The 137,657-nt window shown below is 44.0% G+C and overlaps 2 protein-coding genes across 11 annotated transcripts in view; both read right to left on the minus strand.

Moving 5' to 3' along the window:
- LOC119457472 (neutral alpha-glucosidase AB) overlaps positions 1 to 16,319 on the minus strand; it is a 107,499-nt gene extending 91,180 nt beyond the window's left edge. For 2 of the 9 annotated variants that reach the window (XR_007467694.1, XM_049670109.1), the window contains exons 1-5: positions 15,687 to 16,141; positions 13,200 to 13,439; positions 11,406 to 11,579; positions 6,099 to 6,138; positions 2,770 to 2,868 (exon numbers count right to left, since the gene is read on the minus strand). Coding sequence is in view for 5 of the 9 variants with exons in the window: in XM_049670109.1 (XP_049526066.1) it covers positions 2,770 to 2,868; positions 6,099 to 6,138; positions 11,406 to 11,579; positions 13,200 to 13,439; positions 15,687 to 15,811 (678 nt within the window). In the remaining 4 variants the exon portion in view is untranslated. Of the gene's footprint in view, positions 1 to 2,769; positions 2,869 to 6,098; positions 6,139 to 11,405; positions 11,580 to 13,199; positions 13,440 to 15,686; positions 16,161 to 16,234 lie in introns of those variants that run through there. The other 7 variants (XM_049670108.1, XR_007467695.1, XR_007467696.1 and 4 more) reach the window with 7 other exon arrangements.
- An 8,497-nt stretch (positions 16,320 to 24,816) lies between these two features.
- Positions 24,817 to 121,516, minus strand: LOC119457476 (proteasome activator complex subunit 4A). 2 transcript variants are annotated; one of them, XM_037719055.2, is made up of 40 exons: positions 121,234 to 121,516; positions 112,521 to 112,661; positions 109,993 to 110,109; positions 104,443 to 104,637; positions 102,330 to 102,393; positions 102,164 to 102,238; positions 101,440 to 101,559; positions 100,225 to 100,314; positions 98,013 to 98,071; positions 96,782 to 96,988; positions 92,539 to 92,725; positions 90,404 to 90,558; positions 82,601 to 82,754; positions 81,157 to 81,255; positions 79,398 to 79,535; positions 78,513 to 78,734; positions 77,368 to 77,525; positions 76,796 to 76,888; positions 74,267 to 74,322; positions 71,557 to 71,622; positions 71,445 to 71,500; positions 71,282 to 71,380; positions 69,564 to 69,626; positions 68,512 to 68,607; positions 68,122 to 68,445; positions 65,396 to 65,505; positions 63,007 to 63,060; positions 60,104 to 60,233; positions 56,900 to 57,223; positions 55,483 to 55,608; positions 53,715 to 53,867; positions 51,924 to 52,028; positions 48,911 to 49,134; positions 47,131 to 47,375; positions 42,305 to 42,381; positions 40,371 to 40,499; positions 39,259 to 39,414; positions 33,250 to 33,324; positions 28,858 to 29,073; positions 24,817 to 25,357 (listed from the first exon to the last, which is right to left on the minus strand). In XM_037719055.2, the coding sequence occupies exons 1-40, from the start codon at positions 121,428 to 121,430 to the stop codon at positions 25,223 to 25,225; spliced, it is 5,490 nt and encodes a 1,829-aa protein (XP_037574983.1). In that variant the 5' UTR covers positions 121,431 to 121,516; the 3' UTR covers positions 24,817 to 25,222. The 2 variants fall into 2 exon arrangements, with proteins under 2 accessions (XP_037574983.1, XP_049526073.1); XM_049670116.1 differs by lacking the exon at positions 79,398 to 79,535.
- Between the last annotated feature and the right edge of the window lie 16,141 nt (positions 121,517 to 137,657).

The following is a 137,657-nucleotide window of genomic DNA, read 5'->3' on the forward strand; positions in this document are numbered from 1 at the left end:
AGAACACAATACGATTCCTGTCATTATGCCACATACAGACTCCAATCCCAGTTAAACTAAGCTTTCCACATAGAGTACAATGTCAGGCTGGTTAAAGGTTTATCTTTGACAAGGTGAATGGTACAGACAAGAGACACGAGTGACACATGCACAAATGAAGCATAAATCATGTGTATTGTTTGTGTCTTGTGTGCTGCTGTCTGCACTGTTAGACTTGTTGAAAGCTTCCACCAGTTTGAGCACAAAAGCAGCACAACTAATGCAATCAGCAACCAAAGCAAGTCAAACTGACATTCATTTAGAGGGTTACCACGAGGACCACACGAAGCAAGATATCTGTTGTTATACACACACTAGTGCATCAATGTTACTATAAAATGTAACATTGAAGCAACGCTTACATTTGTAACACTGTGCATCATCTTTGTGAACCTACAATTCAGGGTTCGTAGCAGTCCTCACGGAAAAAATTGAAGGACTTCAAGGACCCTAACAAAGAATTTTCAAGGACTGAAAGCTACATTTTGTTTGGTAGCTTAGAACAAAACATAGTCATCAACAACGTGGAAGATTTCTTTAGCTGCACAAAAAAGGCTTAGCAACTACATTACTACCAACCTGGCCCACAAAGCTTTTTAACCAGATTGCATTGGCTTGACTTTTTAAATGTATCAAATGTGTGTACAGATGCCCTAAGAAAATACTACAGTAAGCAAATCCAAAAATACTTTTAGAGCACTATCTTGAATTCAAGAAATTTCAAAGCCTTGAAATTTGCAATTTTGTATTCAAGGGGCATTCAAGGATTTCAAGGGCTGCTACAAACACTGTATAGACATTCTAGACGTACTACCTTAAACTGTGGAAAGGTGTTGCCGTGGGCAACACATTTGGTAGCAAAACACACTCGTTGTGGAACATGAATTAGCAAACAAATATTGCACTCTGCAATCAACCTTTTGATAGCTTTTGTTCTTGACATTTTTGCTATGTTCAGTACCCCCCACCCCCCTGCCAAAATAAGACCTCTCAACCACCATTGATACTTCAAAGTTCTCTCTTCACAGCCAGAGTTATCTGCTCACTACTGTACTCTGTAATACAGGGCTAAACTTTTTTTAATGCTACATAAAGCCATGCAACACTGAGGACACAAAAGCTTTGAAAAAGACATTTTAAACATCCGCAGCACAAAGTTGCTGACATGAAATCAACCACATCCTCGTAAAGATGCTCCTGTCTTTCATCCCTTTAATTCACTTACTTGGTTTTACGTACTTGCTTTTACTTTTATTAGGTAAAGTTGCTCGGGGCCAGACTGGACATAAAAGCCACCAAGTGGCAGCGTGGTCACCATGATAGACCCCTTATACCAAATAGATATGCTATATGCCCCTACACATTTCTTGCTCTTCTTGGACTGTGACGGCCACAGCGTTTCTTACAAAGGTTGCTAGAGGGAACTCTGGCACTGAAATTGTTCAGCCGCCATGGGAACGATCGATGGTACATGGACTTGTCTAATCTTCAAGCTTGTGGCTTCAAATATTACTGCGATGTCATTTATTATGCTTTGTGGATTTCTAAGCACTGATAGATTTCAACACAGAGTGAGACAATTAGTCTGTACACACCCATAAACATTGAAATGTGGCATTTGTGAAGCAATATGTTGTTTAAAATGGTTAATCTGAAAAATCACAAAGCCACATTTCAAGTCACAAGGACAAACTTTAGGCCAATCCATGTAGTTCTACTGCCTGTCATTCTCCTGCTGACTTGCAGCTTCCATAGACACTATAGCATCAGAGCTTCCTCTAGTAACTTATATAGGGAACTCTATGGCGACTGCCACATGCCTGAAGCCTTGTGGAAGAGGTTGCCACGGCTCAGTCTCAAACATGGTAGCATCCACCGAGACCTTACGAAAATGCGTATAGGCTCCTATAACTCGGAAACATTTGCACCAGCCAGTGCACAATAATCATGTAGTTTTATGTCCACTCTGGCTGAGAGTAGTAGAACCAAAATAATGTTGCACGCACTGACAAAAATAGAACAAAGACACTGGAATCATTGCTTTCAACATTCCATCAACTTCAGCAGCGTTTGACTACAAGCAACAAGGCATCAACAGTTGGAGTCGGCACAGAGTGAAATACACAATGAAGTACAATGTTACACTAGAAAGAAAAACTGATACAATGATTAATTGCCGACAATTCCGTCTATCATAAATTACACACACCAAAGAAATGTTACTGTTTACGTTTAGGCATAAACTTCTGCAGCCAGAGCCCATTAATCATTTAACTATATGTTGATGCTTCATCATAAGCAGTGCACTGACCTGCATCTTCAGAGTTTATGGATGCCACAGTATCTGCACTTACTTTTTTTTTAAACCTCACAATGAAAACACCACAGAAATGAATCACTTCCAGACAATAGATAAAGCTTTCCACCAGTACAAAAAATAACAGCACTGCATGACCACATTCAATATTTCAAAAAAACATTAAAAAAGAAAGAACACTAATGTTTAGCATTAGGTGTCAACTTCTGGGGCCACAAGAGTATGTCAAATCATTCACTTACACTCTGATGTTTTATTATAAACAAAGCAATGGCTAGCATCTTGCGAGCATATCTTTACTTCATACTATTCAAACCTTACAAAGTCAATGCTGTTGATATCACATCCAAGCAATCACAACTTCACCTCAAAAATCAGCACTACACTTCACTCTAAATCCCCAAACCGCTTACCATGTAGCCAAGGCGATTTTTAATCTGCTGTGGCAAGCTCAAAATTCTGTGCAGCACACTGTGAAGCAAGGCAAGGGCTGAACTTACAGGCTCAGATTCCTAAATTTTTTTTCATGGAAGAAATTGAGAGAGAAAGGAAAGAATGAGGGTAGCAGGAAGCATTCAACTAGAACTGTGGCATGCATGGATGAGGGTGAGCACAGTGTTCATGCATGGCAAGCATTGCAACGCCACCTATGAAGCTTTTCAAAAGGTGCAAAAGCAAGAGCTCAGCCCTAGGCACTTCCATGCACCCTGATAAGCTTTATTGGCAGTACTGAATGTTGCATTGCTCAGGGGGAAACGTGTGTACGGAGCTCACCTCCCTAAACCACAGCCTTAATAAATTTAACTTCCATACAAAGGTGTAGCATATAGCAGCTTGTTCTGCTCAATACATACTGCCTTTGGGTGCAGTACAGATAAATTGGCAGTATGTGTCGTCTGCAGTGATACCAGATCAGCGATGTCATTTGCAGTGATACTGTGTCGGTTTTGATTAACAACATGTTTGAGTACAAACTGAACATGCAGTAAGAGTCATCTGCCGTGATGCTTGTCCAAAGAACATTTTTTTAAACAGAAGGAAGAGTGGTGCTGCCCGTCTAAACAGGGGTGAAGCAACCACTGCAGGTCTTAAACAACGCTCAGCAATATTGGCCTTGCAGTTAGAAGTGGCCCTACTATTCCTTTCACTGAGAAAATTGTTTTATTCGAGCATTAAATTATGCGTGTTTAATGTCCCAAAGTAACACATGGGCTGTGAGAGACTGTAGTGTAGGCTCGAGATTAAAAAGGCCTGCAGCCTCTTTTCTTCAAGCCTGAGAACAATTGGAACGAGTGCAATGCCTTTCAATCAGTATACTCCTGAAGGAATTTTCAAAAATGACCTAATAATAATGTAGCTACAAAGAATGCAATGTTTACTTTAGTGCCACAGCTGGGAATCTGACCCATGACCTAATAATGCTCAGCAGCTTGTGGGGACGCTCAACTGCTCCACATTCCCCGACATCCTTTCTGCAAGACTCTTGTGTCGCCTGCCATTCAGATTCACACACAACACACATGTGAAGGTGGCATCCTGTGTCATAGTACGAGATATAGAGAGGTGACGTGAGCATTCCTATGCTAATGCCACCCAACGACATGGATAACTCGGACGCAGGAAGAACTCGCTGCCCCCTCTTCGGCTGTGGGATGGCGACACGTGCAGACTGACGGCTCTTTGCAGATCTTCCCCACCAAAGACTTTCCATTTGGTTTGGGAAGCCAACAACGAACAGGATCGCTCAAATGCGCATCCATTTCTTAGTGTCTGCATGGGCTAGGAATACAATATAGAGGCCCTGACGTTTTCTTAAGTTGGATGTAAAGGCCCTAACACCTAGGTGGGCCATCCTCGTCATCCTCTTTCTATCCTTTCTGTCACCCCCATTTTTTAAAGACCCACCGTTCACTTCTGCACTGGCGTGCCATGCAATCAAGCTTGCATTGCACAAATTGCAGAACACAGCATCTAAATAAAAGTTGCAGGAACACATGGTGCAAGCACAGCCATGCCGACAGTCATGAACAACAGCATGAAGCGTGTCCCCTTGCTTGACCAGGGAACCGAGACGCAATTGCTATGACATTATTATTAGGACCACCAGTACCAGTGCTCCTTTGCAAAAGAGACATGACTGTGGCCACACTTTCTCCAGAGCAGCTGGGCTAGTCGAGGCCTCTCCTAAGCTCTCTTTCCTCCATGGTGTCCAGCAAGAGCGAACCTTCACTGAGTAACCTTGCGTAGCGAGTCAAACTTTCTCGATTCCTCTAAGCGTCTTCATTGAGGAACTATTCCTTCTATGTATGTAGGAACACAACGTCCAGGGCAAATAACACTTAATAGGCTAGCGGCTAGCATGAACTCTTCCTTACCACGCCAATAGAGCATGGATCATATATGTCCGATATGTGCTGTGCAAAAATTTAAAACTACCAGCACTCCTACGGACTTGCTGTGTTATCTAGTTTATTGTCTAAAAAGTGAAGTTTTGTTTCCCGAGTAGTTCTTTTTTTCTGAGCAGTGGCAAGCTTTAATGATGGTACAAAGAGTGCAGTTCGTATCGTTTGATCGCGAAGATGGCAGACACTTCAGTCGCCAGACCTTCGTGCAAACAATGTTGTTCTCACAATTCTGTGAGTCCTGAAGCGATTGTTTGGATGCATCTAGCAGCAGTGACTGAGGATGAATGAACCTCATCAGGTTTTAGTTCGGACGATGGAGAACACGCCTCAGGACCACTAGACAGTTCCCATCAGGCAGAAAACATTGTTTTTGGTAAGTCATGTTGAAATGACCTAGAATGTTGAAACTTATGTGTTATAGGCAATTGATGTGAAAACATTTTGTATATTGCAGATTTTATCCATTGTTCTTCCTTTTTATGTTACCAATGCAACAATGCAAATGTTTTATCCATTTCTCAATGCATTTTGTTTTTCGCAAATATTGAATATTATGCCTCGACATCTGTTTTTAAAATTAAAATCTTCAAAAAGTACAAGTATTAGCTTTTGATATATATATATATATATATATATATATATATATATATATATATATATATATAGCATGGCATTGTAACCATCCTAATATAGATATGCAAAACAAAACCATTACTAAAACCTTCAAAAAGTGGTGAATTTTCCCATGGTAAGGAAAGAGTTAAGCCATGGGTCAGCAGCACTAGACACAGTTCGCATGATAGCACCTCCCGAAATCTCTACTCCTTCGGCAGCAGTCTGGCTTGCACAATGCCTGCTACATATATTTCAGCTATCCGGCATTGTTGTATAATAGGACCAATAAATGCTCTTTTTCTGCTTGCACTACGGTGTTGCTTCTTGTTTTCTTCATTACCAAAAGCACTTCAAATCTTGCAAGCCAAGTCCCACAGCCATCGAGACATCATGTTGGGTCATTATTCGAGCATCACTAAGGACAACAAGTACTTCTATTCATGCTGTATGAAATAGGCGAGTGCAGTTACCATATGTAGTATTAAAATGCACTGACATACAAATTCACTGCGATAATCCCATCACCACTGTATGAAACTTAAAGAACAATAAAGCCAGTGGTTTGCCAAAGCTGTTTATACATTTCCTACTGAACAATGCAACATACAGCGCAAAAAGCTTCTATTAAGCCAACGTAAGAAATATTTAGGATAGGTGCAACTTGTTTCAAGCAGGTCAAGATCTGAAAGGTATTTACAGAGCATCTTCAAAAAAATTCTTACCTCATTTTGGCTGTCTCCAGCAGCTTCTCCAGCATCATTGCTAAAGGGGAGAAAAAGTGTGGGATTGTTGCAAGACAAATGCATATCTTACTAATAATCAAGCATTGCAAACAAACAAGTGTGACGCATAGATAACGCACTGAAAATGGTGTCTGTAAGGTATTACACCAAGGTATGCTGCGAAAAACAGATGAAAATTAGAATGGCAGCGTGCCTCGATTCCCAGCAAAGTGACAACGTCACACCGAATGCCAGCAACCTCATAGATTATGGTTTTCAGTAAATCGTTTATAGCCAAACACGCAAAACAGCCACTGGAAGTGCGCCACACTGCAAAAAGAGAATAGAAAGATGAAGGAGGGGGAGCTCGTAACGTAAACGTGACTCGGTACCTCCCTCCAGTGTGGGAGAAAGCAGGAAAAGAATGTCGTCACTTGTGGATACTAGGCAAAAGAAGAGTGTCAATGTAAAAAAATTTCAATTCTGGAGTTCTCGTGTGCCAAAACCACGAAATGATTATGAGGCACATTGCAGTGGGGTACTCTGGATTAATTTTGACCACCTGGGTTTCTTTAACCCTTTAATGATGGCTGATACAAACACCCAAAAATGTTTATTTTCTATTTAGATGTGCAAATACATCGAGAATAAGCATAATCAACAAAAAGACAAAAATCCTTGGCGGAAACTTTTTCCGCAATAGGAGGGAAACCCCAGGCAGAAAACTGGAAGCGGGCTTCACCCCAAGCCACCAGTGGCTTCGTTTGGAATTTGTACAGACAGCTCTCGTCATATGTGACCCATAGTATACATTAATTTGCTTTACATCAAATGTGTGACATCCCTGCAACCGCAGATCTTGCATTAGTCTGTCGCCGCAGACAAGCGGCCATCTACAAAGCCCCGAAATTATTCTTAATAAAGTTGTTTCCTCCTCTCCTCTGACCGTGCTATCAAAAAAAGAAAGCGAGCTACGTGCTTAACTTCGTCTACCTCATCCTGTGTTCCCGCTCCAAACCAACAAATGACGCTTGCTGCCCGTCTTTCAGTGTTGGCCGAAAAAACTTAACCAGGAACTTCTTAATACCAAAACATGTCAATTTTTTTTTTCAAATTTGTTGCCTGTAGTGAACATTCTTAAATAAATTGTCAATAAAAAAATGTTAATAAACTGTTCATGTGCACCCAGTGCCCAGTACACAGGCGGCGTTTTTGCATTTCGCCCCCATCGAAATGCGGCCCTTGTTGCCGGAGAGTGTCAATGTTGGCAGTAAAGCTCGCATGCCCCAGTAGCACGGCTTCAAAACATTTCAGTTTTTACTATCTCCTCTAATGTGTATAGCTAAAGTTTCAAATGGGACCTGGTAAGGGGCCATTTAAGAAGTATGCAAAGAGCGGGTGAGTTAACCCATTCTATACTGTTAACTACAGAATACCAGTTTTAGTTAGGTAATTAAAGTGGCACGACAGATCTGTATGCCATTTCCGAAGAACTTCAAAAGAATTTCCAAAGCCCATAAACACACTTGAACAACAGCCTTGAAACATGGAACTAAGGTTCAGGAGGGCTGTATACATAAACGTCTTAGACAGAAAAAGTGACCCCCCCTCTCTTGTGCAACTTTCGAGAAAGGCAAGATGAAATAAACTCAGCCTCACACTGCGACAGTGAAGTGCTAATATATTTGTACACCTCTGTATGTTCAGCATGTACTTCATGTGCTGTGGTTCAAATTAATGGCAATTCATCAAAGTACTTGACCAGAGCTGATTCACTAAGAATGTCAAAGTGGCCAACCATTTTGTGCACTGCAGTACTATTGTGGGTAATGACCCCCCCAGGGTCACAACAGATTTGTGGTAAAGCAGGTTATGCTGACTAAACTGAATCATGTGCTCTGTATAGCAGGTTCAGTATTGAAAACTTGAATCTGAATTTCACAATCCCATTTAAACAGACATTCAAACACCATTGTCTGAAGGAACTATGCAATGTAATAAACAAACTTGGTTTAGTAATCAGAATAGTCAAGAACATTCAACCTAGCAAACATACTTTGCTCAGTGTGTTCTGGCCCGCTTTGTCTACTGTAACTACATAGACCATCAAGAAAAAAAATTTAGTTCTTTCTTACCGTTTATACATTCGAAATAAAAAGCTCACAGCACTGAAAATTTGGGAACAGTAGTGGTCCTGAGAGGCAGGGGACGTTAGGGTGTGACATAGCACAAAGAAAACAGAACAGACTGCAACCAACATGAAATAATGGAAAACTTTTGGCCTCCAAATCACATCATATCATCATATTTTTGTGGGTAGCAGGTTTGAGAAACACTGGCTTAAGTGAGGCAGAGAAAATTTAAACTGGAATAGGAGCAACCATTAAAAGCTTGTTGGTCATTTGCATAGCAACAATCGTCTTGCCACAGCACTTAATGAATGCCTTTTTTGTATGGTTAACTGGCAATTTGCTGTTCAGCATATATGCCGTTTTCCAGCATAAAATTGCTAGTGCATTATCAGAGCAAATTAGGAACATGTAAAAAAATGGTTTACTGCAGGGCTAAAAAAACACTGCTTCAGGCATGAACAAATCAAAACTAGCAGAAAATAAATTGCTTTATCAGCATCTAGTGCATCCATCTGCTTGCAAACAACATGTGCAGTTGACCACACAGCTGGATAACTTTGTAGTAGTATAAAAGGCTTTTTTTTTTTTCTGTGGCCTGGTAAATAATATAGCCTATTAACAGGTCCATACCAAGTTAAGGGTAACAAACCATTTTTTCTGAATGCATGAAATACTGAAATATCACAATGGAATAAGAGGTTAATATTTCAAAGAAGTATGAGTAACCTTTTCCACCTAACGGTATGTATCTTATAAAAAAGGTCAAGCTCATACATATGCAATGAGCGCTTTCGTTCAAATGTTAAGACAGTAATACATTACAAACACAATGGAAGAATATCTAAACAGGGCACAAAAAAAAATGAGCAGCTTGAAGGATGAGATGCAGGTGCATTTAAGTTTGGATTTATATGTATTCTAAAGCGGACAGTGAAGGAACTCGTAGCACTACGAAACGATTTTGAGGTTGTTTAAAAAAAACTTTAGGGACACCTGTGTTTTTGCCCCCTGGGCTCATCTCACGTTCATTTAACGTTCACCTAACATTACATTCGCGTTTTTTTTTTTTTTTCAATTATTTCGAGTGACTGGAAAGTCGCCCCTCGCGTTACGATCGTGGTAATGTTGAATTCGGGTAAATACGGTATTGCACACCCCTTATCAGCCGGCTGCGGTGCGCTCACGTGGCAGCCTGTGTCTGCTTAAGTTTTTTTGGTTTGTTTTCTTCTCTCTCTGGGTCAGTACCAGAAAGGCATCGTAAGAGCCCGCGTTGGCGTAAAATTGCATCATATAATCAAAGTTTTTAATACCTTATTTCTATGGGGGTTTTGCCGGGACCAAACAAATTTGCCGTAAAACGCGGGTCGTCGCATGACCGGGGTACGTATAATTGAGGTTCCACTGTACTTGAATGTCCTGGTGGAGTCTCTAATCATGTCCCGCACTTACCTCAATTTCTCATTTACTAAAGCTCTGTTCGCGATAATTTAGCCTTAGAGATTCTCGAGCACTAAGCTATCACTTTAGCTTGACTTAAAAGTATTTGCCTTTAGTGTCCCTCTATAATTATCGGCCCATTTCACTCAATAGTATCCCATGCAAGCTATTGGAGCATATTCTATTCTTGAATGTGGTCAAGTTTCTCAACTCAAACTCATTTTTCTCACACTCAACAACATGGCTCTAGGAAAAACCTATTCATGTTAAACTCAGCTTAAAATAAATGTTCACGCGTAATCTGAACGTCATCCTTGACCATGGTTCCTTGGCAGACTGCATTTTTTTTTAAGACTTTTCAAAGATGTGTGACAAGGTGTGCCATAAGGTACTACATTTAAAATTAGGTTTACTTAACCTCAATTCAAAACTTTTCACCTGGCTTGCATGCTTTCTGCTAAACAATTCCCAATTAATTTTTTCTAACACGAACTCCCCACTAACTCCTGTGAACTCTGGCGTACCAAAAGGTTCTGTGCTTGCCCTGCTACTCTTAATTTTTATTGACGACTTGCCTAACTGCATTTCAACTCACACACAGTTATTTGCTAATGACACACACTACCTTCAAACCGACCTTAGCGCAATTGCAAACTGGTGCAAAGAATGGTGCATGGAACTGAACATTAACAAATGTAAATTCATGTGCATAAACAAGATCGAGCCGCAAGTTACAAACTTAGTCGACCCCGGATATATCAAACCCACATAGTATAACGAATTATTGTGTATATGAAACAGCTGCAAATCCCCTTGAAAATGTTTGCATAAAATTTTTATTTTATATATATCGAATTACTTAGTGATTACCTTCAGATTCTATATATCCTGGTTCGACTGTACTACCTTAATAACATTCCTTTAGAAGCAGTGGTTACTTGAAACAAATGACCTCACTTGGGCCGCTCACCATACGTACGTAACTAACAATGCAACAGGAATACTGGGATAAATTCGCTGAAACTTTTCACAAGCGCCTTCAACACTTGTATGTTTGCTTTATATAACATTAATTGGCTCAAAACTTGAATATGCCGCCACAGTTTGGGATGTACCCTCGTCATGATCAGTTAATATACTCCTTAGAAATGAAAGGGAAAATTGTCATCCACCCAAATGTAGCACAAGCTACAAAGAAAACCAATACGGTTCTCTCAGAAGGAAAGCTTTGCAGTTGAGGAAAAATTTGTCCTGGTCCGGGATGAATTGTTCCTCAACTGCGAAACTTTCTGGGAAACTCGTACAGCTTTCCTTTGTAGCTTGTGCTACATTAGGGTGGATGACAATTTTCCCTTTCAGGGCACTTCCTTCACCCTGCGGGATTCCGCAGAAATGATTTGCCATAAATAAAACAAAAAAAGCTAGAATACTCTTTAGAAATGGTTCAGAACACATTTGCCCACTTCATGCTATTTAACTATAACAGAACTGCCAGTGTAAATAACATGAAATCTAATCTTGACCTGCCATCACTAGCCTCTGCCTCGTGCCTTTTTCACTGCATATTTCGGTATTATTTATAGTAGCAGCCCTGAATGAAAGAAAAAAGCATAAATAGCTCAAAACTGCAAACGTCAATGCCCTCGCATAGTGTTACAATAATAGTTTTTCAATGTCAGACTTTTCAGCCCTAGCATGGAACCAAAGCAAGCACAATAAACAAGAATGTCAAGCTTACGAGGCTCCCCGTGGCCGGTAGTGTTCGAAGCGCAGGAGTCCTCGAGCGTTGGCCACCAGGACGAGCTGACCGTTGGAGTAGACCTCAACCACCAACGGAGTGGCGCGCACCACCGCACGATGCTTCCCGAAAGTCACCGTGAAGGAGCTGTCGTCTTTGCTCTCGAGATGGAGACTGCATCGGGTGTAGTGCAAGATGAGAGGCAATTTGTTAATTTACAGGTACTACTCTAATAGAGAAGTCAAAAGAGGAACGTCACTCCCGCACAGCCATAACATCATGTATTCATAGAGTCTCTCAGAGTAAAAATTATGCACATCCAACACATATATTGGAATCTATGTGAAGCGAAGCTTTAGTAAAGGACTTAAATGCTTTACGACTAACAGTGATGCATACAATTTTGTTTACTCTTATCCTATGCAATGTGTAATCTCATGGAATATTTTTGTTTCTCCACCACAAAGGTCCACATCTTTTTTGTCATGCAATTTTTACGATTATGCACTGCATAGTTCACAAGCTAAGCGATACACAAACTTTAATTCAGCAGGATGCACAGTGCCAGGCGTATAAAGCATCACAAGGACAAAGGCGATGCTTGTTGAGGGAAGAATGGCGATGACAGGTGCATGCACAGAAAGGTACGACAAGTATCAAGCAACATTTAGAGATTCTGTACCTCTTGTGTTACAGTGGGACCGGAGGACTGGTCAAGAACTGCGCATTCCCAGTGGCACACACCAAATTAATTAAATTATATTCTGGGGTATTACGTGCCAAAACCACAAGACGATTATGAGGCATACTATAGTGGGGGACTCCAAATTAATTCGAAGCCCCCAGAGTTCTTCAAGGTGCACCCAATGCACGGTACACAGGTGTTTTTGCATTTCGCCCCCATCAAAATCAGGTTGCCGCAACCTGCCTATAAATGTACTACGCATGTCGGGCATCAGAATTCAAAAACATGCACGATCATGCTTACAGACCTTAGGATTTCAAAAACCCTCCACTGAAAGTAAAAATATACAAAAATTGTCTGATTATTCAGCATGCTGACTGTTTATTACAGGTTGGCACACTTTGTTCTGTAGGGGTGCTGTGGACCAACACTCTGCTCTATAGTCGCAGAAAAAACAATCCATGCTGCAGACAAGCAGAAATTAAGACCAAGTTTATTAATGGAATAGTAGCATAACGGCTGTCGAAGTTTCCGTAGCCGTCATACATTGGTTCTATGGGTTGGCCTGTATAATCGAAGGGTTCAAAAAATTGACAATAAGTATCGCTCAGTGACAGTATTTGTCTTTTTTGAAAATGCTTTTGCCCTGAACTATACAGAAATGATAAATTGGAAAATATTTGTGTCATGACAATCATAAAGGAGTGCTAGAAATCTTGCATTTTACGATAAAATCATAAATATTGGCAAGTATGTGCCTAACACTATCGAAATCTGTATTTCCATGTCAATACAGTCACTGCCAAACTATACCTGCCATATCTTCCACTCTCCCCTCCAAGCATTATCAAAGGCTCAAGGAACAAACTTGCCATTTGAAAACATCTTGAAAACGGGCAGCAACTCCCTCAATAACATCTCTTAAAACCACTCTAAAGGAGAGCAAACAAATGGACATAGGACACCTAGACACTACAAGCACCTTTGTTGTCTAGGTGTTCTACGCCTATTTGCTTGCGCTCCTTTACAATGAACTTATACCAACTAGCCGAGCTCTTTAATCTCTTAGAACATTCACTACCTAACAAATGTAGTAAAAGTATAATTACTCAGACTCCTGAATGCTCTCGAGAAGTGCCTCCTTCGGCTCAAAACGTGCCACAGCCGATTCTTTTTCATTGAGCCGCATACGGAGGACGCCTTCTTCGAGTGCAATCAGCTCCAGTCGCAGCACTACTCCATTCTTCGAATTGATGACTTCTGCCTCCACTCGACTTGGTGACGTGGACTTGACGGTGGACAACTGGACATTGTATGGGGACTCACCGGGCTTCGTGTTACGGTTACGTCTGCAACAAAGTGTTTACAACTCCTTCATAATCACACAGGTCACTACTAGTTTTCAAGACTGCAGTTTAGCCAATGTAACACGTTTTTGTGCTGCATGCAAACACAAGATGCCAGTTTCCGGCTTTCCAAATGGGATTTGTTCATTTACTTGTTCAGTATATACATATATATAGGTATGTCCCTTTTTTCCTATATGTCCTCGTATTGTCTTTACGTCTCTTATTGTAACCTTGCTCTCCTTATCTGTTCTCTTACCTGTACCATGGCCGTGGAACAGGTAAGAGAACAAACAAGTTTAGGTGTCCACTGGAAAGTGAGACAGTTGCAATGCCCAGGGCTCTTCCTTTCCTTTCCCCTTTTGTCCTGATATATACAATAAACTACTACTACCTACTACTGCTACTACTAAAAAACCAAAACACACCTTCCTGGAGACAAGTTATATAAATATATCATAGAGCTTCAGCATAATTTTACACACCTACACAGCTGTAACACATGCAACACAAAACATTGTCACATATGTCCCACAATAATCCTAATACCTGCGCCATACACACAATGTTAATGCCATTATGAGTCTAGGTCTTTCAGTTTGTTATTGCCATTAATTCTGAAGTTGTTGCTACATATGCATTCTTAATTACATTAAATGCCGCACTGACAGTAATATCAGAGAAATGTTATTGCAAGCAACAGGCCAAGAAATAACACTAAAAAGTTTAAGTGATGTATTTTACGTATAATTATTTCTGATTACTTCAGAAATGTGTATTATGTGCAGCCATAGCTGTTAACTTGGGAGTGAGCGTACGCATTTTGACGGTCGACTGAGTTCTGAGAATGCACTACGCCACAAGTGGCATTAAGCTTTAATTGCCATGAAATATGCCTGTGTGGCAGCATGGGAATGGCATTCAAATTTAAGGCATTAGGCAGTCACTGAAATTTATTGTGCCTCTGTGTCATGGGTATAAATCTACACTTCATAAATGACCAATTAAGCAACTAGATGTACAGGCAGGGACAAAATAATATGGGATCTCAAGCACAGTGCCAAACTGTATTCTTGTGCCCTTAATTAAAGCAAGTGCCTTCTATCGATACATAGCATTGTGCATGCGTATCCTTTTATGCTCATGTGCTTGCCCATATGCCCACTTTCTGCCAGCCTGATATCAGAATCGCGATCATTGCAGAAGATCACACTACGAGAGCAATATCTGTTTCGGCCATTGTCATGTGTGACAATGCACTGCAAACTCCGTCTGCCGAAAATCACAGCGCTCTCCTAGCGCAACCTCCTGTAATCATCTCGATTCTGACAGCAGGCTGGCAGAAAGTGTGCATATGGGCAGGCACACGAGCATGAAAGGGCTCGCATGCGCAATGCCATGCCTCCAGAGCGAGGTGCTCGCTTCGTTAGAGGGCTCAAAAATGCAATTTGGCATGCGCTTGCAGATCCCATATTACTTTGTCCCCCACCTGTACACAAACTACCGAAACTTCACACAAGAACTCAATAGTGTCAGCAACAAGTGGTTCAGGGATGGCTTTGCTTGTAAAGCACATGTTTTACGCATATGCTTCAAATGACGCGTAACCAGTGGAGTATTCATGGCTGCAAGTTGGGCAGGGTCACTAACCATAAAACTGCTGAGATTCTGGGTGAGACCTTAGCAGAGTAATAAGTGGCAAGCCCTCAACAAAGGGTCAACCGAGTTATTTTATAAAACCAACAGAGTTTTCTTAATTTTCTTTTAACTAGGCCAGACCACAAATACGTGCTTCTGAATATTTGAGGTTATTTTTCCTAATTTCTTATTCGTGCACAGTGTCCCATTAGATTTTATAGGACTTCTTCAAAGGCTGTTTGGTCAATTCCCGCATCGGGCAACGCCTGTTACAACCATCTACGTATCTACTATAAAGTGTTCAAGGCAGACGCAAGCATTCGACGAAGGCGCGTCGCTCCTTATCGCGTAGCACTAACCGCAGATATGCCGGCAGAGTTGCGCACGAGTCGGTACAGCATCTTACGTTGCACGTAATCACACTCATGGTACGGGGCAGGAGCCAAATCGACAATTCGAAGGTAACGCCTGTCGGCGCTGAATTTCAACCTTCGGAGAGGCAACTGCATTTCAGAGACTACCGTAGGTACTGTCTATAGCCGGCTGTGACGAGGAGGGAGGCGTTTCACGTAGTAGCAAGGAAGGAATGGGAAAAAGTTGCGACGCACTTACTTGCAGAAACCGCTGTCGTTGCACGACTTGAAGTTCGACCTGTCGACCAGTGAGACGTGCCCCAACACGGCGAAGAGCACCACGAGCCTGAGCATAGCTCTCGTCCTGGTGTAGAGGTAAAACATGTAGTACCGGCGACGCCAAACAGACGAGAGCTCGCGGTAGGCCCTCGTAAAAATTACTCAATCCTAGTCTCGCCAATACTTCGCGAGACGCAACAAATGCGGCGGCGAAAACGCGGGCGGTTGACCGAACTTTACAGGTCTGGCGTGCCACGGGTGTGTGTGCGTGGTACAATCAATCACCAGGCTGGATCTTGGAGCAGAGGGAGCTAATGTCAGGTGGTGGCGTTATGATAACGTGTATATTGTTGCCGGTAGCGAATCCTAGCTTCCCATTTAAGTAGCTCACATATGACTACTCAAATGAAATTGGAGATACACAGAAAACGCGAAAGTTTGTTTGCGGGAGACACAGTGCAAGCTATTTACCACCTGATCGATATTTACGCAAAAATTCTGGTTGCGAAGGGAGTTAAAATTACCTACCGGTCGCACGTGGCCATTTTGGTTTGATCGCCGCGACGCCCAGCGGCCGTCGTTTTTAACAACGACAATTGGAAAATCCCTTTACGGTATCCCTTTGTTGCTGATCATGGATGATCATGGATTGCCGACGTTGATGTTGCCGGCATAGCCACGCGACCGAATTTTATCTGATACGCAGCATAGCTCGAGACGCAGTTGTATGGCCTGTATGGCTGTAAAGAAAAAACAATTTACAGATTTTGCATTGTGACTTCGAAACTGCGCATGTGCGCCCTTGTGTGCGCCATGACAAAAACTTGGAGAACGCGATAGCATTCAAAGATCCCTGACTGCTTCTCACGCTTCCCGGCAAAGCTTATGTAACCGTAATGTTTACCGGGAAATGCTGACGGCGAACGCACGAAGGCGAGCTTCCTGGTAGAAACGCGGCCTCTTGCGTGGGCCGATCCCGAAGGTAGCTCACAGCCGCGCCAAAACAAATTACATCATTTACAGGTTTCTGTTTATTGTTTCGCACTTTTAATATTTCAGTCTGAGAACATTTAACATAAAAGGCATGCGCTGTCGTGTTCTGTTTCATGACATTTGTTTGGGGGCTGTTATTCTCAAAATTCCGAGGAATAATAAACTTTACTGCCAAGTATGAGGTCGCGGGTTCAAATCACGGCCACGGCGGCTGCATTTTGATGGGGGCGAAATGCTAGAACACCCGCATACTTAGATTTAGGCGCACGTTAAAGAACCCTAGGTGGTCTACATTATTCCAGAGTCCTCGACTACGGCGTGCTTCATGATCAGAGCGTGGTTTTGGCACGTAAAACCCCATAATATATATATATATATATATATATATATATATATATATATATATATATATACTTTTGTGCTTCGATGCATAAAACGACGTTTTGTTAAGAAAGTGACTGGTACGCCAATGCATTTCTCCGCAAAGTTAGAGAATTAATATCTCGACACTGGTGTCAGTCTGAGAATTAGCTAAGTTCCAAGTGGATCCGAACTCCACGGCTAGAATTTGTAAATTGCAACATGGGCCATAAGGTAATTATCTAAAACATTATTGGTCAATTTTGTTAATTATTCGATTATGCGTTTCAATTTTTCTTTTTTTGTGCAAGTAGTGTCCGCCTCTTCAAATAGACGAGCTCATGAACTAGAATTGTGCTATCTGCCACAGACAACCTTTAAAAATTTTCAAAGTGTTCGCTTAAACACCTTGTATATAGAATTCACTGAGTAACCAAAATGATGCCAAGCTGGATTCACTCGAAATCAGAATAATCAGAAGTCTACATTCATGCGCAGCAGCGCTTATACTCGAACTCAAAGTACAAAAAAAAAAAAGAGAGAGAGAGAGAGAGAGAGAGTGGAGTTTGGCCGGGAAGGCGAAGCAGTATTGATACGAAGTAGAAGACAATTACACGAAGGAAGATTCTTACCGTACGTGTAAATCTGCGTAAGGATCGCACTTGTGTAAGGGCCGCACCCCCAACTCAACATATAGAACCGGACCTTCTCGAGGAGCGATGACTAATTAAGCACTCTGACTAGCTCAGATCTACAGGATCAAATATGGGCAATCCAGCGGGCCCGGGCAGCGGTGGAAAGGCTAGTACCTCACCGCACCCTGGCCTGAGCCCGGGCCGGCAACCTCGCAGGTGCTTTTATCAATAAAGTTTTTTTTTTTTTATTTCCGTCCGTCCGTCCGTCCGTACTCGTAGTTGGAAAAATGAGGTCAAATGGCCCGTCAAAATCGCGACAGAATTAAAAGTTCGGCCCTTACACGAGTCTATACGTTATTTATAGTTTCCATATAAATTGTAGTAAACATTCACCTAAAATTAAAATAGCAAGCACAGTGTAATGCACGGACCATGTAAACCTGTAAATACCTCACTGAATCACCTCGAGCACTCGCTTTATTATGAAGAACGCTGGCAGCGGAGGCGAACGCTTCGTACAGCCGCGCGATTCACCGCAACTCCGAAACTTAGATTCAGCATCATTATCTGCCTATTATTGCGATAGCAATTATATGGACACTTCAACAGGATTTCTGCCGTCGGCGTCGCCGTGAGGTTCCGTATAAAGTCCAAGGGCGATAAAACCGTCGCCGCGCGCCGTATGCGCGAGTGAAAGCGTGCGGGAGAGCGAACGCACGGCGGAAAGCAAACGCGACCGTCGCGCGAAAGGCCGTGGGGGTATGGGAGGGAGGCGGGGCGACGCTGTACTGCGGCATCAAATGTGTATCTTGCAACCAGGCGCAAGGAGAACTGGCCACTCAATCACCCACGCGAAAGCAAGAAAGCGGGAAGGCAGCGCGGGAAACGGGGGGCAGCTTCTACTTTGCCAACAACTGTGCTTGTACTTTGCCCGGCTGTGGCGGTCGCCCGCACCGTCTTTTAAAAGCAATCTCCACACGGCTCTGACCTTTGTATGCCGCTGAGCATTCGCCGCTCAATTTCCATTGAAGCGATCGACCGCACGAACCTTCGCTCGCTGCGGCAGCTGCGCTTGTTGCCAGCGTTTTGACAGTTGTTGTCTGCGGTCATTCAGTGTGATCTATTCATGTTTGCTTGTGCGCGCTGACACCACGCTTGTTAATTCATTTAGTAAGCGAATGTGTCCAAGTTTATGCAGCCGATAAAACTACTATTCCTACTCCGAATAGCTCTCTACTAATTTGCTATCGCAATTGATGCTTTGCCTTTCGGGCTAAACTGCAACATTTTTTTATGTCCACTACAGACGGCCTCTGTCAGTGATCTGCAATGACCTCTGTCTCTTAACTCTGCACCACTAGAGGTGCGGAAAGACAGCCCTGCAAGGAAGACAGCGCGCACGAAGTTAGCAGCCATCCCTGCTCGCCCTTTATCATTGCACCCACCAATGATTACCAACAATTAGATATGGCACGCGGGCTGCATAAGTGTCAGCCGCGCACAGTCATTCACAGCTACGGCAGGGCTAGAGGAGAAGACGCGTGCTCTCCTTCCCATTCGCGTTTGATTACGTGACCTACAACCTAACCCAAATAACCCGAACAGCTGCGGGCTGTCACGCGCACCGTATCTTGAAAGCGATCTCCACACGGCTCTTAACTTTGTATGCGCTGTGCTTTCGCCGCTTAGTTTCCGTTGAAGCGATAGACACCACGAACCTTCACTCACTGCTGCTGCCGTGCTTGCTCACGCCAGCGTTTTGACGGTGGTTGTCTGCGGTCAAGTGTGATCTATTGATCTTTGCTTGTGCGCGCTGACACCATGCTTGTTAATTCAGTTAGTAAGCGAATGTGTCCCAGTTTATGCAGCCGATAAAACCACTATCTTTACTCCGTATAGGTCTCTATTAATTGCTATCCCAATTGATGCTTCGCCTTTCGGGCGAAACTGCGACTTTCTTTTTTTTGCCTTGTTGCATAATGCTCGTTCTACATTGATGAGGCCTGTAAGGTATTCATAAATAAATATATTTTCTTAAAATAAATAAAATAAACATGTCATAATCAGACACGTGGATGGGGTGAGACATGCGAATGGAGACACGGATTTTTGTGTTCAGTGTAATTAACATTTCAATCATACTGTTTGTAATTATGATAACGCTTGCTTGGGTGGGAAGAATAATATGCTAATAAATGAATAAATAATTGCCTAATTTATCATTGCATGCTTTGCGCACGATTTCTCGCTTTATCCAGCCTTGAAACTGTGACACGCAGCAGGCAATGGCACACAATAGAATACATTAATCTGCTATGAAACCTTTCTCAAAGCTAGCTGCGCCTTAACTGAAACATTCATTGTGTGTTTACACTTTCAGTGACAATAATTCACATGGAATATGTGCCTTTGAACTGGCACACTTATTCCTGCGAGTTGGGTTTGTTCGTTCGCTAACAAAGCCAATGCGTAGTTCAAAAGGTCGATAAAAGGGGCTAGTCAGAGGCATTTCATACTTTCTACCTGTCTCATGACAAACTCTTGCAGAGATATACCACTCCTACATACTAACATGAATGTTGTGGGAGTATGTGTGCACAAAAAATTATTGCATTTGAGATTAAATAGCTGCCAGCATGCGCTTTGCCCCTCTTACACCTTCACACATCATTTCCTAATCAGTAAGGGCTCATATAGCTGTGAAAAATCACGTTTATCTCGCCTCATCCAAGCCACAGGAACAGAACCAGAGTGCGCGAAAGCCTCCTTGACGAATGAAAAGCCCTCGGGTGCGAGCGTTGTGGTGCAGAGAAGCCGGCTACACCCACCACTGAAATTATGCTCCTCCTGCAAATGGGATGGCCGGAAAAAAACCCGCCAGCACGTGCAAATCTCGGAGGCCATGGTGGAACCCGCCTTTTTACTATAGTGGTGATAGATAGCACCACTGTTATTTCACAAGAAAATTGACATTCCATGAGTTACATGAATGTCGTGTACAAGATTTACAAGTGAAATCTCAGGCCTTATTGATCGCAGTAAGCATACAGTATGGGTGCTGCAATATTTTCGCCCCAATAAATTTCATTAAGAAAAAAGCATTTTCATTTTCCCAACAGCTAATAATTCCCACTAATGTTCAGTTTCAATTGAGTAGAACTTGTTGCTGGGCGAGTTGGTTCATATCTGAGGTTGACATTCTTCAGTTTCAATGTTTCATACACATTTGAGGGCCATAGCATAGCATAGATGCATTAGCATAACAGCTGGAAGACACACAAGCAGCAGTGCTGTTGCAGTGACTGACTGTAATTTACTTATTTATTGGTGTAAAGATGTCACCAACAACATGTGTGCCATGTAGGCAATTTTGTAATTTCCATTTCAAAGAAAGAAGAAAGAAAAAGAAAGAAAGACTCGAGTAAGGCGATGAACTGGGCGAAATGGTATTCATTCATTATTGCACTTTATCGTCCTGTCGGGTGTGTCTGTGTTTCTGTGATTAGTGTTACTCAGCGCAGTTTAAAATGGAAGATCCATTGTTTAACTTAAGTTCCTTGTCAAAATGTTGGCTCTAGGCCGAGGCTTCCTTTGTTCAGCCACTTCGTCCCAATCTTCCTGTGAACCCACTGTCTCGCAAAAACCTTTTTAACGCATTATGGATAACAATGTCCCAAGACATCACAAATTGCTGTTCCCAGATAAGGTCGCCAGAATTCCAGTGTGCATTTATGCTATTATGCCTCTGCTACATTAGAACTCCCTATTTCTCATGCAATCTCTGTGCAGTAGTGCACATGGTTCTAGGTCTTGTTACTGCCCCACATTAAGTCATGCACGTTCTTTCGCCATGCACATGGTACTAAATTTTTGGTAAAGAACAGTCCAGTCATTTTCTTGAGTCACAGAACACCCATACAAACTTCTTGAGTCATGAAACTGCATACTGTCAGTGCCTGGCTAAGCACGCAGCTGCATATTGAAAAGTCACAGTAGTGGTTAGCATGGTTGGTATGCGATAGGCAGCAGGGGCGTAGCCAGGGGGGGGGGGTTCAACCCCCCCCCCCACTTACCCACCCTTTGTTCTCGTCGCTTCGCGCTGACATAATTCATGAAACCGGTGCTACTATCACAATTTCATTCCTGGGTGCTTCCGTTTGGGTTGGTAATTTACAGCGAATCATGTCTGCATATATGGAAAAAACTGTCACGGTGTTAGTCAAGGCTTTGGCACTCTGTGAAGTTGTGGGCGAGAATGTGGCGGCCGCATTCTGAAGCAACAAATGGACAACAAATGAAGCAATAAATTCGGCCGGCGCATTTTAGATGATGGCGAAAACGCTCGAGGCCCGTTTACTTAGATTTAGGTGCACGTTAAAGACCCCAGGTGGTCGAATTCTCCAGTATACATTTCCGCCGCTTCCCTTCAGGTGCCGGTTAGGCCGTGCTCACGCAGGATCTTAGTCTGCGCGAGAAACGTCTCTTGTTTGCGATTGCGCCCCTACGGAAGGCTGGTAATTACTGTTGTGTTGTTGAATCCCAAATCAGCAATTACGGAAGGCTGGTAGTTGCTGTTTTGTTGTGGAATCCCAAACCAGCAATGTACACACGAAGGGGTTGATGACAGCAGTGAAATTCCACCGACTCGCAACAGAATGCACGAAACAGACAGCCGACAAGCATGAATTACTGCTGTGCGCAGTACAGCGTAAGTAAACTCTTGGTGCAGGCGCTGACAGTTCTCGTCGGAGTTCACGCGTCCTGAGAAATTGATTATGTGCACTATGCACTGAACAAGACCGGAGTTAATTCCTGCATCACTAGTACACCAATCAGTCGAGATTCTGTGAGGTACGATCGAGGCCGCTTCCTGTTTGCACCGGCGTAAGTGAAGCAGAAATGAGTTGCACGTACGCACTACTTAAAATGCGTACACATGCCATATCTATGCTGTGCGGTGAAATAACCTGTTGACGTAAAGGCAAATGACGGCTGCACGCTCGCACACAGCGGAAGACACAGCGGCCCATGCACTTGCCGCAGGCAATGCAACCCTCTCGTATGAGGGAACAGGGCGACGAAAGCTTCGAGAGAAAAAAAAAAAAAAGCCTTACACGTTTTTGTGCGTATTTAAGTTTTCTAGCGCAAAGACAAAGCAAACAAGCTATTGCTATGGGAGTAGTTATAGCCTGGTCACGTGCATTTTCACGCGTATAGCCGTCCTTGACTTGTGAAACGCACTTCGCCCCGACGAGGACGACGCCATCTACGCTTATCGGAAATTAACAATTAATGATGTCTTCTCCGATCACACGGGTCGTCTTAAAGATGCGTTTTCGAAGACTGGTCCATTCAGTGGCGCGATGAGAGACCGTTGCTCCAAACGCCCACTGTACCTGTCGTACTTACTGTATTTACTGAGCTTAGTTTACTTTTTACTTAATTTCTTCACAAGCACACGCACACGCGAGGGGGGCGGTCCCATGTCTTCGATATACATGTATAGAGTCTGCTTAAACTACCGATATTTATTATCGATCACGTGACGTAGAGGAAAGCAGAAGCTAGGCCCCCCCCTCCCCCGGTCGGGCCGATGAACGCCCCCCCGAAAAAAATTTCTGGCTACGGCCCTGATAGGCAGCAACTGGAAGACCATCTACAGCCATGCCATGCCTGAAATGCCTGTTCCTCTAGGCAATACAGCAATCAACAAAAGACATTACTGGTCCCCTTTAGCTGCTATAGACGTTTTCATGGCTTTACTGAAGCACCATGAATAATTTTGAATGTGTCAGCACCAATTCGCCCAAACTACAACCTTGTTGAACCAAGAATCACCTTGCAAGATCACTTATATTTCCAAGCCATATTTCCAGCACCAACATTGCTGGCTCTTGAACCAGACATGTGTGCTGTTTGCTAGAACATGGCTACTGCCAGCCCAAGTTACACCAGCACAAGGAAGGGTGAATCACTTAGAGGGCACCACTTTTCAAGCAGTCAGTTTCATTAGGGAAGTGTGGTTAGGGTGATAAATCTTCCAACGCATGTTGCCGATGCTCATACAGTTTGGTGCTATCAATAAAGTTGTGACAGCACATGCCGAAAGTTTTTCGTGCTCTGGCAATGACAGGCATGCTGGGAAGGGCATGCCTGTCAAGCATGTATGACAGAGCAGGCATAGTGAGAATACAGTTTTATATGCAATATACAGTTTTCTACAATTGCAAAACATTCTATAAGATATGCAGTATATCTCAGAGCTACATAGAGGGGGGTCACCTCATAGAGCTTCTTTCAATTTTAATAAAGTGGATGGGACAAACTATTGTCTTCAAATTTTCCCCACAGCCTCGCTGATCACAGCTGCACAGGCACTCATAAACACAATGTGCTCAGCACGCATTGTCGACAAGCCAGCAATTTTAGGGGGATGTGCTCTTTAAAACTACAATAGCCACTTGTGGGGGGGGCATCAGATGTGACCCACTTCGACACCACTTTTCAGGATGCTATCTGAAAAGAAATTTTTTGAAATACCTGTTTGAGTTACAGATAACAAGATGTCATACAGACCAACCTTGCCATAACGAAGTTGCATCTAAAATAAAAATGCCTTCTTTATATCTGATATTCGTTATGAGCATATATTCGTTACACACCATTGGTAAGAAATGTTATATTTACTTGGCTTAACTTATATCTGATAATTTGTTATATCTGTATCTATTATATTGAGGCATGACAAACATTATAACTTATTGTGAAAAAATTTGCACAAAATGTTTGCCAGTATGTTTACAGTCGCATATCATGTGAAATAAAGTCGTTTAGTGTTTCTTAGTGAGCTTGTGAAAAATACTTTCTACGCAAAAAAAAGTGTAAAACATTTTTTACAATGTGATAAAAATACAAAATAAAATACCTGAGCAATGCAGACCCAAATACAGGTTTTTTTCCGTTCCTTGTCTTAGGACAAGCACTCACTGCACCAAGTGAGACTCCGCGAAAGTCTCACTGCACTAAGTGAGACTTTCGTGGAGCTTTGTTTCACCACTAGGTAGTGTATCACAAATACTACTCACAAACAAAACTTGCACAGCAAGAGTCCAAGCACCAGCATGGTTTTTATAAACAAGTTCTTTATTTACGTTTGTATAACAATACCCCCAATGAACGATTCCCCCCTAGCAAAAAACAAAAAAGAAAAAAAAAAAAGAACATTGCTCACCTTAATTTACTCTACATTTCATTGTTTTTTATTTTAAAGAGTCTCTTGACAGTCAAATAATGCACACTCACTCTCGTGAAAAAAAAATTTCTATATGAAGCACAATATAAAAACACATTCCTCCCTCACAGCTGTGGCCGTGAGATGGAGCTTATCACTAAATCACCCACCGCGCTTGATCCCGGGCCTCACAATTAAAAGAGTCGCTTGGCATATACACAAAATGAATACAGTGCCATGATGCCTCCGGCTTTTGAGGGCCGTTCCTGTGTATTAGAGGATGAGTGGCCAGGCATCTTAGGCGTAGTAACTGGGCGAAACCAGCAGGTCCGTGATGACCGCCAGCTGGTCGTCGGTGAACTTGACTTTGTGGTCGCGCCAGTTGTCATGGTGAGTTCGTCGAAAGTTCGACAGAGTCTTCTTGATGGTGGCCTTCAGGATGAGAAAGAAGAATAAAAGCAGCAACACTGAGTCATGTATGTGCGCAAAAGGCACAGGCACGGTTGGCCACGAAAGCTTATGGGACACACAAATTGAAAAAAAAAAATATGGATTCCCACAAAGCCTGCCCACATAGCCTCAAGTTCACAGCTTCTGCATGTATTAACCTTAGTGACCTATGCAGGGATACATTAAATTAAATGCGCCATGCTTTAAGAATGCGGAAATAGACATTTGCTATCGAATCCGCGTCTCCTAAAATTTTGTGGCTGACTGTACATTGACCTGTGTTTTACCTATAAAAACTGGGAAAGGTCTCACACTTACTGCTTCTTTATTCTTGCTAACTTCCACAGCAAGATCACATTTTATGGTCCAGATTGTATAACGCTTGGCACTGTTACTTAATTACCGAATTGGCAAACAATGTTGCCTAAGATCAATGGGAGGTCGCCTTTGTCTAAGCCTCTTGCCAGAAACAGTATCTGAAACATGACAGCTACGACATCACTTGGTCGCATATGGTGTCTGCTGTCTGGTAAAGCATGGCCTTTGAGGACCAGGCAATTAAGTGCAAAGTGCTATAATGAATGATAGGGACCCCCCCGTAAAGTTCAATCTTACTGCAAAATTTCGACATGGACAAAGCAATGGTAAATGTTAATTACTTTTTTTGTTGAAGTTCTTAAGAAAAAAGCACAAGTCACTCTGTATTATATCTTTTATTCTTTTCCATCATTACCAGTCTCAAGGATAAGCACAAATTTCAGTTTCTTTGCGTATTCATATGTTGCCACGTGACTCTGGAGTAGTTTAATCCCACAGATGATGTCTTTCAACATGACTCATTTAAAAGTGTTCATACGATCATTTACAATATATGAGAATAAAACAGCATTCTTCACACCTGCATCCTTACTTTCATTATTACTCCATGTTGCTGATAACATGTTAGCAAATTAGTAGACAGAAATACAAAGTAAGGATAGTAGTTTTATCGGCCGTATAAAGTTGTAAACATTCGCTTACTAACTGAATTAACAAGCACAGTGCCACACATGCACAGGTAAACATGAACACATCTCGCTCGATGACCGCGGAGAGTCGCTGTCAAAACGCTGGGGTGAAGAAGCACGGCAGCAGCAGCAAGCGAATTGACCTTCGTGCTGTCTCTCGCTTCAACAGGAACTAAATGTCGAAAGCATAGTGCATACGAAGCTTCCGGCACTGGGCGCACTTTGTTCATACCACAGATTGCTTTCAAGATACGGTGCCCGCGCGAGTGCGTCGTAAGCAGCAGCCGCAGGAGTAGAAGCCCTCTCTCTCACTCGCCCTCCCCCGCCCCACCCCTTCCCCGTGCCTCGCGCGCGAGATTGAGCTGCGATTGTCGGCTGACCCTCCCAAGTCTTGTCAGTCCGTGTCGACACGGCAAAAGTACGTTCTATACACCCGATTTTCAAAAAAATTGCCGCTAATTTCATCTACTTACTGTAGCTGATAGTCAGTTGCAGCGCAGTCCGTTAAAAGCGGACTTCATTGCATTAATAACATAGGTAGAGCAAACTAAAACTAAGGTTGAAATATCGTCCGTTACATCTGAAAGTCAATTTTACACGGGTCCGTTGTAACGAGCGTAGACTGTGTGTGTGTGTGTGTGAGAGAGAGAGAGAGAGACTGGATTTTTCAATGGGCCAAGTGTATTTAGAAAGATGAGAAGCACAACTCTATGGTTATCTTTAGTTTATTACCAAACAGTTTCAGCCGGTGAACCGACCTTTTTTAAGGGAAAATAGGTCGGTTCACCGACCGAAACTGTTGGGTAATAAACCAAAAAGAACCGTAATGTTGTGCTTCTCATCTTTACATATAATATATATATATATATACATACATACATACATACATACATACATATATATACATATATATGTTTATTGCAGGAATCCCTCCAACAACTTTATATTTCTAGGGTCTCACCTAAATATGCCTGTTTGCACTATATACCATACTTATTCAATTATAAGACAGGCATGATTATATGGCAAGGGTGCCAGTTGAAGCACCTGTGAAAAAGAACTTAAGCACGTACACTAATATAAGGCGATATAGAGTAGCTAATAGATTATTCATACTCAGCGAGGACTGCCCGAAATATGGAGTAATCCGAAGCCACTGGAATAATCGGTGCAGGAAATATACAAATTTCGCCTTGAGGTGCGACTTCCCAGCAGTGCGAATTTCACCTTAATGATGTGGCTTTACCACAGAGCATGCCACGCTGCCGCAAAGTCATACTTCAAGGTGAAATTCACAATAACTCACACTCTGCCTCTAGTGTTAAAGGGGCCCTAAACCACCCCTCGGGCTTGGTAAAATAACATAATCCGCGGGTAGCATACGCTGCTGTGAACATCTCAGCCAAGTTTTACTGTCGTACACAGTGTGTAGAGCTTGCAAGTGGAGCATGAAGTCGCCTTTCTCTCATACGTCCACAATGGGAAACTATATATGCGGGGCCTCCAGACTCTGCTTGAGCGCTCTCTTTTTAACAGAAGCCATAATCCTCACTCTTTTCTGGATGCTTTATTTCGCAATAAAGCGCATTCCCATACGCGGCTGCTATTGGCCACTGCGGTCGGCTACACCACGATCATTGCGGGGTGCCGCCACGAGTCCACTGGCGAAGTGCACTGTGGCTCACTCAGGAGAACCGCGTTTTGCTTACGTTTAGCGCATCGTAGGCACCAAAATTGGAAGTTGTGGTGTCTACGTTAACATCCAAAATGAAATTTGAACTGCACGCCATGGTGACATTTAGAAGGAGACTGTTGTGGCCATCCCCCCCTCCACCGTAGCCATTTCAATGCAAGGCATTGAAGAAGAAACGGGAGCACAGCAGATGTCGTGTTTAATTGCCAATAACTCTGCTTCTGCTGAACGAATTGAAGTAGTTTTCGCAGCAAATTATTTCTGAAATAACCCATTTTTCCTTCAGATGCCTTTCTCCACTTCGACAAATAGTAGTCCAGGGCCCCTTAGAATTTTTATAATTCTCAGTACCGGTCATTTGCGCAAAAATACAGTACTGCCTCTCCTACCAAGGTTTATTATTTCTTCAATTTGAGCTGCCATCTAAAATCTGGATTGCCAGAAATGTGGCACTGCCGCTGGCTTATTGAAACAGTAACTGAATCTACCAGCCTCACATATAAGGTTGGGGGGAGACTTTGAGTAAAAGGAATCTGGGAAAAAGACCTCACCTTACATTTGAATAAGTATGGTATGTGGCTAAATACACTGACTGAGTGGTTGTTAATAGCACTTGTTGGTATTTTACATCCCAAAGCTGCACAGTGGGCAAAGGATTCCGTATTGGAGTGTTCCTGATTAATTTTCGGCTACCGAACATGCACAAATACATAAACGCTTTTGCATTCGCAGCATGTCATGACGCATTTAAATCAAGTTTAGCCAAAATAGTGGGGGCATACCGGGATGGGTGGTGGTTCATTGAGGTGGTCACCCAGAAGGACGAGGACCTCGGGCATAAAGGGTGGCACGTCGTAGGGGAACGCGTTAACGCACGCGCACAGACCCAGGATGCCCGCATGACGCTCGATCAGGTCGCATGGCTCCAGTGGAGTTCGTGTCCCACTTCCGGCCCGCTTCGTCCGCTTCTTGTGCATGCACTGGGCCTTGAACACCGCCTATACATGCACATAAAACATGTCAGAATGTGTCTGCAGGCACAAAGCACCAAGTGTGCATACCTACTGTTTCAAACAATGCGAGATATCAAGCTAGTTAGTATTCCATGACCAAACTTTTTTAGCGTGCAGATACCACGAACACATGAGGGATAAGACAAGCACAGGTGCTAACTTCCAACTGAAGTTTTATTACTAAGAATACAGTAGAACCTCAGTAATTCGTACTTGGTTAATTGGGGAATCCCGGATAGTTTGTATTATTTGTACGGTCCCGAATTTTTACATGTATATTTAACCAGATAATTGGTGCGGCCAGTCTGCCACTTCCCGGTTAATTTTCATACTTGGCCGCGGCTTCCGAGCTATGCAATAGGAGTTGCCAATCTCGGAGGCTTCAACTAAATTAGAATCTACACAGTTTTTTTAAAGAACAAATTTCGAAGGCCATGCTTTCCAGCTTTGCGCCGGAAACATGTCGTAGACACGATGTTTCAGCAATTGACTTCGCAAGCGCCAGGCGGCGATGTGTGCTGTTGCGACCATCATCATCTTTACATCAGCCAGAGGTGTACGTTTTGTAGGCCTTGTTGGCCTTGTTAGTTGGATCTCAGTTGCCGAACGTTGTTCAACTGTTGCGTTTGTCTGCGCCTGCGCATTTTTCCTTGTGAATTGCTTAACTGTGGTGTGCCCAGAAGATGCCGAAGTAAAAGAGTTTGTCACTGCAAGAAAAGGTTTGTTTGATTGAAGAGGCCCGCAAGTCAACGGCATGAAAAACTGCTCTTGCCGAAAAGCACCAAGTGCCCTTGTCAACGCTCTGTAACATCGTGAAGAACAAGCAGAAAATACTCGACGCGTCCAGCAAGACGTGCTCGGCAAAGCGTACACGAATACGTGCTCCTGCATACGCTGACGTCGAAGCTACCTTGATTGCTTGGCTGCAGAAAGCGCACGCAGCCCACCTTCCCATCAATGGGACCATTTTGCGGGAGAAAGCTAACCAGCTGACGCTGCAACTTGGCCATATAGAGTTTAAATGCAGCTATGAGTGGTGGCAAATCGCAACAATTTAACATTCATTACTGTTTGTGGTGAGAGTGGCAGCGTAGACCAGAGTGTTGTTGACGGCTGGAAGCAGCGCACCTTGACTCCACTACTCGCCAAGTACGATGCAGCAGATGTGTACAATCTTGATGAGGCTGCTCTATTCTACAAAATGCTGCCTACGAAGACGTTCGCTGTGAAGGAGGCAGACATTAAGGGGCGGAAACAGAATAAAGACAGAATCACTGTTTTGTTCGGTGCGAACATGTGCGGTGAGCACAAACTGCCACTGCTTGTTCTTCGCAAGATCGAGAAGCCTCGCTGTTTTAAAAATGCATGACTGCCACCCAAGAACGGCCTAATTTACAAGAACAATAAAAAAGCTTGGATGACAGCGGCAATTTCTGAGGAATACGTGTGGCACTCTGACTGCAAGTTTGTGGCTGTGGGGCATAACGTTCTGTTCGTCATTGATAATTGCCCAGCACACGGCGACATTCAGAGCCTGCAGGCAATTAAGCTGGTATTTCTGCCTGCTAACACGACATCACTATCGCAGCCGATGGATCAAGGCGTTATACTTCACACGAGGAAGATATATCGCTACAATTTGTATTGAATTCGCTACAAGCGAATGCTCCTTTGCTAGGATAACGGCAAGCAGTATGCCATTGACCTCCTCGGTGCAATATGCCTCATTGTTCATGCGTGGAGGCAAGTGGAGGCCATGGTTACTCACGATGCTTTGAGCACGCCACATTTCCGAAGGAAGCTGCCACCACCACCTCTGCTGACTGTGCTGTCACATGCCCATTTGACGAGGAAGGGGAGACTCTTCGCGCTCAATATGAGGTCTTGCACACGAACGATGGAGAGTGCAGTCCAATTGGCTTCTCCGATTATTCGAATATCGAGAGCACAGTTCCTGCATGCTATACTGACCTCAACAGTGAGATCGCTGCAAGAACAACTGATTCGGCCACCAACGTTGAAGAAAGCGATGACGTGCCCGCCAGAGCGCTTCCTTTGGTGGAAGTGATTGATGCACCGAGTGTTGTGTGCAGCTTCGTTGAATACAATGGCGGCGAGGCTGAGATGTTGCGTCTGGTTGACCAGCTTGAAAGCGACTTTTAGTGCAGTAAACACCGAAAGCGTCAGTCTCGCATCGAGGAATTCTTTTCCAAGTATGTGGACATACGAAAATAAAGGTGTGCCATCCATGTATCACGTTTTCTGGCTGACTTCTTAGCTTTCGCGTCGCTTCGAAGAATTGAGAAAAATTGAGTATATTTCTCTCAGTCCTGAGGCCTTCCAATTAACAAGGCTTTACTGTATGTTATTTTTACACATAACTATACATATGTATGTCATACATATGTAGTAGCATCGACGTCGAAGAGGATGAGAACAACGGTGGATGGCTAGGGACAGGCCATTGCCTAATGTCACGAGCGGCCCATGCGAGACTCCTTGGAGATTCCTGCTGCTGAGAGGAATGCCCGTCAGCCAGAGCCTTCTGTTCAGTAAAAATATACTCCTGTTTACTGTGGCTCGTGGTAATCACTGATTTTGCACGCCACACATATATACCACTCTCATTGGCGTTCCAAATAGTGTTTGTTTTAGTTTTTGTCCATCCTGCTTGGACCACATGAGGTCTGCAGTATTATGTAAATAAAAATAAAAAAGGAGTCATATGTAGAACTCGTACCGAGGACAAAACAAAGAGAAGGTGACAACCACTGCATGTATCGAAGTGGGAAATAAAACAGATAATGTGCCAGGATCTGTGCATCAGCCATCACCTGCACGTGCTACAGCAAAATACCACAATTCTTTGCTTGACAAAGCAATGATTAGCAGTGCCATCCATCCCCTTCTCCACCCGCCCACTTATTCTTCTCAACTATTAGGTGTGGGAGAGAAGGAACAATGTCAAGGAATGCAGTGGTTGCCCTGTGGCAGACAAGCTTCCTTGTTGGAATATTTGCTCTAGAGACAGCTCTTGTTCAACCATTGTTATCACTTACTGCTTCCAGCTACAATGACTAACATTTTATCGCGTATCTGGTGTGACTTATGATGACATCACATTGGGGAGCGGAGTAGGGGGAGATTGATGAAACATATACTAGTTAAGGTTATTAACCAAAAAGTAACAAAGAAACATTCATCATCATCATCATCATCATCATCATTTTCAGCCTATATTTATGTCCACTGCAGGACAAAGGCCTCTCCCTGCGATCTCCAATTACCCCTGTCTTGCGCTAGCTGATTCCAACTTTAAACATATACACAGTAGCAATTATGTGTCACCAACACAGCATTAACAAAAAGTCACTTAAATAAACAAATAAGTCACCGGACATGACAGTCACCACATCATGTACAGTTCGTTCTCTTATGGTTTGTGGGGAAAAAAAAAGACGTTTTGAACAAATTCATAAGCTGTAGAAAAATGCAAAGACAATTTGAAAATACCTTGAAATCAGCAAGTTGCAGCACGGACAGGGAACAAGGACACGAGAAGGCACAGAAAAATACACACACTTCTCATGTCCTAGTTCTTGTCCGCACTGCAACTTTCTTGCTTCAAGATGAACAACCAGCAAGCCCACATCACCACTCTCATTGAAAACATCTGTCTAGCAATTATATTTCCTTCAATTTAACAGTGCAGGTAAAGTGCTGCTAGATTGCCTTTTCCAAGCATGCTTGAAGTTTGAAACCACCACTAAACAGTTAAGTAGAGATACATTTTAATAAAGATGGAAAATGCCCATGCAACAGGAGCAATAAGTCCTATTTTGTCATAACTTATATATCAAAACATCACATGACTTTTTTTTTCCACACACACAGACACATACACAGAAAGTCCCCATTATATGTCACAACTCATCACAATCATTGTTACCATTAAAGCACAAATAAACAAGTGGAAATCAACAAACTATGCAACCAACATCCCCTCTATAAAAGATAAATCTGAAAGGGCCCAGCAAGCTACTTTGTGCACTGTTCAGTTACCAGTGCTGTAGAAATAACATAAGATCATATTGCAGCAATGGAAAAGAAGAGACTACTTAGCACCTGAAAAATATAATAGATAATGACACAACAACTCACCAAGAGCCCATCGCTGACCTTGAGGAACTCACAGTGAAGCAAGCCTCCAAGGGTCTCACTCGCTGTCTCCCGCACCTGGGATAGAATTGTTCTGTCACCTCTCTCGGTCCACTGATGGTCCCACACAAAAAGTTGCAATTTTTGTCAAATGTTTGTATATAACAGTGACAGTGATACCAATCGAGTTATTAAGCACAGCAAACTCTATAGCAATTCAAGGAGTATCATTTTTAAAAACAGAGACAGGAGTGCCTGTAATGCTCAAAATCATACGTAATACACACAAGTACTTGGAGGAACTTGCAGTACTTTGCAAAGGTGTATTTACCATTATTGAAAAACTTTAGAAAGCTGACCACATGTTATAACTTCATCTGTGGCCACGTACCTTATAAGCTAGGCACCTGTCTCAAATTATATTCTGTGGTTTTATGTGCCAAAACCACAATATGATTATGAGGCACACCGTAGTGGGGGACTACGGATTAATTTTGACCATCTGGGGTTCTTTATTGCGCACGCAATGCATGGTACTCGGGCGTTGTGGCCACTGTGGCAGGGATTTGATTCTGCTCCCTCAGGCTTAGCAGCCCAATGCAGAGCCACTATGCCACCAACGCAGGTGGTGCACCTGCCTCATCTCCTATGTTAACCTTATTTCAATTCTAACTTGTTCTTCCATCTGCTCAAGTATATCACGTGGCATGATACAGTCGAACCCACTTATAACGCCAGGATATAACAATCTATCGGTTATAACGACCACATTTCAGGGTGGTCCCTCCCTACCCTCCCTGTGGAAACTGCTTCCAGATATAACGAAACATTTTTTAAATCACCGTACTGCTATAACGAACACTTTGAACACGGTAACGGTAAAAAGAGGGCACACGCGAATTGCGGAAGCGCGACCAAACTGGGCGCACAACAGCACGCGCCCTGCTCCAGTCTAACCCCGACAATGATATGGCGTTCGAGATGTGCGAGCGACCTCCTCGCGTGGATTTCGGAAGCCGTGAAGAAGGTCACGCTAGAGTGACCTAGAATACTGTGAGAGTGGCCAAAGCAGCGCGCAAACTGCCACGCTGCGGCGCTGCTGTGCTGGACCCGTGGGCCTTCTCCGCTGTGGAAGCTGTGCCAAAGTGGCGGGTGTCTGCTAAGCGCTAGATATTTTGGTCGCTATTTTGTAACGTTGCGATAATTTAGCTCCTATAAAAAAAAAATTAAATTATGGAGTTTTACGTGCCAAAACCAGTTCTGATTATGAGGCACGCCGTAGTGGGGGACTCCGGAAATTTGGACCACCTGGGGTTCTTTAACGTGCACCTAAATCTAAGTACACGGGTGTTTTCGCATTTCACCCCCTTTTGAAATGCGGTCGCCGTGGCCGAGATTCGATTCCGCGACCTCATGCTCAGCAGCCCAACACCATAGCCACTGAGCAACCACGGCGGGTTTAGCTCCTATAAAATACTACGTTACTGCAAGATAATACTGCAGTGACTCACCGCACAGAGAACGCGTAAATACAGGGATTTTGTATATTTCCTTCCATGCTTGCAGGTTTGTGACCGCAATGGTCCGCACTTATGCGGCTGCTTCAGGCATACATTCAACATGCACTTCATTGTGAGCGGAGGTATTTTATTTATTAAGTGTGGCATGACGAACGTAAATGTGCTGCAAAATAGAATAAGCACGAGATGGCGCACATGACCAGGAGAACGAATCAGATATAAACGGCTTGCTCATGCTAGCACTTTGCACCCGTCATTTACTTTATTTCATGCATTCGATTTGCTTTACAAGACTGCCTCCCGCGCTCTGGTGTTTCTGTCTTAACATGAAAGTAAATTTAGCAATTTATTACGTATGCGCGCTGGTTCATACAAGCAAGTATACTTGCTGATCTGTTAATATGTGGTTGTAGTTACATAATTAAAAGAGACAACTTATTTCAAGGACGTAAACTTTTCATGTTTTACTGCCATTGGAGGCAATAGCAGTACTGATATTGAAAGTTAACAGCAATATTTGTACTACTTCAAAGGTGGTAATTTTCGCGACAACTATGTCAATATAAATGCAAACACACATAACAGCGTCATGCACCATAAACGCTTGCTAGTTTACGTGACAATAATACGTTCAGCAATAAGTTACGCCTACAACTATCCCATCGGTGGGCCATTTGCATATGATAGCATGAGGCAAGTTACATGTTGATCATTAAAGAGAGAATTCCCGGCCAGTAATAGCCATCTATTTAAAACTAGAAAAAAATTAAATTTGTGTATAAATGGAAAGTTTCCGAAAAGGAGGAGGGGCCGGGCAAATGCACATGACGCAGATGTAAGAATCAATGCTTTTGACATGATGACCGGATGTCTCCGCATCATATCACCTCCATCTATATCCCCCCCATCTCTTTTCTCATTGACCTATCATATGTAAAGTGAAGCCCTTACACCTCTTTAAATGTACGGCGTAATCTTAGTAATGTTGTCTCTGCATTACATCATCCCGTCCAGTCTCCTCTCCTATCTCGATTCTCATATTGAGATATCATGTGGCGCAATGTCCCCACATTGCATCACCACTCCCAATGTTCCTTTACTTCCTCTCTTTTCTTCATTCATTCCATGGTTACGCACCTTCGCCGCATTGCTAGGTATTGCATCATCACCTCCAATGTTGCTCTCCTTTCCTTCTCTCACGAACTGAACTGAGCTCGGTGCGCAGGTACCTTTTCAGTTGATTGCTTTTGTTTGAAGTCGCGCTCGAACCGCATGTAATCTGCAATGGTTTTATCGGTGACTGAAATAACACCTTTACGTTTGTACATTGCTTACCACATTTTTGATTTGGCAGTTATTAATTTACACAGCAAAAATGCTGGTATTCACATCTAATTGAAATTCATCTGGATATCTGTAATGTTTCTTTCTGTGGGACACCTTTTGTGTAAAATCTTGTGAAATAAAGTTTGTTTACCTGGCACTGCTTTTCTTTCTAATGTCTGCATTTAATACAAGCTTCGTCTTAAGCACGGTGAAGCTCGTTGCTACACGCTATTTCTGAAACGAAATAAGCTAACATTATTACGGTGCTGCGGCCCTCTCTACTCTTTCTTTCATTTCCCTTACGCCATTTTTCTGTGCTCTTTGCATAACAAAGCACTAGTCGAGGCTAGCTAACACATATTCAAATGAGGACGAGTGGATATAGCTGTAATCCATTGGCGATTGACTGGAAAAGCTCATAGTAGTAAGCAAAGCTGTCACTGCACGTAAGTATTGCAGTTGACTGTGCGAGTGATTAACTTTTTTCGTTAATCTGAATTCGCGCTTACCGGTGCGAATACTATTGTTTTCGTTTTCTTCTTGTGCGTGACTTCATTTTGCACGTTTATATGCACACACAGTTTCCACATTACTGTTCCCGAACTCTAGCACCAGAACTAGGCCGCACTGATGCCGTTCGACACATGATTTTTGCATTATCTTGCTGCACCTGCAATAAGACGACGCTTAAAGATGGGCAAGTTCCATGCCATATCACACCACTAAAGTTACATAGCCTCAAAGGGTCTTGCGTAGAAACTGAACGTAAAAGAACTACAGCATGTAGCAGGCGCCCCTTGCTCCCCGCGTGCTTCCCGAGCGCAGAAAGCTCACGGGTCCTAAATGAGTCCGGCAAAGCAGTGGCGCGGCAGTTCCCCGCAAAAGCCTCACACAGAAGCTGGCGCTTTGGACACTCTCCCAGTATTCTAGGTCACTCTATAGCCCCTCCACAGCACCAGCGTGGTCACGCATTTATTTTCAATGCACGCTTCTAGGGCGGAGGCGTGCCCTGTACAGCATAAACAGCATGGCGCGGGGCGTGCACTGAAGCGTGCAGCGGTGCGATATCAGATACCATGACGGCGTCACTCTTGTTTTTGTGGCTTTTCCGTGCGGCACCATGTGCATTACGCCTGTTTCAATAATTTGGAACGATCATCCATGTCTTTCCACCATGGGAACAACAGCCGCTCAAGTGTTCCTGTTGACACAGCCCTATACGCGGCCAAGGTCGGCGAGAACGCTAAACCACTTATGGTGTTGGGCTGCTAAGCACGAGGTCGCGGGAACGAATCCCGGCCACGGCGGCCACGTTTCGATGGGGGCGAAATGCAGAAAACCCGTATACTCAGATTTGGGTGCACGTTGAAGATTTAACCCCAGGTGGTCCAAATTAATCTGGAGTCCCCCACTACAGCATGCCTCATAATCAGATGGTGGTTTTGGCACACTAAACTCCATAATTTTAACACTGCATCACGTGCTGCTGCCACGCAATGTTGCAAAGGGTCGTTGGTTACTACGCCGTTATCAGGATACCACAGTTCGGCAGCGCTTCGTTTACACGATGTCAATTGCTGATTACGGTTCGCGGCGACGTTTTGCCTTTCGGACATTCAAATTTTTTTTCGCCCGAAGCGACATAGATAACATAATTTTATGACTCTTGTGTGGCCGATGCGCAGTTGTAATGCTGAGACTCTCATGCCCGAGACCTTCGCATAATGGCAGCATGCTGGAGTAGTTTCCAAAGTTTACGCTTCTGGCCAACTAGAACGCTTCGCTCTCGTGTGCAAAATACAGTCTTGTCCCGCTGGTAGTAAAACATATCACAAGCTCTCGTATAAAAAATGGCATCTGTGCTTACAGTTTCGAAATTACAGGTGATAGGAACCAGGTGCCATTTTGAAAGAGCTACACGACACTTGATTAGATGGCCGCTTCTAATGGCAGTTTGCAGCTAAGTGCGGGAACATACCGGGAACAAATACGACACTGAAAATCTGTTTTTCCGACTTAAGTGCTGCCGAACTATAACTGCTGACACCAGCTTCAGTGCAGTTAATTTTTGATCGTCTTTAAGGGCGAGTCCATATATAACAAACTACCGATATAACGACCAGTTTTCGCAGAACTATCAAGTTCATTGTAAACGGGTTAGACTGTATCGTTATATAGGTCACAGAATATAACGCCGCTTTATAAATGACCGGCTAGGAGGTCACAAGCAGAATGCTACATGTTGCAGAGATGGGCATCTGCCAGTGCAATGCAATCATTATGAATAGGCTTAATTTTTTTTTTAAGTGTACCATAAAAACCTAACAAAAAAAAAATGTCTTCTATCCAACTGCTACACAGAGCTACAAAGGAAACCGATGCTGGGCCGCTATTTTGTAGCGATGCCTTTTTCGAAGCTAATGCCTTTCGGCACTTTTCGCTTTCATAAGTGGCCGCATTTGAAGCTCCATCCAGTGGTGGAGTGTCGCTTGACCACTCGCGAACACAAGGAGCACAAAGGCATTAGCATCGGGAAAAGGCATCACTACAAAATGGTCTTGACCCTGGCAGCCTTGAGGTAGCATAAGAGCCTAAGAGGGTTTATTGGCTAGTTTTCTGTTTCTAAGTTTGCATGTTACGTGATGCCTGCACTTTACGGAATGCTTACACACCCATCACCACAGTGATGAATGGCCTTGGCTAGCCCTGCCAAAGCTAGATCTAGTACACAAATATTTAAGAAAGCGCACGAGGGACAACTGATGCAGAGGTTGTGGGTTTGGGTCCCACTAGCAGCAGGTTGTCTTTTATTTCACTTTTATTTCCTTTTCAGTATTAGTCGAAGCTCAATATAACGAGAATGAAAATAATGAATCGTTGGATATAACAAAGCCGATCTAAAATGTTTCAGGCCAATATCAGTGCACAACAAATAGATGCTTATAGCAAATATTGGATATAATGAATGTATCTGTGTTAGAAGTGACTTTGTTATAGCAAGCTTTAACTGCAACTCTGAAGTTACATTAGAAGGGCCAGTTTCACTAAGACCTCCATGGTTTCACGGTCTGTTAGCTCCATTTGGTCATTATTCATTGCCCATGTCCTTTAGCGCTTCCCCGTACAGCGTATCACACAGCAATTTCTCGTGCACAGACAGGCTCACCTCCAGGCGCTCATCCTTGAGCAAGGCCAGTGTGTGCCCTACGACGGTGTCCCTCCACTCAGGGCAGCTTTGCATGGTGAACAGGTTGGTGAACACCAGGAACTGCAGCAGGTTGCAGCTGGCTGCCCGTGAATGCCAGTGTGGGCTCTTTATCACCTGCACATGTCAACACAAGATGGCACTATTTAGGGCAACATTTCCAAGGGAATGCTTGCATCATCCCCAGTGCACACTAAGCAAATGACCAAGCATGTGCACCTTAACAACAATGACACGGTTACTGGTTCAGTGGCATGTAGCAACCTCAACACAGTACAGCTCGAAGTATGCTATAATACTTTCAGGAATGAAACTAAATAAATTGACTTTTTTATAAGAAAAAGTTCTATCCAGTTATCTTTCAACACAACTTGGCCACATCTCAGATCACGCTATGAAAAAATGAAGCCAACACAGCATGTACTATCGACCAAAAATGTGTACGGACCACGGGATCGCAGAAAACGTTAAATATCCGAGCAGCCTTTAAAAGTAGCCAGTAAAACCATACATCACAATGTTGTACACATGTACCAGTAGAGGTTGGAAATGGGAATACCAGGCTGCGTTTTGAGGCAGCGGAGATATTCAGCTTTTTGTCAGATCCCTTGGTCCGTAAACCTTTTTGGTCGATAGTACATGCTGCTCTAGTAAGAAAATACAAATTTCATTTCAAAGATTACAACAAAGGAGTGACAGCAGTGGGGCCACATTACTGTTGAAACATTATGTCAGCCTTTCTCATGACAGTAATGAGCTTATTACCTGAGCACACTGACCACTGACCCTTAGTTACAGCCTGCCAAAATTAGGTGCAGTTAAAAGAACACACCTAACAGCATTTTTCACACAACTGAATAAACTTCTGTCAGCTCTAGTTGAGGCTGAGCCTAACTGCAGTTAACCTGGCTGAAAAACTGGGGTTACATTGACGATTAACAGGATATGGATTAGGGCTAGTTGGTAATTCATACTTCCAACTACAGCGCATTGCTCGTTGTATGTGTCCCTTCCATTCTGTCTTAAGCACACTGTTTGCAAGTTTAGGTACAAATAACCAACAATGCTCATACCTCGCCTATGGTGGCCAGGGCGGCCCGGATGCTCTCCGGAGACAGCAAGGCATTGCCGAGTAGTGCTAGGGCAACTGCACAATCCTTCTGCAACTCTTCATCCGTCTGATCGCTCTGCATCTGGCACAGCTGAAGAGAAGGCAAAATCCAGACTACAATGTTGACTCACGTCAACACAGACTTCTTGGAACCACTGGTTCTCCTCTGTTTATTTGTTTTGAAATACCCTAGATTTGGTCACACAGACTACAAAAGCTTCCAAGAGAAAAACAGAAAAAAAGTAAGCACGTCTCAAGTTCCTGCACATGACAATTAGAACATAACAAAATGTGCAATGATTGGTTAGGTACACTTTTGATGCACCACATGATGCGACTAACCTATTTTGCAAACAGGCTAGAGAAAGCTCTGGCAGAATTTTACACATGCAACATATTTCGATTAACCAGTATTACATAGCATCCTTTTTCTTAACTGGCTTTAACTGTCTGGCAACTTTACTGAGTACTGACATTTTCGAAACACTACTAGATGCTTCCCACCAATGAAAAGACAAAACTAAGCAAGACGAAGGCTGGAAAATGTAAGATACCTTAAACAGATACAAAGGTTGGTCTGGCATCATTGACATCATGACACAGAGACATATTTGCTGTTGCTGTGTAGCATTAAGGCTAGGTATGATAGTGGCACTCATAAAAAAAAAAAAAAAAAAGAACCATAAGTGCTACACACGTTTTTTTTTTTTTTTTTTGGCTACACTCACATGTGGCAGCCATGGCTATCACAGGTATGGAGTCATCCACCATATGATGTCACAACACATATACACTTCCCAGGTACAAAAACCAAAACTAATTCATAGAAACAATTATCATAGTGAAGTGTTTAGCGCACTCTGGTGCTTGACAGTATATTTCTTACGGTTTAACGAATCTGGACTTTCATTTCAGGTAAAAAAAAAAAGGAAGAAAAATAAAAGGAAGGCAATGCCATGTCAGTACTACTTTAAATGGCTAAATTGTCTGCTTTGAGACAAAGCAGACAAAGAAAAAATAAGTTTCCGTGACTGCAAACAGACAGTACATGGTTTGCTCCTGCTTCATACTAAAATCCCCACAAAATTAGTGTGTAATTTTTATTTTCATTGTTTTAGCATTGCTATGTTTTAGCATTGTAAATTAAGCACACTGAACAAAGGGGTTCACCACAGGCATTCATAAAAATCAAGAACAGGGAGTGAAGGTGTTCGCACACTGGTAACATCTTCCAAGGGAACTAGCATGAACAATAGAAAAAAAAAAAAAGGTTAGATATTCCAGAGCAACTCATGGATTAGAAGAGACACTTTAGTGATGCTCCAGATTGCTTTAAACCACCTGGGCATCTTAACATCAACCCAAAGCCCAGTACTCGAACGCTTTTGCATTTGGTACAGGAATGTGGACACAGGGGATTCAACCTGTGACCTCAAGCTCAGCAGTGGAGCGCCATATCCACTGAGCGAGCCACCACAATAGCTAGCATAAACATTACCATCATCACTTTTCTCTACTATAATACTTAATATCCCTGTAAATAAAAACTGCATGGCCAAAGGATACTTATAGTGCAAAAAAATAAATGCAGTTGATCCTTGGTATATTGAACTTAAAGGGGATCGCGAAATAGTTTGACATACCTATCTGAAGCTTATCTGAAAACTTTGCATGTCCCAAACTCTGGAAAACTGATCGATATAGACAATAATTCGATATGTTGGGTTTGATAGATTCACATCACAGCCTCCAGGTGCTGTGGGGTTCTCACAACCAAGACTGAATCACCTCTTACACATTCATGGCTGCTTGCATAGGAGATGGTAATATCATGCCATTCTTGCCAATACCATGATCAACAAAATTCTGATGCCAGGTGTACAACAGGACACTCACCACGGGGACTACCCTGAAGATTTCTGGAGGAGCCGCGCTTGGGGACTGAGACACACTGGCCAGGATCCACTTGCAGACTGTGACAAAGCAGAATGCACATGGCCCATGTCAACACCACAGTGTGGTCTTTTTTTTCCATGGCTGTGGTACTTCTTATGCATGCAAGACACACTAGGTGTTTTTTCCCCCTTAATTTTAACTAAATCTTATCAGAATCTTTAAATATTGCTTGTAAGAAATATAACATTTCTTAATCTCACCTCCATCTTATCAGATTTTAGAATCTTATCAGAATTTGAAAATGTTGTGTGTATGCAATATACCAGCTGTTATTCTTAATCTTATCTGAATATCAGTAGATTAATACTTTATATCCCAGAATTCCTAGGTTTTTAAATGTTCTCATTATCTCATTTTTATAAAAATTTTAGAATAATGTCTGTAATACTATTTTAAAACATTGTTTTCTTGTAAGAAATACCAGGGATATTTTTAAAATCTTACCAGAATAAAAAAAAAAAAAGCGTCTGTACATAATGTACACCAGTTGTTCTTTCTTGACCTTATCTAAATATCAATTTCAAAACATTGTATGAAATACCATATTTTTTCTCACTCTTATCAGAATACAAAAAGATTAGCTGCATCAGATAGCAAAATTATATTGCTTCAGGCAGATTAGTGAATGGGACAGCAAAAGAATTTGATATAAGCGGTAATTCGATAAAAGCAACTACCCCTTAAAAGCTAAGAAAGCTGAGCTTAACTAATACAACTCCGTGGAAGTCTAATATGGGTGTCACACGGCATATTTTTGATCGCGATCGAGTCAGATTGCGATCAAATTTCTTGGTCATGATTGCTCCTTTGCGCAAGCTGCGGGAGGGAGCCAATCCCAGTCAAGAATTTCGATCCAGATCAAGCTCTCGAAAGTGGGCGGTGACACTGGTATAAGTGCGAGATATTGAAGGAAGCAAACCTTCATTGAGGTGCAAAAAAGGCGGTCAGCTAGATCTACCGGGTGTTTCTGCCAGGCGCAAGGAATGCCTGCTTTAGTTTGTTCAAGCACTGTGTGAGGCTGTGGTTGCTGCCTGTGCATTCAACTTTGTTTCGCAACAGATAAAGGCTCTCCTGCGTCTGCGCCACTGTTGGTATATAATGAGGCTGTACATCCATCAGCTCTTTGTCCTTGTCGAGGCTACCAAGTCTACTATTTCAGCATCCGTAACTGCGGCGACAACGAGAACATTAGTGTTAGCTAATGCGAATGAGTTGAAGTTGCCTTTTGTCTCTTTGCCAATGATTCTGGGCACAGCTTTGTAGAGATCGTTGCAAACCTGGTGATCATCATCAGGCTCATCTAAAAGCGGCTGGGAAAAGCCGGCATGCAGTTTGTGATCTTTGCAAGTGCTAGCTCTTTCCTATGAAAGGTTTAACAAATCTATGGTACCAAGCAGGTCCAACATTGTAGCTCTTGTCGCCATCATATGTGATGAACATGCATTGTAAGAGACTCTAGTGGTATAGCTTTTGCGTGGTCTCAATGCTGCCCTGATTCATATGCTGCAATATTGCGGTTGTGTTGGCTGGCAGAAGCTTCAAAGTGATCACTCTGACATTGTGAATCTTCCCATGGCTGGGACAGTTGTCAGCAAAGAAAAGCCCATGGCGATGCTTTGATTCGAGCTTTCGATTCAGGAGGGGCACATACTTTTGATAAACGGCTGCAGTCGTCCAAACAGGTTTATTGTTTTCATATATACAATCTTTAGGCATTGTTGAGCTATAGAAGGATCGTGGCTCCTCTACCTTCCCTGGTATCAACAAAGAAGCTTTTTCTCACCGGTCGCATTTGCACCGAACAGCACAGTAACAGGCTCCTTGCATTTTTTTTTTTCCTCCCGGAAGTGGGGATTCACCTGGCGTAGTGCATGTGCGCTTTGACAACAATTTGCAGAAGAATGCAGCCTCGTGTAGGTTGTAAATGTCCTTCTCTTCATATTGCAGAAGTAGGGAGCTCAGCTAATGCTTGAGTCATCCCTCCACGGTGTCACAGCCCATGCCTACACTATGGCCAACTATCGATTTTGAGGACACGCCTGTCGCTGCTTGAACCATTCAAGCCATTCGTTGCTGCATTTAAAATCTTGCTTGCTAATTTGGAGGACTAGAGCTTTGGCTTTTGCAGTCAGTGCAGGTCCATTCATGGGGAAGTTCGCACTTCTGACGTTTTTCAGCCACTCAAGCAGTGCACTCTCCACTTCAGGATACTTGGAATCATGGTTGCGCTTTCGTTTGGCTGAGGAGCTGGTGGCTTCCTTGTTCTTGAATACAGCTGACAAAATTGAATGTGGTACGCCGCATTGCTTTGTAATTTCACATTTCTGCTGGTCACCCTTTTTCCACCTCACGTATCAAAAGAACTTTTTGTTCTAAGGTTAGACACTTTAGCGCGGGGACTGGCAGTGCCATTTCCAACTGAAGACCACAAAAGCACATGTGATGCACACGTATGGAAGCAACCCACAAACCATGTGTTCACAAAACGTGCGTAACCAATGCACGCATGCACGCAAGCACAGAGGAAGCAGTGTGTCTTGGTTTGGGTCACTTTGGGCACGCCAGGCACGCGGAAGGCGGCACGGAGTAACATTTCTCTGTTCCATCGTGCACTTTGTGCACTACTTCCACAGTGCCACGTCCGCGGCGCCATGATGGCACCTCTTGCCATGAGTGCAGCATGGAGGAAAAGGATGCGTGATGGAAAGGCTGAGGGTCACTCGCTCGCTCCCGTGGCGTGAAAGGTACTGAGTGCCGCAAGTGCGCACACGGCCCTTGGCAATTCGCTTAAAGAGGACTGGGAAAAATTCAGAATTAAGCGATGATTCGAGTAAAGCGGCTTGGTAGGGATGGGCGAATATTCGGTATGGTCGAATATTCGATCGAATAATTCTATATTCGTTATTCGCTTCGATTCAAATACAGGTATTTGATAGTTTTGAATTATTCGGCGCTCTCAAACAGGCAGCCAGAAGCCACGAACAGCCAGCACACATCTCGGAGGCTATGCTTACGTCATGGCTGCCATACATCAACCATAAATCTCGAAGGCTATACATTTTTGCATTAAAGAGCCGGAAAAGTGCGATGCAAAAGAGCAGAAATGGCGCCGCGCATAACAATGCGTTGGCCCGGGATTTCATAGTCGCCATCCATGATCGCGTCGATAGCTGCAGCGGTTGCGGCAAAAAGTAGTTTCGTTTTGACTCAATACGCACGTCGGCTGCGTGCCTAAAAAACTGCGTAGTGGCCATCCATGATCGCATAACTAGCGACCGCGATTCCGTCTGCAGTTGTAGCAGCGAACGGTAGTTTCGTTCTGACTCTGTGCGTGTGGTGGCCGCGTGCCTTAAGCACCGCAAAGTCGCCGTTCATAATTGCGTCGATAGCAGCCGCGGTTGTGACAAACAGTTGTTTCGGTTTGACTCAGTGCAAAGCTGTCGAGGATGAATAGCACCGGCTACATCGTGATGGACGTGCAATCTGTTGGTGGTCAGCTTACTTGCGAAAAAACAAACATCGCAATGGATGTGCTATCTGTTGGCGGTCAGCTTACTGGCGAAAAAATAATCGGGATGTGCGCGCGGTAGTGCAAAGTGTGTCGCAAATGTAGCGCACGGCGCAGCCGTACTGCGAAGGAAGTCGCGAGGCCTCGATCGCCGCTGCGAAAGCCAATCAGTCACGACATGACGAGAATTGCAGCTTCCACACTGCTCTTGTGCAAAATAGCAAAAGAATTTGCTTATCCATTACACTAATAAAATCGTTCTGACGTAGTAAGCATTTGCTTATTGTTTTCTGGATACCATGATAATTCGGCATTTGGTTAATTAGGACATTTTTTTTTCAGTCCCGTGAAATTTAAATTAACTAGGTTTTACTGTAATATGTAATATATACTATTACTATTATTCACTATTCACTATTCGCCCATCCCACGACTTGGTTATAACAAGTGTTTACTGTGCAGGAGTTAAGCTGCACAGCAGTTATATGAGGAATTTGGTTGTACAATTTGGGAACACACATCTTGAAACTGATGCAGGCCTTGGCAATTTTTCAAGTGGATATGTCTTGCATGCTCACTGGCTCCAGTTCTTAGATTCTTATGTCTCATAATGAGATTATGCCCTAGTTAATTAAAGACCCTAGGTTAAATAATGAAAATGCTATATAGCTAAGTATTCATTAAGAGTTTTCATGGAAGGAACGTCCACATCTTTGAGTAGTCCAGGTAAAGGAATAGAATTGTGTTGTGTGCCACAGATAGGTAGATGATGAAATGAGAAAATTTGCAGGTGCAAGTTGGAATCAGCTAGTGCAAGATAGCAGAAATTGGAGATCGTAAGGAGAGGCCTTTTTTTTTTTCAGTGGACTTAAAGATAGGCTGATGATGATGATGTGCTACAGTCGATAAAAAAATTGTGTTAGGATATAAAAAAAGAGCACCAGTTATTTTTATGTGAATGCTTGTAAAATAAAGTGGCTAAAAGGGAAACAAATTAGAGGATAAATTTTCATGTCAAACCTCCCATAACATGGCAGGGAGTAAGAATAACAGATGAAACAGCAAAAGTTAAAGGACATATGGCAAAAGGACATGTGAATATAAAGGCATTCTTTCACACTAAATATCAGATTCATTTCTTTTTAACAAGTGCCCTAATTTCACCCTTGGGTAGCAGGAAATGGTGCATGAAAACAAGTACAATTCAACTGTTTTCCTTCAAGCAATAAAGGGCCAAAGCACATGGCATAGCACACACCAGTCTGCAGAAGGCGGGAAGCTGTCTTGCGCTCGGAAGTCACTTGACCATCACGACAAGCCACATCGTTCCGGTGGTTGTTTGTAGTTGATGAGTTACATGGAGGTTCAACGCTGGCAGCGTCAGTTAGTGGTGCCAGAACTGACATCACATAGTCCATAAAACGCACCCTCCGCGGCACCAGGGTTAGCGAAGCTTGAAACATGGGCAGCTGCACGTCGTACAGGAAGACGTTGCACAGCAGGCTGAAAAGAGAGAGCGCAGAATGAGTGGAAAGCAGAGCCTAGGTAGCACTAGTGTTAGGATTACATTAGACAGATACTTGTGCATAGATATACAGAAGACATACATACATACATACAGATAGATAGATCCAACAACATGTGTTTCAGACGCCCAATTTTTCAGACATGCCCAATAATTCGGACACCTTCAAGGCACCACTGCGCGCGCTTGTAGAGCCAATGTATAAAAATGTCAAATTTTGGATGCTGAAACCCTTCGCTGTCCGATTTCCTGGAATTTTTGCTTTGACCACAGGTCCAAAATTGCATTAATAGAAGCTGCCACCGATTACCTGGCAGCCTTGAACCAGCACTCTCGCATGCTGCTGGCAGCAGTAGCCACCACCGTGGCAACGCTAGGCCTAGCTACGATGATGTTTCACTACCAAGCTTCCTGCTGTTCAGTGCCATGCTTTTCATTGAAATAATTCGCTGCAGTTAGCAATGATGCCAACTCCGCATTTATCACTCTTGCCGATGGCTTCGAAGCGCGGAAAGAACGGCAAGGGTCATACGTTGCATATGCCAATTTGCAAAAGTCAGTCAGCTTCGCCGCAAGTGAAGCATACCAGGAGTGAAAAGGGACCATTGTCACGTGACACGCTATGCATTCCTTAATTACACATGCGTGTGCCTGCCATCTCCCATCACTGAACGATCACCAATAAGCCTAATAAGTGTACTGGCAGGCCTTCAGAGCTATTTCGGACGTGCCTGTGGCGATTTTAGCCCTCGGGGGCAGTAAAAGGCATGCATTCATTTTTTCGGACTGTCCCGCTTTTTCATACATTTTCACGGTCCCTAAAAAGTCCGAAAAATTAAATGCATTGATGGATTCGTTGATTCACTAAGTTCAATGTATTGAAGCAACACTTGGGCTTAAAAAATATGCCATAATTAAAAGCTGTGGATTAATTCTGACCATCCACATTTCTTTAACCTGCACCTAAATTTAAGTAGGTGAGCAATTTAGTGGTCAGGAAAGCATCAGACTGGTTTCAGCACAGCACAAGCTTTGCAACTTTGTTTTTGGCAGTCACAGGTAACATCAGTTAAGCTATGCAATCTTAATGCAAAGCCGAACTTCTACCAAATACGGGGTAATTTGTTTGAGCTGTTCGTAATTGACCAACAAGAGCACTCACCAATAATTATTTTGTGTGTTTCTATTACCTCTAAAGAGAAGAAACTTTTTTTTTTTCCAGGGTAACCTTTTGTAATGACATTCTGTGTAGATGCAATAGTGTTTGTGTGGAATACACTTCTGCTTGAAACCGAAAATTTAGCCTGCATTAGCAGTTTTAACACAATGTATGGTTGTTCTAGTTGCATGGTTTGTCATAGATTACAAACGGCGCCAGAGATCTCGAAGGATGAATAGCGAGACTGTCTTGATGTCTTTCTATTTGTCCTTCGTGTTTTCAAGCACCATTTGTAAGCGAGTTTTAATACCTTTAGTTACCACTAGTTCTCTGGGTGAGGCTTGCATGACTCACCCGCCGATCTTGTCGCGCACATTCTGGTAGCTGTGAGTGAGACGTGGTTTCAGCCGTTCAAGCAGTTCTTCCAGCAACTCGCAGACGCGCCACTCCTGTTGCGCAAGGCCTCCCAACTGAACATACAGGCGGCTAGACTGCAGGAAGGAGCCCTCCTCGCTCTTTGCAGGCTCTGCCAGGAGCAACTCAAAGAACCAGTGGTACTTGTTCGGATCACGGCTCTCCTGCATTATCAAGTTGAGAGTAAGCATGTGCACATGCACATGTCCCCCTCTAAATAAGCAGTTTGAAGTCAATTTCTCCAAGAATGTATGGTTGCCTTGAAACATCAATTTACAGTGGTGATTTTGTTTTGATAGTACTAGTACCCTAGTTAGCAGAAGGACTTGCACCTGGAAGAGGAGTATCTTTGATCGCATGAAAGCACAGGCAGAAAGGCATTATACATATCAACATGCACAATTGACGCACAGACTTTCACTTTACCACCCTGTGGGCATGATAACACTGCTCTATAGTAATTAAATCAGTAGAATCTCGTTATAAAAAAGTTGCATATGACACAAAAATGCCTTCATTTATATACATTGTTCATTATAAGCAAACATGGTGACATCAGCAGTAATGCAAGTGTGATACCCCTTATTGGCCGATTATTATGGCCCGTCAACAGGGTCGGTATTTTGTAGCGATGCCTTTAAAGTAATAATGCCTTTTCGCGCTTATTGCGCTTTGTCAGTGGTCGGAGCGACGGTCCGCTCGCGTTATCAACGGGATCCACCGGCCGTGAGCAGTGGATGATAAGACTAGAGTAGAATAAGTCATAATGCCTCGCTACAAAATCGCGGCCCAGCTTGCCCCGCTGTGCTTTAGATGCCATGCCATCCAAGCTTGCTATTAATCCGATGCTTCAATTTTGAAAAATTCTGTACTTTTCAACAAGTTTTGTAAACATTTTATGGGTATATCAGTGATAGACTCCTTGCAGTCTATAGATTATAGCTTTTTCTTTGATATGCAACAAACCTCATGGGGTGCGGTACAGTGGGATTCAAGTAAAATTATTTACCTGTTTCCGTGTACTCAGACAGCATCTCCTGAGGTAAAGCTTCCTCTTTTAAAGGGATACTGAACAAAACTTTTGGCACTGGGATTTTAAGCCTAAATGAAAGCTTGGTTGCTGAAATTGGTTGACACAACCTTGTTTTCAGGCAGAAACTACAGGAAAATAATGAATTTATTGCATTTTTCACAAAATACCGCATCTAGCAGCTGCACCGTGAACTAGAGGAAGTGACGTTTCTGTGACATTTGAGGGGATGCGCGACTTGCACGCATTCCCTGATGTTGTTTTCCCCGCATGGCTCCCGTCTCCTAGCTGTAATCCGGCGGTGTAGGTTGGTGTGATTGTGGCGTATTGCGAGAGATGGTGCGAGTACTGTGCTGCTAACGCCACCTAACGGCGGGGTTATTTGGGCGCAAAAGGAAGAAGGTGCTTCCTCTTTGGCTTGAGATTGGCGAGCAGCACGCACGGACACTTCGCGCATGCGCCAATCCACGCTTCGAGAGACCGTCTCGCGAGGCTAGGAGCAGGACACCAGTATGGACGAACATGGATAGTTCGAACGCGCCACCGTTCGCGTGACCCTACACGTGAATGACTAGGCGATGGTGTCGTAGCATGGGGGTGAACATATTCGCTCGCTATCCGGTTGTGGTGAGTCGGACTTCCTCAATGTGTCGCGCGCCCATGTGAACGTTCTATGGGTAGTAATTCGGCTGGCATGCATTAGTGTATGAAAGGTGCAATAAATGCCCTTTTGATTGTCTGCACTACTGTGTTGTCGTTCCTTTGTCCCAAGAGCACGTGTAAGACCCCACACGTTATCTGTACCAGATACAGGCGTGTGAGCAATCGCCTGCGTCTCTCCATCCACATGGATAGCGCTGACTGGCAGCGAACGACGTCTCAAATGCACAGTTGCCCGCGGCTGCGTATTTCGTCTTCGCAAGTGAAGCTTGTGCCTAAATCTTCCATATCGCCGTTTGTGTTCTGTGCTGCTTTTAATGTGATCAGTGAAGCACTTGTTGCAATACAGGCAAATGCCTCTACGTGGCCTCTACACTGCTGCGTGCAAGGGTGTGAGAAAAGTATCGAGTGAGACAAGACGTGTCATACCTTTCCGGCACAGTCGAAGCTTCGAAGGATATTGATTCACGCTGCGCGCCCACGGCAGCCAACATGGATACCATCAAAGCGCGACTTTCTGTGCTCCAAACACTTTGACGACAGTGACTATTAGACGAGCCCCACTTTGCTGTCAGTGGTATGTCAGTGAAAGGGTGTTGTGGCATGGCAGTAGTAGGGTTCTTCAATACTTGCCATCTGGTCATGAAACTTCTGGGCAACGCTATAGGAGAGCTTCATATAGCGCTCGCAGTGGACGCACCACAGCGCTGGTGCAAGTAGAAGTGGACTGGCGCAGACGCCGAACAGACGCCACAGGCGTTTTATGCGTACGCTCGCTATTGCGCAAGGGTCGACTGCCTGTATCGGCGTGTGTATATTGTCGGCTCAATGTGCAAATTGCCACCCTGTTTCTGTATCAGAAACTTAAATTCGAACAATTTCGAAAGAACTTCAACGCCTTTTTACAACCATGACCTACTGTAGGAGGTTGACATGACGTCACGGCAGTCAGCGACCAGCTTCACGCTTGCCTGCGGGCAGCCACCACGCGCTCACAATCCACCAAAAATACAGCCATCCGTTAAAAAATTCCTCAAATAAACACTGCGTATCAGAACAGTCATGTCTTCAGAGTGAAATTTCGATGCTTCCCTCATTTTTTCCTATTTTTGTTCAGTATCCCTTTAAGTTATTAAATTTTCTCAGCTTATTGTATAAGTGTTGAATTCCCAGTTAACACTAATCCTATACCTTTATACAAGAGGAGTCACACATATTGATTGGTGCACAAAGGTCTCCAGCAAAAAATCACTTTGTTCTCACCGATATTGTGGCCATGCATGTCCCCCAGTCAGGCAGAGTTTCTGGCATGATTGCAGTCATGCCTAGCCGCAACACGGGCTCCACCACAGCGCGCAGCTCCTGCATCTGGAGAGCCATGTGAAGGCTGCCGTTATCCCACATCTCAGAGTGCTAGATACTACACAGAAGTGCACCCATTATTGACAATTCATAAAGAATTCCAAAGTAAAGAACTGTCAGGGGGACTCCCATGCAAAAAAAGCATGACAAAGGTGACAAAAAAGTTACAGCATACAGTGGCTACCGTAGAGTGGCGTACAGTGGTTATAAAAGAATGAGTTGAAAATGAAAGGTCAAGAACACCAGTGCACGTAACAATAAAACACAAAGCCAGTCTCCGAGCATCTGAGTCAGCTCCCTGCTTGTAAGAACTGTGCATATTCCTGCCTAGCACTAGAAGCAGCCAGTGATGCATTTATAATCCCTCGCTCCAGAGAAAGGCAAAGCTTCCACAGTGGTGAGGTAGTCATTGGCACGTAGATAACCGAACTACAAGGTTTTGATGAGGTTTCAAAGCAGGGTGTGATTGCCATTAAGCCTCAAGCACAGCCTTGTACAAACAACTGTGTTGACCCTTGTCGACACAAAGCGAAGCTCCAGATAATTTTTCACTTCATATGTACAATCAGCCCTGATTCCAATGCAACTTGGTTAAAGCGCAATATGGCTTCATGACAATTAAGGGTTGCATCAATTCGCAAATTTAACCTTCCACTGAAACTCCTCGGTAAAAGAAGTTTTGCCATGAAACCGTAAGTGAAGCTGTACTTAAAGCAAAATTTACAAATAACCAGCACAGTTTCATTTTTAGACTTTCACACACAATGTATGCTTCAAAATGCAGTATATCTCCACAGCCATTATAGTTCGGAATACTAGCGATGCCTTCTAGATTGTTCTAAACCTTTTTTAACACTTTTCTGTCCGTGCCTATTACCATCGATCGATGGTTGCAAATTCGTATTTTGCCCCTTTCCGAGTGCTCTCGGACAGCTAGCACCATTTATTGGGTTATTTAGGAACTACCGTATTTACTTACATAATGAATGCATAATGAACGCACCCTAAACTTGCTGCAGTGAAGTAGAAGAGACACGGTATGATTTGGCATCTTTTATGGCGTATGACTGTATCGGACATCGTAACGGACGCCGAATCGTACCATGTGTCTCCTACTTTTATTGCGATAGCAAGTAGACACTCCAGGCGCATTTTTGCCGTCAGCGCCGACGATTGCGCCTCAATATCTTGCGTTCGAAGGAGGAAAGCGAGGAGGAAACGCGCCGTATTCCGTCGCGCCCAGGGCGCCAGGGGAACGGGAGGGAGTGAGGCGCTGCAGCAACTGTGCATTGTGCGACCGCGTGCACCCTATCTTTAAAGTGATCTGCATTGGGGGCTGAGTCTAGGTGCGACGGTGGCGTATACCTTTGTGCATGCTCCGTTCTCGCTGCTCAGTTTGCGCTGAAGCGATAAACAGCACGTTTGTACTCGCGTTCGGTGTCAGCCGGAAACTTGTTTCGCACTATCGTCTGCGCGCGTCAGCTCCCGGACGGAGCTGACGGATAGTTCGAGGAGGAGGGAAGAGTCTATGCTGTCACATGACTGCTGCAGCGGCGCACCGTCAGCTGGTGTGGCCACAGCAGCGTTTTACTGCCGGAGGCGTGCCGCACGCGTTTTGCCACTAATGTGTATGCGCCTTTAGGATTGACACAAGGCCTAGCTGCTCCAAAAATTCAAGCAATGGTGCACTACCTTGTCGAAGCCCCAATGCTTGCTGCCCCTCATCAAGCCTGCAAGGATCTCTAATGCACAACGCTGGTGGCTCTCCTGATTGCTGGCAATCTTGGCGAGAAGAAGCTTCTCGAAGAGGGGCAGCAGAGCTGAGCCGTAGTTGCGAAACAGGCCCTGCAATTCCAAGACACAAAACACACTTAGGAGTCACTACCAGAAGCAAAAATTGTGACTATCTTCAAGTGCAGCGACTGCAAGATCCAAATCTCTTTCAGACTGAAGGCACAGAAAAATGTTGCCCCTCTACTGTCAGAAAAGGAATTCTAAGAAATGACTAATGCACTAGCCATACATATCCTCTAGCCACACAAGACTAGCTTCATCACTGCCTTCATGTAGCTTAGACTTCTTCAAAGACCATCAGAACAGGAGATAAAAACTATCCTTTCTCTACATATTTTCCAGGCCTCAGCAGCTTTGAACACTGTTTTGTGAAACTAGCCAAGCTCTAATGATATATAGTAGGATTGTGTGAACACCGAATAAAATATTTAAAATTAAAATTTTTCAGAAAATTTAATGCTTACAAATCTTGGGCAAAAAAATACAGTGCCGCACATGCTTGGGTCTCCTAGCACTGATTTGCATAACAAGAACGTATTAAACTATCAATAACATAGGTACATGGAAATCAACACATAACAGTACAGTCTACTCTGATTAAAAGGAGCACCAAATTAGTATGCCAGTACTGATTACAGCTCACTTCTGCTACGTATATTAAAGTCTAGAAAATGTTTCCATGGCCGTTTCCATGGAGGCAAGCCATGGACGGCCCGTTTCCTGTTGCAGGCAAGCAGTGGTGTGACCCGACTTTTGCGTTATGTCAAGTCAGCCATCACAACATTATTGGCATGCACTCCAGCAAAATTCCGGATCGTATCAAAGGTGTCCATTACATAAAATGCTGCCGGAATGCACATATACTATGCAGCCGAATCTTCACCGTTACGAGAAAAATTGTCATGAACATTCTTGATGATTTCGTCACCACTCGTTTCTTTGCGAATAACTTCATGGGAGTTGGCCTTGACAATCATGAGACTCAACCTGACTTGACTTGATGCTCGACTCAACCAGTGACTACTAATTACCAACTCAAAGATGACTTTCTTAAATTAAGTGGAAGTGTTTCCATAACTGCAGAAACATGTGACGCATAATTGTTGCTGCCAGCTTAACACATAAAATAACATACTATTCAATTAGTTTTTGCAATGAAAGTAGCAGACTGTCGTTGTAAACTACATGAAAATTCGTTCTCTTGCCATCTTGTGATGTCAATGGCAATGACACTGGCTGTGACAATGAGCTGCTGTTACGTGGCTGTTGGAAACACTATTTCTTAAGGGCATTGGAAAGACAGGGGATGCTTGAATTTTATTTGATAATAAACATTTCCATAGTGTCAAAACTTAGAAGAATAGATTTTGAGTATTTTTTTTTCTCTTTTTTGGGGGTGGTGGTGTTGAGGCTTGCTTTATAAAAACTTTGCTGAGATGAAAACGTGCTTGTCATGAACTTTGTTGCAGCCATAATTTTGATGCATAAAGTTGCATGAGACACTACTGATAAATACAAAGAACTTTCTTGTGCTGGAAATCTTTTCTAACTGGTATTTCTTATGCAGGGTCTCGACATTACATAATTTCTATTTTGCTTCACACACTGCAGCTGAGTTACGCTGCAATGGCTGGTGCTTGTCTATGGCGCTAGACAGACGACTCGCCTTGAACATGTAGAACCTCTTGGCATCAAATCGATCGTGGCCCTTCCGTTCTTCCAGCGACAGGTACTTGGAGAGTTGCTCCACAAACGTTTCTGAAGTGAAGGCTTTAAAGATGTCCGCTTCAGACTATTAGAAAAAATAAAAATTGAAACACATAGCAGCAACTGTCAGTGATTGCTTTTGAAATGTAACCTAGTTGCATGACCACAAGCTTTAAAATGGCATAAAAGGTGAAATACATATGCTTCTCATTAAAACGACATATACAGAAAAAGTATAAATATAGACAATGAGACGGGCAGCAGTTCCAGCTGAAATAGTGTGGAGACATACAAATAGAAAGGGATTCATGCACAGATTACAATTCACAACTGACGGTACAAGAAGTGATGGAGGAAGAGCTGGAGCGTACTTTGTTTCTTCCAGTTCACGTGTCGTTCAGACGTGAAGTGACAAGAATAAGGATCACAAGGAGCTCGGTGTTTTATAGACTATCATAAGGAGCCACCAGACAATAAAGTCAAGGAAAGAACTCAGGAAATAAACTATATTAAATTGAAGTGCAGAATAAATTATGAGTCAGGGCTCAATCTGCAATAACCTTCGTATTCTTTACAAAGTGCAATACTTTCCCTTTCCCTTTTTGCCCTGTATGCTTTGCATTCCCTTGTAATATCCTTGTTCGTCCCCCTTACTCAATGCCCTTTGGGCCCTGTAAGGTATTTTAAATAAAAACATGCAAAAAAGGAAAAGGAATAACAAAATGGACGAAAAGACAATTTTCTGTTAGTGGGAGCTTGATCCACGTGGTGCACGCAATGGTTTATCAGTTGAAGTATAGCAACAGCTGGTGAAACCATCGAAGAATCAGGTGATCCCATACAGGTATCACAACCGTCGGCTTCTGCAAACGAGTGAGTAAGCTGACTTTTCTGCGGCGCTGGCTCTACCAACGCCAGTTGTGCGTTCTAACCGACACCGAGGTCATACAGCTGGCTCTGGGGCTTTGACACAGGCTGCCATTGCTCACTGTTCAGAACTTGATACATACTGGATGTCCATAAACATTGATTATTTTCAGAAATTCACACGGAGTTAACTGTGTCTGCCTTCACAAAAAGTAAAGGAGCTATGCAAGGTGGGAGAAACTGAAACCGAAACCAGTACCAAACTCGCCCGGACTACACTGCAAACGAATACATGTGCAGAAGCTCTCCCCTCTATGTTCTGCTTCATAGCCAAGAAAAGTTGTCCACAAATATAGAACCAAGATGATACAATACTCTCCATTTGTTCACACTGCGAGGTATGCCAATTATATTCGCCATCGGCTATGTTCGTACAAATTTCAGTGATAAATATACTTGTCAGAGGTAAAGAAAGGGTTAAACAAGGTCACATACAAGGCAGTACTCACCGGCAACATTTCCTCGATGGTGCAATCCAGCGAGGGCTGCTGCTCCTCGGGCGCGTAGACAAGGAAAGGCTTTGGCAGCCGGTAGAAGCCAATGTGAGTCTTGTGCACAAAGTGGTGCTTCTGCCATTGCTCCCGAGTGTCGGGCCGCAGGGCGCTGTTGTACTGAAGCCACAGGTTGGCGGGCCGCTTGCCCCCAACCCGCTCTACCAGGGTGGCTAATGTCGGGCTTAGTGCGATCGACTCCTGGTCAATCTCGGTCAGCTCCTGCTTGACGTGCTTCTTCTTGAGCTGCTTTAGCACTGTGCCCACTCCTAGAATGGCCACCTGCGCATTGTTTAAGCCAAGAAAAAGTAGGACTTGGAAGAGCTCCTTTGGGAACAGACTTTTGTAACTGCTACTTGAAGCAACTTAACCTAGATCTGTCAGTTCCTGTTATACCTTCTACAAGACAACTTCCTACCCCGCGCCCTGTCGCAGCAGCACCCATTCTGCTATTGATGGTTTTTCTGGGTTTAGATACAAAGATTTATTTGAGACTTAAAGAAAACATTTTATATGCTCTTATGCTTTAATTCCTTTTGATCTGGAAATTAAATTAATCTTAACCAAATTGCCCAGTGGTGACCTTTACTACAAGTCAGGGACGTTAACTTAGTAAAGTCACTGTTCTGTTGTTGTTCACATACTTTGATACTGGTACCTACTCGCACACAATACCAGGTCTTCTTTTTTACAATTTTGTAGGATTTGCATTCTTGCTTTTCCTTTTCCCGGTTCTGGGCACTAGGTTTCATTGACAATGCTTAATCCCTGGCAAATTCCTTGTAATGGACAAGTGCCACGCCATTCAGGAATAGCAATAAACAATGAGTGCTTTTAGGTGCCTCAGAGACTTTATGAAAGAGGCCACACACTTTGTCCATGCTCTGACAACATGGATGGCATCAAATTTGACACTATGTGGATTAATGAAAAGACACAAATATACTGTAGCCGAAATTAAAAAGAATGAAGCAAGACATGTGACAAGTAGAATGAATTACCTATAGGGTTATAGCAGAGAAACTGTCTACTATAGCAGACACTATGTCTGCTAATCTAAGCATGACAGAGAATTATACAGTCGAACCCATTTATAACGAACTTAATAGTCCCGCGTAAAGTGGTCGTTATATCAATAGTTTGGTATATATGAACTCGCCCTTAAAAACGCTCAAAAATTAACTGCACTGAAGCTGGCGCCAGCAGTTACGATTCAGCAGAACTTTGGTCTGAAAACCAGATTTTGAGTGTCATTTTTGCTCCTGGTGCGTTCCCGCACCTAGCTGTTAGAAATGTCCATCTAAAGAACGAAATGCAGCGCCGCGCAGGTCTTTTAAAACAACGTCCGGTTCCGATCACCTGTCATTTCAAAACTGCAAGTGCAGCTGCCATTTTTTATTCGAGAGCTTGTGATATATTTTACTACCAGCGGGACATGATTGTATTCTGCACATGAGAGTTAAGTGTTCTAGTTGGCCAGAAGCATAAACTTCGGAAACTACTTACTGCGGCACGCCACTATTCTGCGAAGGTCTCAGAAATCATGGTCTTGGCGTTACGACTGCACGTCAGCCACACAAGAGCCATAAAATTACATTATCTATGTCACTTCGAGTGAAAAAAAAAAAAAAAAACACAGAAAAAAAAAAGCGATGTTCAAAAGGTAAAGTGTCACTGCGAACCGTTATCAGCAATCGGCAACGCTTGAACGAAGCACGGCCGAACCGTGATCTCCTGATAACAGTGTAGTAACCACTGACCCTTTGCAACATTGCGTGGCAGCAGCGCGTGGTGCAGCATTCTCATCGACTCGGGCCGCGTTGAAAGGAACGCTTGAGCGGCTGTTGTTCCCATGATAGAAAGACATAGATGGTCATTCCAAATTGTTTAAACAGGTGTAATGCACATGGTGTGGCACGGACAATTGCGCAAGAATGAGAGCGACATCATCACGGCATCCGATATCCCACCGGCGCATGCGTCAGTGCACGTCCTACGCCATGCTGTTTATGCTGTATGCAGCACGCCTCCGCCTTGGAGGCGTGCCTTGTAACACATCACCTTCTACGCGGCATCTGAAATCCACGCGAGGCGGTCGCTTGCTCATCTTGAAGGCTGTATTATTGTCCCTTTTGGACAGGAGCAGGGCGTGCGCTGCCGGGCGCCCAATTTGGTCGTGCTTTCATGCTTTGGAATTTTGCGTGTGCCCTGTTTTTACCATGACTGGGTTCAAAGCGTTCATTGTAGCAGCACAACGATTTAAAAAAAGTTTGTTATATCTGGAAACAGTTTCCATAGGGAGGGCGGAAAATTATAAATACACTGAAATGTGGTCGTTATAACTGATAGATCATTATATCTGGGATCGTTATAAATGGGTTCAACTGCATACGGTACTTTGGTGGTGCATGGCGGCGGAACCTACAGAAAATAGTAACAGCGCGGGCCAATAGATAATAAATCATAAATGCATTGAAATGTGGCAGTTATAAACAATAAATCGTTATATCTGTGATCATTATAAGTGGGTTCAACTGTACTATCCATATGCACAAGATCACCTATGTTTTTTAAGGGGAAGCGCGTCATCACTATTTGAATCAGTATAAAATTCAGCATTTATTCTACTGCAAAGGGTAGATGTGCCTCATACAACACTTAACGCTGATACCATTAATGAAGGATAAGTCTGCTGCATTGCTCAACATGTCAGCTTCAGCGCAACATAGACAAGACAACTACGATAACACAGGGATCAACTCAGCTGGAAGTGTGCTGCTTCCAATGGTTAAAAGTAGCATACTGTTGTCATCTTTATCTATGTTGCACTGAAGTTAAAATTTTGAGCAACTCACACCAACCAGCAAAATAAAGTGTACTACTAGTCTCCTGGATTTTTTGACAAACTTAAGCTGCCATGAGTGCATGAATAGTAATCAGGTGCTTCCTTTAAAAATGGACGACACTGTGTATATGCAGAATAAGTCACAGAACATTGTTCTGGTTTGTTATAACATGAGAAGTCTTGATGCGCAATAAAAAATTCTCAGGAAGTTGCTCTTCACAATAACCCTGATTTTCAGAAATCAGGGTTATTGCTTCTGTGCAACTTACTAAGTGGGCAAAACAAAAAAGACCGTCTGTTGCAAAGCTTATGCCAACCTTGCGCACGTTGAGCGTGTCATGCACCAAGTGATTGACCAGCATTTGAACAGCTGGAGCGGGCAGAGGAATGTCGTTCCTGATGAGCAGCTTCACCATCACCAGGGCCATGTGGTAGTGGCGCCAGTGGCTGCAAATGTAACACTGTCATTGCACAATCCCCATGATACTTATTATGCACTGCAACTATTAGCACCAGTACGTGTAGTACCGATTTTACTACTAGCAATATTAGTAGTAGTAGTAGTAGTAGTAGTAGTAGTAGTAGTAGTAGTAGTAGTAGTAGTAGGCTAAGCAGTGCTACTACTAGTACCAGTACTAGTATCGCTACTAATACCAGTAGTGGTGGTATTGCAATAGCCGTGCTACAGTACCACTGCCAGAACTAGAAGTACTACTTGTACTATTACAAGTAGCAGTGCTAGAGTATCACTTGCAGTACTAGTAGTGCCGCTAGTACTAGTAGCAGTGCTAGTACTAGTACTTATTAGCACTTACAAGCCCTACTGCTTGCAATTAATGCAAAACTGCAAATCTTTTTGGCAATAAACTAACAAAAGTGCGACTGCCAAGAAGTTAACAAGTACATATGCTTTTTTCGTAAGTGTATATATGTTCTTTCTGAACTATATATACAGTCTACGTCCGTTACAACGAATCCGCATACAACTTATTTTCGGATATAACAGACTATTCTTCTCACTTAGTTAAGTCTGCCTTTATTATCAATGCAACCAATTCCACTTTTAACAGACCTGGCTATAATGTACTATCAGCTGCAACAGACAAATTTTCGGGCAAATTTTGTCTACATAGTGTAAATACAATGTGCTTTGCGGTAGCGACACGTGTGTGCAGCAATACACTGCATGCAACGATTTCCGGCTGCTTTGAAATGTGCGGAAATGCACTTTTTCTTAAGCAATGAATACACTAGCGGCAAGCTCCCCGGAACAGCTTGCCATGCAACATCCCGCCAGCAGAGAGTTTTTCGTGCCGACCATGCAAGTGGACCACCGCTGCCTGCCACTGTCGACTCAGTGTCGAGAAAGCGCCAAGGGTATCGCTAGGCTTAACCAGCTTCAAAGCAAAGCCGTAGTGTACGGCGCTTCAAACAACTGCTGACTATCGCAATATGCACCATTTTGAGAAAGCTTTATTTCTCATTATCTTAAGTTGCACAAAAACAAAGGTATGCTGCAATTCACGGCGTCCAGACTGCGAGGCATGTGATACGGTCGAGCCGTCTTGCATGCAGTGCAGCGGCAGCCAGACTGGGGCTTCGAATTGAACTTGCCTCATACCGCGGCTCTTGTTCACGCTACAGGTTTGACAGTAGTCGTCAAAATAAGGCATCAGTTTATACTACCAGCCAGTGTTTTGCGTGAAGAACAAACTATAGCTGTCATTTTCGCCAATGGCAGCAACAACGCGATCGGGCTAGGCAGATGGCATGGCAGCGCTGGCCGGCTGGCTTCCCGCCGTTGTGCTGGCTGTTAATCTCGCCATTATGCAGGTTTATATATGCTCTAATGTGGGAAAACTGTCATTTTTCAGCAACCAGCATCCGGAAAATGGCAGACAGGAAGACGCTGTGCAGCATGGCTGTAAGATTACCCCATAAACCAGTCTATATATAGTTATTTATTTTAATGTTAATGTTTTTATTTTTCTTGTGATTGCGAACTTCCACCATTTCACAACACACTGCAACCCTAATTTTGGAGAGAACGAAGTTCGGATGTAATGGACATTTTTCGCTGGATTATCACTGTCTGTTGTAACGAGCATTGACTGTATATAAGTATAAGGCAAGATTTTAAATTAAAAATTGTTACTCGTATCCAGTTGTTATAATAAAACCAATGCTAGCCATTGTGGCTAGAGTTCCTTACTCACGTACCAGCTGAAAGAAATGTACATATATAAATTGTTGTAAATGAAAAAAAAAAAAACAATGCATAGTTAGTTATATACACTAGAAAAAACAACAGTATGTTCTCATTGTTCATTTAGGTAAATTTGAAATAGTGCTGCCCGACTATCTAGAACTAAAAATTAAATTCTGGTTTTACGTGCCAAAACCACAATACGATTATGAGGCAAGCCATACTGGGGGACTCTGGATTAATTTTGACCACCTAGGGTTCGTTAACATGCACTCAATGCACGGTACATGAGTGTTTTTGCATTTTGCCTCCATCGAAATGCAGCCACTGCGGCTGGGATTTGCCATCATGGCAGGTACTGCTTAGAATGCTACTTTTGTTCTCTACTCCGCTGCCTTGAACAGTTACATTTATTTCTGATGCTTATTGCAACAGACGGTTCTTGCACAGTTTTGCGAAAACCACATTAAAGTGACCATCACATTCATAGCTAACAGGTAACCCATTTGCAAAGAGAAGTTTGTCGTGATAGTTTACTTTGTCCTGAAAAACAATTCTGTGGAATTCCTCGTGTCCCATGACGCACGTTGCAATGCGATGCACGGAACGGAGAGGAGGGGAAGCCTTCCCATCATGGGTGGGCAGTGCACAGGAATTGAAAGCGTTATCAGCACCAAGAGAACGTAAATAAATTGTTTGCCACTGCCTTCTCACTCAATGGTCAGAAGGCAAAGTAACATCATCGAAAATTAACAACAGCACAACTTCACGAAATACTACATCAATGCCCGATTTTGACTCATATTGCATCACCATTATTTTTGTGCTTTCCTTGGCTTCATTCGGTTGTTCCTAATTGAAAAGTGTCACAAGATGTCACTAGCAGCACTACTGTTCCCATGCATATGTCAATGCTATGCATTCCGGCATATGTCAATGCTGGAATATGTCTTCGCTACGCTATATCTCTTAAGCAGACAAAAAAAAAAAAAAGAAGCATGAGTGGATACTCACAGGCTACCACTCTCCACCTGAGTAACCAGCTTGCAGACGAGGTTTTGATACTCCCTGTGAAATGAGCAAATAATTAATAGTTTAACAAACTTAACAATATTTAAACAAGTCAATTAGCCCAAGGGTACATGTTTAACCAATTGAAGCCCAGGAAAAGTCTACCAGCCAGATGTTATTGATTTTTGGTACCCAATGGGCTTTTCACACTGTAAATACATTGTGAAAGGGCTTTATTATTCCAAACATTAGAATGGTGTACTTTATAAAGCATGCCGAGCCAAATCTGATGCATGTCCTCAGAGGTGTGCTATATTTTAGAACGTCTTAAAATGAAAAGGCTTACATTGAATGGTCAAATTAAACTTCATACAGGCCCGCTTAACCTCCTAATGGAAAAATTAGCATTTTAGCAGCACTTATTACTTTACAGAGAAGTGTTTTTACTACTCAAGTGTGTCACATGTGACTTCTACAGGTATGGGGAAGGGCTACGGTGCTGCTTTCCAAGACGCATGCAGAGAGAGCTATTATAATAAGTGATACAGATATGACATTTTACGATGGCTGCAAGCATACCAGACAAAAGCATTCAGCATTTGGTTCACTGGCAGTTGAAACATAAAATATAATGGTAACTTCTCCTGCGAAGACAGCCGATTTCTTGCACTGTAATCCTGTTGCATGATTTGTTCAGCGACTCTTGTTAAAATTATCTGACCTATTATGAAATGAGGACCACCTCTGCTTCCCGAATGCAAGTTACCCTATTTTTGTTGCATAGCTCATCTCGCTTCACAGAGGAATATACATTGTCCTTATCCTTTTCTGTTTCCCATCACCTATTGTGCAATTTTAATGAAATTGTGCTCAAATAATCTGTTTTTATATAAAATGTTCCAAAAATATCTTAAATTGTTTCTTACCTATTTAAATTTACAGCAACATTGTTTGCTATTTCATTGATTGTGAAGGCATGACATTGTTGGTGGCAAGAAAGGGGCCAGGAGGAATAGTAACAATGTTCATGTGATCCTTATTCTCTCCTTATACCTGCAACTGTCTTTGAAGGTTTTTTAGGCAGCAAAAAAATATTTTGCCTAAAAACAGGTAAAAAGCATTGCATGTGCTTTGAGAACAAGTAAACCCTGCTTGCATACACATAGGTACAGTGTAGTTTATAAAGTACACCTACATTCATTTTCTTGCGCTGCTATGAAGATTTATTGTTAGGTGCATAGAATGTCATGCATTCATTATTTAAAACATTCTTTTTTAAAGCTTACATACAAAAAACAGCTTGAGAAATCAATACTGAGCATGACAAAAAATAAACAAGGTGCGCACACAGCAATGCCTGCTACGTTCAGCACTTCTCTAAGTTTGGAGACAAACAGATCAAAGACATCATGCAGCTAACAAAAAACTACAATGTGGTCGCCTTGGCAAGACCTTTCTTAGCAAAATGGCATATTAGGGAAAACGGTATGTTTCTTCTTTAACTATTTACAAATGAACATGGCGCTGTACTTTCAAAAGTACACTGGGCACTAATGGGTTAGGCCTCCAAAGATAACTGGTCTGAAAATCGTAAGTATGTTCAAGTGCTAATTTGTTGACTTTAACAGCTGATTAACAATAAATAAGTTTGGTAGCAAAATATTACAGGTATATTTAACCTAGTTATATTACTTGCAACAGTTCTAGGTGACTGGAAAAGCATAATTTAGAAGTAGGGTATACTGAGCTAGTTGGTAAGGGTTTTTGAGAATTCTGCAGGCCAACGAAGATGAAGAAGGGCACATGTTGACATAAGTGATATGCCAATGTGTCCCTTTGTTCCCTCTGTCTGTTAGCGACGCTGAGTTTACTCCTGAAACGTAATTAGCTGCAGGTTAACATCCCCCAAATACAGGGTGACCCAGATGGATTCTCACTACATCTAAGAAAAAAATGTATTTCAATCTGGTAAGTTCAATCTGGTAAGTAAAATTAAAAGAAAACAAAATTTTCTTGATGCACAGGGATACAATACAGATTTCAATTGGAAAATATTACGACACTGCAAACCACTTGCGATTATGAGAAACATTTCTTCTTCTTTCTGGGGTTTTACAGTGCCAAAACCAGTTCTGATTATGAGGCACACCGTAGTGGAAGGCTCCGGATTAATTTTGACCACCTGGGGTTCTTTAACATGCACTACAACGCAAGCACATGGGCGTTTTTGCATTTCGCCTCCATCGAAATGCGGCCGCCGGGGCCGGGATTCGATCCCGCGACCTCGTGCTCAGCAGCGCAACGCCTTAGCTGACTGAGCCACCCCGGCGGGTGATTATGAGAAAGAGCACAGTTTTCCCTCTTAATGCACTGAACCTCTTGTGGCAATTACTTTTTTGCACGGTTGTTGCATTGCTCCTCAGCTTCCACAGCTGCAGACATTTCCTCAGCAGATGCAGCGAGTGCGAGTTGCTGTGCACGTTCCACACAGGATGCCGGCACCTGAAGGAACGAAGGGCATGCATTGGACAAAGTCAGTGCTGAGAAAACCAAAGTGTGATAAAGTCAGAATAACTGCAGCTGTCTCCAACCTGTTTGATGACCTTCCTGTTGTTTCTCATTTACTATGTGCTCAATTGACCTGATGCCCATTTGAGCACAGTGTCATGCATAAAATGATGAAATGTACTTGTGTATACAATAGAACCCCACTGATACGCTTTTCATGAGACCGTTAAAAAAAAAAAAAAAAAAAACGTAAGAGCCAGGAAATGCAAGAGCAGAGAAACAGGAAAAATGGAGAAATGGGAGTAGTGTTGAACTGCACACAATATCATTTTAATTCTTATGTGTGAAAAAGAGTCGCAGTTTTGCCCGAAAGCCGAAGCATCGATTGCGATAGCAATTAGTAGACAGCGATACAAAGTAAGGATAGTAGTTTTATCGTCCGTATAAACTAGTAAACATTAACTATATTAACAAGCATGGTGTCAGTGCCCACAGGCAAACATGAACACATCACACTCGATGAGCGCGGCCGCACACACGCTGTCAAACGCTGGCGTGAGGAAACGCCGCAGCAGAAGGTACCGAAGTGACCTTCGTGCTGTTGTCTATAGCTTCAACGCAAACTGAGCGCCGAGAACACACAGCACGCACAAAGCTACGAGCAGCCGACGCACCACGTGCTGCCACGTAGTACGCAGTTGATGCTAGGGTACATTACAACACCACCCACTATCCCTCCCCCCTCGCTGGTGTCCTGAGCGCAACGGAAGAAGGCGCGATTCCTCCCTGATTTTCTTTCTTACGCGCGCGAGATTTAGACGCGGTTCTCAGCTCCCCTCGCACGCTTTCATTCATACATACAGCATAAAGCGCGTGGCGATGGCGTTATCGCCCTTGGACTTTATACGGAACATCTATGAGCCAAAACCAATTTTAGGGCCACAACGCGTCATAGACACCATCTTTAGATAGCAAATACGGATCTCAAGGGCCATACTTTTGCTGGCGGAAACTGAAAATACATCACAGTTGTCGCCCCCGGTACTTTGGGCGGCCAATGCCATCGTCAAGCCACCAAGCCAAGCAACATGAAAAGTCAAAATGGCCGCTCGGGACGGTGCGAGGTGGCAGTTTGCAACGTATGATGCAGGGAACGGTCCCACAGTTGCGATGCAACAGCGGGGTTACCAATGCATTGGGTTCTATGAGAGCTTTGCCGGGACTGGCCGAAAATGACGCAACAGCCGGGAAAACGCAGCACCCGGGAACGTAACAGCGGGGTTCTACTGAACCAAACAGGCACTACAATAACTTTAAATTTTACGCTGTTTAGTATTGAGAAAACAGTACAGTCGAACTGCAATGTAACCAACATGGCTATAACAGATTATTAGATGAAAGGAAGTACATATAAAATGCTTCCCATCGATATCAACATGTAACAAATATGTTTATAACGAATGTCAGATATAATGAAGGTATCTCCCTGTCGGATGCAACTTTGTTATAACGAGGTTCACCTGTATTGAATATTCGATTCAGTACTTGGTAATATTGCTTGAATATTTAAATTCAATTCAATTAAAAATTTGCACTATTATAAATATTATATACCGTAAAAACCGGAATATAGGTCGAACTTTTTTTCAAAAAACCATTGCGAAAAGTCGACCCTCGTCTTATATACCAGACTTGGCGGAAAAACTACGGAAGCCTTGCAACAATGGCAGAGGAAGTAAACAGCGACCTTCACCATCGCATTCAGGCTGCCTTTTCACATTTTGTTTCAAAATGAGCGGAAGCCGACAGCAATTCACTGTCGCCTTCAAGAAAAAGGCGAGCAGAAGCCCACGGCAACCCACCAGGTTGCCGTGGGCTTCATATCGTGCGACCATCGACCCGTGTGTTTGTCAGCACCTTATCATCACGGCACAGAGCAGCATTTAAATAAATACTGTCACCATTGTGCAACCGGCTGAGTCGCATTTGTTTAAAGGTAAGGGTGTCTTTCGGTACTTTTGCCATTGAAAAAGATTTTTTTTCATTTTTAGAATTGGTTAGTTGGGGGGTCGACCTATATTCCGGTTCGACCTATAGTCCATTTTTTACGGTAATTAAATTCTGGGGCTTCATGTGCAAAAACCACAATCTGATTATTAAGCACACTGTAGTAGTAGACACCAAATTAATTTTGACCCACTCATGTACCATGCACCAACTGCATTGTTTTTGTATTTAACCCCCTTTGGAATGCACCCACCACGGTTGGGAAAAAACTCATGCCCTCATGCTCAGCAGCAATGCACCATAGCTACTGAGCTACCATGGCTCGTTGTTCGCTATTTGACCACCCCTAGTTTATGGACAAGCTAGATGTCTCCAATTTTGGACAGAGTGGTGCTTCTCTGACCAATTATCATTCCCTTTCTCTTTTTGCGGGAGGGGGGAACAGCACCAAGACTCAACCTGAACGATAGAAAATGACACGAGTCTTGACAAACAACTGATCACTTATTTTGAAAACTTAGAATGAGGGTGAAGACAGGAAGTAGCACACAACAACAAGAGTATAATTACTAGGGGTGTGCCAAATATGTGACAATGTTGTACCTTAAGCGCAAGCTGGATGGTCTCAAGGTGCTTCTGCAGCGTCTCGAGGATGTGCTCCAGGAGCCAGATGATGGATGGCTTCTCAGAGTGCCGTGCCCCAACCAGTGCAGGCCACAGGGATCCCAGGAACGGCCAGTCACACAGGACGAGCATAGTCCGCTGCTTCTTTCCGAGCAGAGTGTACAGGGCACCCTTGAATTGTTCGTGCGTCACTTCGGCCTGCTCTGGTGTCAGCAGCTGCATCAGTCCTTGCAGGAGGAGAGAGTGCGACCCCGGGTAACTGTGCACGCAGTTGCCCAGCACCTCCTGTGCTTGAATTCGCACCTGCACCGAATGTCGCAGCACACGTTGTACAAAAACCAAACTCAGCATTTCATGCAGACAACTTACCTCACTGTAGTGGCTGGTGGCGAGGCGCGACAGGTCGAACATTAGGTCTCGGTGTAGCTCTGTGAAATAGCTTAGGTGACGGCTCAGAACACGCATCTGCATGGAAAAAAAAAAAAAAAAACAGGGCATCATGATGAAGGCAGAGTGGAACACATTTCATCACTTAATTTACCGACTGAGTCAGCCCAGTAATGGGTTGGTGTTAGAGAGGAACAATTGAACAGGTGATAAGATATGTGTAGCACTAAGTGGACAAAAATGAAAAAGAAAGAAAATAACATAATGCCTGAAATGGTCATCAAATGTTATACTACAACACCTGAAAGTACATAAAGAACGGCTACATGACACCACGATTCAAAAACACTGACCAAACATGTTACAATCTCACAAGAAAAACTGCATCTGTTATTACCCCCCCCCCCCCCCATATGATTATAATAAAACAAACCCAAACCTGCTGCCCTTGCTTACAGTCTATGGCATTTTATTGCTCAGCACATGCTTAGTAACTTGACGTAGGTAGGATACAAACCCATGCCTACACATTACGCGAGTGAGGCTCTTACCAATTGAAGCACCGCAGTGCCATTTTCCCATCCACTTTCTTGGACACTAGATATAACCCTGGGAGTGTTAGCCAGCGGCACAACTCACGGCCATGACAGCGGATGTAGAACACCCTTTCTACCGCAGGCGTCGCATAGCATGTGAGCTCAGAGTACAAGCATTTATCAGAAAACATTTAGAGCGCATTATTTTGTTATCCTCTCAAAGCCACTAGCTCCGGCACAGCAGTGAAAACATGTCTGTAGAAGCAGTAGATGATTACAGAAGTTACGGCTGTTCTGAAGTAATTGAAGCAGCAGTCTGTCATGGCCAGTCCTCATGACCCATTCACGTGATCCATGTTCCGACTGCCTGTGCCAAGTTAAAGAGACCATGACCTCGTCAAGCCATTTTCTATCTTTTACACTTTTATGGCCTTCAACATGGGTACCCTTCGAATTGTGATGTTGAAATAAAGTAAATATGACGACTGATGAACTCACCTCTTGTTGCAGCTGTGCCCTGTCCACTAGAAGAGCTCGGATGTGTTGTTTGTGCTTGGCCAGCTGCAATGAGAAAGATGGCGAGACAGTGACACTTTGTATGCCCTAGTTCTGTAATAAGCCAAGGTGACAAATTGGTGTTTATAAATTTATATTTACAGTATAGACCACTTATAACATAACCGCTTATAGTACAGGACCGGATATAATACGGTCTTTTTAGACTCCCGTTAATTTTTCCATAGTACTCTATGTTTACGCGTATCACTTATAGTGCAGTTGCGGGACACGAAATACTGGTTACAGTGTAGCTGCCTGGAAGTTCGGCAGTCAACCTAGACGGCAAACGCTCCCCTCAAGCCACAAATACCATATTTACTCGACTCTTAACGCGCAGTTTTTTTCCGATAAAACAGGTAAAAAAATTGCGTGCGCGTTAGAACCGAGTACATCCCTAAATCTGTGTCACCATGTAGCCATCAGCATTTCAAAATGGCCCCCTCGCACGTGCATCGAGCCTAGCTACCGTAGCTTCCTCCATGTGCTGCAGTACACGTGCTTAGGCAATAGTCTACCGTCTGTCTTAACATTCTCTGCATCTGCTCTATCAGCATGAAGTACCGAGTTCATCATGATGCCGCATTTAAAAGGAAAGTAATCATGTGTGTGGAGACGGACGGAAATCGGGTCGCATCACGGGCGTTCGAAGAATCCGAAACTTGTGTTCGGGACGGGTGCAAACAGAACGAGAGGATTTTCGCCAGCAAAGCAATGCGGAACGGTTTCAGTGGACCGAAGCAGGACGTAATCTGCGACGATCCACTTCGGCGATACGATCGCCTTGGCCCTATCTTGAAAGCAATCTGCAATGGGGAAAGTCCGCCGCGTGTCAGTGTTTTCGCCGCTTATAGGTCGCATTGAAGCGAGAGGCATGATAGCATGAAGGTCAATTCACTCACTGCACTTCGTCACTCGAGCGCTTTGACAGTTCGTTTCCGCGGTCATCGAGCGAGATGTGTTCATGTTCGCTCGTGCGCGCATGACACCGTGCTTCTTAATTTATTTAGTAAGTGAATACCGAACTTAGAGCACGGCGACAGCGACGGCAGAAATGCGCCTGGAGTGTCCATCATCGCAATAAAATAGTTGTTTTGGTTATAGTATAGTGCGGATATTCGAGACTCCGGCGACTTATGTTATAAGCGGTCTGCACTGTATATTAACATGACTTTGATACTATGTTTCTTCTTTCTGAGACTCACCACTTTCTACCGACAACCTCCATTCATGGTTTGAAAACAGGCAAGCACGAAAAGCTTGAGCACAAGATGATCAAAATGCACAAGAACACAGACACTAAGTGACAGCTGAAAGCCCGCACTGTGGAGAAACAGACCAAAAACTATCTGCACATGCTCTGGGGAAGGCAGTGCCAGCCTATCAACCATGCCCACACATGTTCACTCTCGACAGGTTCAAACATGACAATTCCTCTCTACAAATGTTAATAAAAGGCTGACTTAAACATGTGCTACTCAAATCGGACATGGCAAGCCTTAACTATCAAATACACTTCGTACCTGTGTCCAAATAGAACTTTACTACCTTCTAAATTGGGAGTACAGTTACATTTGCAACATTGTGACAAAAGACAAGGTGGTTTTCCGCCCGTCTCGCACGTTACCACAAGCTACACTTTACAAATATCGCAAACATACCCTGTTCTCCAAGCCTTTCTTGACGATGTTGAACCCCTTCCACCGAGTATCGAAGTCATCCTTGGGGATTCCCCAGAAGAACATGAGTTCATGGTAGATCTATGATGAGAGAGAAGGTGTTGCAGTTGAAATGCACAGTGTGTGATGCTTGGTTAGGTCTTACCTTGATGATCAGGCAAAGAGACTTGATGTCATCTTCGTGAGTCTTCAGGGTATGGTCTGCAAAGCCAACAGTCCATGAGCGCTAGCAGTAAACCAGACGTAGTACTACGTACCTAAAACTTTTCGCATAATGGTGGCTATGACTTGTCGCACGTTTTCTCCAGATTTGAAGTCCACAGCTGCAAGGTGAAAATAATAATAAAATATTTTGAAAACAAGCACAAGTGATAAGCGTCAGCAGTCAAATGCCAGTGAAACAAAACAGCCTGAGCCCTCAAAAATTGACACCTACCTTACTATGCGGCAATCTCTTTTAACACACAGCGCCAAAAACCTTGTTTGAATGAAGTTGCATCTAATGCGAAAGTAGCTTCATTATATCTTATGATTGTAAATGTGACTATAACAAGTGGCTATCTTCGAATTTCTAACTGAAAATATTTTTGGGGATACCAATTTTTTTTAATTATTACTTTACAACAATAATCCATTTAACTACAGTATAGACCACTTATAACATAACCGTTTATAGTGCAGAACTGGCTACAACGCGGCCTTTTCCGACTCCCGTTTACCCTCCCATAGAACTCCATGTATACAGATACTGCTTACAGTGCAGCCGCGTGAGACGAAATACCGGTTATAATGCGGCTTCCGCGGGAAAATCTCGCCGACAAGGGTGGCAGCAAGCATGCTTCTCAACAAGGTGTGTGCTCCCGGCCGGCGTATGCATTATTCAATGCAATCAAACTCTCGTTAATTCGGGCTTATTTGGCCGTACATCGGTTAATTTGAACTATTTTCGGAGCTTGGTGAGCGAGGAGGGCCGCAAATGTGCGACGCAAAAGAACAAGAATGGCACTATAGCGTCCAACCGACATGAAGCGGCGGAGTCCGCATCGCCACAGCCATCAGTTGAAATCGTACGTGAATGACAGCAGCGCTGGAACGCTTCGAGCCTATTTGTGTCTTTAAAGCCTGTAATCTTGCGTTTAACGCCATGCATAACACCGCGTTGGCCGCGGGCTTTCGTAACTGCGTAGTCTTCATCCACTATCGCGTCGATAGCGGCCGCGGTTTTCTCCGCAGCGGTTGCGGCGAACAGTAGTTTCATTCTTACTCGGTACACGCGTCAACCGCGTGCCTAAAAAAACTGCGTAGTCGCCATCGATTATCGCATAGATAGCGACCGCAGTTTCGACTGCAGTTGCTGCAGCGAATGGTAGTTAAGTCGTCCAGACTCAGTGCGTGCGTCGGGCGCATGCCTTCAGCACCGCAAAGTCGCCGTTCATAATCGTGCCGATAGCGGTCAGGGTTTGTTCCCCAGCAGTTGCGGGAAACAGTTGTGTTGTTTTGGCTCGGTGCAAAGCTGTCGAGCTTGAAGAGCACTGGCTACATCGCGATTAGGTTTTCGCCAGATTACTGGCAAAAACGTAATCGCGATGTGCGCGCGATAGTACAAAGCGCATCTACATGCTTGGTCTACATGTTTGCATACATGCAGCGCTTGAAAATCGTTGTTTTGGTTATAGTGCGGCACCGCTTATAGTGCAGATATTCGCGACTCCGGCGACTTTCGTTATAAGCGGTCTACACTGCACATGGCAGAGCAACAAAACTGTAGTCAACAGTCAAAATAATACCACAATACATCTATACAAGATTATGATTACACTCAATCGATATAGCAATTGCAAAACCGAACATTCACATAAACAGGTTTACAGGTTATCACAAAATCTATAATTTGTGATATAAAAGTCTATAAAAGTTGAATGCAGGAAACATTCAAGAAGTAGCTTGTGAACTATTTACACAAACAAAAAAGCTTCAGGTTATTCAGGGTACACACCATTACATATTGGCACATTGTCATAAAATGCAATACAGTTAACGACCGATTTTCCGGACTGCCCGATAATTCGGACGCCTCCGCAAAACCGCCACGTACCCCCCATAAAAACGTCTGAAATTTCAGACGCAAAAAACCTTTGCCGTCCAAATTTCCCGACTTCTTGCCATGACTGCAGGTTCAAAATGGCATTAATCGAAGCCACCACTGCCGTCATTTTGGTTATCTCGCCTCCTTGAACCGGTGCTCTCGCACGCTGATCCACTGGCAGCTGTAGCCACCACTGCGGCAATGCTAGGCCTAGCTACTTCGACGTTCACTACCAAGCTTCTTTCTGTTCGGTGCCATGTTTTTCATTGAAACAATACGTCGCTGTTAGCAATGGCGCCGACTCCGCTTTGTAATCCTCACCAATGTCTTGGAAACTCGGAATGCCGGTTCCCGAAAGTGAGCTTCGACTCAACACAGCAGTGTTACGCAGTGAAGCATATGCAAAGTATTGCGGCGAAGCATATCAAGAGTGGGAAAGGGCAAATGTCACGGGGCATGGTATGAATTCCTTAATTATACACGCGTGCACTCGCCGCCTCCTAGCACAGTACGAGCTTTGATACGCCTAATAAGTGTACTGGCAGGCCTTCATAGCTATTTCAGACATGCCTGTGGCAACTTGAGCCCTTGGGGGCAGTAAAAGGCATGCATTCGTTTTTTCGAACTGCCCGATTTTTTGGTCGTTTTCGCGGCCCCTAGGGAGTCCAAAAAATCGGACGCTGACTGTACCTGACTGCCTATGTGTCCAATTTTTGCTCACAAAAATTCCACTGATTTAATAAAAAAATTAACTAAACCTGTTTAGTAAATCGACAATTATCTCCTTCGCCAGTTAAAAGCAGTTGCTCTACACCATCCAACTCTACAATGTACAATGACTGGCCAAAACAAGGACTCAACAAGAATGACTCAAGACTTGCCCTGTATTCCTAGGAAGACCTTGTACTCAAAGTGGGCAGGAACTTTTGAGGCAAGCCTGCAAGGAGGAAAGAAGGCAGACAAATATTGAATGATCAGCATAAAATTAGCATTACTTAGCATTAGCAAACCAATAGAATGTATGTACACGTGCGTGCACGTGCACGCACACACACACACACACACCTGCATGCACACAAAAATAAATAAAAATGAGACAAGAATGATAATGCACACAACAATAAAAATGTGGTATTAATTTTAAAATTACATTTATTGACAGGTGAACTGTATGTGCCTTGCAGTGAAAACATCAAGGAACCAAAACCAAAGCAGCTGTAAGAAAAGCCAGCTCACTCACTATTTGAAACCCATGTTTGAAGAGACATGTTATTTTTGCAATTGTGAAAGTACTGGCTTACTGACACTCCCATCATTACTACAGTTGAACCCACTTATAACAATATTCAAAGTGCAAAGAAAATCCCACTATTATAACAGAAAGTTGTTATAAACAGGTTGCACCAGGTTTCCCTTCCATCCTTCTGACGTTGTCGGTGCACAAATCCGGCGATAAGTAGGCTGATGTGACGAAGGCGTGCAGTGTGGGGTGTGAGGCACAAAGGCGGGTGTGGCGAAGGCATGGGGCACGGAGGTGAGTGCAGCATGTCGCATTGCCCCCCCCCCCCCCCCCCTCAGAAATTATGCTTTTTTTATTTATTTTGGCACACACACCTTACCTTGTAGCCAGATTCAACTGCTACAGTCGAACCCACTTATAACTATATTCAAGTGAAAATAAAATTTTAAAAAGTCCCATTGTTATAACTGATAACTGTTATAACCAGGTCGCATGAAAGAAAGCTGAGGGGACAAACGTCCAAACGTTTTAACTGGACATGAAAAAGTGCAGTCAAACCCACTAATAGCGCTACCAGTTTTAACAATACTCGGACATAAGAATGGGAAGCCCTGGCACTGTGAACTTTCATGTGTGTTCTATGGTAAAATAAACCACTAACTACAATGTTCCCATGCCGCATTATTGGCTATAAGAAATAAATCTAGCTACTGAGTGGCTGTGCCAAAAAGAAAAGAAGTGCAAAATCCAGGGGGAAAAAAAATGAAGAAAAGAAGAAACAAAGAGAAATGAAAAACAGCTGCCGCACTTGCCTGTGTGCCTTCACTACTCTTGCCTTTGTGGTGCACACCCTGCATGGCAGGCCTTCATTGTGTCGCCCTATGCATCGCACCACACACTGTCGGCTTCGCATGCCCCTCTCCTGTCTTTCCTTCCACACCTACGATACACGAGTCAGCTGTGCTGATGTCGGAGCGGCGTAAGGGAGATGGGAGAGGTGCACGAGGCTGGGTGATATGACGAAGGCGTGCCGTGTGGGATGCGCAGCAGATGCGGCGGCTTGTATTTTTTTTCACACAAGAGATTCACTTCCTTTTTGCTTTCGGCGAGCACACTCAGTAGCCAGATTTAATTTGTAACCGATAACGCGGCACGGGAGCATTGTAGTAAGTGGTTTATTTTGCCAAAGAACACATACAAAAGTTGACAGTGCACCGGACGCTCATTGTTATATCTGATATATTGTTGAAACCAGTAGCATTGTAAGTGGGTTTGACTGGATCAGTTACTGCTGGTGACAAGTTTTGTGCAAGTAGTGGCTACTTAAGGGCTGCCACCTGGTCGGTTTTCCACTAGCACAGCCTGTCCTTGTTTTGTGGAGCTAGTTGTCAGTAAAACCCACACATTGACATGCAATTTGTCGGTCTTCTTCTCCCTAAGTTGACACAATATAAGCTGCATCGCAAAAGCTCTCTCAGGTGTTCATGCATACCAGACAGCTGAATTGTCGCAAGCACTTTCATTCTTAATTCCTAAAACTTTTCACTGTCGCGTTGCGAGACCAAGCCATCCATCCTAGGATTACATTTCCGAGATGTCTCCTGTAAGTTTAAGTGCATTCTATGCTTCACTTGATGCATGATTTGCACATGAGCACATGAGCGAAATGTATGCTCAATATTTGTTCTCTTACCCCCTATACAAACTGGGACTACATGAACGAGTGTATAAATTTTTTATAAAGCCTTCCAATAAATTTCAGTCCAGCAAAGTTTGTATTCAGTGCATCATCACTTTATATTGTTCTTGTATGCGTTTTTGCTTATAATACTCCTTTATAAAAACACTATGCTTTGTTCTCATAATGAGTATATGTAAAAATAAACAAAAAAATATGGGCTAGAAGAGCTCTGACAAGTCCTCACTGTAAAAAAGTTGGTGCCTCAGCTGAAGGTTTCCCCTCAGAACCTCAAAAAGTTCGTACTCACTAACTCACTCATCGCGAGGCCTAAAGCTGAACTAGGGCTGAAGTTAGTTAGGCCAGAGGCTTAACCTAAGCAAATTCATGTGCCAACAATTGCACAACCTAATCAACCTCAGAGCCAACCAAGTCAAGCACTGGCTTGACTAAACACACACATACACACACATAAAGGAAATCAAAGCTCACAGGTTGATGGGCTCCCCAGGCCAAAGAGGTAGCACAAGGCCCGCTCCCAGAATACAATCCAGGACCAGGTTGAGGCTGCGCTGTACCTCTTCCCTGGAAAAGCATATCATCAATTGAGAGTCTTCAACTGAAAGGAAGTCACATGTGACTCGGGCACGCTTTTATTCAAGCCAAGAGCACACAAATACACAGGTTGTCACTAGTTACACAAATATAGCCACTGAATATCAGAAATAGGATCAATAGACTGACTTCAAGATGAATTTCACTACCCCACTGCTGGGGCACTTCGGTTTGCGGTACCACTCCTGCGAATGACCTAGATAGGCATTGGAGTTTGGAATGGGTAAACATTCACTCGATATCCCTGCTTGGCAGGTTCACCTTGCTCTATTCCTTAGCATGTCTCCGTAGACGAATCTTTCCTTGTAATTGTTTTTATAAAAGGAGCAATAAATCTGTCACTTTCGACTGCTGCGAGAGCAGTCGAAAGTGACCAGTCAAATGTACCATATGACCTCACCTCCTCTTGCCCTGTTGTTAAAAGACCACAAAGGTGCTTCTAGACCAACCTGGTCAGAGTGCGTTCTCCGCGGCTCCAGGCCAGCAATGCCTGCAACTCTGGCTGCAGAAACGTTTCAAGCAGGTCTTGCACGCACGCCAGCTCTTCAGTGGTTGGCACATGCCACTTGATGTCCAGATGATCTAGGTCTCCCGCTCGGCCCCACTCCTACAAGCATGTAGAATCCACAATTGAGGACTCTCCAATCTCTGATTTTGATGTCTGATGTAGGCATTAGATAACATGCTTTATCGCTTTTCATCATAACAGAACTGCAAAACTAAGTTATGTTAACAAGGTTCAAGCTTAAAAGCCAACTGCAACAAAATTTCACTTTGGCTAAACTAGTTATAAATGAGTAGTCTATACCCCTGAAGCAATCTTGGCAAAACTGCAGGGCTGGTAATTGCATATTTCTTGATAGCAGCCTTTAACTCTTAATGATGGCACATATAAATGCGCCCCAAAATTGTTTATTTTCTACCTAAATGTGCTAAACACTTCAAGATAAGCATAATCAATGAAAAGAAAAAATATTTCGCAGAAACATTTTCAGCAATAGGGGGAAAACACGAGGCAGAAAACTGGAAGTGGGTTTCCCTCCATGCCACCTAGGCTTTGTTTGCAATTTGTACACATAGCTCTCATCATATGTGAACCATGGGTGTACATTTCATTTGCTCGAAAATGATCTGCGCCATGGACAAAGTATGCCACGCAGAATGCCGTTAGGTGTGCATGCACTATACTATCAACATTTAGCTTGCATTGAAGCGAGAGACACCATGAAGGTCAATTTGCTCGCTGCTGCTGCCGCGCTTCTGAGCTCCAGAGTTTTGACAGCGAGTTTCCGTGGTCATCGAGCGAGATGTGTTCATGTTTACCTGTGCGCACATGACACTGTGCTTGTTAATTTAGTTAGTAAGCGAATGTTTACTAGTTTATACGGCCGATAAAACCGCCGCAAAAGCAGCGGTAGGTGCATTGACAAAGCGCAAAGCTGTTTCACTTGAGACGAAGTAGCAAACTTTGCAAGACTTAAAGAAGTCAAAGCTTGCGCAGTCAGTGATATTGACGATTTTAAAGACGAACTCACACCCTTCATTGTTTAGTAGCAGAATCACTGACAAGTGGTGTCCGGAAAGCAACACGCACCCTGATAGGCAAGTAGTTTGCAAAGTCGAGGCACCGCTCCCATGGTATTGCCGTCATGCGGTAGTCGAGGGGGAAGACCAAGCTGCAAGCCCGCAGGATGTTTCGGAGCAGGCTGCTGGCCAGAAGGTAGCCTCGTCGTGACGACAGGTGCAGTGTGCGATGCAGCACATCCCGTAGCGAAGGCAGGTGCGGAAGCAGCTCCTGACCATTGCAGCGCACCATCTGCACCAAGTGATCGGACAGGATGGAAAGGTTACAGGTGTGTGCTAGCAGGGGCAGTCTGACATATACTTCACGTTAACCTGCTAATGAGTAATTTCGTCCAAATACCTTGACAAAGGCATAAACAAAGGCAGAGCATCAATGATAGTTTTGTATTATGTCATCACAGGACCAGGCAGGCTGCTCAAGTCTGCTTATGACTGTAGAGGACTGATGTATGACTGCAGAAGCTGTACATGGTGCACATGACTTCTCATGACTGCAGATGACAGTAGAATATTGTGAAAAATTGTACACAATCTGGCAGTGTGGGTAACTTAGTAAGCGCTTATATGACTAAATGTCACTGCACAGGAGTACACACAGGACTAGGGCCGGTATTTTGTAGTGATGCCTTTCCGGTGCTAATGCCTTTTGGCGCTTATCGCGCTTTGTCAGTGGTCAGAGCGACAGTCCGCTCGCGTTATCAATGGGATCAGCCAGCCGTGAGCTGTGGATGATAAGACTAGTATAGAATAAGTCATAAGGCATCGCTACAAAATACCGGCCTAGGATGCTAAACAAGACACGGTGTGAAACTTTGCAGGATATGACACGCACACAGGTTTCTTTTTTTCTTTCTTCTTTCTGAAGCATACGCAAGGACATGTCCTTTCATGTTACCTCAGAAAGCAGCAGCAGGTCAAAGAGAAGCTCATCATCAAGCAGTTCCTCTGTGGCCACTTCTTCAGATCCGGTCAGCGCCAGGACAAGCTTGGTGAAGTGTGGCACAAATGTGGCCAGTGCCAGGTTGGGATTGACCTAAATTATGCACAGAAAAACGCATGAGTAAAGAGTGCTTAATTTTAAACTGGTCTCAAACAATGCATCTATATAGGATAGCAGTGCCCTCTTCAATTCATTATAGCACCCTTTTTAATTCACTCTATAAATACAGCGATTACAAGATGGTCACTTAGTTCACTTTTGTTAAGATCACTTTCATCTCCCATTACCTCGGAGTTGCCACTGCTGTCCCTTTAGAATTATGTTTACAACAATACTGCTTACAAGATAGGTAAAGGGGTCCAAACCACCCCTTGGGCTTGGTGAAAAAAAAAAAAAAAAAGACAGTCCGTGGATAGCATACGCTGCTGTGAACATCTCAGCCAAATTTTGCAGTTCCGCGCTGCACATTGGAGCTCACAAGCGGAGCGCAAAGTCACCTTTTTCTCAAACGCTCTTATCAACAGAGAAGCCTGCACCTCACTGTTTTCTAGACGCTTTATTTTGTAATATAGGAGATTCCCATACGCGGCTGCTATTGGTCAAAAACTGACATCAATCAAGAAGGGTATTAGCATCAGTGTGCGTCTTCCTACTGTTACTGTGAGTATTTATTGACGACGTTTAGTAAACACGGTGAAGTAAGCAAAAATCTGCTTTTGAATTTTGATAAGAATTACGTACATCTGGATGATGCCAACTGCTGTTCACGCTCAGCTGCAGCTGCCCGCATAGAAATTAAACGTTGGCTAATCTACTTATCGGTGTCGCAGCCGTCAGGTCTCGCTAATTTTGACAAGTTTTGAAAAGCCTTGAACTGCGTGAAACTTAAGGTCAGACCACAGGCACGCTTGCCATCACTTGCTCACTCCTGGCCCCTCCTAGTTAGACGACTTGGCCGGCTTCACTTCGTATTGAGCTATTGTTGGCGCTTCAAAATAGCAATTTGGATGTGGCTACTATCAGTTGGTCAAGCTGGTGCAGGATAAAGCCGGTCCACACCACGTAGCATGGCCAGACTGGAGTATATGAGCGCGAGCACACACTCAAGGCCCTGTCGTGCGCAAAGCAAACACTGCGCATATACACTACAGCTGCATGTAGCTGCGGTTTGCTATCTAGCGTAGATACCGCGGCTGCCGCAGGGTGCTGCGGCAAGTTCACTGGCTGGGCTCGCTGGGGACAACCGCCTTTGAATATGTTAGGCGCATCATAGGCTCTGAAATATAACTAGTGGCATCTCCGTGAACATCCAAAATAAAATTTGAACTGTGCACCACGGTGACGTTCAGTAGGCGGAGCATTGGGGGCCGACCCCACTCTCCCGTAGGATTTGCTGTGCAAGTTATTGAAGAAGGAACGGGAGCACAGCGGACACGATCATAGGCAACCTTTGATTGCCAATAACCTAGTTTTGCTGTAATGGCAATATCACTCTGAAAGATGTACATTCATGCTAGAATTCTTTATTCATATCTACTAGTGATTAGCAGTTGTTACGAATGTTGAAAAAAAGTTAAGGCAAGTTCTACATTAATACTTAAAGCAACTTCAAGCGTTAAGGTAGCTAGTTCTGTGGCGTCACCTATGGATGGGCCTACAGACACGTTGAGGGCTGAAAGAATCCGCAACCACAGTCATTATAAGGAAGGCTCACCCGGGCCATGCAACGGCACAAGTTGGCAACATAGCGGCCAGAAACACGAGTCTCCAGGATTCGGTTGGACACAAAGGAATGCAGTTTTTTCAAGGCTGCCTGTAAAGAAACAGAAGCCACAAGATCACTTGCTTAACGATTAGTGCAGCATAAATGGCAACTGCAAACATATCAACAGTCGCCTTAATAGGAAAAACCTCAATCAGAGCCAACTTTTGACAAGGGGACCTGTCCTATTGAGGACAAATACCCCTGTCGTAACGGTGACTCCATGCTGAGGCTTTTCTTGGTCAGCAAAAGTTGATCACATCAAGTATCTATCCTCTTCCTCGTTTCAAACTCAGAATATGCTCAAATCCTTGGAGCTGGGACAGGCTTGCTAAGTACAACCTACAAGGTGACTTGTAAAAGCAAATAAAAACACCATTATTCTGCAGTTGGCAAACAAGAAAAAAGAAAAGAAAAAAAAAAAGAAAATCCGCAGTTTTAATATAATCCCTTTCCTGCACCTAACGCAATAAAACAGGCAAACACAAGTTACTTTTGTCTCAGGCCACCAATTATCTCAATAGTTAGGTAATTCAACTGAGTTTGAAAAACTTAAAAGGTGCTCATGCTTTCCATGAACTTCCATTAAACTGAGGTTCAAATAATTAAAACCAATGCCACTCCTGGAGGGGTAAAACTAGTGGAAGTCAACTTCTTGATTATTTCCAGCTAGCTACCAGGCATATCCTGAAGCTCATGTCTTGACATTTGCAGTTAACATTTCAACTTCGTTAAAGCGCACAAAAAGTGCTTTTGAGTGTGAGGTGTGTTTAAAGTCAAGGCAGAATATTTTGACCCCACATAGTCCTTTCTACAATGTCGACAAAACAATTTCTCAACATTCCTGGACTTAGTGGGACACTAAATAGAGATGATGAATCAGTTTAAACTGATTAAGTAATCTTTCAAAACACTACTTCATTAATTTCACAGTAATCAGGTATATTATTATAAGTAAAAATGAAAGTCAAAGTTGGATTTTTTAATTTTGCACCAATACACCAATACCATCACATCAGTGTGTTGTCACAGATTTCACAGTATGTTCTCCCATTTGGGTTGTTGTGGCAGAGTAAGAGTTCTTGGAACTTGCAATGTTTTATTTTAAGATACTTAGGGATAAATTGAAGTCCATTTTACTGATCAACATTTAAATAGGACCAAGCAGACATCAAAATTCATGACATCATTGGTGAGCTGGAGCGGGACCTACAACGTGGTGTCGCCCTCTGTTTTCATTTTAGCATCTTTTCTGGCCTCACAATAAGAGTGGAATTTTTGGTATTGCAGGAGGACAATTTACTAATACAGCTAAAACTATTTTTCTCTTTAGCGTCTCTTTAATATAGTAACAGCTCAGATGCCACAAAGCCTGCAAGAAGTTCACCAGCCTCACCTTGAATATGTCAGGCGAGCACTGAGTGAGAATGCTGCTGAAGGTAGAGGAAAGGCCCACTTCCAGAATGTTCTCCTCCGTGTTCATCTTGTCCGTATCCCGATCCAGCCTCGTTGGATTCTCCAGGCTGCTGTTTTCAATCAGCGAAAAACACCTACCACCGCAAAGGACACCAGTAAAGAGTTTGTTGCTAATATTCATGTCGACTTGTGAGTGAACGTACAAACACTTCTGGACTTGTGTGGCGCAAGTTGAAAGGAAACAACAGCGAGTTCACTTATGACGTGTATTTCTGAATCTATAAAAACTCAACCATGCACTTTTTGCACGTACATTCATTACTATTTAGAAAGTATGATGATGATGATATATATTGTTTTGTGGCGCAAGGGCCAGCTATGGCCAAAGAGCACCAAGACGTGGTGTACTAAGTGAGCAATGTAAGTGAGAAATTAAGACATAGTGAGAAATTAAGACATAGGATATCATAATTTGGCCTCTAAAGGCCAGAACCTGGCTCCACCAACATTATCACGAATTCTGACAGAGATAAGTTTGCAGACATTGTGTATCAATAAGGTCAGATATGATATCTTTGCTCATAAAAGAAAGAAGAAGCTATAGGCCTGCATGCATTTCTTTTGGATCTATTCGCATGCGGCAGCCACAGCAATCACAGGAATGGAGTGAAGTGGCGTATCATGACATTATGCCGCATCCACATTCTGGGTACAGAAACCGAAAGTGGTTTGTAGAAGCAATACTATACAGTTGACTTCCGTTAATTCGACCCTGATGGGACTGACGAAACTGGTCGAACTGCTCGGCAGGTGGAATTAAAGATATGACAGAAAAAAAATAAAAAATGCCGGAACATGCCTTTGACTTAGCAGTATTTGTTTTTAAAGTTAGCTTCGCAGCAATACAGCCGTGTTATGCGGCAAAGCATACTAAGCTGGATAAGGTGCTACTGTTATGGGACATAGCACGTGTTCCTTCATTTACACACACGCATGCGCTGTCTCTGGTCACAGTATGAGCACCGAGACGTCTAATAATTTTACTGGCAGGCCTTCAGAGTTTTAGACAGACCCCGCACTTTTGTTGGCTTTAAATGCACCCTTGACTTTTGTGAGTTTATTCATTCTACCGCCTTCTATTTCACTAGCTTTTCCAAAACATAGAAGGTTTTCCTCCGCTTTTCGGCGCACGGCGTGTGTGTGCATAATTAAGGAACCTGTACTAGGCTCCGTTAGCAGTCTAATATATGACATACGCATGGCGGGCAAAATGAGGGCTCAAAACGCCACAGCAACATCAGAACCTACTCTGAATGGCTGCAAGCATGCTTATCAGGCAACTACCTGCTTGTATTGTGACTGGAGACGGTGCTTGCGCACCTGTATAATTAAGGAATGCGTACTATGACCCGTGACAGTGGCTTCTTTCCATTTTTTGATATGCTTCACCACATAACACGACTGTATTGCACGAAGCTGACCAGTTAAGTTCTAATTATCCGGCGAATGCCAATTCTGAGATCGAAATAACGGAAACTTGGGCCCATAGAAATGCACAGATGCCAGCTGGGACCTTCGGTCGGAATCGAATTAACTGGAGTCGAATTAAGGGAAGCCTACTGTAGTAAATTATTTAGTGTGCTTTGATGCTTGCTAGTTTTTTTCTAAGGCTTAGAGGATTTCTCACTTTATTTACTGCAAAAAAAAAAAAAAAAAAAAACGAAGCTTGAAATATCACATTCATTAATAAATTATTCCGCCATATCAGCTGTTCCATACAAGCCTTCCCCGAGTTGACAATCACAGAAAATCCATCACACACGCTATTTTCTGAATGTGCTTTATGGGGATGCACGACTCTCACGCGTCCCCTGATGTTGTTTTCCCTGCATAGCTCGGGTCTCCTGTAATCCGGCTTCTCCGCGTGGCTAAGCGCCAGTGGCGGTCGTGGTGGTTGCGGCGCATTGCGAGAGATGGTGCGAGTGTCGCAATGCTAATGCCACCAAACGGCGGGGTGACCTGGGAGCAAAAGGTGGAAGGCGCGTCCTCTTTGGCTTGGGATCGGCGACCAACATGCACGAATGCTTCGCGCGTGCGCCGGCCCGCTTCGCGGGACCGTCTCGCGAGGCTAAGAGCAGGACACCGGTATGGACGAACACGGATCGTTCGAACATGCCACCGTTCGCGTGACCGTACACGTGAACGACTAGGCGATGGTGTCATAGCATGGGGCGAACATATTCGCTCGCTATCCGGTCGCGGTGAGTCAGACTTCCTTGATTTGTTGCGCGCCCATGTGAATGTTCTATGCATAGTAATTCGGCTAGCGTGTATTAGTGTACGAAAGGTGCAATAAATGCCCTTTTGATTGTTTGCACTGCTGTGTTGTCGTTACTTTGTCCAAAGAGCACGTGTGAGACCCCACAGCTTACACTATATCTCACAAACAAAATGCAGTACAGCAAGGGCTAGGGGCTTGCCTCAATGAATCAGTAATGAAACCTGGCTGCTCGTTCCAGAGAAGGGAAGAGGAAGACTTCGCCCACTGTGCACTACTGATCCTTCCATGACGCTGTTCCATTCAGTCAGCATCATGGTGAAGGCCATCAGAAGCATAGAATGGGGGTGCCCTTCTACTGGTTCCCTCTTCTGGTTGGTTGATGCAACCCATAGTTATAGTGGCTAGAGGAATAGGTGTGCTGACTGACCCGTCTAGAGCGTAGTTCGCCACTTCTCGGCACCATGACGCAAAAGTGTCACTGCGCTCAGTACAACGGTGCTCAGTAGCGCATGAAGTCTGGTACTTGTGGCAGACGGCGCGTAATAAATAAAGTAAGCAGAGTGAAAAACTGCCATCTCTAACTGTCAGTATGTGCAATGAGGAGATACGGTTCTCTGTTATTGAGTGTTTGCAAGTTGCCAAAAGATGTTGAAGCTTCTACAACGAAAAAGTGAGTGGCATGGTTAGCGGAAGCTCATCTCCGAGGCTGAATAATAAGTGGAGTCTGCACAAAATAGTGGCAGTATTTCATCAACATGCACACTCATTTATTTGCTCTGAACTGTAAGTCAGGGGATTAAAGCAGCATTGTTCTCACCCCTAACAAGAGCAGCAGCAGGCTCCGCTCGTGGGCAAAGAATGCTTTTAGGAACAGTTCCTCAAGCACGATTTGACCCATGTGGTCGGCTAAGAGAGGTTTACCAAAGATGCAATAATATGGTGCTTCTGCTCAAGTCTATAATATGATGCCCAAGAAAAGAAGCGCGAAGACTATTTGGGAATGTGATAACACTATGCGATTATGACCGCAAACACTCGGAGAGATCACAGCAACAAGCTGCGAAAGAAGCCTGCGTCAAGACTTCTGTGCCGGCACTTGTGGAGCTTGTCATCGCGTATGTGTTGCTTTATGCTTGGCCACTAGATCTAGCAGTGGAAGGTTCCACAGCTGCCGTTTACTTTTTGTGCGAAATTAGTTAGTAAAATCACCCTCAATAAAATTTGTTTAGAAGCATCTGAATTTCCATGCAGAAACCGACGACTGCAGCTCATAATTCTACAGGAAAGGCAAGTTCGCTCGTTGCTGATATAGACAAAATGTTGCTAGATATGGTGTCAACTGATTGTAAGGGTTTTCACTAAGCTTTAGGAGAGGCGAACGACAACAAGACTTAATTACAGGGGAGCTGTAAATTCAGCACTAAATGCAACATCCTTACTCCAAATGGAATTCTGACCCGCCATGATGGCTCGGTGGTTATCGTTGCGTTACTCATGATGAGGTCATGAGTTCATTTACCTGCCACGGAGGCCCCATTCCGATTGGATCGGAATGCAAAATGCTCGTGTACGGTAGAATCTCGATAACGAAAATCGCTTAAACAGAATTGCGGCTTAAACGGAACAGTCACCTGTAATTTGGTTGGTTTTGTATTCAGATAACATAAAAAAACTTTCGGTAATCGGAACTAAAATTTCCGCGTCACCTTGTAAACGAAACCGCAAATGAAACTCCTTGTCAGACTTATTGCCATGAGCATCAGTTTCTTCCAGTACCGGCTGTTTTGTTTTTGTTTTTAGCCTCGTCAGCCTCATCTTGTTGGTAGTCAGCCGTGTTAGCGCAACGAATGCAACACTGCAGTTCTTGTTTTAGTCGTTCGGTCTCGGTTCAAGTCACCGAGGTTACAGGGCTCAGCCCCCGCTGCATCGTTCGTGCCGTCGTGGAGCCATTCGTGCTTCATTGCCGCGTTGGCGTCTTCTAACTTCGGTGGCTTGTAAGTGCTCGCAAAGTTGAGGCCTAGCCTCTGTTGTTTCAATGAAGGCACAGAAGCGTGCACACCATGTGCTTACGTTAGAAAAGAAGATGGACATTATTCTTGACTTCGAAAGCGGCTCTTACACGAAGTCAGTGCTCGCGATGAAGCATGGCGTCCCGAAAAGCAGCTTAACGAGGATCCTGCATGACAAGGAGAAGCTACGGGATGCCTTTGAAAGTTCCGAGATTCCGGTCCCAGAGGAAGCGTCTGCGACAAGGCGAGCACGAAGGACTGGAGAAGTGTCTCGTGTTGTGGCTTAGGAGAGCCCAGAGCCAGAACATTCCCATCAACAGACCACTAATCCATGCCAAGGCAGAAGAGTTTGTCCTTTAACTCGGGATAACAGACTTCTTGTGTAGCGAGGGCTGGCTGACAAGGTTTAAGCAGAGAAACGGCCTTGTTTTCCGCACCATTGCAGGAGAAGCCGCAGCAGCTGATGCGACAGCATGTCGCAACTGGCGTGCAGGGCGGCTTCCGGAGATCATGCGTTTCATCTACGTCTACAACATAGATAAAACAGCGCATTTTTTTAAGCTGCTGCCAACAAAATCGATCACTTTCAAAGGTGAGAAATGCACAGGTGGCATACTCAGCAAAGAAAGACTAACTGTTCTTGTAGGAGCCAACATGTCGGGCAGCGACAAGTTGAAGCTGCTCGTGATAGGGAAATCCAAAAATCCTCGCTGTTTTAAGAGCATAACTGATATGCCTGTAACTTACGAGTCGAACTCAAAAGCGTGGATGAAGCAATGAAGCAAGCCCTCTTTAGCAAATGGCTGCACACCGAGGATGTGCAATTTTCACAGCAGAAGAGGAAAATACTTTTCCTTGTTGATAACTGCCCTGGACATGGGACTGTAACAGGACTGAAGTCGATACAGTTGGAGTTTCTCCTGGCCAACACCACAGCACTGTTGCAGCCCATGGATCAGGGAGTTATTCAAGCCCTGAAAGCCTGCTTCCGCAAGGGTCTCCTGCAGAGGATGCTGGTGTGTATGAACCAGAATAAGGAATACAAGGTGGACATTCTTCGCGCTATTTACCTTATTGCTGATGCCTGGAGGCAGGTGACTGCTAATACTATAGCAAATTGCTTTAGGTATGCAGGATTTTTTTCAAGTGACCAGACATCCGACTTGCAAGATTTGCCTGAATGTGACAGTGCAGATGTCCTTGAGAGGCAGGAGGTAATAGAGCAGTGTGCTTTAAAGGAAATCCATCTGGACTTTGATGAGTATGTGCACATCGACAGTGATATTGCGACTTGCCCTGAGAATACGGTGGAGAGCATAGTTGCTGAGGTGTGTGATGAAGAGGAAGATGAGCCGGAAGAGGAATCTGAAGGGGTAGCTACCGTAGAGCCTACCACACTTCAAGGAGCAGAATCAGCTGTGCAGTATCTCAAATTTTTTTTTTCAGAAGGAACCGGGATCTGAAATGTTTGTCCAAAGCTTAAGTGCCATGGAAAAAACGATCCTAAAGATGCAGTTGCAAGGACTCAAACAAAGCAAAATTGGTGCATTTTTTAGTGCACAGTGATTAATTGTTGCCAAATAAACTTTGTGAGTGCCGTGCCAAAATCTCATGCAGTTTTCTTGCTTTCTGAAAAACTATCAGGTACATTTACCTTCTAGTGCTTAAAGTTCCATAAAATGGTATTAAAAGAGTGTACGCACATAAATCTGCCCTTTTGCACATCTCTCTCAGTAAACGGAACTCCTGTTAAATGGAACTAATTTTTTTCGGTCCCTTGAAGTTCCGTTTATCGAGAGTCTACTGCACGTATGTTAAGGCGCACATTAAAAATCCTCAGGTGGTCAAAAAGTAATACAGTGAAAGCTCGTTAATTTGCACCTCATTAATTCGAACTTTCGGGTTAATTCGAACTGATGGTCATGGTCCGGCCACAATATATAGGCGTCTATGGGTTAACCAACTCGTTAGTTCACGCGTGCATCGGCTCCTCAATCGATAATTCGAACTGCGCGCCGCTGCGTGGTGGTATTTTATACTGCCGCCGCAAGCTTTCAAGGCTCAACGATAGATGGCGCGAGCGCAGCGGCGTCACTTAGGGTGCCTCGATGCCCAGTGCCGCCGTGAGGGAACGGCGGCGCTGGCATCGAGGCACCCTAGGCGTCACTGTCGTCATTGCGCTTGCTCTTCGCATCGTGTGGCGGTTCGTGCCGGATGTGTCTGCGTAGTCTCCGTGTCCTTTGTGTGCCGCACATTCAGTCGCTAGGCCTCGTGTACGTCAGAGCTACGAAGTCGTTCGGTGCCGTGTCGCTACGATGTGATGCTGCTCACGGCCTTGCATATGTTGGTGCGTTCCTGGGATCAGGTCACGGCAACAACTGTTGCCAATTGCTTCCGCCACAGTGGCTTTTGTGTGACCAATGAGGGCACAGCTTGCGAGCCCGACGAGCGCGAGGCCGTGGTCATTCCTGCCGGATTGCGGGATGCGCTGGAGGACGTGACCTTCGACGACTACGTCGATGCAGATCGCTGTGCAGCGGTCTGCGGCACAATCACCGACGATGATATCATCGCGCAGGTGACTGGTGGAGAAGCGCCCGTCGTCGATGTAGGTGCGGATGACGAAGAGGATGATGCACCCACGCGGCCCTCACCTTTGGAACTAATGGAGGCTATGCGTGTCGCGCGTCTATTCTTCAGCTTCGAGGAAGACGCAGAGGATGCTTTCTGCCACGTTCGCGCGTTGGAAAACAAGGCTATAGCGATCGCATTCAAAGAAGAGAAACAGACAGTGATCACGGATTATTTTCGCAAGTAAATATTTTGAGTGATTTTCCAACAACCCGGTCTCAATTCCTGCTGTTTTTTCAATGAATTTCGTTAGTTCGAACTTCGGTTTAATTCGAACTCATTGGGCGTCCCCGCGAAATTCGAATTAACGAGCTTTTACTGTACAGAGTGCCCCGCTGCAGTGTCTCTCAGAGCCCGTGTGTTTATTGCTTCTGGACGTTGAACCTCATAATTTGATTGAAACGATACCTGTCTGCAGCAAATATACAAAAAAGCTACGCACTAGTTCACAGCCTGAAACTCCAAAATAACTCCGCACTCGTTCAAAACTGCTAAAACTGCAGTGCGAAGTTCTTGCATAGAATCTAGAAGAAATTACAGCACTTCATGTTTTCAAACAATAGCAAAATTTCCCAAACAGATCTGCCTGCACTTCTCACAACGGTATTTGAAATGTACATCATAGCTGAAATCAGCGGCTGCGATATTCCCAACCATGCCTATTGTCTACACCACACTATGGATGACGACGCGTGCAGGAGCACTGTTCTACTGACAGCAGTGCCAATTTTCCGTCATGATGTAGAGAAGTGGTGAACTCTGTCGGTACACCTACTCCTCTAGCCACCATACAATAGCTTTTGCTGCACTGCATAAACTTGGTGAAACAGGGGCTCAGGTGGCATGCAGGGCATGTCCGTACCTTTCCATCAGCTGTAGCACAAAGTCTTCAAAGCCCGCAGTGGCCAAGCACACCTCTTGCTCAATTTCAGTGAGGTCTGTGCGAATGCTCACAGCCTTGGAGCAGTCCACCAGTGGAACAAGGGTGGCAAATGTTGAGATGAACTGGAATGTCACCTGCACAGGAATGCACAGTTATGCCTTTCTAAAGATCAGTCCCAACAAAAAATACAGTCAGCAGACTTCAGCAATTCCGTAAGCTCTGAACTCATCTACTGCAACAGCAACAGGCTTTTACAATGAAAACTCCCATCTTCTCAAGAATGCCTCCTTCTCTGTCATGCATGCAAAGTCATCATGGTACACCACAGTATTGACTGTCGTGTCCTCTAAAATACATGCAGAGACAGCACTCCTCTCAGTCTGTGGGGCGCGCAAACTTCCACAAAAATTACCAAGCGCCAAAGTGTAGTGATAGACCATTGGTTAGTGCATCCAGCTCCTAACTGCACATTGCCACAGGAACACATGTTTGAATCCCAGTGGTGGCAGTTGCCAAAGTTTTGCTATTTTTTGCTCTATGGTGAGAGTGAAGCAGGGGTTGAGGAGGTGGCCTGACGATGACCGAACAATGACGACAATGATGACGGTGACAATCATTGTCATTGTCGAAAAGGACAGAGATAGACACAGTTGTGGGAATCCTCGGGTCTCATAACCGCCGCACGGGCAGCGAACGTCGCGTCAAGCGCATGCGTACCACGGAGAGTTGGGAGAGGGGAAACTTTCCTTCCGCGGGCGGCGCGCGGGAATCGCAAGCGCTATCAGCGCCACCGGGTGGGTCACGTGAGATCCCGCTGATGTCGCCCGGGTCTCTTTGGTTTCCAGCAAGCGGCGACGGCGGAAGTCTCCGCCGTCGCTCCCGTATTCCCGCACGTTGTTAGTCAACCGCGTTCTTGCCGCGGCAAACGCCACGGCCCCCCCGTATTCCCCAGTTGGTAAGTCGGAAGCCCTTCTTTACCTAGTGTATTATTCTCTTCGAGGGAACCCTCAGCGATGTCAACTATATAGCTAGCTGGCCTGCTCGAAGTGTAAGTTGCAGTCGTAATAAATGCTTTCCGAGTGTACACGTGGTTGTCTATTGTTTCCTCGAGCTTGTACCGGACCGCGGTTGATGCGCAGGCATGCGCAAACCGCGGGGCTCGGTGTGTCGAGGCAGAGGGCCGTTGGCATCCCCCCATATCCCGACACAGTAAACCCAGTTTCCAGCTTCTAACAGCTGTCGCAGTAAAATAAATAATTTTATTGATTCTTGCGTACATGGATGAAAGAAAGAAGTCTGTTAGTGCAGTACTAGTTTGATAAACTCAAGTGGTACCATTTTCCACAGCCAGTGAGGTTATGTCTCCTCTGATGAAAAAAGGCCAACTTTCAACCTCACAGTTCATGGGCTTCAAATGATCGATTCATTTATTTGATTTAAGTTTATTTAAAGGCCAAATGTAACAACATTTCACTTTGCCCAAATTGGTTTATAAATGAGCAGGATATACTGCTGAAGCAATATTGGCAAAGCTGCAGGACTGGTAATTGTCTAATGTCTCATTATTTGCATCAACAGGGTTTTAAAAGCATGTAAATGCAGGTGCATGCCCCCCTAGTGCTTATGAGAAATGCCAGAACATGGCCTCCAATTTTCAGCATGCCGTGGGCATCGCTTGAACCAGACGTCATGCCAGGAGCTATGCTGGTTATCAAAATTCTGGGTTCCGAGCCATTTCCGGCAAGCTGACAGGTGTCATTTTTTTGTTTTTTCAGTTCCAGTATCAAAAACATGTACTTTTGCTAGCTTTCATTGTTGCATTCACTCATTTCAGATGTAAAATTTTGAACAGAGACTACTAATGCTATCTGAAGCAAGGCTTCATACAAAGTCTAAAATTTAGTTTAGTACAAAGTCCAAAAGCAGCCCAAGGGCCAATGGAGATGCCGTGCCGTTTGGATCTGCATTCATTTTGACCTCCTTGAGTATCTTAGCATCAGGCTCGGTAAACAATTTTTTGCACTCTGCCCTCATGAAGCTGCTGCAGCTGGGAGTCGAACCCACGACCTCCCGCTCAGACTTCGACCAATATGACAAACAGAAACAGGGCTCACGATGCACTTGCGAATGTCATTGGGGTCGATGCCAGGCAAGCAGCTGTTCAGCAGGGGTACCACATGGGAGGGGCCCTCTGGAAAGAAGCGGCCTCCCTGCACCAGGCTGCGTGCTACCGCCAACACGCAGTGCATGGCAGCTGTCAGACGGTGTGGCTCTGTCAGAGTCTCTAGTGAAGAGTACAACCTGCAAGCCAAGGAAAAAAGAACATTTCCTAGCTCAATAAAGTAGACAATTTAACGTCACTGGAATAAATAAATTCGTAGCTCTTGACCTCATCTGGTCGGGCAGTTGACCTGCATTTTTATCCTAAAAAACTTTAAAAAAGACTTCGTGCTTACAGTTCGTTTGCTTTCGTGCAATGTTCAGAGCAAGATTGCATTTTACTGTCCTGATTTTTCACTATGACACTTAGCACTTTTCTTTGCCTAGTTTCTCTTCTAGGGAGAAAAAAAGAAAAGAAAAAAAAAAGAAATGTGGCCGGCAGCATCGGAAGAGGATTGTCAAATTCAAGTGACCACTTCCCAGTAGATCTACAGATATTTATTTATTTATTTAATTATTTACAATACCCCTAAGGGCCCTCATGCGAGGATATTATATAAGGAGGGGGGGTTCCAAATTTATGCACAAGAAATACAGCACTAGTTCTCGAAATACAACTAATAATACATTTTAAATTATGTAACAGCATGAAAAATAAGGAAGGGACGACAATAGAGACAGAGTGAAAAGAGCGATCTTTTCACTCTGTCTAGCCCAGCAAGCAACCGTTCTAATAATACAATGTTTACAGCAACAACATGAAATATAACTCCAACATGAAATATACACATAAAATATTTTAAAAAAAGGAACACGAAATAGATATGTAAAGGGATTATATGTAGGCATTCTTACAATCACAAGACACTTGATACGCAATATGTTGATATGCACATAAGAATAAGTAATAACTAATCAGCTAGCTCTAACTGTTTTTTTTTTTTTTTGTAACAAAGCTTGGAAAGATTGGAGGTTAACTTCAGTAGCTATGCGTGATGGTAGGTTATTCCATTGTATTATTGTACGAGGAATAAATTATCTTACATAAAGAGATGAGTGGCACGTTATGCGCTTTACTTTGTTATGGTGGTCCCAGCGCAGGAAGACTACAGGGGGTGGCCAAAAGAAGTCAAAGTGAAGCGTGGAATGATACAGTTTATGAAATAAGGTTAGGCGAGCGAAGTGGCGTCGACGTGATAGACGTTCTAACTCGGCACGTTGTTTAAATGCTGTGATGCTGGTGAAGCATGAATAATTTGATTAGATGAAGCGAACGGTGCGGTTTTGCAGGGATCATCCAGATTGTTGATGACGTATGCTTGATCGGGATCCCATATGGTGAAAGCATATTAAATTTTTGGCTGGATCAGCAAGATATAAGCAAGTTTCTTTAAGTGTGAAGGTGTATGCTTCAGGTTACGTTTAAGAAGACCGAATGCTCTGTTAGCTGATGCTAAGACGGTGTTCATATGGTGATGCCAAGTCAGACTGAAGATGAATGCCAAGTTACCTGTATGTTGATGTAAGTTCTACGCTAGCATTATTGAGAAAATAGGTTGTAGGAAGATGAGTGGAATAGTTGGTAAATGACATTAGCTTTATTTTAGGCGCATTTAGAGATATTAGCCACGAGGAACACCAGGCAGTCACCGCATCAAGATCAGTTTGTAGGGAAAGGCGCTCAAGCATCATTAGTAACATTATGATATATAACACAATCATCAGCAAATAATTTAATTCAACATTAGACACATTTGGGAAGATCATTAACAAAGATTAAGAAAAGTAGGGGACCAAGTACGTTGCCCTGGAGGACACCAGATGTTATGGGAACAGAGGAAGAGTCACAGCCATTGGCACAGGTGAATTGTTCGTGTGTTGGAGAGGAACTCTTTAATCCATGCAATCCGTGCTTTAATCCACGTTTGGGTGAAAATTTAAGTGAGCTAATTTGATTAGAAGCCTATGATAAGGACGCAATCAAAAGCTTTCACGAAATCAAGAAACACTGCATCAACTTGAAACCTTGAATTAATTGTAGAAAATATATCCTTAGTAAATCCGGCGAGTTGGCTGTCGCTTGAATAACCCCTGCGAAAACAGTGCTGGTTTTGAAAATGATATCATGCTCTCCTAGGTAATTAATGAATTGTGTATGTATGCCGTGCTGCTGTTGACTGATTCATTCGTTTTGCTGGTAAATACCACAAGACATGTGCGTGTTGTGACTTTGCATTGCCTCCAGGATCAGACCGCCTTACTATTTATATTAAAACCCTCGGAAGGACACATATCAGGCACTGGTACCAGTACTGCCACATCTATAGCCCCCACCTTTGATTACACTATTTCTGCAAACTGGGCCAGACAGCCATCCATACAAAGCATGAGAAGAGTGAAAGAAAGCCTTGTTTTAAAATGTGAAATTGCCTTTGTCTGAGTCCATTGCCATAAGCGATGTACAAACCATGATGCCTATGAAATCACCTGGTCACTTCCAGCATCTGTGGCCTGGCAAAGCATGATTGTAAATTACTCACTGTGAGGTGCAGTGTGGACACAATGAGAGGTGCAGACAAAGGCAAAATCCAATTTTTTTTCTCAAGAAACTAGGAAAGGAACAGTGCCAGGGTGTTATAGCACAGTAAATTGAATGGTTAGAACCATAATATGTGATCTCTCAGCAAAATTTATGCAACACCAAAGCAGTGATAAACACAAAATCTGTCTTTCTTAAATTTTAAGATAAAAGCACAGCACATTGTATTAACATAAGAAAATTTAACAAAACAATGTCCAAAAAGGGGTTATTTTGACTATCACATGGAAGTTTTATTAGAACATTTTTGTTTTCTCTGGTCATTTGTTGCGCTGTATGCGATTAAACTTTATTGGCAGATGTGGAATGCGTGTATTGAAACTTTTAATGAAGATGGCATTAAAAAAAATTCAGTGACAATTTAGTGGTAAATGCAAGAGAAATGTGTTATCATTACTTTGCACCTCTTTAAGGTCCCGGATCCATGATTTAAGGGGGATAGAGGGCAAAATCGACTAAGAATGCTATTTTCTTATTTTAACACCACAATATGCCAGCATTCTTGGCAAATGTTTCCACCAAGTGGCACCCTCAGAAGCGCAATGGAAGGTATTTAAGAATGGCGCCAAATGCACCTACCCCTGTGACTCCGCCTACTCGCTGCGCAAGTTTGTTTTATGTGTTGTGGCGCTTGCTTTGTTGTTATAAGGACGCCTAAATGTATTTACATATATAATCATTTAGAAAAATTGTGTATCTAGATAAATTAATGCATTCAGTAGTTCAGTATGGGGCCAAAAGGGGCCACGATAGTCGCGGGAGTTCGAGTGCGAACATTTGTTTACGTCCGCGTTCCTGCCATACCCACATTCTTACCCGCGTTCTGCTTAGAAAACCACTGCAGTTTTCAAATGGTAATTTTTGTTAATTGTTCCTAATACCGTGGGCCCCTACTGAACAAAATAAAGTGTTGACACTGAAGTTTTCTTTTTTATTAAAGCTTCTCTTCAAGAAAAAGCCATAAAATTTAAGCCCTCAGAAAACAAACTTTTTTTTACTAAACAATGGTCAAACCTACAGTTATTCTTTCGGTTCAGAAGAACACCCATTGCATGTCCAATAACCACAAAAGTATTGACCTTTGTACATATGAAGATTTTTTCAAAAATGTTGCTCAAAAGAAAAAAATTGTATTTTAAGAATGGTTCAGTATTTTCATACCAAATTTAAAATGCATTCAGTAAATGCCAATTTCAAACAGCCTGGAGAATTTCATTGAGTTTGCATCAAAAATAACAAAGAGGCATGCGTGCACACACAGGCATGCGTGCACACTTTTCTAAGCTATCCCATCCCCTCCCTACCTCTACCACATGATTGGCTTCCCACACTTCGCATATATATTATTTTTTTCACTTTGATACTCCTAATGCATTAAAAGCACTATTTGTGCAGCCATGACCATGCTTTAGTCTAAGCCACGTTTCAGATGAGCCTCACAGACCCATATCCCGATACTATTTCCGTTGTGGCACATTAGGAAACTTGCTTGGAAAGTGGCGCCAGATTTCCCTCTAATTAATATTATAAGAAACTCTACGGTTGCGGAATCCAGCATCACTTCTAAATGCGAACATGAAGCAAGCACGGCTACCTACCTTTCTATCACAGGCGGAATGACCAGTTCGGGTCGAAGAAGGGCCAGGTCTTGCAAAGCGACAGCCGCACCGGAGCTGCCTCCCTTGCTAAACATAGAGAGCAGAACCACTGGTTGCACGCTCTCCACAAACGACGTCACTTCTGCGTCAGTCAGGCGGTGTGACTCTGGAGGAATCGGCTCCCAGGTGGGTGGCCTGTAACGCTCCCTGCACATTTACAGCACACGGTGAAGCAATGCTCAGAATCATTCTGCAAAAAGTTCAGCAAAATTACACTTAAGACATGTTTGTTCAATGAAAGGAAAGAAGCAGCCATGAAACGGCTATTGACAGCTCAACATGTTGGCCACACCCACAGTTTACAGCAATCAGGCTTGATGAAAAGCTCGATTAAAAGCTTGATGAAAATTAATTTCAGCAATGATGCAATCGCACAGGGGACAGTGTATGTATGTATCGACATACACTGTTCCTCTTATGCATACAAATGCATAAGAGGAACGGTCAATCTAGACAAATGCAATAGACAAAAGTTCTGGCGTACCAAAGAAACAAGGACAGTACAAATTGAAAATATGGTTTCAAAATGGCTGATGGCCACTTGAGAGAAATTAAAATGTTTCACAAGTTAAGATTACATTCTACCGTTTAACTGAGAAAGCTTTATAGACAGTATAACACTGCTACAAATGAGAGTTGCTTTTATAACAATTCAGAAGTCGCCCTGCCCTGTGCACAAGACATGACAAAAAGTGTTAGTACAACTAACACAATGTAGAAAGTGTTCCACACTATTTGTGTCAGCAACTCTGATTATAATGTAGAGCTGGGAGCCAAAAAAGGAAAGCAGCTAGACCGTTTCGCACAGGTACTTCACCTAACCCATTAAAAGCAATGGACGAGTTCGGTTAGTTTTTGCCTAAAACACGTTTTTGGGTTTTGATGAACCTGCCTCTTATCAGGTATATTTTTGAGCTGTTAGCAAGCTTTTTGATGAACTGAACATGCAGAGCAGTTTTGTAGTCACCATTAGATGCAATAGATGGCAGTTCAGGTCTATACCCATTGAATTTAGGACTGCCTACAGAGGAAGCTTTTAGAGACAAAGTTTAAAGCTTAGAGTCCTGAAACTTAAGGACCATTTTGGTACTGTCTTTGGTCGGAAGTGTCTGCCGTTAAGTGGTTAAAGAGAACAACTTGATGTCACAGGCAGGAAATAACAGAAACGTACTTGTGAAGCCTCCGCACCACTTCAGCAGGCAATTTGTACAGCACCCTCTGAAGTTTTGTCTGTAACAGGTATACACACACAAACATCTCAACAGACATACACATGTAGAGTTTTGTTTTCAACAGCTATTAAGCGGATACAGTGAACAAGATTCTATAGAAGCAGCGCATAGCAGGTAAAGGTGCAACTCATCAATCAGCCCAATGCTCATGACATGCATAATCATTCAGTCATCCTACAACCAGAGACTGGTATCAGCAGTCCACTCTGCAAGCCAACTGCACATGCCAGTGCAGCGGCACAATCAGTGCCTGCATGGCATCTTGGGAAGAAGACGACAACAGCAACAACCACAAAAGAAACTGTGAGTTGGGCTTGATCACTGGCACTGTAATCAGCCCACCATCTCAGGGTTCATCAACTGGTACTGGCCAGACACATCTGTTGTATCTTCAAGCGTGTTAAAAGTACCTTCAACAATATGAAGATTGGACTTTGAGAGCACCACAGCTTCCACAAAGGGTCACCATATTCGCATCTTGCTGTACACTGCCGACCATGCGGATGCGAACTCGTTCTGCAAGGCACATCAGTCCTTTTCCAGCACCGAGATAGGGAAACTAGGGAGGTTGTAGAGGCTTTCTACATTAAAAAAAATGGTTCCACATGTGTCAGCCAGCCCTCAACAAACCTTCACACAAGTGAAATAGTATATCTCGACAAGCTTTTTTGCACTTCAAATCTAACACTATCAAGTGCCCACATGATAAAAGCCTGAGCCAGAGCTCGTTTCTTTATGCCTTATGCTTTCGGAGCTTATGGCTTCTTGTATATTTATGAGCACAGCCGTGTCACGATTAACTTATACAATCTTGTTTATCTTTTAGGGGGTTTGAGCGTACTTGCGCAATGATGTATTTTGCTTTTATTCTGTGTCGACTGATAAATAGATGTGTTCTGAGAACAAACATTCGTTTGAAACAAGAACTGAGAATAAACTTTAGCTCATCTTGTCTGGTTTTCCTTCTTGTGTCCTCGCTTTTTGTGCTTTAAGTAAGTATGAATATGAAGATACTCCTTCAGTCATGCCAGCAGTCAGAAAGCAGACCCAGAACTTTGGCACAATATGGAAATTAAAACCTAGTATTCATTTGAAAATGCAGTCCGTGTAACGCGCCCCTGATGTGTGAAGTGATTATCTTGAACTTCCTCCCTGGTTCAAGTCAGCCAAGCTCTATCCATATGAATAAGAACAACCTTATCACTAGTACTGAACCACGCAAGACGGTCAACTTACTTATCACTATTTGTCGCTGGGCTAGTTGGTTGATGCTTTTATAGACATTTAGGATGCAAGCTATAAAGGGGAAAAATTGACAGGCAGATGCAAGCACGAACTGGACGCTCTTTTCTGTGCCTGTCAATTTCCCCCCCTTTATAGTTTGCATCCTAAACGTCGATAAAAGGTCAACTTACTGCATACTCCAAGAGGAGGAATGGAGGCATGGTTGTGAATTGCTTCCATTTCTATTCTTCCACCGAACAACCCCATTTTGTTTGATAGCATGGGAGAACTTAAAGCCTCGGAGGCTGAAGAGAAAACAGCAGATCAGTTTACACCTGTAGAGTATTCTTTCAGCACCACACCTACACTTCTTTTACATAGAAAGATTGACTACTGGCAAAGAAAATAAAGGCTAAACTTTCCTTCAAATGCCATGCCCACAACAATGCCATGAAGTCCGTGCAGTGATTTGGATTTCCCAGTATTCATATACATTTCAGCAGCTTTCGTACAGAAAGAGAAGCTCTGAAAATTTCTTGGGTTGACTCTTTATTGCCTTTTGCACATAACACAATCTTCTTTTATTGAAGAACCGTTAAATGACTCCATAAATACACTGTCAATGTCGATGACATCACAGAGAAATTGGTGCAGGAACTTCTAGAAGACAATGCCACCATTCTCTTATTTTTCCCATCCTCTTTTGCTTACCGAGCTTCAGGCCAAGATAAGACTGATCTATTTGCTACCCCAACAGTGCAATCTACCGGTCCAGGTTAACTTTAAATATACTACACCTTTTCAGCATCCCTTTCACGCTTTAGCATCAAGGAATGTTGACCGGTGAGTCCTACAAACATTACATAGAGCACACTGCTGTAGCGCAATGAACCCATGTTGGCATTGCAGCTGAGGAAAGGTACTCACCACCCAGCGGCCATTGTTGGACGGATGATAGAAGGACTCGATGGCCTTGAACAAGTGGCTCACGTATGTCTGGCAGGAACTGCTACCACCCTGCATGCGAGGACAAGCAGCGGTCAAGTTTTATCTACACAAGATTGAAAAAATCAAACTGTGATGTCTAGCATCTCAAAGCAGCACAGTGGGTATGAGAGATGTTGTATGGGGAGAGGGGGGTGGGTCTCCAAATTTATTTCAACCACCTGAGGTTGGTTAATGTGCACTTACATCTAAGTATATGAGTGTTTTCGCATTTCATTCCCATCAGAATGCGGCTGCTTAAGACAGAGAATCGAACCCATCACATTGTGTTCAGCAGCATGATGCCAATAGCCAATGAGCCACCATGGCTAGTGTACGGGCATTGGCAAGGCAACGCTATTCCACAACAAAAACAAAACAAAGCACACTCTTGTTTGAGAGCTTCCCAATGACTCATAACTCTGTCATAAGTGATAGCTATCATGTGACACTCACGGTAATCACTGAATAAAAAAGCTATTTATACCACACTCTTCATGCACAGATCTTCATGCAGCATGCAATAAAGGCAGAACCTTTACTGCATGCTACGTAAAAAGAGAAAAACCTGAAATACAAGCTTTTCACTGATGGTGTCAAAATACACTGCAAGCGTTCACTTAGCAGGTACAAGTTTAAATATGCAGGAATGGAACAAACTATCTAAAGAAATGACAATATATGCAAACATATCAAATAGAGTTTATAGCATTGTTTTCTCATGTATGTGAGGATGCAATTTTTCTAAAACATCACCTACGTGCCAACAAGCAATCAGAATTAAATTGCAATTTGTAGACGTTTCAGTTCGTACCCTCAAGGCATCAGTGGGCTATCCTGTAATACACCAGAGCTTCGCTAACACATCTCTTTTGTTATAACATCACTGAAAGCCTAACACGTTCAGCATGTTCTTGCAAAGCACTTTCTCAGCTAATGTGTTCTACTCCTTTGATCCCGTGACAAAAACATATTAAAGGGGTTCTACCCTACAGTTTATGTAAAAGAGCTCAGCTAATCACTTTTATAACTGTTGCACAGTAGTTAGTTTCATGAACAGCACACAAACAGTTCCTGAATGGAAACATAAGCAAACAGACTGGTGGTTTTACAGTAAAATCTGTAGATCTGACATGATTCTGTGAATGACTTTCTTACCAGTAGTGACGCGATCCAGTTGACGACAGGTGTGCTATCATAGGAGTTGCTGTGTCGGTTCACCTGGACCTTGCCCGAAGCAGCCGGGAGGTTGAAGCTTCGCAGCAGGCGTGTAAACATCTGAGGAAAGGAACAATGCAGTTCATAGCTTCTGTGATAGCAGCACACTGTTGCTAAGATGCAAAATGTACCCAAGGAAGGAAGAACAAACAAATGAATCAGGTTTGCTAACTGATCAACTAGCGATGCTTCATTATAGAAACAGTGCTCTTTCACAAGCAGGCTTCCTAAAAATTCACACTTTTCTCAGAAACTTTTTGTCACAGCTTGCTTTCAGTAAAGCTGAATGAACAGATCAATTTTAAGTATTTTCAGTACTGCAGTAGACATCCTTTAAGACACAGTGTTAAAAAACTTTCTAATAAGCTGAACTGCTTAGGAAACTTAGTTCCCACAGACTTTTTTAAAATTTTCTTTTGAAAGCCGAACGTCTGATAAAAAAAGCTGGTTTATTAGGTCCCTAAATGCTAGTCTTAGAGCGTCTAACTGAACTCTGATTTTCCCCAAGGTCTTCTCCCCCAATGAGTTTACTCAACAGACCAATTTTGTCTGCAACAACACAAATTTACCCATTAGCCAAATGGAATTTTGATTTAATCTCTTGCTCAAGTTGCAGCTGACGTAGGCTATTAATTATACGGAGAAATAAAAGGTAAAAACTCACCGTCGGAATGTAAGGGTCCCAGTTGATGTAGCCAATGTTGTTTTGAGCGAGCCTTGCAAACAGCCACACGAGGTTCTAAAAGAGAAAAAAGAAAACCCAAAGTCATGCAGGCATTACAAGCGAGTTCAAACTGACTTGATGTTGTACTCAACAATATGGTGCTTACATTTTCCCATACAGGTGAGTTGTGGCTGTTCTCCCAGAGACCAATAAACTTGTCAAACCACAGTCTGCATACATTATAAAGAAAAAAATAATAAGACATTATTAACAGCATGCTTCAGACAGTAGGCGCAGCTAAGCAGTCATGTAACTGTGAATTAAATTGTACTAATGACTACCTGCACATGTGCATTTATACCCCAATCAGATGGGCAAATCTAGCGACACATTGAGTAAGCGCACTTTGCCACAGCGAGAGTCAATTTATGTGGGAAATGAAAGTGTCATTTGGAATTGAGGGCAGTTTCAATGGGTAAATACAGCTGGCACATTATATACTTGTTTTAGGCAATGTGTATTTGCAAAAAATGCAACATGATCAATCATCATGAACCAAGACCAGACAGCACTGCAACCAACACTTGAGCAATGCAATGTGTATTTAGAAGTGAAGTGCTGAGAGTGGCGAAGCATAGATGGCTTCCATCGCAGCAAATGGCACAGGGACGCAAAAAAAAAAAAGTGGTATTAGAATTAGTGCCGACCCTATATCGAGCATTATTTTATAAATTTTTCAAGCACTGCTACAGTGGCTGCACACTTTGACGCAGCGATCCAAGCTAAATGAATGCACTCGCTGTTGAGGATGTTCTACAGTAGGTGTAGTCACTAAACTTCTCCGTATGAAAAAGCCTGCAAATGAAACTATAACAATGTGACACTAAGCAGCAAAGTGACAGCAAAGTGACACTAAATTTGCCCATCTGACAGGGGTTTTAGTTGGGGCATAGTGGTTTTAGTGTATGGCATGATACAGCAGTTGGTGGCACATATGATTACAGTTTGTATTATTCACAGCAAGCAGACTTTATGTGATATATTTTACCTATGTTCCTTTCTGCTACTGACTTAATGCATTTTTTTTTACCAGTCTTTAGTGTGTTTGTGCGACTTGACTTCACGCCTGCATATGTTTATGTGACTTGTTTTATTCCTGTGGCCTTCATTTTTAGATGCGAAGCATCTTATGCTCGGAGCTATGTCACTCCCTCCCTCCCTACCTCCCTCCATCCATCCAACTGCCGTGCGTCCACACCCCTACTGCGCATGCGCATCCTCCTCCCCCTCCTCTCCTTGTCTCATCTCCTCTCCTCTCGGCATTCCTCCTGTCCTCTCCGACGCTCCTCTCCTCTCCAGACTGCGCAACGAATGGCAACACCTGCGGCTCCGCGCGCGATAATACAAAGCAGCTTCGGTTAGAGGCGCGACGGTAGGCGCCCCAGAGGCACCGGCAACAGTCACCAACGCCGACAGCGTCGACAACAGTTCTGCGCGTTGCTGGTGCTACTGCATGTCCAAGTTTATACCGCTCATAAAGCTACCTTAAGTCGACCCCATGGCTGCTTCGCATACTACTCAGGGTTCGTTCCCCTATGGGAAGATGGTGTAATTTTTTTATTTTTCAGTGTCACCTTGTTCTTGCACTTTCTTAGTGAGTATTAATTCTAAAAAGAAGCCCACAGTGCTGCTTGGCCCCAATTCTCTTCTAAATGTAATTCACCTCGGAGGAAAGAAAAAAAAAATACACACAGCACTGTTGGCGGTACTTTTTTTGTTTGGCACAATTTTATTTATGTGAGTGTTTTAAAAGGCACATGGTGCAATAAAATTGGGCCAGTGTGAAGCTGCATATAAATGAAATGCACAGAATAAAACAGACAAGATAAAAAGTTCACAAGAAGATGGAACCCTAAAAGTGACTAACAGTGGGCGAACAAGGAAGCTCGGAGCCCAATTTTCAACAAGGGGACAAACACAAGGTGTGTCCCTGACAAAATGACTAGTCTTCATCTTATCTTCGTATTCCCTTGTCAAGGACACAAGAAGACAAAATGTGTTCATCTGAAGATGAAGACAAGATGAAGACGATTTGTCTTTGTCAAAGTTGTCTATGCCTTGATTTTATTCTACGTTTGACAAGATATGCCCCTGATGAAAGCAAGAAAATGAACTATTTGTGCCCTTGTCCAATGTCTACCCATTCCTGCCCTTGTGTTTCGAAATGCTGGGGCTTCCCTTGTTTGCCCCTTGTTGATCACCCCACAAGTGGCACGTACTTGAATCCCCGGCCATGCTGCTCGGGCGGCAGCATGGTGGGCAGGAATAGCTCGAAGTACGCCATGGCCTTGTGCATGGTCACATCAAAGGGACACATCAGGGGCTCCCACTCATCAAGCATCTCCTGAGTTGACTCCACCGTGAAGTAGGTGCGACAGAAGCGCACCAGCTGCTTGAGGTTTGTTTCCAGGTTCCTGCATCATGAAAGGCATGCCCTTCTTTCACCTCGTGGCCTTTCTCTACATCAGAACAAGTGGTGTGTGAGAGGCTGGCAAAGAGCTTTATGACAGACTGATACAGTCGAGTTCTGCTAATTCGACCCTGACAGGACCAATAAAACTGGTAGAATTAAACAAAACACAGAAAAAAACACCGAAACACTTTGACTGACTTGGCGGTATTTGCCTATTAAGTTAACTTCGCCACAATACAGCCATGTTATGTGGTAAAGAATGTCAAGCGGGGAAAAGGTGTCACTGTTACGGGACATAGCATGTGTTTCTTAGTTTACACATGCACATGCGCTGTCTACATTCACAATACGAGGCCCGAAATGGGTACTAAGTTGTGGAAAAACGCCTTGGTCCCGCAGTCCATGGCCACAGCTCCAGTCCCGGCTGGCCGCACCCAAGGGCGCCCAGCCGCGGCTCGTGCGTCCGTTCTCGTCTTTGTTTACAGTTGGCTCTTATGCCACTATTTACACCCGCGTTCCCACACTGCAGTCGAACCCAGCGGCACGGACGATGAGAGATGCCGAGTCGCTATGGGCGAAACGAAAGACACACACACATAACGAATATCATAAGAAGCCAACAAACAATGACACCAAGGACAACTTAGGGGAATTACTTGTACTTACTAATTGAATTAAAGAAATGTTAAATTAATGGAAATGAAAACGGATGAAAAAACAACTGTCCGCAGGTGGGGAACAAACCCACGTCTTCGCATTACGCGTGCGATGCTCTCTCCCTTTCTTCTCGTTCATTACATAACGAGGGCTCGAATCCGGCAACATTGATGCCTTCAGGTAGCATATGTGGGTTTATTGACCAGTTGCCATCACCCAAAAAGATCATGTGCTCGTGACGCCTGCGGCAGAAAGGATGTTCCACATCCGCCCCTGGGTTTGTGAGTGGTGGCGCTGGGTAACACTCCCAGGATTAGTTCTAGTTGTAAAAAACATAAATACCCCAGAAAGTGGATGGGAAGACGGCTCCCCAGTAGCTCAATGGTGAGAGCATCGCACGCGTAATGCGAAGACGTGGGTTCGTTCCCCACCTGTGGACAGTTGTTTTTTCATCCGTTTTCATTTCCATTAATTTAACATTTCTTTAATTCAATTAGTAAGTACAAGTAATTTCCCCTAAGTTGTCCTTGGTGTCATTGTTTGTTGGCTTCTTATGATATGATTATTAAAAAATCGGGCCCCTCGGTTCCCTTTGTTCTCGTACACACATAACGAAAGACACTCAAACCGCTGCTCCGCGTTGCAAAATCACTTGCTCACTCCGCCACGTCATCACAGGGAGTGCACCGCAAGACACAAAACGAGGAGAAGCGACGAGTCGGCGGCGGGTGGTGTAGTTGGTCGTCGGCACAACGGGTGCAAGCATTCGCTAGCGCCATCCCTTCCTCCACGGCCAGCACTTGTCCCCGCAGCTGCTCTGCGAAGGCATTGACGGCACTGGCCCACGGTGGCTGGCAGCGACTGCATGACACTCCTACCGGCGGGCGAACCTTGGAGACTGATAATGCACAGAACGAGGATCAGCGGAGCCGTCAAGGCCGAGTCACCGAGATCTTCCAGGAACCCGCAGGCTCTAAACCTGACTGGCTTCCATGACGGACTCCTCGCGAAGATTGAGCCGACCAGGTGGTACAGCTTCGGAGTTAAGGTTTTGCAGGAACCAAAGGCATTAAACCATGTTGAGGTCTTGCAGCAACCAAAGGCCCTAAACCATCCCCTGGCGCACACCTGGTCTAGTTTTCTTCTCTGACCTCGTTCTGATGAGTGCACACAGCAGGTCGCCGGAAGGAGCCGCCGCCCGCTCAATGCCTTGCCACCAGAGACCCCACCGTACTGCACCAGAGAACCAGGGAACCACGCACCAAGGGACAGCCACTCTTGAGGTGGTGTTGGCGCAATCGCGCGCATGATGTCACCTGCGCTGGCAATGCCCTTCTCAAACACAGCGCCGGGAGCTGCAGCAGCATGTAGAAGACCACGCCACCGCCAGGACCCACGCCAGGCTCGATGACGGCGACGAAGGAGGAACCGGTGGAATCGAACACCAGAGGTGCAGCTCGCACCGCGGAAATGGTCACGCGCCATGGCCGTGTAGGAGCCGCTACTAGCCATGGGACAGGTACCTTCAGCCTTCCCCACGCCCATGGTCAGTCTCGGAATGCAGCCAGGGCCCCACGTTACGGGCGCCAATGTGGGAAAAAAGGCCTCCGTCCCGCGGTCCCTGGCCAGAGCTCCAGTCCCAGCCGGCCACGCTCCAAGAACGCCCAGCGGCAGCTCGCGCATGTCTCACACCACGCACACTAGGGCTTGCGGGTTCCTGGAAGACCTCAGTGACTCGGCCTTGACAGCTCCGCCGGTCCCCGTTCGGTGCATTATTAGTCTTAAAGGTTCGCCCGCCAGTAGGAGTGTCATGCCGTCGCTGCCAGCCACTGTGGGCCAGTGCCGTCGCCGCCTTTGCAGCGCAGCTGTGGGGGACAAGCGCTGGCCATGGAGGAAGGAATGGCGCTGGTGAATGCTTGCACCCGTTGCGTCGACGACCAACTACACCACCCGCCGCCGACTCGTCGCTTCTCCTCGTTTTGTGCCTTGCAGTGTGCTCGCTGTGATGACGTGGCAGAGTGATTTTGCAATGCGAGGCAGCGGAGTGTGTGTGTGCGTCTTTCGTTGTTGTGTGTCTTTCGTTTTGTGATCGTGGCCGTGCTCAGTGAGTGCGTAGCGTCATCGCCCATGGCGACTCGGCATTTCTCGTTGTTTGTGCTGCCGGGTTCGACTGCCGTGTTGCCAGCCAGTGCCGTCAACGCTCTCGCAGAGGGAGGGGCAGCGTGGGAACGCTGACGTGGATAGTGGCATAAGAGCCAACTGTGAATGAGGAAGATGACGGACGCACGAGCAGTGGTGCGAGAGACGCGCGAGCTGCAGCTGGGCGTTCCTGAGGCGCGGCCAGCCAGGACTGGAGCTCTGGCCGTGGACCACGGGACACGAGGCGTTTTTCCCCCCAAAGTTTACTGGCAGACCTTCTGAGTTTTAGATAGACCCCAGCTCTTTTTGTTGACCCTAAATGTCTCCTCAACTTTTGGGGTTTTTCATCTTACCGCCTTCCTTTTCGCTAGCTTTCTCAAAACACCAGATGGTTTTTCTCCGCTTATCGGTACACGGCGCGCCTCATATACAAGACACACATGGCGGGCGAAATGAGGGCTCAAATTGCCACAGCAACATCAGAAACGGCTCTGAACAGCTGCCAGCATGCTTATCAGGTGTCTACCTGCTGGTATTGTGACTGGAGACGGCGTGTGCCTGCCTGCATAATTAAGGAATGCATAATTTATTTATTTATTTATTTATTTAGAGAATACTACAGGCCATCAAGAGGTCCTAGCAGGAGTGGATATAGATACATTAAAGTAATACAAGTATGCGCCTGTCCCGTAATAGTAGCTTTTCCCATTCTTGGTATGCTTCACCGCATAACACGGCTGTATTGCGGCAAATGTGACCAGGCAAGTTCGAATTATCCAGCGAAGGCCAATTCTGAGATCGAAATAATGGAAGCTTGGGCCCATAGAAATGTATGGGTGCCTGCCGGGACCTTCGGTCTGGATTTAATTAACACAAAAAAATTGAATTAACCGAAGTTAAATTAATGGAAATCTATTGCACCAAAAATATCCCATATAGAACATGAACCCGAATATTTAGTGGTAGGAGAACAAAAAATAGTTGGACCCCTAAACCTTTGATGCTTGTATATATAAAGAAGCAAATTTGACAAACCCAAATTGAACAAACCCTCTCACATTAAATGCACAATTTTACGGGACTTCTGGAGAATGGTTATGTGTGCAAAATGGCGATCGCTCGTGACTTCTACAGCAAAATGAGGATTGACGTAAAAACAAGCAGACCAAGTACTGAATTTCAAACTAGGTTTCATTAATTGAAAGACGTCTTTTGAACAGGCAAAAGGCTTGCATGCTGCACAGGTTTATCGGTGTAACTGAAGTTATGTCCCACCAATGTTGTAATTAAAAAAAAAATACAAAAAAAGCAAGAGAAACACAAGAGGGCAAGTAACAAGGCAGTCATTTTTCTCCTTCACTGCACAAAATGGGCACAAATGGTAGATTTTTTCCTGATGAAAATTGCATACATGTTTAGTCGGTCAATAAAAACTACAACGAGAATTCCCCAATGAAACTACTAATGTCTGTGCATGTGAAATCTGAAATACTGCAACTCTAATCCTCTGTTAAAGGAGTAATGATTCATATATTAAATTTGTAAAAACAATACCACACTTGCGATAGGTTTAGCACGAAGCAAACGACAACAGGTACACGGACACACAGGACAAATGCTAACCGGCAAGTGTGTGGTTGTTTATTTCATGCTAAACATAATACAAGCAATCTCTCACCAAATAGCCTAAGTACTAGTTCTATGGCACCACACATTTTTGGCACGTAAGAAGATGACATTTGGCAAGCATGAAACTTGGGAAACTGTATTTTAATACAATATTTAAATAATTTTAAAACAATATTTTAATTTGATAAAAATTAACCAAGGTGCTGCGTGCGTTTCTTTTGGTTGCACTCACATGTGGCAGCCACAGTGACCACAGGAACGGAGGAGTGTATTGTGATGTCATGACACATCCGCCTCCTGAGCACCAAAACCAAAACTGGTTTGTAGAAACGAGGGTTATAGTAAATTATTTAGGGCACTATGGGGCTTGCTAGTATTTTATATTTAGAACATTTGGACCTTAAATTTCTGCAAAAAAAGTAAGAAGTCAGAAATTTTGTGTCAGTTCTCCTTCACTCTCAATGCACCATTAAAGGCTGTCACTCCAATAGGATATTGCCAGCACAAGCTACCTGGCAAGACACGCTCTTGCCTCTGCATATCATTACGTGGTGAAAAAGAAAATGTAGGTTAGTCACTTCGGCAGATTATCTGGGCCGATTATCCCCACAGGTCGAGCACAGTAATGCACTACACTTAGATATAAGGCTAGATAAGAAGTGAGGCTGCGGAAAACAGAACAACGCTCAATTAAGTTTCACCACTACCAGCAAACACAGTGTCTGACAGTCACTTTGAACTGAACCACTTGAAGCAACTGTGAACTCAATTACAGATGGTTCTGTCGCAATGTAACACTAAATTTCATTGCAACTGTACTTTTGGTGTCATGCCTGTGGTCCATGTCAACTTTCAATCTTCTGTAATGTACCGGATGCCATCACATACTGTGCTCATTTGACCAAGTAAATGAACAATTAGTGGGACTTACACAGGTAGGAGAAGCATGCCCAGATGCTCATAAGGTGAGTAGAGCAAACGCTCATAAAGCTCATACAAAGGCCTCCACTCGATAGAAAGGTCCTCTCGAGAAAGAAGTTCGCGTTTCCTGGTGGAAAGATGCAGACAACATCAGTCACAGCAATATCTGTACAACATTCTGCCATCAAACTTAAAATCACCAAACACTTCAAAACAGCTAAAGCAGATGAAGAGTTCACCTTAAGTGAGGGAATTGTTCATAATATAGAGGCGTAGACACACAGGCCAATATCCTATCCCCCCCCCCCCAAAAAAAACAAAACAAAAACCAAACAAGGAAAGCACAAAAAAGAAACACAGAAAGAAAAATCATCGCCCAAGCACTCTGTACAGATGGTTAACCAGCGAAGCTGAAACGTGCGGCCCCGGTGTTTATGACTGGGTCAATCCCCGATGGTTTATTAAAGTATTTCTCAATTATCGGTTACGTCTTTGTGTTTCTTAATAAGGTTACACACACGTTTGGCTGCGACGGAGAGAGCAACGTCACTGACTGCACCCCGCAGTCCGCTGTTGTCGCTTGCGTTCGATGTCTAGAGTTTGCTCGTCGGCGTGGTTAGCAGCATTCGCGTGCCATTGCTGCTTGTGAATCTTCTAAATTAAATCGCTTCAATATTACGTAAGGGAGTAAGAATGGCTCTTACTCCCTTAACCCTCTCACTGCCGGGTTTTTTTCTGACTGCTCCTCACCCCCTGCTGGGTATTTTTTTCATGTTGGTTCAGTGGAAATTTCATGCTAGTAATGCACCATGATACTCCACAGGACATGTAAAGATATTCATCAGCAGTTCTTGAATTTCTTCGTCCGTCAAAGCGCGGACGCACATGGCGCGCTGACTCGCCATGGCTGCTGCGCTCTGCCGAGACGAAGCGAAGCGGGTGTAAACATGTGTGCTACATCTGTTGTCTAAAATTTAATTTACAAGTTCTATGTGTTTAGGTGACCTCTTCATAAATTTTGGGACATGAACGCATTTTTTTTTTTTTGCACGAGTTGTCTCGGGAGTGGCAGGGAGTGAGTTTAAAAAGCAACACGAGTATACTCGGGAGTAGCAGGGGGTGCACGTGGGTGGTTTCACGAGTTATCTCGATAGTGGCAGTTAAAGGGTTAAGCAATGGCTCAAAACCCCCCGTAAACGCGGCCTCCCCATTATGACAGAAGAGAAGTGAAATTTTACGCTGGAATGATGAGCGGCAACAAAGCCAGCTGTGGAAGAAGACGACGATGATGAATGTTGGAGCAGTGGCACGAGCGCATGCCAAGCACAAGCATGAGTGCAACCCGAGAGCGCAAACGAGCCAGCTGCGGAAGAAGACGCTGGAGCCAATGCTGATGATGATAGTTTTCTGTACACAGGCGACGGACAGGCGCTTTTTCATTTTGCCTAGCCATATAAAGCTTCACTTTAAAAAGAAGGTTCGATCATACCACCTTGGTACAGTATTTGCAACTAGCCTAAAGTTGGCTTTGGAGAGCCTCAACAATGCATCAAAATTAATGCTTAACCATCTCGTTGCACAATATGAAAGTGGAGTTTGCATTGAGCTGGCATCCAGTTGCAAGCCTTGGTAGGTGCAAACCTTTAGCATACAGCATACAAGCTCTGCCTAGATGCACATTCCAGCACTTCAGGAGGTCAGCTTAGCATGACCTTTGAATTATGCATTTTCTTGGCTCTAAGCACCCCCTTTTTTCCCTCTTACGCCCCCCAGAGAGAGAGGGGGAAGGGGGTTGATTCCAGGCAAATAAACATCACAAAGCCCAAGGAAGAACTGTCACTTCGTTGAAAAAAATAATAATAAACAGTCCAATGCTAATATCAAAAGTGAAGAAAATCATGGTTGCCTAGGTACATCCATGCTAGCCACCACTATAGTTTGTTCATTGCGGCCGAAATCTGCTGCCCCTTGGCACAAAGTTTCTTTTGCATCGCTAGAATGAGGCCCAAGCGCTTATAGCAGACAACAAAAATTTTGGAGCAAGCAATTCTAGAAAAAGCTGAATTCTGTTGCCCCATCACCACTGAGCCAGGAAACCATGGTACAGTGTGATGTTTGCATGGTGAAGTATACACTAAACATTTTGCATGGGGAAGACGAGGCTTCAGTGACAAAATTCTTTTTTTTTCTTTTGTGGGTACCGCAAACTTCAGCAGTTGGGGGTACCTACGTAATGGGTCCTCTGTTCCCTCTATGTAATCTACAAAATCGAAAGTCACGGGGTTTAATGTGCCAAAGCAACCCATGGGCTTTGAAAGTTGCCATAGTGGGTGGCTCCAGATTAATGTCGAATATGTGGGGATCTTTAACATGGGCCTAATTTCAAGAGCATGTCTGCATTCTGACCTCCTTCAAAATGCAGTGGGAATTGAACCCACAGACTGATGCTCCGGAGACTGTCATATTCAGTAAGCAACCATGGAGGGTGATGCAATTTGTGGTTGAGAACCAGTGGCAGGTGGGACTGAGGACACTCACTTGAGCAGTAGGCCGAGAGTGTGGGCCAGCTTCTGGATTATCCCCAGCTCCAGATCTGGGATGACGATGAGTGCCAGGAGCAGGTGCACAAGCTCCACATGGTCTTTCTTGCTGAAGTGGTACCCGTACAGCTTCAGATAACTGCCAGATTGAGAAGTGAAAAAAGAATGTTGGCGTAACAGTGGGACAAGCATAAAACTGGAAAAGTCTGTGCTTTTAAACCCTTCAGTCACCATGTGCACAGTTTTGCACATCAAAACAGTGCATCAAAAGTAAAGGCATCGATGAAAATATTTATATTTGAAACTTGTTGCATACTACTTGAAGCACTTCAGATTGGACATGTGCAGCAAGTTTGATTAGTATTTGCCAAGCATTTTATTAAGATGTCTGCTCTAGGTATCAGTATGACACAATGTTTTATGTCAAGCACATTATTCGAGTGCCTGGATAGGTGCTATCTCAGTATGCTAGGCATGAAATAGTCAATGTACTAATACATATTCTTATAGAGTTCTCACAAGGGGTCCACCTTCTGTAAGCTTAATAAAGCTCAGAGAAGAATTGAAAATTAATTGGTGCCTTGACGGGATTAAAGGGACACTAAATAGAAGATGATTTCTTCTGTATCATTAAATTACTCTTCCCCAATACCAAAAATACCACTCTTACCACGAGAAGACACTTGGTAAGCCAGAAAAAAACGAAAAACACAAAAGAAGGCTGGTGCCGCCGTCTTGAAGTTTCCGCACAAGCTCACTGTGATCTCATGGATTTTGAAAGCGTCTGTTAGGGTCCGGTTAAATATTTAGTAGTAAAGATAGACCCCATTGTGTTCTAAAGGAGAGAAAGACTGAATACGGCAAGGTTCACGAACTTTTACTGAGCCAATGCAGCCCAAATACAAAAAAGATACTCTGAAATCCGTGACGTCACACTGGCTTACCGGTGCTGGGGTTCCAGTGCGAAATTCAATAATTTGACCTTCATTTTCTCTTCTAATAAGCACCTTATTATCGCGTAAATAACGACAACAGAATTTTCAAAGAATTCTTTATCAGTCTAAATTTATTTATTGTTTTGATTTAGTATCCCATTAAAGTGACACATCATCATTATCATTATATCTGCTGGACAAAGGCTTCTTCCAAAGTTCTCCAGTTGCATCAGCCAAACCCACCCTATGCCAGTGAATTTCCCAACCTTACTATTATATCTATCCTCTGCTGCCTTCAACTGCCAATTCTCTTCCTTTCGCACCCTTCTGTTACACTCTCTAATATGTTACACTCTGTAATGGACGACCGGTTATCTGCTGTAAGCATTTCATGGCCTGTCCAACTGCACTACTCTTACTATCAACTCAGATATCATCTATATGCACTTACTCCGTAATCTATATTGCTATTTTCTTATATCACAATACTGCGCTTATTATTTTCCATTCCACTACTCAGTGCGTGGTTATCAGGGTTCCTAATAGTTTCTTTGTTAGTTTTGAAGTATCAGCCATATAGGTTATACTATGGAACAATACAGGCAAAAGCAATGTGGTGCTTGTTTATAGACAAAACATTACGTATTTAGTTCCGAGCAGATACACCTGAAATTCATGACGTCATGGGCTGCAAGTGCGGTAACTTGCAGCCTGTGCTTTTTTTACTAACCCCCCATTTTTTGTTCCTCCACCTTTACTCGGGCTTGCCAAGTCATCCACAGCATTTTCTGCAATTGATTGATTATTTATCAATTATTGATTAGCTATTGATTGGCTATCGCAAGGTATTGGCCACGTATTTAGGCTGGGCTAAGCACCACAAAGTCATTCCCAGCATTCTTTCTGGAATTTATTGATTATTGATAGATTATCGAATAGCTATTGATTGGCTATCAATGACTGACTAAGCTTAAGTAGTCCCAACCATGCTTAGCTAGACTTAGCCAGGCTCAGCTTCGCTAGTTCACAGGGGTATGTGCCACTGCGCTTGGACCCTTTCTGCACTACCTCCAGGATCGGTCCACATTTTCTGTTCACACGTTACGGACTAACGCTCAGCTTAATCAGCTCCGCTGTTAAAACTTGAAATGTAGTCACCGTAAGAGGCACATTTTTTGTTTAGGCCATCAATATTCAAACAAAGGTTGTTCAATATTACAAAATAAAAAAGCTCAAATACTAAGTTTAATACTCTAATTCAGCAATAAATAATTATATTCTAATTCTGTGAGCTCCATCTATTACAACATTTAAAGTGGAAAATGATGTATTATGCACTGCTTTCCTATATAGTAGTACTAATTTGTGAGCAGGACTTTTGCAAAATCTTTGCAAGCATTGTAATAATTTCACATAAACTGCAAACTTAATTAAGTTTTTCTACTTTACATTCTCTAACACATGCAGTTTACAGAACTGCGATATTTATCTTTGGTGTAGTTACATATATGTAAAGTTTGTACTTCACTGTCTTTTTACAGCGAAAGCTGAATACGGCTAGGTGAAACGAAAAACCGTTCGTCCTATGTTTCGCTAAACATCTCGATTGACTGCGCCATCAGTTATGTCGTTTTACACATCGCACCCAAGTGCGCGCGCCATTGGCAGTGCCGTTAGTGACCGCGTTCCGCCAATTTGTACTTCAATGTCTTTTTTACCTTCATGATATTCAGCAGTTTTTGTAAAAGGTACTAAGTTCTAAATTAAAATTCTGTTCTATACAGTTGCTGAAATTTAATTTTCTGCCTCAATTGCACCAAATTTCATTTAAGTTGGCCCAGCAGTAGTTGTCTCATTTCTGCATTTTACATGCACTTGAAATAGGAAAATGGATTGCACAAGGATGGTGAATAGGGCAAGTTGGAACTTATCCATAGTAGCAGCGCATGGGAACACAAAGACACAGAAAATAAAGACAGAGCGCTTGTCCCATTTGTTTCTTTTCTGTCTCCTCGTTTCGCTATGCACTGCTACCATGAAAAATCGCAGTTGGCCCAAGCTGAAGCATCCTGTTATGTGCGTTCCTTTTCTTAGAAAAATGCCCAACTACATTTGTGGTCACTAAAGTGCTAGCAGAGTCCTTAATTGGCAGCTACTGTGTTAATTTTATAAACATTAAAAAAAAAGGGGGGGGGGGGGATTCACTTTGTTATGTATCCATTATCAATGGCCACATAAGTAAATAGATAAGGGGAAACATACACAAACACATCACAAAGGCAGTTTGCAAAATCTGCACTAATCCAGTACGAAGCTTACGAATTTTAGTTCATAAATCCGCAACAGTGCAACAATATCAATAGCTCAGCACAAGATACATGATAGTTGGTACAAAAATGCCTAATTTCATTTTTGTATGTAATTACAGTACCTGTTAATAAAGCAGCGCAATAATAACAATCTGAAAATAACATTTGTTTTCTACAGCTCTATACAAAGTATGGGCTATGAGAGAAATTGCAGTGTGCTAATTAATATTGTGCTGATTTGACTAGGCTATACTATACAGTCTGCAGTAAAGCTCCCTTGGCCTAACATAATACGTAAACCTTTACGGTATACTCTACTACATACTTTAAAAGTACATTCCAATATAAACAGCAATGAAAAGTGTCCAATAAATTTGGCTAAGTCAAAATGTAAGAACAAGCAAAATGCACCTTAGTAATGACTGCAAAAAAGACAAGACTACTCATTTTCAATTGATATACATTATATGCGGTATAGCTGATGCGGCACTGAACCACAGTCGAGCTAGAAGAGTCCCGTGCAAAAGAGGCCTGCAACCTCAGCAGCGAAGCAAAGGAAGCGGCGAGCATTTGGCGCACAGCCAGGAGAAACCACCCGAAAGAGACTGCTGCCTCGGACAGACGGAAATGCGTACACGCAGCCTCTCCCGGCGTGTGAGGAAGGTCGATTGCCTCATGCAGTCATGCTTCTGCCTCAGGCCAGCATTTCAAAAGCCCTCAGCTAGCGGCAGCTAACAGCTAAAGAAAGCACTGCATGGCCCATGATCAGGAAGGTGTTGTCGACAGCCCTCGCCGGGAGGTGTACTCTGAGGTTCACGAGTTATTTTAGTGGGTGCTACACGCGGCTCATGTACACACATCCCCAGCGAGCCCACCTAAGAATAACTGCAACCTCAGAGCAGTAAATGTGCTCTTTTCTCGGAAGGACCCCATGAAGAATGTGAGGCAACTGAGAGTGAAGGGTTTGCAATGTTATACGCAATAAGGTCTATCATGGTCAGTGCAGCAGCATAGCGACTAGCAAGAGCTAGCAGCTAAAGAAAGCACTGTGTGAAACATGATGGTGCCATAGGAGAGGGTTCCTGCCAGATGGTGTACTGAGGCTCGTGGTCTATTTCAGTGGGCACTATGTGTGGCTCAAGTGAAATGTACACAGACCCAGCAAGTACACCTAAGAATAACTTCAACCTCAACGTAGTAACCTCACTCTTTTCTTGGAAGGACCACGCAAAAGACCTGAGGCAACTGAGTAGTCTTGCCTTTTGACAGCAATGTGTTGAAAGAGTTTGCAAGGTTACGGCCTATCATGGTCAGTGCAGCGGCATAGCGACTGGCAAGAGCTAGCAGCTAAAGAAAGCAATGCTTGAAACATCAGGAGGGCATCGCTGGCAGTGCCTTTCAGAGGGTGTAGTATGAGGTTCATGGGCAATATTAGTGGGCACTACACACAGTACACAGACTCAACAAGAACACTTAACTACAACCTCACTGCAGTATGTGTGCACTTTTCTGGGAGAGACCACATGAGAAACATGAGGCAACTGAGTGAAGTACTGAGAACATTCGCGTCTAGTTGCAATGTGGTCTTTCATGGTCAAATGCAGCAGCACAGCAATGAGCGAAACCTAACAGCTAAAGAAAGCAGACAGGTAGGCCTTTGTTGGCAGGTGAAATCAGGCTGCACAGGCTGAGGCTGGTGGACTATTCTAGAGTGTACTAGGCATGGCCCAAGCAAAATGTACACACACTCAACAAGCACACCTAGGAATAACCGCAACCTCAGTGCAAAATGTGCACCTTTGTACGGAAAAGACCACACAAGAAGCATAAATAACAGGCTGCTGAGTGTTAAAAGCATTCGTAAGACTACTTGCACTATGGCCTACCACATACAACACAACACCATGGCAGTTGGGGTTAGTGGACACACAAAACAAAAAGTACTGTGTTGCACATGCATTACGAGGGGATGTTGTTGCATATCCTGAGGCACATAGACTAGACTACTTCCGATGGTACAACTCAGTTGAAATGTACACTGACTTTAGAAGCACACCTATGAAAAGCTACAACCTCAACACAGTACAGGCAATCTTTTCTAGGATAGACTATACGAAGAATATGAAGCAACTGACTGTGCAGTCCTTGAAGTGTTTGCAAGGCTACTTCCTGCACCATGGTTTACCACTGTCAATGCAGCAACAAAGGGACTGGCAAGAGCTTGACAACTAATGAAGGCAAATGCATGCAAAAAGGGGTGGGCCTGTTGTGTAGAATGTGACATGTTGGCTACCTTGAGTAGTCTTAATGTAAAGTACGGTCAAAGCAAGACATGAGAAAGCCCGGAAGCCAGAGCTAGTAACTAACCACCCCACTGCAATTCATGCATATTTCATTCCTCTTTTGTTTGTATTTTGGATACCTGCATTTTCAAACCGTAAATCCCCACCAAGTTGCTGTTCTCTGACATTCTATGATAGTGTAAAGTACACATAAAAAAAGAAGCTGCTGTGTCCTTAAAGTTTGTTAAAGATCTTACAGTATGGTAAAGTCTGCTTATATTATGGTACAGACATTACGGTCAATGCAAGCTCCTAGCATTACCAGTCCTCACTGTCACTAAAAAAGCCAAAGATGAACTTAACGGACGCTTTAAAGAGAAAATCAAGGTGCTTGAGGTCAATGCACCGGCATACTATAGTATTTTAATGAGCCAAAGCAAGATGACTGCATTGCACATTAGCTCCGAAACTAATTTAAAAATGAGCTGGAAATCTAACAAAAACTGTGCCTGACTGCATACGCAAAGAGTGGGTCACCCAAGCTGTTTGTGCACATCGTCAAAGTAACAAAAGCCATTGTCTGAACAACTAAGGAAAAGCAATGCACCTGTGAATTTACTAAGCACTGTGTGCGCCTTCAGGAAACTGCACAGCAGTGTCCCATGATCCCACAAGAAGGGCTAGACTGCAAAAACACAGTGTGTGACATAGGTTGCGAGCTCCTTTCGAAAGTTGGTTTTTCTGAACTGAGGCTAATCACTCACTGGTGTACTTGACAGCACTGCCTTCTTTATTTTCATGCTTCAGCACTCTCTTACAGCATCTGAAAGTTGCTTTCTGTTAACCATAAATTACATTAGGAATAGGCACTTCCCCTTCATTCTCGTTTTACAACACATACAACTGTTAAGTATAAAAATGTAAACAATAGGACTGAGCACCCTCAATCTCTTATTGTAGAATCCCTTTGTTCTCAGCTCCCGGCCTTTTGATCTCGAGGGCTGAGCAGGTGTGTTATGGCACAAACACTTCTTTCCCACAATAGTTGCCCTTCAACCTTCAACGGCATGCTTTGCGGCAGTGTTGACAAACTGTAACTCTTTGGGAAATTGGTCTACCGGCAAGCAAGTGTTCCCAGTGAGAATTGCCTGGCGCATTCATTCTGTATGAAACACTTACACTACACTGGCTTGCGCTGATCTTGCCCTATAGGAATTCAAGTATGTGAACACTTTACTGCTGAGAAAACAGTAGGAAATTGTTTTCAGCAGTCTCCAAGAAATTTCTGCTTGCTTAGCTTCTTGAACTCGTGAAAACTGTTACTAAAAGCAAAGTGTGCAAGAAAGCTATAGAACAAGCACAAATATTTACTATTTACTATATGAATGCATTCACAGTGCTGTTCTCTTGGTTTATAAAGATAAAGGTGTACTACAGCATGCAAAATGACTACCTTTGGAAAGGGATGACATGACCTGGCACTGCAGTGAGTTACAGCTTGGAACAATTATGGTAAAAAAATGCAGCAACTATATATGAGCTCCTTCAAGGGGCAAACTGAAATACTCAACACGAAGGTGAGAACAACAGGACAGCATCTGTACTGTTCACCCCTTCACGTTACGTCTTTCATACTGTTTTTTCCCCAATGCAAGTGCACTAACTCACCCAGATATCCACCCTACTGTGCTATATCAGTTAGCTCCCTTATCAGCATATTCTACACTTAGATGGCAAAATATTCCTTTCAAAAACTTCCTCCACCTTGTGCATTTCAGCAGAACTCATTTTGTTAAGCTTATTTAAACTACCTCATCATTAACCTAAAGCTGCCGCTTGCTTGACTAATGCTATAAAAAGCAGCTAATGGAATGAGAGATACCATACATATGGTATCTGTGGTCATTTTCTGCACTATAGACCCCTTGCAACTTTCTCGATCTCGTCCAAAAAAGCACCATGCGATACTGGTGAGTGTTACCTATTTTGCTATGTTGTTCTCTCCACAAAATAAAAGGTGGTAGAGGCCACAAGTAAGTTGCTTGTCAAATAAAGCTACCATTTTGGCGTCTGCGCACTCCACGCATATATGACTGCATTTAGTGGATTTTGAGTGATGTCGCTTTACACCAGTGATTGACCTTTTCATCACAATTGAAAGTATTTAACTGAGCTACTTGGTTCATAGCTCCGGCGAGTTTTGAACAGCTGAACTAAGAAACAAAGTTGTTAGTACAGCGAAGTCCTTGTCTGTCTTCCTTAGTCCTTTGCTTTTCAGTTGAATGCTGCAAAGGATGAGGCAAGGTCAGTGCATGCAAGTGAAATCACAGAAGGTGGGCTTCTCTACAGCGCTGGAATGATTGAGCCGAAAGGGAATTGCGTAATCCACCAAGATGCTCGTCAAGAAACTAACGAAGAAGATTGGTCTAGCTGACAGACAACACGTGCACAACCGTCAATGCGGCAAGCGAAATCGGAGGCGTCAACAAGCTGGCGCTTGGCCACCGGAAGTCTCGGGATTCGTGAAGTGCGCTCAGCACGTTTCTGTGCCGAGCGCAGTTTCACTAAGCGCGCGAAGAACCAGCGGCAACTGGCTTCGCGTGGTCACGAACGCCATCCTGAAGTTTCGAAAGTACGCACAGCTAAGGTCAGCAATGATCTAAAAAAAGCGCTGCGTGGCACATCCATGAGGATTTTTTGGCCGTGGGCTAATCGTACGCAGTGTTTGACGCCACTACGCAGGTTATTTTAGCGGCTGCTAAGCGTAACCTCCAGTGAAGCTGCAGAACATGCAGCCAAACACAGGCGCTGTAGTATGAACCGCAGCGTTAAATGTATCTTGCACTCAATTCTTCCAGGAAATGCGGAACTACGATGAGCATGAAACAGCTGTCCGCGTTCCGATTAGCAGCTGGCGGATTAATTCATTCGTGAAGGAACCTGCTGGCCAAAACACTGACTTTTAAGGTAGAATAAGTAGGATCTTGTCCCCTATCTAAACCAAACCAACCACGGGGAAATATACAGCACCCTGACGCGAACGGACACTTGTGATCTACGACGTCGCGCGACATTCGAAATCCCGCCCCGCAGCAATGTTTCCCACCACCAGTCATTGCGCACAGGGTCAGTACACGCAGGGTAACAAAAAGGGTACAGGTGATGAAACCCAAAAATCTACGCACTTGTTTAGGTGACCGGTCCAAGATGCTGTAGCTGGTTTCACCTCGCGAAGCATCACCGAACGCGCTATGTTCATCTTGATTTCAGCGAGAAGCTTGCCAGCTTCATCGTCGATCTGGTCGCTGTAAGGCAGCAGCCGGTTGTAGACGAGGCGCTTTTGAAGTCCGGCACCCGGACCTTCCACCGGTCCGTCTTCCATGATCAGCTGGCGCTTAGTGGTTCCCGAAGAGCAGCTGCTGCACGCACCTCTCCTCACGAACGTTCGTCATCGTCGTCACCGTGACTTCACAAGTCAAGCGAGGCCGAAACGGAGCCCGAGACAAATCCGAAGCCCCACATGGTGGTTGCGCAATTGCGGTTCGCGTCTAAACTTGGAACGTGTTTGGAACCCATCAAGCTCAGCGCCGCATGAAGCGCAGAATATTATAGAAAGATCTATGCCTTTAACAAGTCAACAGTAGTCGTATTTAAGCATATTTTATATATATTGTATTTTTGTTGTTAAATAAAGCATAAAATTTGTGTAAAACCAACTAGAAAAGTTAGTAGCGCCCTCTAGGCCTGACGTCATCTTGATGCTAGCAGACGATCGTCTGCTAGCGCAATTTCCCTGCGCCGCGATTTAGGAACCAAACACGTTGCTGGTCTGGCATTCATTTGCTGTTTAATATCCGTATAAAGTTAGTTAAGCGCGAAGAAAGCAGTTGTGGATGCATATTTGAAGCGGCGTCGACGGCGTAAGTCTTGAAGAACGAAACTGAGAGGTGAGCCCATCTTCTTTCTGTACCGGTGTTAAAAGTTCGCTGTGTGGGCACAATCGCACAGAGGCTTTTATTATTGATATTTTAACCAGCCCCCGGAAAGTAAAGCTAGTTTCGGTTTCAAGGAACATGCGCACTCCTAGCGGTTGCCGGACATTCTAAGTTATTTTTTTTTTATTTCTCTTTTTGTGAATTTTATATCGTGCGAAGCGCGGGAAGTGGTCGCCACCATGCGTCCGTCGAGCTAAAGTCCCTATATATACGTCGAGCTAGCCTCCGCTCACCTTTGCCGCTCGCTCAGCGATATCACCAGTCATATCGCGCTTACTCATCTGCTTCGGTTGTCGTCCCAAGTGTGAAGATGGGAAATATAAGACAGATAAGCTTGAACAGGCGTGCAGCGAATGGAAGACGCAGGAAATCAGGTCGACCAAGCATTAAGGGCATTTGTATTGTGGCTATAAATGGCCATTTCGATGTTGGTGCCTATACATATTTTTCAGTACCTATAAATGACTTTTTTCCGTGTTTTGACCTAGCTTTATCTTATGGTGTTATCACCCGCTGGGGAACCTGGCCGAAAGTAGCCGATTATACCACAAATACTTTAGCGGTGTAAAATCCTTGCAGTAGACGAGAGCATCGCAGTGAGGACTGTGCTACGCGACGATACGCTTGAAGGTGACTTGTGCGCTCACTTCACGTCTATAGACCACATCATGGAGAAACTTGAAGGCTCGGGCGCAACCCTGAGTCTATGACACGGAATGTGGGGCTCATTTTGGACGTTCAGGTAAGGCTCCTCAATGGACCTGTTGCTGACAAAGTTCGAAGCTTCAATCTGTCGCGGACAATAAAAAAAAAAAAAAAAAAAAAAATCCCGGATTTTCGGTACTGAAAAAGCTGTCAAAGGTTCTGATCAGTGGGCATTCTGGAATTTCAGAGGGCTCTGGATCATCAGATGTTCCGAAGTATAATATGTGCCGCTATAGCTTCGGTTGATGTTCACACAAACCAATACTCAGTATAAAAAAAAAAAAAAAAAAAAAAAAAAAAAAAAAAAAAAAAACCAGAAACCAAACCCGCTTAACCTTGCGCTCAGCTGCGCAAGGCTTGAAACAGCGAAGCTGGGTGATCGTAGCCCAGCATTTTCCGGAAGTGTGCGCTTACATTTCATCTTATTACTCATGATGATGATATTGTCTTTTCGCGCGTCTCGGACCATTGCTCGGACTTACGGCCGTCACTGCGCGTTGCAATGCCGACAACGCGTTCCACCAGACCCGCTCCGTGAATGCGTTTCTCTCTCTCTCGCTCTCATTTTCTTTCTCTCTCCCACGTATAGTCGTCATCGTCCACAGCTGGCGCGTTCGCACGCGCTCGTGTCAATGCTCTGTGAGGTGAAGAAGAGGTTTTGTGCGCTATGCTCGGGATAGAGAGAGATTGTGGTTGTGAAGATAGCGCCTCTTCACAACCACAATCTCTCTCCCGAGCATAGCGCGCAAAACCTCTTCTTCACCTCACAGAGCATTGACACGAGCGCGTGCGAACGCGCCAGCTGTGGACGAAGACGACGACGTTCGAAAATCCATGTTCTGCAAGCGTGGCTGTATAATCAGATCACGACCTACTGAACTCCAGACCTGCAAGATCTCCTGCTCCAGCACGCCTGGTCTAGTTCACCCCTTTTGCCGCTAGGGTTAGAACGTGCGAGCAGAGTGGCGCTAGTTATAACCTGTTCGCTGTCGTCTGCTTCTGCGATCTGTTCCAGCGCTCGGGCCGCTATTTCGGCAGCCACAGATCGTTTACATTGTTTGTAAATGCACAAATTCACGAAAATAAAAAGAAAACAAAATTTGAGAATGGTTACTTCTCATTTCAATGATGATGTATGGTGTTTTAATGGCGCAAGGGCCAAGTATGGCCAAAGAGCGCCATGCCATTGTTTGTGAGTTTGCAGTGGAGCGATGAACTCTGAGAAGTAGATGAGGCGTGGCTGTAAAGGGGCCTAAAAATAATCGCTGTAAAGTGCGTAAAATATACATGTACTAAAATCATGGCAATGACTACTGAGGTGTACTATGAAATGAAGAATGCATTGGGAAAGAGTGACACGAAATTTAAAATATTTAAGATGCCGTAATTGGCAAGAAGTACAACTGCCTAGACAGAGCCCTTGAACCACAAGGGCCTGGAGGCATGTTCTGCAAAAAGTTGGCGCAGTTTCACCCGAAAGGCGAAGCATCAATTGTGATAGCAACTTAGTAGAGAGCTATACGGAGTAAGGATAGTAGTTTTATCCGCTGTACAAACTTGGACATGCAGCAGCACCGGCAACACACAGCACTGTTGTCGACGCCGTCGGCGTTTTGCCCGCGTTCGCACAAAATGCGTGCGGCGTTGGTGACTGTTGCCGGAGCCTCTGATATAAATAGGCACTTGGTGCCGCAGCTAAACGTCGCCTCCCTTCCCTGCACCCCCCCCCCCCCCCCCCCCGTGGCCTTTCGTGCGTCAGAAGAAGGCGCGTTTGCTGTACATATATGGTGATTGTAAAGGAGGAAAGAGACGCCTACTTCTTCAGCCCTTAAGGGAGCACGGCACAGAACGCGCGTTTGTTCTCCGCCGTGCGTTCACTCCCCGTGAAAGCGCGCGTCCCTCGCGCCCTTTCACTCGCACATACAGCGTTCGGCGGCGCGCGGCGACGATTTCATCTCCATTGACGTCATACGGAACCTCACGGCGACGGCGACGGCGACGGCAACGGCGACGGCGACGCCGACGACAGAAATCTGCTTTGGAGTGTCCATATAATTGCTATCGCAATAAAAACTATCACAGCGGCATCCTGTAGAGAGAGGATGCGCTACGAACTTATTGGGCTAATAACATGTAGCACAACATCGTTCAAAAAGCCGAGGATTGCTTTGGCGTTAAAAAGTGGTTCTTCACCAATAAACATCATGAGATGAAGAGGGATATGATAGCGGTATATGCTACAGGAAAATGTTTTCTTCTTTCCGTTTCGGCTTCCCGACACTCCAGCAGGACGTGGAGGACGGTCAGCCTCTCACCACATCTACCACAGGTTGGTGCTTCATCACCAGTAAGCAAAAAATTGTGGGTACCGTACGTGTGTCCTATTCTAAGACGACAGAATAGGACATCAATTCGTCGTGTTTTCGTAGCTGAGGGCCAGAAACCTAAATGTGGTTTAGTCATGTGAAGTTTATTATTTGTTTCAGCGTCCCACAAGTGCTGCCAGTGGGCTCGCAGTTTCCTTCGCAAAAAAGGCTTCAGATCTGCGGGAGGAATAGCAGCGGCAGGATTATTAGTTTGCGGTGTAGTTGATGTGGCTAACTGGTCTGCAAGCTCATTACCCTCAATGCCTCTATGGCCAGGCACCCAGCATATAATCACATGCTGGTTAGATATATACGCTCTGCATAAAATGGAATACAGCTCAGTAAGTACAGGGTTTCTGTGTTTACACAGCGACTTCAATGCTTTCACAACACTTTGGGAGTCTGTAAATATAATAGTCTTTTGAAGTTTTGATTTCATTATAAACTTCACTGCCGATAATAGTGCATAGGCCTCAGCCGTAAAGATGCTTGTCTCCGGGTGCAGTACACCGGATTCCGAAAATGATGGACCGATGGCTGCATAAGATACCCCAGCATGTGACTTGGAAGCGTCTGTGTAAAACTCTGTACATGAGTATTTAGATTGGAGTTCTAGGAAATGCATTTTAATGTGTGCCTCTGGCGCATGTTTCGTGACTTCTATAAATGATGTGTCACAATCTATGAGCTGCCACTGCCACGGCGGTAGCAACTTTGCTGGAGGCATGAGACGTTGCTCAAGGAGTGGTACACCTACTTCTTTGCTGAGACTCCGCACACGCAACGAGAAAGGTTCTCTCGCTGCAGGTCGATTGTGAAAGAGTGTGGTATTAGTCGTGTCATTTATGGTCGGATATGCCGGATGGTCAGAATTGGTGTTTACCTTGAGAAAATATGTGAAGCTGGAGTATGTCCTTTGTAGGTGGAGTGACCACTCATTTGCCTCTACGTAGAGGCTTGCCACAGGACTTGTCCTAAAAGCACCTGTGGCCAAGCGGATGCCTAGATGGTGCACGGGATCCAGCATCTTTAGCGCGCATCTTTAGCTAGCATAGCCCCGTAGTCTAATCATATGTATGGGTGTTCTGTGGTCTAATCGTGTATGTATAAGGCTCTTATATAGGTTCATGAGGCATTTCCTATCACTACCCCACGTTGTGTGCGACAAAAGTTTAAGAATGTTCATTGTCTTTAAGCATTTGTTCTTAAGATACTTTATGTGTGGGATGAATGTAAGCTTGGTGTCTAGTATTATGCCCAAAAATTTGTATTCGGTACTTACAGGTATCCGCTGTCCATGCAGTTCTACCTCAGGATCAGCGTTCCATCTTCTGTTTCGTGTAAAAAGAACACAAGAGCTTTTATTCGGGTTGAGCTTAAAGCCATTTTCATCAGCCCATTTGGAGACTTTGTTGAGACCGAGCTGAACCTGTCGCTCACAGATTGCCAGGTTGCACGACCGAAATCCTATCTGTACGTCATCTACGTATACCGAATAAAACATACTGCGTGGAATGAATGAATACAAGGAATTCATCTTTACAATGAAGAGCGTACAACTAAGTACTCCACCCTGTGGAACCCCGGTTTCCCGAATAAAAGGTCTGGACAGAGTACTGCCAATTCTAACTCGAAAAGTACGGTTAGACAGGTAGCTTTCTATAACACTAAGCATGCTTCCCCGAATACCCATCTCGGACATATCCCGCAATATTCCAAAGCGCCACGTTGTATCGTAGGCCCTTTCCTTGTCGAGGAATACGGACAAGAAAAACTGCATATGGACAAAAGCATTTCGGATATTTACCTCGATACGTACTAGATGGTCGGTTGTTGACCGGCCTCCTCTAAAGCCACACTGATATGGATCGAGCAGTTTGTTCGATTCGAGGAAATGCAAGAGACGGCAGTTAATCATTTTTTCGAATAGCTTACACAGGCAACTTGTGAGCGCTATTGGGCGATAGCTTGTCACTAAAGAAGGGTCCTTCCCCTGCTTCAGAACCGGAACGACAATTGCTTCTTTACATGTAGAAGGAATGTACCCAGCAGCCCATATTTTATTAAAAAGTGTGAGTAGAGTCATTTGGGTGTCTGTGTGGAGGTATTTGACCATATCATAGACTACTTTGTGAGGACCCGGAGCAGAGCTCTGACATTTCTTTAAGGAGGCTCTTAACTCGGCAATGGAAAAAGGGCTATTGTAGGGTTCGAACCGTCTGCACTTACGATCTAATGGCATGCGTTCTATTTGTTCCTTGTGTTTAAGGAATGACTCTGTATAGTTGATTGAGCTAGACACGTACTCGAAGTGCTCCCCGAGAGCGTTAGCCTGGTCTTCCAAGCTATTTCCATAGTCATTTACCAGAGGCAAAGAGTGGGTTGATTGCCCCTTAAGCTTTCTGAGTCTATTCCACACTTTTGTTTCCTGTGTATAGGAATTAATTCCCGAGACAAACTTCTCCCAGCTGGCCCTCTTTGCTTGTCGCCGCGTCCTTCGCCCCTGTGATTTAATCTGTTTAAATTCGATTAGGTTCTCCGCAGTTGGGCATTTGCGTAGTTTGCCCCAGGCTTTATTTTGTCTCTTTCGTGCCTGTCTGCAATTATCATTCCTCCAGGGAACCCGTCTTTTGGATGTAGTCCCATTTGTCTGATGAATGAACTTCTCAGCTGCGTCAATGATAAAAGCGGTAAAATATGATACGGCATCATCTATACTAAAGTTTCTTATAAAATCCTGTGATAGGTAGGTGGATTCCTTAAAACATTTCCAATCAGCTGAGGCTAGTTTCCAGCGAGAGACATGTGGAGGTGAGTCACGTTGCGTTACCAAGTTTAGACTTACTGGGAAGTGGTCACTTCCATATGGATTTTTGTTCACATGCCATTCTAAATCAGAGAAAAGGGAGGCAGAGCCAATCGATAGGTCTATTGACGAGTATGTATTGTGATGGAGATTATAACAGGTTGGCTCCTTCTTACTGAAGAGGCATGCACCGGAGTTTAAAAGGAAGTTTTCTATGAGTCGACCTCGCGCGTCGCATCGCGAGTCGCCCCACATCGTGTTGTGGGCGTTAAAATCACCCACGAGCATTTAAGGCTCGGGAAGCTGATCAATAAGGTTATGAAGGTCTGTTTTTTCAAGTTTATGGTTCAGGGGTATATAAATGGAACATACCGCGACCAATTTGTTAAATAGGATAGCCCGAACAGACACTGCCTCAAGGGGCGTCCGAAGGGCGACGTGTCGACAAGCTACGGACTTGTCGGCAACTATTGCTACACCGCCGGAGGCGTTAGCCTCGTTACGGTCTTTTCGGAAGATAGTGTATTGACGAAGGAAGTTTGTGTTTGTAGGTTTCAGATGTGTCTCTTGAACACACAGCAACTTTGGATTATGTTTGTGTAGGAGTTCTATAATGTCGTCGAGGTTGTGAAGAAGTCCTCTGACATTGCACTGTAGTATTTGTGTCTCCATAATGACAAATGTGTTTGTGCTGTGTGTTTAAGAGGTGAGGATTAGCATGCGGGGCCCTTTGCAGGCGCCGTGATACGAGATTTTTCTTTTCTGGAGCGGTCGAGAGATTCTCACCGCTCCTTAGGCGCTGGTGGCGCTGTCTGGCCGGTTGTTGTGTCCATCGCATCTTGCGAGGCGCTGGACACGCGCTCTTGCGAGCGGTTAGTTTGACGTGAAGGCCTCCTCTCGAGGGACGAGACCTTGGAGGCCACCAGCCCTGAGGTCGATGGCCCCGTGTTCTGAGATGGCGGAGCAGCCTGAGCTGCAGCCGCCGAGGGGGCGGATAGCGTCGCTGGCGGCTCACTGCGTGTGAGCTGGACAGCCGCCGGAAACCGTTGTGTCGCTGTCCCCTGACGCGTCACATCGGCAAAGGTGTTTTTGGGCAGGTATGATACCCGCCTACGTGCCTCCTTGAATGATATGTTCTCCTTTACTTTGATTGATACTATTTCTTTTTCTCTTTTCCAGGTAGGGCACGACCGCGAGTATGCGGCGTGCTCCCCATCACAGTTTACACAGTGGAGAGAGTTTTCACATAATTCAGAGAGGTGTTCGTTCGCACTGCATATCGCACAAGTCTGACGGCCTCGGCAGTTCTGTGAACTGTGGCCAAATCTTTGTCATTTGAAGCAACAGAGAGGGTTGGGGATGTACGGCCTTACTCTGATTTTAATGTAACCTGCCTCGATGGTTTCTGGCAGCACACTGGAACCGAATGTCAGTATTAGATGCTTAGTGTCAATTTCTTTACCATCACGCCTCATTCTGATTCGTTTTACGTTGATTACATTCTGTTCTTTCCATTCTTCCAGAAGTTCAATCTCGGTAAGCTCCATGAGATCATCATCGGAAACTACACCGCGGATGGTGTTCATGGTGCGGTGTGGGGCCACTGAAACGGGTATGTCCCCAAGAGACACTAGGTTAGATAGTTTTTCATGTTGCTTTTTGTCGTGAAGTTCCAAAAGAAGGTCCCCACTTGCTAGTCTGGATGCCTGATAGCCTGGGCCAATTGTCTGAGTTAGACATTTGGAAACGAGGAGAGGCGAGATCATTCTCGTTGTCTTTCCTGGTTTCTCACAGTGAATTACTTGATAGCGGGGGAAATTCTCGGTGTTACGGCCAAAAAATTTAAATACTTCTTCGGTGCGCCCTCGTTTCTGAGGGCGATCAGGGAGTTTGGGAAAGGATCTATCTATCCAAATTTGCAGTTTTCGGCAGTAACGCCAGCCGCCCACCATGGAGCCCAACAAGGGGACGCCACAGGTCTTATAGAAAACAAGTCCTGCGGACGCCAACTATACGTCACCACTATAACCGAATATGAAGTAACCTAGGTTGGCTCCTCACACAGGGTTGACCCTCGCTGCCAAGAAGGTCGGAAGTAATATAGAAGAGAGTAGACGACAGAAAAGATGAAAAGGCGAGAGAGAAAGACGAAGATTGGAGAGGGAAACAGGAAAAGGCAACTACTGATTTCCCCCGGGTGGGTCAGTCCGGGGGTGCCGTCTACGTGAAGCGGAGGCCAAAGAGGTGTGTTGCCTCCGCCGAGGGGCCATGAAGGTCCAAACACCCGGCTTCGGCTCAACCCCCAGGATACCCTTTTCCGCGGACACGGCTAAGCCGCGCACGGTTAGACGCGGGAGGGTCCAACCCTCGTGTGCTCGGGTACGTGGTGGCGCAACTCACCAAACGCCTGCTTGCGCAGACGCCCCTGCGGGGTTTCATTTCAATCACGAGATACAGTAGGAAGAGCGGTGCAAGAAAGGAAAACAACGAGTACAGCAGGCAGACGATAACATTTCTTCCCGTTGCCTTCGCAGTAGGGGAAAAAAATCTGATTACCAGAAGATTCATAGGATAAACTGTAGTACAATGGAGTAATAAAGAAATACAATAATAAAGAACTTGATATATTGATATGAACAGGGGCATTTAAAAGAATCACGCAGACGATATGTGTACGCAGACCACACACAAACTGCGTGAATCTACAGACGCTGCAGAAGGCATGTAACTTCAGCCTTAGCTACATGCAGCTTGCTTGAGTTAATTACAGATGGGATAACGCAAACGATCACATTGTGGTATATTGCTATGTGCCATCATGTAAATCAGAACAAAGCAAGGACTCTAGCATCAGTTTTCACAATTTCATAAAAGCTTTGCGATGCATATTTGACGGGCGGAACAAACACGTAAACAATCACAAGCAGCGCGAAATTTTCACATAATAGCAAACCTAGAAAGAATTCGTGTACTATTTTATGCGTTATTACGTACCACTACAATGAGTACACTTAAACAATTTTGACATACTAGCTGTTGTCTTCGCAAAAAATTGTCACATATGCTAGCAGCCCGCTACAGAAGAGCAGGCGCACACATTCGAACGCCGCCCAGCCACCCGCCGAGTAGCAGACGAACAGGTTATAAAAGCGCCACCTATGGCCACCGGTTGAACGAAAGTGGGCGCAAGCGGCTCCCATAGAAGCCGGATATCTGTGCAGGTCTGGAGTTCCAGTAGGTCGTGGTCTAGATCGCGGGCTTTCGGCATGTCGATCACACATGCTATCACTACATAGGCTATACAAACCCAGTACTATGAGAATGTCATAGGGAGGACCGCCAGTAATCTTAAACGGTAGGAACCTAATTGCGCATGGAGTGATGTCAATGCCCTTTTAAGCGTCCGTTGGAGAATGTCCCAGAAAAATATAGCATCCGTAGTCTATGAAACAGTGATCTATGGTTTCAGCACGTGGACAGAGTCTACAGTTCGTGGACCACAGCACGAAGCAGCCCCTATCGTTCAACCAGGTTTTAACAGGAAGCGTTTCCGCATGCAATTTAAAGAAAAATGTTTTAACTCCAGGAGGTATACATATTTTACGGACCCGCCTAAGTACATACATCCTGATAAGGCCGATTTAAATAAGGTGCACGATACAAAGGATCTGCGAAAATCGAGTCCACCAGTGCAGCAGAAATAGCTTTTCGACTCGCAGTGAAAATGGGCTCCAGGCTGAATCTAACTTTCAAGAAAATGAATGAATCAACGACCTCCTTGAGAAAGCCCCAAGGAGCCTGTGTGACATCTTTGGCATCTGAGGACACTACTATATGAGGAAGATAATGAACTAATCGGAGCTGTACCATTTCACACAACAAAGGATGATCACTGTCTCGAAAGAAAAACAAACGAGAAACAATTTGCCTGACGAAGAGATGGACTAATCCTAGACCACCTCGTTCAAGGGGGACGAACCGATTATCGCGCCGCATTGATTCGCAACTCGAGTCCCAAATAAATGTTGCAAATACGCGACGCAGTGCCTGAATACGAAGTTTTGAGCAGTGCAGTACTTGCAGCACATACATGAGACGAGAAACTAAGAACACGTTGCACACTTCAGCACGACTGAACATTGACAAATTCCGCCCTCGCCCGCGATCTACAAGATCATTCTTTCATGAAAGTGCTGCTTATGTAAGAAGTGTGTACGCTGCGCAGGAACCTCCGCCTGACTGGGTGCACTTGTTGGACGCATGTGTGTGTTTGCCCGAGCTTTAAGCGTGTAGCTATGTCCGCACTGTAATATATCTTCAGTTTTGTTTTCCATGTATTATAAAAATAGTGGCTGTGCAGCCTAGTGGTTACGACGCTTGCCTTGGGAACATGGGTACGTGGGTTCAAATCCAGCCTCAGCAAGAAAGTTTACTTTTTTTTATTTATTTCTTCATTGCGGATGATGATAGTTTCTTGATACGACCCACAAATTACGGCTGGCTTAAACAGCTTCGCTGTTAAAAGGCGCGATAAGAAATTCGGAAATCTTGACATGGTGTTTGATTATCACTGCTTTCACAACTTTGTCATGGTGTCTAGTCAGACTAAATTTCAGATAAATTTTGTAACCTACACAACTTTCCTCATTTCCGTTTATTGAGGACTTCAAGGAAATTTCCTAAAACAAGGGTTTAGTGTGTTGTGTTCATTATATATATATATATATATATATATATATATATATATATATGTGTGTGTGTGTGTGTGTGTGTGTGTGTGTGTGTGTGTGTGTGTGTGTGTGTGTGTGTGTGTGTACAGCGGCAGTTTTTATTAATTGAGCCTATACATGGGCCTAAACGAATGTATTTGGTGCCTATATATGCCTTAACTGACAGCTTTTGGGCCTGTAATAGGCGCCTAAAACCGCATTTTTGAGTGCCTGAACTTCTAGTCACTATACTCATGACAATCGCTTCATGCGTGCAAAACGCCATGAAAGTGTGACAAATAGATGCAATTCTTTAACCGTATTTGCTGGGTGTTAGCGACCTGCGCTGTGCCTCCGCCTCCGGAACGATTGAAAACCACCATAACTACCAGTGGCGCACCGACGGAGGGGGGGGGGGGGGGGCGCTGTAACCCCCCCCCCCCCCCTGAGGCCGACTTAACCACCCCTTTTGTTTAACCCCTTTTCTTTCCTTGCGCATTTGAGTACTGCAACTAAGATGTAAAACGCGCAATCGTCTGCACACTTGCAAAAAGCGCATTTTCTGACAATTTCCCGTGAAGAATCAGCTGCTGTTTAGATGGTATTGGCAAACTGTCACCCCCTCTCCCCCCCCCCCCCTCCCCCCTGGCAGAGATCCTGGGTGCGCTACTGATAACTACATAATATAAACAGCGTCCGTAGATAGAAGGAATTGACTGTCTTATAATTCAGCAAGGACCAAACAGCTGTTTCCCTTCGGCACTCGTCTTCATAACAAATAAACACTCTGATGGTGATGATATCAAAGAAACAAGAAAAAAAAAAAAACATGCAGGGTGTCTCAACTATCATGCACCAAGATTTAAAAATATGCAAATGCCACGTAGCAGGACAGAACCAAGGTACTGTTGTTTGCCGTCGCTTGGAGATGCTCAGATTATTTTTTGCATTCCGCCTAATTTCACAATTAGTCTTAATTATTTAATCAGCTTCTCAAATGTTATAATTAGAGGAAAACTGTCAATGGCAAAATTGTAGAATAACGTAAAAAAACTCCCGATCGATACAGCTTTCTGTTGCTCAATACGTGCTACACAAAAGTGCTTTTCCGAACAAACAAACGGGCGTACTACGAATAGGGAGTGAGCACGATTGAATAATTATAGCGTAAGACGCCCAGCAGCGGTAACATAATTAAGTTAGGCATGTAAGCTTTCTAATACTTGAATATATGTAACTTGGGTGTATTGAGATAAGTTCGGCCGGGCATGTCCGGTGACCATATTTAATTTTGATCAAAAAATGTATTTTGCTGCCTGAGTGCCAAGGAAAACGAAATGAATCGAAATCCGAAAACGAAATCAGAAAAATAATCTGTAGAAAGAAAAAAAAAATCCGGAAGCGCCCGATCATTCAGAAGCGCTCTAAAACGTTTACTGCTAGGGTACAGATTAATATAATCGATTCTAATTAATTATTGCATTGTATAACCACTATGATGTGAAGAAATACAATCGCGGGAACGAAATATTGCACATTATTGGCCGAAGTGCAGATTTTTTCCCTCCATATCTGTGATGAGCATGGTTTTCAAATTTTGTCGGCCTGTTTTCATAAAGTTGTTGAAATTTGAGGCAGATATATTTGCCCTAGGCAACACTAAAAGTTCACGAGAAGCGTTCCAGTTTTGGCCTATTTTTAAATTAGCGGCACTTCAAAAGTATTAAAAAAAACATCCTCATTTTTCTTTAACATTTCACAAAGTAAGTCTATGGACTTGAACTAATGGATCATGAAAAATAAAAACAAAACATGTTGCATCATTTCTTTTATTTTGGAATTACGAAACGAGAAATGTGACCATATAAACGAGACCACCACTGCGACATACGGTGCTCGCGCGTGCTCGGGGATGGAGGTTCCCTTTTTTTTCCCCCTTTACGACATGAAAATGCTCCAGAACGATTAGGAAAGCGAGGATTGACAAAAGAGAAAATTTGATGTGAAAACACTTATCGCTTTCTTAGTCAGGAATCGCAAAATCTGTGCATGGGCACAGCGACGCAACTGTGGGGCATTGTCACATGGTTTAGAGAGCTTGCTCTTCGTATAGGGACTTTAAGCGCATGTCCTGCGAGCAATTCATTAGCAAGAGAGTGGATAAGATGCGACAACAATTTTCTTAGCCGAACGCAGGGTAGTAACTTGATCAATGTGAGGGAGCGCTTAGCGCAACTTGCAGTGAGCCAACACCACATTGCAGTACGTATCGACATATGAAGGAATAGTCTATGCTCTGTTGTCGATGCAAACGACAACAGAGCCAATCAGTTCTGCGGAAGCCCACGAGGTGGAGGAAGATGCACGAAAGGGAGAAAGTGCCACCCATCCGACTGTAGCTTTGAAAGCGTGTTCCAATAGTGCATTTTGCCGACGCTGCATTATTCTTGGTCAATGTCCCTCAGTATAATTATGCATGCTCCACAACATCTGAGGCCACGATCGTCATCATTTCAATTTTGAGCACCTAAGCGACGAGGCGCATGGGGGTTCTAGAGCTGCCTATCGAAAATGTCTTTACTGGAAAGCCAAAGAGCCGGTGAAGTTGCGTATCTCAGCGAAGCGAAGGCTGAAAATACGAGAGGACTCCCCCTTTCTCTCTCTCTCTTTCCATCCCCCCACCCCCGCGGCGAAATAAATGTTTTACTGTGCCGCGCTGTTGCTGCAGCATCTTTGTTTGTGTGAGAAGCACGGCTGGTCCGTTTACAGGGACTGCCACCTGAGGAACGAAAATTAAACGCAGGCAACATTTCATCCCAGATTGCGTGGACTGTTTGTTCTACAGCAGCTTCAGCAATATATGCGGCTGTTTTTGCAAAGGAGCTTAAGAAGCACGTGTAAACGGCTGAAGCTGGTAAAGTTAAGGTAATTTAAAACGCAGCGGGTGCGCGAGAAGAACGCTTCGTGTTCATGCACTTCGTCACTGCACTTTTCTTCTTGTGTTGCCTGAAAGCTGGCGTTCGGCCCAGAAAAGCACTTCGCGCTATATTTATGAACCTCGCATGGAAGCGATCTTGGACCGAATTGTTCTGCATGGTTGGTTTTTCATGGAAGGGAGAAGCTACGGACATCCTCGCTAAACAACGCCCAAGAAGCAAATGCAGTTGCGAAGAGTTTAATGTTTAACTTTCCTTATAAATTCAGGAAAACACAGCTGTTTGACTTTCTATTTCACGCATGCTGTGACTTTGGTGCTTCATCACGAAACGAGACAAAGAGAATGAATATACTAGTATTATTTGACAAATGGTGTAGTAGACGCTAAGTAAAGATATACGTGAATACGAAGCGATTACGAGCGATCATTTTAGAATTGCAACGAGTGTTGAAGAAGTCCCTGATTGGATTCTTAATGCATGTCCTTTACCGCGGTGTATTGAAAACACATCCTCAAACAATTACATCAATTGGTCAAGATCGCTACGTGGACGTTATGGCGCGCAGGTGTAGGTATGAAGGATAATACGGCAGACATTGGGCTTATAGAGCCACAAACACACACCTAATCGTCTTTACTCCACATGTCGGGGCATCTCTGCCATCTGCCAGCTGCAACGAAAATATCCTCATTCAGCCTGCAATAGTTGCTGAAATATTATGCATATCTTGTGGTTTAAAACGAACCCAGCGTGTGGTACTAACAACCTGCAGATAAAACCAGTTAAATATATATTAGACCAAAATGGAAACGACGCACATGGAACATGTTCTTTACTGTCCAAACGTTTCGGCTGGTGGGCAAGCCTTCCTACCCACCCACCCACCTAGGCAGGCAGGCCTGGCAGGCCTGCTCTGACAGAGCAGACATTCTTGTCGACACCGCGAATCTGGTGCTCAAGATAATGTATTTGTGGTCTTTTGAAAATGGCCTAGGAATGAACACCGAAACGACCAACGATCAAAACATTGCTGTTTCTTCCTAAGAACAAGAGTGTCCCTGCGTAGTGACATTGAGCTAAGCTCTTTTCTACAACTGAAAGTGTCACCTCTGCTAAAACACTACGCTTTTTTGACAATAACATGCGCTGAAATGCACATACCAATTTCAGCTGTCGCAGGTTGTTGGTCGCGTGGACAAACTAAAAGAACTTTCATTCAGCACCGAGATGTACATCTGTAACACCCTGTTTGTCACTCACCTCAATTATTGCTTTCTTGTATGGGGCACAACATCTGCCACCAATTCTGACTGCCTCCTTGTATTAAAAAAAAAAAAAATCCTCGCCTTATTTTTGGTGTGTGCTTTGATTCCTTCTCAAATCACTCTTCAAATATCTTCACAATTTTAAATTCACAGGTGTATTTAACTATCAGTTAGCTCTAGCCTATATCCGGAAATTAAAACGAAACTTAACTACTTTTCTAAACCTTGAGGGATGACACCCGTCACCCTGATCAATGACATGTGCCGCACACACGTATAAATTGTGGACGACAAATAAAAGAGGTCACGCACTTGCTAGCTTGCCAAACGCTTTTGGTGCAAAAATGTCACTCGCAATGCATGTACTCCTTTTTTAAAGCGTGTCATCACAACTTAACAAAACCCTCAACTCGATAAATGAGCGACACTTACATTAAACACACCTAACACCGCTGTTTTCGTTGTAGTGTGCCTATTTTACCATTAAGTTGTGCTAGGAAACCAGATACCCACTCCTTCGTTCCGCTTTGTCCACGTCCAAAATCTGCGTCGTCCGTGTCCATGCGCTGTTTTTCGCACTGTTGGCCACTAGGTGCCATCTGTGCTACCACCTCGGAACTCAAAGCCAGATATGACCTCCGAGATTTGGCAGCGCGACGGATATTGCAATATTGAGCTCTGCGTAGCATATCATGTGCTCAAGTGATTAATTACATAGATTCCTGTTATCTTCTGCTTCCTCAAGGTAACCTGATTTTGGTCATATCTATTCACTTTAAACTATATTTTGCACATAATCTCTGCCTCACTGTCGTGGCAATATT

This window comes from Dermacentor silvarum, chromosome 7 (genome assembly GCF_013339745.2).
Source record: "Dermacentor silvarum isolate Dsil-2018 chromosome 7, BIME_Dsil_1.4, whole genome shotgun sequence".
Taxonomy (NCBI): domain Eukaryota; kingdom Metazoa; phylum Arthropoda; class Arachnida; order Ixodida; family Ixodidae; genus Dermacentor; species Dermacentor silvarum.

What these genes read in the sequence shown, in the direction of transcription:
- LOC119457476 (XM_037719055.2), bottom strand. Translation starts at nt 121,430, where the DNA reads ATGGAAGACGGACCGGTGGAAGGTCCGGGTGCCGGACTTCAAAAGCGC. An exon ending in CAGCATGGCCGGGGATTCAA is followed by an intron (nt 102,394 to 104,442) that starts GTACGTGCCACT and finishes TAATGTATGCAG; the next exon opens with ACTGTGGTTTGACAAGTTTA. An exon ending in TCAAGGATGAGCGCCTGGAG is followed by an intron (nt 33,325 to 39,258) that starts GTGAGCCTGTCT and finishes ATTCTATCCCAG; the next exon opens with GTGCGGGAGACAGCGAGTGA.